At 46.6% G+C, this 109380-nt stretch overlaps 2 protein-coding genes across 2 annotated transcripts; one reads left to right on the top strand and one right to left on the bottom strand.

The window, feature by feature from the left end:
• The first annotated feature begins 14585 nt into the window (after nt 1–14585).
• Nucleotides 14586–97347, top strand: LOC135385823 (aminopeptidase N-like). The gene is made up of 20 exons (XM_064615354.1): nt 14586–15375; nt 64568–64723; nt 65482–65584; nt 65962–66082; nt 72043–72197; nt 73741–73854; nt 75567–75701; nt 75767–75832; nt 75926–75991; nt 78425–78582; nt 78666–78760; nt 80345–80475; nt 80598–80653; nt 84999–85146; nt 85200–85279; nt 89910–90014; nt 90093–90260; nt 91079–91222; nt 93549–93630; nt 94485–97347. The coding sequence occupies exons 1-20, from the start codon at nt 14753–14755 to the stop codon at nt 94632–94634; spliced, it is 2856 nt and encodes a 951-aa protein (XP_064471424.1). The 5' UTR covers nt 14586–14752; the 3' UTR covers nt 94635–97347.
• Nucleotides 97348–107847: 10500 nt separating this feature from the next.
• On the bottom strand, nt 107848–108723 carry LOC135384909 (uncharacterized). The gene has a single exon (XM_064614091.1). The coding sequence runs from the start codon at nt 108721–108723 to the stop codon at nt 107848–107850; it is 876 nt and encodes a 291-aa protein (XP_064470161.1).
• Nucleotides 108724–109380: the final 657 nt, after the last annotated feature.

The following is a 109380-nucleotide window of genomic DNA, read 5'->3' as shown; positions in this document are numbered from 1 at the left end:
TGTGAAGTCGGGCCATGCAGGATGCACGATCACCCACTGTGAAAGTCGTGACGTTGTCCGCCTGAGCGTGGCCGACTACGGCAAGCAGTTCTATCACTACCATCACCACCTGTTTTGAGTGTATCTGTGAGACACTGTCAAAACTGTTTTGCTTATTGATTGCTAGCGGCTCGTTTTTTTCTTCTTCTTGTTCTTCTTCTTTTACAGTTTTGTCCTGTTTTGGTAGTGGTGCAACTGTAGGTACATATTGAACACGTTGAGCTTCAAAATTCCAATAATGTCAGCCAGGAAAGGAAAAGATGGGACGTGTGCGATTTCAAACAACTCAGGAAAAAGAGGTACTGACTCCAGGAATCGAACCTGGGTCGTGTGAGATTAGTGATTCCTATAGAATCGGTGATGAGCAAAGTACGAGTTCCATTGGAGGTTGACTGAGGCTTTTGCTCGAGAAAAGTCAGTGAGCAAATGCAATCAAATTTAAATTTCGGAGGACTAAGTGCAATCCTTCTCTGGGGTCGGATTCACAAAGAGCTCGTGCGACGGAATCTGTCGTAACTCCGTCGTACGGGAAAGTTACGACGAAGTGTAGATTCACGAAGGGCGCGCGTCGCAAAATCTTCGCAGCTTACGGCGGAATCCTGCGAGAGCTCCCGAGCAGTCTTACGAAGAAAGATGGCGGCGTTATTTGGCAGCGGTGGATTTGGTGACGAGAAACAAAGACTCCGTAATACGCACCAACGCATTACACTTTGCCACAGAACCTTCGAGACCATCCCCGAAGTGACATTGAGGCACTTTTTTGCTTGGTAACCTTCAACAAATGCTTCAACTTTGTACTCCGTAAAATCGGGTCGCAGGGATTTTTCAAGCATCCCCTACACCAGCGTTGACCAGTGACCAGTGACGGACCCCCGGAAGCGATAAGAACCAATTCACGGACCCCCCCCCCCCCCCCACACACACACCCACACAAATATACCGGGATACGCGCTGTGTACACTGCATTGCAGACCGCGTTTAATATGCGCGACAGGGTATATTACAGGGTACGCAATTGCATGTGTGTCTGCTCAGTTTCGAGCCAAGATAACACACTGCTACGCCATTCCGTACTTTTTCTTCGATGGTGCACTGCTTGTCAACTCTCAAGATTGATAATACCAAACAGAGGTATCATTTGTAGTGCCACCATCGCTGCAAGAGGTCCGCAGGCTGCCAAATCTAAAATGCGCTAAACACAGGAACACTCTCAGTCAGTTCGAACTCGAAGCAAAACGATATGACGCACTGTATTTCCCATGCTAGCCAGTGCATAACCAGCAACTTCGTCAGCTGCTGCGTGCTTTCGATACAGCTTCAGAAACGATTCCGGACTGGTTTCTTCTTCTTGTTTGTATGTGTATGACGCGGACAAAAGTGCATTGCAGGACTTTTCTATCAGAAATTAGAAGCAAGCCGTTGAAGCATGCTTGTAGCAATTTTGGAAGTTCTGGGTGTTTGGAAATCGGGCAGCATGTACGAGCGCGTGTTTGTGGGGACGAAAATCCTCACTGAAATGTCAGAGAGGGTCGCGGACCCCCACGGACACACTCGCGGACCCCCAGGGGTCCGCGGACCACACTTTGGGAAACACTGCCCTACACCCCGCTAAGACACCCCCAACACCCCTCCAAATTGTCTGCAAGAAAGGCAAAAGAAGCCAGAAAAAGGTGCAAAACTGAGTGCCACACACCGCTTACAAAACATCCTCACCCACCCCCTCGCCGAGACGAACATACTGGGAATATATTTGCTGTGTCATCGAACGCGTTTTGCCTGTGATTGCATGGCATCCATTATGGCTACCGAAAGACCGAGAGCACGTGCAGTAACAAAACATTTGGGACGAACTACTTCGTCTTCTTCTAATGGGACGACTCTTATTGGTGCGATTACAAATTTTCGTCATCGTTACCATAGCGAAAACATCGTCTCGCACACTTCGGCTGTTTCTCTCCGAGGTGCACATGACAGGAAGCGAGCAACTTCCTCTTCCTCGTCAAAGGGGGTACCCTCTCCACTACGATAGCATTATGATTCGCGCTTACGACGCCGTCGTACGCACGTCGCAAGCTACGACGTCTTAGCGCATCTTAGCGTAGCTTACGATCGTGTTTGTGAATCCGACCCCTGGTCAGTGGCACGTGCAGCAGTGCACGTGCAGCAGCGGCAGCTATCGTGGCGGCGAGCATTGTGTCTGTAGCTGTGGAACAGTGATGCATAATCAAGTTCCTTGTGAAAGAGAACGCCAAACCACCTGAGATTTTGCAAAGATATTACAGACACACTATGTGGAACAAACAATGTCAAAGGGGAAGAGTGTACGAATTGTGCGGACAGTTTGACGAAGGACGGGATATGGTGACGAATGAACCATATGGACACCTCCGTCGCACTGCAGTCACGCTAGTGAACATCGCAGGCGTTGAGCAAGCCATTCTCGATGACCGGAGAGTAACGGTTCGGTACATTGCAGCCCAACGTAATATTAATGTCGGCAGTGTGGAGACAGTCATTCACGAGTACTTACTGTTTTGCAAAGTCTCTGCAAGATGGGTTCCCCCACACTCACTGGCTGGGCTCACTCGTGACTAAGGGAGTGCGCATGGCAGTATCTGAGCAGCTGCTGAAACGGTTTCAATCCGAGGGGGACCAATTTTTTCAATCAATCATCACATGTGATGAAACCTGGATGCATCATTTCACCCCAGAGACAAAAAGAAGCAGCACGGAATGGCGGCATATGGCTTCCCCGCCGCCAAAGAAAAGTAAGATGCAGCCTAGTAGTAGTTAAGGCTAGGAAACAAGAAAAGCAAGATGCAGCCGTCTGCTTGGAAGTTCATGGGAACTGTCTTATGGGACATGCGGGGTGTCATCCATGTGGTCTTCTTGGAGCAAGGGGTCATGATTAATTTCCAGTACCAGTCCACGTTGATAAAGGGTGCCGTGCGGAAGGCCCTGGATGTTGTCCGGAAGGGTCATTCTTCATCATGACAATGCCCCGCCTCCCGCGGCGAATTTGACGGTTGCAACGCTGGCCGAAGCACTGGGGAGTTTTGCCCCATGCTCCTTACAGCCCAGATTTAGCTCCAAGCGATTATAATACCATTGGTTTTGGTCCCTTAATTTCGTCAGTGGAGAGTGCTGGGGTCGTGTGCGCGTATTGAATGCACGCGCGCGCATTGATCTTCTTTTCCGGAAATATTTTTATTATATGAAGCGAACCAGATAACATTTCCATCTACATGCCACCAAGGAACCAACTTCCCTAGAGCAAAGTATTATATCCTGGCTGAACCATCTGCCCAGTGCACAGTGTTACAGTGCTAATCTCTGGGTATAATATGCAAGACGGCATTATTTCAGACGGAAAAGACGCAAGCCAACAGAGTTTGCTGAGCACTCACCACTGCGTTCTCGGAATATTACGGGTTGTTTAAAATAAAAATGAAAAGAACATGAAGCGCTATGCAAAAATTCGTTTATTTATGTGGCTTCACTATTTGCAAAAAATAATCCATGTTACTATCTCACAAATGTCCCATATCCCATGTTAGTATCCATGTGTGTCGCCTCGCTCCAACTACTATGTCTTCCTGGCTTCGTTTTTTTAGCACATGATAATTAAAAGTCACACGCTGTGAAAGAGGATGATTATTAACTGCCAAAAGAGTGAACAACATAGAATCAAAAACAATAGAATCACGCCTTCGGAGCACAGAAAGGGCAGACCCAAGTATGGCAGGGCCTGTGTGCTTGTATCTTTGCGTTCCCAACTTTTAACTGTCGAACAACGTAAAAGTAGTACCTAATACCTTTTCAATATTTCAACCATGTGAAGAAATGGATCAACTTCTTAAGATGCTTCGTCAAAAGGGAAAAGTTATTTATTGACATTTTTCGATATTTGTCTGCTGTCCAACTTGGGTGCTTGAGTACTTGGTGGGGAAGTACGCAATTTGAAATGTACTTAAAGCGGTACCTGGTGCTCCAAGTACTTCCCATCACTACCTTAAATACTCTATAGAGTGAATCACGTACACATATTTGAATTAATTGATACAACAACAGCAACAATAGATGCTGACGATGAGATGGGGCGAAATAATTGATAATCCGGCATGGCAGATTACATAAAGTCAATAATTTTGCCGGAATTTAGAGTCCCATTGCAATGAAAAAAGAGAAGGCGACTACAGAAACTGCCTTGAAAATGTCAGGGGGAACTACACGCATGGTTGTGAGATGGCAGAAGCCGCATATAGCCAACCTCGTAGCCCAAGTATAGCCAGAATGTAACCAACAAGGCAAGGCTCCTGTCGAGCCACAGGAAAAGAAAGCCAACAGTTCGTTATAGTTGTCTTCTTTTCTTATCACAAACCTTCCACAGCACCTTAAACGTACCAACATCTCAAAAGTCAGTGCCAAATACTACCCTACGCCAAACGCGGTCAATAGAGTGTATTCACCTACGTCACATTCTGACGTCGCAGTGACGTGGCACGCTCGTAAGCTCCTCTCACTTGTGGTCACTTTTCGTGCGAGCGGCGTTGAAGGATGACAAACTGCGTGATATTTCAATGCTACAACAATAGTTTTTCTAAAAGAAAACGTGAGGACAACAATGACGAAGGCCCGGATTCTCGCTCCGCCCTGAGGGTTAAGTGCACGCGCAGGGACCCTTCCGTCCATTCACGAAGCATGGACAGAAGGGCCCCTTCGCGTGCGCTTAACACTCAGGGCGAATCGAGAATCCGGGCAGAAGTGTCTTCGGGATAAAAGAAGTTAATGGACGCGACCGGATTTCAAAACCTCATTCTAATGCTTCGTTTTCGAGCAAACGCTAGATAATCTCGGCAGCTGCTCCGAAAAAGTGATCACCACCATGGCGGCCAAACGCGTTCGTTTCACGTCATGTGAATACATACACAAAAATACACCCATTAACCACAAGGGTGGTACTGCCCTGCCACATATCACTCCATGGACGATAGAGTACCAGGGAAACGCATGCATTCTGCATGCATCTGCAGGTGCTGGCCTCACCCCCCTTGGTGGTGTTGGTACAGCTACTGCAATGGGTGTCACGGTTACACCCCACAAATGGAGTAGCATGTTACTCCCCTTAGGGGGTGTAACTTTTACTCCAAAAGGGAGTGTTCCATGGGACAAGCTATTTACTTCCTTACGGGAGTTGTGACGCCATCCTTTTTTCCTTTTTCTTTTTTTCACAGTGCAGGTCCCAACAGGTCGTGACGTCATTGCAAACGTCACCATACACGTGACCGCAACAGTGGCGGTGCTCATGACCGGCGGCCGAACCGTTTGGCAACAATGCAGCTGCCGTTTCTGTGCGTCGTTTTGTAACGTCCTTCGTTCTATACGAATACGTTCTATCCAACGTTCTTGCAGCTAAACATAGGTCGGCTTGCGAGTATGACCTCGTCAATGCTCGCCGTTCACGATCATGCGATGCCGATGCCGGCGCAGAGGCTCACTCAGCCGATGCCCTTAGAATTCGCGGATGGAAGTACTACGTCGAAGAAGTCGTAGAAGTACTACGTCGAATAAGAAGCACCATGTAACCTACACCAGCAAAATACGTTCATCTAATGATTTTATGCTGACAAGGAAAAGACGGCCGGCCAGCGCTAAAACTGAGCATAAACAAGGTCACATGACCTCAAGATGACGTTTTCGGTTACGTGGGGCCAGGACACGATGGCGACTTTGCCACAAGCCAGTAGAGTAGCCAGAAACATATTTTGGGAGGGGTTCTACGAGAACTTTACATGGGGGAGAGAATATCACACTCGATTTCCCTCTCCTAAATGGTTGAACCCCCGAACTCCCCTCCTCATTCTTCCAGGATACGTCACTGCCACAAGCGAACACTTGGGATGGTTGCAAGATCTGGACTTCGTTGTGTCTCAACTACGTTATTACCATGACTTCGCTGTCTGTTCCGCCACAAGCGCGTCACGCCTGGCGGGGATCACTTGCAGGCGGCATCGGCTCGTTTTGGCAGCGAAGGCATATAGACTAAACTTTCGGACATAAGTTGAAGGCAGGCTTGAAGAATCGTGCAGTTTTCGTTTCCCCCCTCGTGTTTCGCGGGGTTCCACACTAGTTCCTCAGAAGGGTTGCCAAAAGTAGCCCAGTTATCGAACCCCAACAGAAAGACGCCAACCGAAACCACGAGAATACCCAAGCCTGGTAACCTTGACTACATGAGAAACTCTTCAAACGTAATAGCTTCTTACGAAGTGTACAAGTGCGAAAACACATACGATAGTCTGCTCGTGATCATGACGTTCTCAGCGTGTCGTTGCTACACGATAATACGACGAAAATTCTAGGGGAAACCATTCGGTTTCAGAAGTGTCGACAGAACAGTACGGCAACGTCCGGGAAAACTTGAGCGCATAATGTGAGCAATGTTACAATCCCACCAAGCAAGGGCACATCGGATGTCGACAGGTTTACTCAGTTTGCGGCGCCAAGTTGCACGGCAAGCTGAAAGCTCCGGCAGTGCCAAGTTGATTACGTCGCAGACAGGACATGAAAAACGCTGGGTTTTTTTCGGGCAGCAATGCAAGAAGATTTCCGTGATCCAGTAGATAATTATTGTACAGGTCAAACGGTACATTGATTCTGGAATACGCGCGCACGGCTTGGGACCCACCGGCTATGCGGGACAGGAAAAAGCTGGGGTAGTGCACGGTTTAGGGGACTCGCTCTGGGAAAGGGACTACGGATTGAATGTAGGCCGACGAACATGAAAGATCAGTTGCATTTAAAGTGTTTCCATATTGACTCGCACACTGGTGTGGAATGGGGGAAGCACTTGTCCGCGCGGGCGCTGGCTGTGTGTATTTTCACTGGATTTTCCTCGGACGCTAAAAGACAAATATCTGCACAGGTCCCTGTGAAGTCGGCCCAGGAGGCCCCATCTCCCCCCTGCGATAGTCATGATGTTGCCCGCCAGAGCGTAGCCGACTACGGTGAACAGATTTACCACCGCCACCACCACTTATTGACACATCATTACATATCGAATCCTGCTGACCATGCAGGTGCGTGAGTATCAACAGAGATCCATTTAGAACGTTCTTTTTTAAATTTTTTTTCTTTCAAAAATGGTTAGACGGTGGAACAGATTGTTTGTCCGCCGCATGCATATTGGCAGAGGATACAGTCTTTTCTATGCTGACTAGACTAACGCTATATTATGCATCATATTAGGTATGTCGATTTTCGGATACATGTGTCTACAGGTTGCCCCACCGGAGGGTGTCACTACTAAAAATAGGTTTTAGTTCTAAAATCATAAAACTACTTGGAATAACTCATACAGACGTTTGCCACAGATTGAGGCCGTTTAAATTCGCGTCACGCATTAATTAGGATAATTTTCATAACTAAACTCTAAAAACTGCAAAGAAAGGGCAGCATTATTCATCCTCAATTCGGAAGCCTATGACCGTGACACACTATTCCAATCAAAATCACGTGTTTTCTCACAAGATTTCTTGGAAAATTTGACAGCCGAAAATCAGTCCCTGGGCGAAGCACGCCCGGTGAAATTTGCGTTTGCGGTACTCTTGACTGACTTGCGGAAAGGAGTGAAACAGTTTTATTTCGATCGAGGTCCTTGGTCGCGCATTCCGTCATTATCAGTTGCTGGCGGCTGATGACCAGGGTGTCGGAGCGAACCGGAACCGAAAACCGAATAAAACCGCTGTTTTAGTGCCAACCGGAACGGAATCGAAACCGTATAAGTTTTTTTCGCTCAGGAGGGAAACCGAAAAATATATTGGACGGTTTTCGGTCCAAGAAAAAACTTCGCCGGTTTGGACTACGGATAGGCGAATGAAACAGACGTCGTGTGCTCTGAAGTCATGTCATGGATGCTATACGAGGGTTACGGATGTCGGTATACTATGACCCTTAGGATCTCATTGTAATGGTTTATCGTTCGCGCACGCACATGTGACTCTCTAGCAATGTGCCGTAGTGTTCGTTTTAATTTGAAATTTGACCCCTCAAGCTCGCCCCAACTAAACAGTGACCCAACGGGGGCTGCATAACGGCTTCTCTATCGGTAATGTCGCGCAACGCGTCCCTTCTTTGAGGGCAGCTAAGTTGAATACATTTACGTATACGCGAGGGCAAGCCCGTGCGAAGTGGCAACTCTTTTGTGGACAGGACACGAAGAAAATAAAACGGAGCCGTCGAGCGCGTCTGTGAGTGAAGGTGTACCTCAATTTGCGTCGTACTCGTACTTGCTCGCTAGACAGTAGCAACAGACATTCGGATGGGACGCCGTCGCTCCAACCCTGCAAGAAAGTACTTTACGTATGACATCACGACAAACAAGTCCGTTTGTAGCATGTGATTCAAGAAAGTAAAAAGCCTATTTGAACAGACAGTAACCTACAGGAACCAGGAGCTATCAATTTCACAGCTGCTTATTAATGTTATATAATATGGGTGCGGAATAAACGGGTTTACATTTGGTAACATTGATTTTTTTGGGGGGGGATGAATATTCCCAGCAGAAGCGGAACCGGTTAAAACCGGTATGAACCGTTATTTTTTTGCTCCGGAGCAGAACCGGTACCGGATCGTTTATGATGTAACCGGAACGAAAACCGGAACGAAAAACGTTTCGGTTCGACACCCTGCTGATGACAGACACGTTGATAAGGGCAAAGGGTGTGATTGCGGCGTGGTTTCATTTCTTCGTGCACACTAGGGATGGTATCTGGACGGAGCCAACAGTTCCGTAGACGTAAAAATCAGCGAGCAAGCTTCGCCCAGCGACTGATTTTCGGCTGTCATTTTTGTCGAAGTCTTGCAAGAAATTCCACGTGATTTTGATTGGGATTGTGTGTTATGGCCATAGGCTCCCGAATTCAGGAAGAAAAATGCTGCCTTTGCTTGGCAATTTTTCGAGTTAAATTATGCAAATTAGCTAAATTAATTTGTGACACGAATTGAAACGGCCTGAATCTGTGGCAAAAGTCTGTATGAGTGTATTCCAAGTAGGTTTATGGTTTTTTGAAGTAAAACCCATTTTTAGGAATTGAGCGACATCCTCTTGTGGGACACCATTATGTATATGTATTGCATTGTGAAAAAAATGTATACACGGTGTTCATTTTTTATCAGTTGCAGATTTTTAATAAAAAAAAGCTATGAAAGCTACCCAGATGCCGTTTTTGCAGGCGGGTCACATGCGGCCAGGCTGACACCTAGTGGGAAAGCGCATGTAACTACTGGACGACTAATTACTTACAATACATACTTTTTAATTAGCGGTGTCCGGGAAAATGCGAGACACCAGAATTGGAGGCAATCATTAATTGAATCCACCCTCTGTTTTAAAAATCCTAAAACGAGCACATACCTTATAAATCGCCAAATTTTGATACGCAAACGAGCCGAAACCAGCACTACGCACTTCACGAGCTTACCTGGGCCGGAAAACGATGGTGGTGGTAGTGCTGAAAGAGCTCACCGTCCTAGGCCAACTACTAAGGGAACTGTGCCGGCATATGTATGACAGCGTCTGAGGAAAACCTAGAAAAAAACCCAGACGGCACAGCCGGCACCGGGATTTGAACCCAGGTACCTCCCAGTCTCGACGCGATATGGTCATGGTAGTGGCGCTAACCAATGAGCCACGCGAGCTGGTCTGGAAAACTGTCCGGCTGGCCATCCTACCAGCGCCTACTCCACTCAGCTTCATCACGTGGCTCTCCGACGCGAGCGCCCGTCGCTCCTTTTGCGCCCGAGAAGAGCGTGGTTTCGGCTCATCTGCATAGCAAAACTTGGCGATTTATATCTCAAGGTACGTGCTCGTTTCAGGATATTTAAAAAAGCGTGTCGATTTAAATAACGACCGGCTCCAATTCTGCTATCTTGCATTTCCCCGAAGACATCTAAATAAAAATTTAATGTTAATTCAGTTAATTAGTCATCCAGTAGTTACATACGCTTTCCGACAGGGTGTCCGCCTGGCCGTAGAACCCACCTTCAAAAATGGCATGTGTGTATCTTTCAGAAATGTTTTAAATAAAAAATTTTAACGCGCAAAAATGGACACCCTGTATGCACATTCCGCATGCAGTTCCTGTACATGTATTGCGTATGCTTGTTATTTGGTATCGAGCGGAGGTGTGGCTGGTTACTGCTGAAAAAAAACTATGATTACTTCATATTAAAAACAGCGCTTTAAAGACAGGGATTAAGAGTTACACAAACGTCGCCGTTCCAGCACTGGACAGCTGTTTCAGCCTTATTCGGCCACCGTCAACAGTGCGCAGGCACTGCACCTGCCTGGCGTACTGCTGACGATGGCACAATAAGGCAGAAACAGCTGTCCAGTGGTGGTGCAGCTATTTAGTGGCTCTAGGTGCCGCCAAAGAGATTCGGCTATTTTTTCTGTCGACAGGGATTAAGAGATAGGTCGGGGAGGGGGATCTTCATAAAAAGACAAAGAAAGGAAAGAAGGTAGGTCAGTCAAACGGAGTGTCGGCTTGCTATTCCACAAATAAGTGATAAACAAAATTCCACAAATAAGTGATAAACAAAATAAGTGACAAAAAAGTGAGATGCGAGAGAAGAATGAGAGAGACGAAAAAAAGAACATATGAGAGTAAGGCGCATGCGGGTGAGAGGCGAGGGTGGAACTGACAGATGAGATGACACAGTGTTGCCAACTCTAGGGGAATTTCCCTAGATCGAGGGGACTTGAAATCTGCCCGGGGAAAAAAGAATTCCTTCGAAATCTAGGGAATCTAGGGAAGACTTGGGCTGATCGCTGATATCACTTCGTACCAGTGATTTATCCAGAACCCCCCCATCCCCACCCCCGCCTAACACCCCCCCTAAGATTTGATGAGATTATGTAATATTTTGCCAAAGCGCATAAAAACACATGGGAGTAGCTTGCATGTTGCGACGTCACCCCGCCAGATAGATACAGAAGGCCTGCGTATTTGCCTCCTCGCCCTCCTCCGCTACGTGGACATATAAAGTCAGAATTCGTCTGCAACTGCGATTCGCCGTTCTGCAAATTCAAGAACACGCAAATGATTGCACCTAACTTAGAACCTGTAGACTTGAATCTGTAGACAAATGTGAACACGCTTTCCAGAAAATCAGTCTTGAGCAAGATATGGGACCGTTTTGCGCATTATTTTAATTTTTCCCAGTATGCGGGGGCTACTACTTCTTTGAATAATTGGGGTTTCTGGAGCTATATGTAGTCTCCCTGGTGGGCACTTGCAGCTCCATTTCTTCAATCACTACTCGCAGACGACGGTGGTTCGTCTCAATGGCTACGACCGCTGAAAGCACGTTCGTGATTGGCTACGACCGTTGAAAACACAATCCCGATTGGCTGACTCTTAGTTGTTACGTCACGTCGACGAGCAAGCGGGCGTTCTGTATCTAGGCGGTGTTCACACACCCCCATGGACGAAATTCTGGGTAAACCAATGCTTCGTACCGTAATTTTTCCAAGCACCGATGGCAGGTATACTTCAAGATCGGCGCGCCCATGTGCTCCACGGTTTTGTTTTACTTTCCGCTTGCCGCCTCCGACCAAGTCTGTCTTGGTATCTCATGTTTGTTTGTTATCGGAGAGAAACCATGTGTACCATGAAATCACGACACAAATACAGTTTCCTCACACGTTTACTCGTAATTTCCGACCGGCTTGTCACCACAGGACAAGGTTGCGCTTAGGTGACATCGTTTACTCGTACTTGTTCTCGACACCATCACCGGTAGCTGAATGAGTATATGCCCCCGTCGGACACACTCGCAGTCTAGGGAAGTCTGGGAAAATTTTTCGTACAATCCGGGGAAAAAATGCGAACGTAGGTTGGCAACACTGGATGACAACAAGGACTTCAAGTCACAGGAGAGATCAGCTGTGAAGAATTCCTTTGCTGCACTGCAGTTTTTGTTAGGCGTGGGACAATGACGCACTGCGACCCGTTTTTAAGTGTTTAAGCCTTTAAGCTACCTCGCGCAAACATATTTTGATCGTCGAGAGCTTAGCGCCGTCCTGTCTCTAATCTCCCTCTTAGCCCGCTTATTAAAAGCGTTGTTGGAATAAACCTATAAATATGTTATGATACACGCTAACACCAAGTGCTAGTGACATCCATGGCTGCTTCTGAGCATTGTCCATTGTTGGCACCGTTCTCTCCCACAACTGATCAAGCGGACAGGGTATAAAGAGGACATACAGCACTGATTGTCTATGAAAATATCAAGTTTAATGGCGTGTCATGTATACCTGGTACTTTGACATAGGATGTCGTTGCCTCATTCACCACAAGCTGTAATTACATGGAGACACATTTTCCGTGCAGAGAAAGTTGCCGAACGGGAAAGTCGTTGCCCGTTTTTGCATAACTGACGTTATCTTCAAGCTCATAACGAGCGTTTCTGCTGGTGCACACGGCACGACAGCACCAGGGTACGGCACTTTGAGTCTGAATGTTACCAAAAAAAGAAAAAAAGGAGGGGAGAGAGAAAAACATTAACGCTGCTCTTGCACGGCGAAGCACCTTACGCAATAGACCTCTCCCTGTTTGTAAACGAATGACGTCTTAGTGTTCGACAGCGCCCCCAATTTGGAACAGTTGAACTACCCTCGAGGCTAGGAGCGAACAAGGACGCGCCCGAAAGCCACGGTCTTGAGGGGATTACGATGGTCCCTGAAAGGGACACGACCTTCCGTCCTACTTTTCTTTCGATAGGAGCCTGCGAATAAAGTGCCCATTCGTGGAACCCAGCCCTCCCCCTTCCGATTTGTTTCGGTTTCGGTCTGTCTACCAACGTCATGATGACGTTTCTCGGGTAGAGGTTTATTCCATTAGCACATAAATACACATTTCCTTCCTGAACTCCTTCATTCGTCTTTGTACCTTTGCTTCGTTGGTTTTATTCGGATTGTTTGTGTTATTGTTTAATTTTAGTGTCGTATAGCACATTTACCGCACCACTGACCGTCCCTGTCCAAATTGCGTAACGTTGTCAGAAGCTCCGTAGCAACTATAGCAACCCGCTCTGGTGATCCGTTCGGACTTGCCATCGTTGGCTCAACAAAGACACAGAACAATTTCTACAGGATGATTTACATATCTTTCTTGTAGCAGTATCCCCTCATTAAGCACCCATTCAGACGATATGGTGGATTCAGGCTTCCCTACGCGTTCCCCCAGGACGCGGACTGTTGAGATGGGAGTGTGTTCCCGTTACCGGGCGTTGTATGTGCAGAGCGGAGATGCGATACGCTGCTCAATGCGATGTTACGATCACCCGGCCTTTGGGTTACATAGACGCATTTTTTGGAAGATCCACTCTCCCTAAAAAAACAAGATAAATGTTCATTATAATAAAATCAAATCATATTGACTTACGACTTATTTATTAAAATTCAAACATATTTTGGTATGTAAAATGTTCTTTAAGAAGAAAGAACATGTAATTGAGCACGAGCAAATATCAGATGTCGAAATAAACTTGGACACTGTTGTTTATAAATCCCGGTTATCCTGTGTGGCAATCATTCCATGATTTAAACAGACTGCGATCTTGCCGATAACCTACTACAAGATGTCATTCTATGTAAATGGTGGGTTCGGCCGAATCCTACTACAGAGTTCTTTTTTTTTCTTTTTTATTGTGCACAAACGTAACAGCGGCCCTTAATACAGAGTCTATTGCATGCGTGCACAATAGGGGTGTCCACATAAACATAATTTCGTTGATGAAAATCAAGCGCATCATTTTCTTTCTTGTTCGTCACGAGATGTCCTACCAACACTGGTAATGGCTTATCTGTCTATGTGGCGGCATGATACGGATGCTAATGTTGACATCTGTTTTTCGTGCACTAATCAAAAGCGTAATTAAGAAATTATGTTAAAACGTCCTACATAGCAACAGTCACCTTCCACTTATGAAATCCCAAGCATTTTTGCGTGGGTCAGACTCGGCGAATGCATTCGTCCACTTCATGATTTATCTGTTCAAAATTGTTTCAAAAATTATTCCTGAAAAAACATCATTTTAGCTTTTAGAAAGTAGCATGTTCTGCTGAGAGGTTGGGACATAGAAATACCAAAGTGAAAGCCCCTGATACGATAGTCTCATAACTCAACCGCGTATTAGGAACAATAAACCACTATTCTCGTTATCGGTGCGCACATCAATTGTAAACACTCCTTGATTTTTCTCTCATATTTCTGAAATGTGGACCCTCACACCGAACACACCCTTCCCGACACAGGAGTACCTCAGCACAACCAAGGACAATTTTACAACGCCGTTGGTAGATAATGATATGCACGAGAAAAGGGGGAGATCATTATACCTTCGCACTCAAGCCCGACCAGAGCAACAACTTTCCTTTCAGGAGACCACCCGCAACCCTGCAGCGGCAAGTCGTGCTTAGCTCAGTCGTGCGTCGTCGTCGTTCACGTCGGACACAAGGAAGCATCAGCGCAGTCGGCGTGCTGTCGGCCGCGTGTTCCCGATCCCACGTGATTTCATTTCCCCGCCGATTGGGCGCGCGCTTCGAGCACGTGCGTTCAGAGCGGCTGTACGACGGATAGGACGCGCTAGGCTTCCAGTTCCATCGATCGGCGCTTGCGGGACCGGACCTGCTTTATAAGGAGCCGCCGCGATGAGCGTTTGCGTGTCCAGCACAGAGCGCCTCGACATGGACCATGGGGGCAGCAAAGATGCCAAGAAGCCGCGCGGCCTCTTCGTCAGTTACACATGCGTTGGCGTCGCTGTCGTCTTCGTCCTGTCAGCCCTGCTGGCCGTTGGTCTGCTGTCGGGCTACCTCGGAGAAAAGCTGCCAGGTCAGGCAAGGAATGAGAGTTCATCGGTCAGTGACAATATCAAGCACCATGCGACGAAGCCCGAAAGAAACGTGCGCTTACCGCGTAGCATCAAACCTTCCCGCTATGATCTGGAACTGAAGCCTGACCTCAAGGATAACTTCGGTTTTACGGGTTCTGTGACAGTGACCATTGATTGCCTCCTGGAGACGGATAACGTTACGCTGCACGCGAATAAGCTCGATGTTTATGATGTGTCTGTGACGACGGCTGGTTCCAACGACGTGGTACCTCACGGTGATGTCTACAAGGTAGATGACTTGCAATTTCTCGTGGTGCCGCTCAAGAACAAACTGAAGAAGGGAGGTGTTTACAGTTTGCGTATGCGCTTCAATGGGACATTGGCTGATGATCTGGCAGGATTTTATCGTAGTTCGTACAAGACACGCGAAGATCAAACCAGGTAAGTGCAGTTTTTGTCTCAGGATATATAGGATCAGTAGCAAAGCTAGGCAATCCCCAGAATGTTTTCTCTGTTTTCGCTTTTTATTTTTTCGTAGTCTGCTACACCGAACATGTCTGCTTCTTGTTTTACGTGATTTAATTTGTGCTTAAGTTTAATTCTGCTAGTATTGCGCAAAATCTGTTCGATTCGAGTTCATTCGGACAGCTTTGCCGTTCAATCCCTGAACGTGGAAAGCGTGCACGATTACGCGCGACATATTTTACGAAGAAGAATGCACTGATCTACATTAAATTTTCTATATTAGATTAAGATGTACTTCAATTTTTTCTTCATAACAGCCCCTGTTAGTCTCAAACTTTGAAGACTGTACCCTTTACTGTCACAACTACTACTACCATAGTTGTGGCAATCGAAGTAGGTTTCACAAGTGTTGTTTTGAGAACGTGCTGCGAGCAGCGAGTAGTGCTTTGTTGTTTGCCATATTTCCGCAAAGAGAGGCTCGCTGCAATTTTTAAGCACCTCGTATAATTTGTTGCATACCTGCAAAATTTATGAGCTTCCGCTGCCTCGTGTGGACTGCGAGCCAACACGCATCGAAGCAAACATCGTGCGCTGTGCTTGATCGTTAGGCACGCTCTTGGAGGATAGCGGAGGAAACGTTTTGAAACTCCCCGTTGCGGAACGGTACTGGCTGTATGGATAAACAGTCACCAAATTTGGGTCCATTTGTATTGAGCACGTATATTCCATGCGTGCGATACGGAACCGATTTAGTTGCAAGAACGCAGTCGCTGCGTGCGACCATCATTAGTCATGCAAACGCGCACCATGTAAGAATTGCCAACAGTTTACAGTAAACACACCATCGAAATAATTTCTTGGAATTTCTTTTTCTTGGAATTCTGGAATTTCTTGCGGGTGACCTGAGTATTGCAATCCGTCTCTGTAGGGCGAGCGCACCTTATGATTGTGCGATGCCTTATGATAGCAGAATATGCTTCATCGTACTAGTTGAAAGATCGGTGCCATGCTGTGAGACAAAAACTTAAAATGAGGATGGCGAGTGCTAGGCCAGAGGCGAACTTTTGCGACATGACGGGGTGGCACTAATGTGACGTCTAGCCGAACTTTGATAGAGTATAGCAGATCGCATACTTGCGCAACAAATTTGCGGGACCACAGTGACCTGGCAGGAATTGGCAAAAATTCGTAAAGTGGCACGAGAGGCCACGAAAGAATTATGTTGGATTGTAGGAAAGTCGGTGAAATATTAATCATTTTTATAAGAACCTGAGAATGCTCTGACATTGAGAAGTCCATAACTTATTTTGCAAGCCGCACGTTTATTTGGAAAGCAGTTCACAGCTGTTTCCATTAACACAATTCTCATCTTGCCCCCAAGCACGTTTTCCACTTTCCTCCCGTCCGGTTCAGTTTAGTACGTGGACGTTTCGTTTTAGTTTCATACCTCTATTCGGTATTAAGGTATTATGCATACCTTTGCAGTGTATCCTAGCTGGAAACTTGATCCTTCTATCGGAAGACCACAGTTCTTGAGGAACTTACCTATTGCTCGTAACTTTTGTATTCGCATAACGACAATACATCTGCTCAGACTGAATTCATTTGGCTACGTGCACGGTGCCAAGTTTCGGTTTGAAAGAATTTCTGGAAGCAGGAGCGGATCTAGGATTTTCCCGAGGGGGAAGGGGGTCCTCTGTGGACAAGTGCCACGTGCATGCTGGGATTGGTCCACTGAACCCTATGTTCAAGTCTGGAATTGAGGGGGGGTCCGGACCCTGGACCCCCCCCCCCCCCTAGATCCGCGCCTGACTGGAAGTTACATCACACTCCAGGGACGGGGATTTTGGCAGGTACTATCGAATTCCAAATGGTTTCTATAGTTCTCACGTGTGGCCAATATTTTTACAATGTTTCCACAGCAAAACGAGTAGATGAATCTTTTTCTTTGTTTATAGCAGCTTGTATTTCTTTCTCTATGGTGGAGGGGTTTGTCCTCTGAACAGGACCTAGAGGTAACAGCTTCTGGCAATGGCGTGCAGACATGAATGTGACATGTTCGTGCGTGTGTATAGTAAACACGTGATGCAGCGCTTCAGTAATTTCGTAGATTTCAGCACATGGTCGATTTCTGTTCTGGTTCTGTCACTTTCGAGAATAATTCCTTGCTACGGCACATGATTCGTTTATATTCCGTACTCAGAAGATCCTGAGCGTGGTTGGCTGCTAGAAAGAACGACACGGAGAGAGCTCTATCATCAGGTGAAAAATGTTTGCAGTCCCAAATGGTTCCACATTAAACCACTTACATGCAAGGTGATTTAAAGTGAGTTCAGTAGAAATTGTTTTATAAATCACTTGAAACTGCAAAAAAATTTCACCTGGACATAAAAGCCGGAGTATTGCAATTACGTAAGGCAACTCAGTACGAGAAATGGGATCATGGCACGTCTAACATCACTCGAAGGATTTTGTAATTTATTGGCAACAATGTTGTCCCGCATTTTCCGTATCACCAGCGGCATGGCCGAGCGGGTTAGGGCGTCTCGCTCGTTGGTGGTAGCCAAGGTCGTGCTGTAGACTGAGAAGCGGTGGGTTCGAACCCTACCGCCGGCTGTGCAGTCTGAGGTTTTCCCTGGGTTTTCCGAAGACTTTCCAGACGAATGTCGGTACAGTTCCCCTCGAAGTCTGCCCAGGACGCACCACCCCCTGTCCCCCACTCCTTCCTGCTATCCACATCTGTACTCCACTCATAGCTACAGTTGCTTCGCGGCGTTAACACGGAATAAAAACATCACCACCAAAATGACACCACGTCCTACAGATAATTTGGGCCTAGTAAGAAATTGGCACTGGTGCTTTCTGGGAGACTTCCAGCTCGTGTTCCACACTACAGACCGGTGCTTCCTGAGCATTTCTATTGGCTGTGCGTGCATGAACCCGAGAGCGTTGTGTTCTGGCGCGGATGAGAAAGTGACCTGCAGAGCAACCTTCAAACCAAAGCTCTTGTGGAAAAAAGAAAAAAAGAAAAACTGATATCGTGCGAAGTCCCACCACCGAGAAGAGATGCGACATTTTTCGGCGAATCGCAATCCACGCGAACTCGGAGAGTAAACGGAAAACCGAAGAAAGCGTGAAGGAACGGAGAAATAGAGCGATTGTTGATCCTTCTGCATCTTTATATCCTTGTTCCGTCGTTTATGTTACCACTTGAACTTATCTTAAAACCGAAACCTTAGTGAGTCTTGTCTGCTAACCATCGCAGAGAGAGAGAGAGAGAGAAAATGTGTAGGAGGTAGATGGCTCAACGTACACGAAATTTGTTTTTATGTACTGATTTTGGGTGTATTTTTCTACTGCATAATGGGATTAGAATTCTCGTTTGAGGTGTCTTTATTTTGTGAGTGATTAAAAAAGCGAACGGAGCAGAAATTGAGATTTGTCGTCATCTGGGCGCTGTAACAAAGTTTCTAACGCCCAAATCGAGAATCTATAGCCTCACTAAGAACTAGAGATCACTTAAATCTTCCAGTCGAGACATATTTCGCGGAAACTGAAGAATTCCTCGCGTCATTGCACGAGTTTCTCTCTCTTTTTTTTTAAGTGTCTTTGAAAACGTCGCGCCCAGGCACCGTTCTCTTGATTTCTGAAAGAAAGGATGGTTCGAGTGCTGTCCGCACTGTAGTGTGCTCCTTTTTCAGCACACTACGAGTTTATCAAAAAGTTCAAATTTTCGTTCTAGTAGCCCAGCATACTGATGCGACAGAAACCACGATGCGAGAAAGAGATAATGTGAAAGGTAAAAAATAAGTAAGACTGATACGAATTGCACAGAATAAAATGGGAAGTCAAAAAAGGAAGTATAAATGTGAAATAAAAAAGTTAACACGTAGTTTATACACTCGTATGCCTGGTGAGGGTCAAGTAACGCGACGAATGACGAAGCAGGAAACTGTGGAGAACATTACAGGGTTCGCCACAAGTTTAATTCATATTTTATTTTTCGCATCCATCCATCCATCCATCCATCCATCTGTCAGCGTTAGTTAAGCGTGTCAACAAATCTGCGGTCTCGCCTGCACCAAAGAACTGAGCATGACAATCTGCCTTTGATGTGGGCGGCGATGCGTCAAATTCCAGTACCCTCTTCTTGGGGCATTCCTGACGGGAAAGATGATCCGATGGTACTACGGGGAAGCCTTTCTCGGAACGAAACGTGGAGAGCTCTTTAAGAGCAACGTAAGCGACGACGTCTCGTGACGGTACAAAGTAAATGAGATTCGTTGCGGAATGTCGACGGAACAAGTTTGCGAAAAATGAAAGCGCTGCTGGGTTGGGTATCGCCCTTCTCTGCATTGCAATCTCTGAATGCAAGGTCACGATTGGCCTGCTCGCGCGATTTTCCTTTCCGCAATATTTCTCATCAGTAATGTAACGAAATTATGCGTGCCTCGCAATTTCGTCCTCCTCTGGTTAGGGCAGTGAACGCAATGCTGTATTGTTATGGGCCGCCATTTGGTTGTAGTTACTAATTGACACGCTTTTATTAGTAAGGAATCGTGCAATGAATGACTCAGGACCACGTGTCGCCCGTACTGTTGTTATACTAGGTGACGTGGGAATATCCGGAGGACAGAGCAGGGAGAACGGGGGTTCAACGCTATTGAAGGAGGGCGTTGGGCGTCTGGGGCACACTCCCCCGTATATGTATACTACTTTCTTTCCCTCCCTTTGGAGTTGTGGGGTCCTTATATTTTCGTCGAAAAATTATTATTATTACTATTGTTATTATTGTTATTATTATTATTCGACTTGGCTTCGTCCTTTCAGAATCACGTCCCTTTTTACGTCTTATCCTTATATTAATGCATTGCACTTCTATTATTTGTGGTTATTTTGCCTATCAATAGAGTTTTAGTGTATCGTATGCTATCACCTTTGCGTACTAGGGACATAGCGTACGACGCACTAAAACTCATTAATAAGTGAACCACTTATTCATTTCGTTGTCTGTCGGGCCTAGCTCTCAAACATTTTCTTCTTAGTATAATGACCTCGAAAACATATCCTCATGTCCGTTTCGGTGAATCGGCGTTCTATGAAATCGCGTTCGAAGAGACGACTTTCGATGAAATGTCATTCGATGGAACGGTGTTCGTTGAATTGGGCGGACACCGTTATATATTTACGAGCGGCGAGGAAAATATTGTGTGTCTGGGAACATATATCTCGGCTAAGAAGTGAATGATCGAAGCGGCACGAGGCACTCGTAAAAAATAATAATATTAATAGATTGGAGGAGAACAGAATAGAGAAAGTACGAAATAAACGAAGAAGTAAGCATAATCAAGTAACTACTTCTACGGGGTGTTAACTTTAATCCGTTACAGATTTTCTCGCTAGAAAGCTATGGGAGCAGCGTAGATGTCGTCCTTGCAGGTAGGTTCAACGGTCAGGCGGACATTCTTAATTCTTCAAACCCTGTACTATCTCACTGTTACTTTCAAGACATCGGCAACAACAACAACTTTACTTCGAGATGATATGAGCGGGGAGTTTCATCGCCAGGGGCGATGCGAAAAAGGCATTGCTTCGTTGTGTCTGAGGCGGCACACGAAGACATTACGAAGGACAGTCAGCTTAATTCGTAGAGCCGCCTCAGACTCGAGTCACGTGTACACCAGCTTGCTTGCCTCATCGTACTTTCTTTGCATGCACTGTAACTTTAAAGAAACCAAAAGGTGCAACGGGAACTACTGCTAATTATATTTTAAGTTTATTAAGTTTTCAGGAACCTCTTGTTACTTGCGCTGTCGACTAAACAGAGTTCACCTGAAAGACGGTAGGTGACGAAAAGTTAGCGAGTGCCGGCGACGCCAATAGAACCCATAACTCTCTTATTGCCGAGCTTTCCTCTTAGTGTCAACTACTGTCTTTGAGATAATTGCTTGGGCGTTGGTGAGGCTTAATTGTAGCGCTTGACTCTGCAATTTGCGTCAGTGTCCATCACACACACTCGTGAGCAACAGCTGTCTTTGAAACGACTAACCAAACCTAGGAACGGCATCACAGGTGCTGAAGGAGAATGTTATGATGTATTCTCATTACACTGAACTATGAAACTGTGCAAAAATGCAAGTGTGGCCCGTATAATAAATAACAAATACAAACACTACGTTGTCTTATGGGAGAGGAAAAGATGCACTCGCAATGCCGTCGTTAGGTTGAGCACGACTATAATAGTGCCTTTCTTCACCTTCTCCCTTCGAGTAATTCGAATAATCGAATGCAGAGAGTAAGGCCGAATCCGTGCCTCCGCCATCGTACGTTATGGTGCGATGCTTGTCCGCGTGAAGCAGATATTCGTATAGAGTTGTCACCTTGGTAACAAAGTACGAGAGATTCTCTGAAAGGCTGGCTTTGCATGTCACGTATCACGTGTCCGACATTTTGTCGTTCCATGTTGTCCCTTCATGAACTTGCGTACGCCTTCTCCGAATGCACACTTGGTATTTGTGTCAAGTGAAATGTAACACTCGTGGGGCGTTCCATTCATTCATCGTACCCGAGCAAGTGCGAAGCGCAAGAGTTGCGCTTGTTGCATCACTCGCGGCAGCGTTGTCACGTGAGGTGATCACGTAATAGAACTTGTTGTTTGATCTGATTTGTGGACAATAGTAAGAGACACCTGGTGTGACATGTGGGACGAACTATACAAAACGAAGAAAGAAAATTAGGAGAGCGATACCGGCTGTTGTGCCAGTATAGGACACAACATCGCTAAACGTCACGTTTTATTGTCCTTGCTCCCAGAAGTTCCGTTTGCCGTTTTTACTTTCCGAAGTAGAAGGCTTACACGATGCAAACGTCGCTACGTTAAATGAATAAACAGAATGATTTGCCACTGATACAAAACAAGGCAAACGTAGCTCACACACGCAACATGCATGCAAGACACGACTCTGATTGAATTGGGTACTAGGAATGACAAATGTCGCTGTCATCATATGATCATACCAAACTCCGTCAGACTGAGTGGCACAGACCCAGCATCGCATCAGTTGTTCTCGTATCAGCCGTAACTTTCCCTGGTTTTCTCGCTTAAAACGATACAGGCGCAGGCTTGTACGAGATACTCAAAGAAAGTATTTACTGAGATAAGACACACTCAAAGATCCGGGCAAAAAAGTCGAACGGCTTGACTGGGCACAGACTCCACTACATTTCAGCGGTGACAGTTTCACAATATACACTCACTGCATAGCCAACGACTATAGAGGCATGCGCACCGCAATGGATAGCAGTTTTAAAGTACAGAGGGGTCTACACAATAAAAAAAAAGTTACTACTTGATAGGCAAAAAATATCAATGTTGTTGGAATACAACTTATTTAGTAAACTGGGAAGTTGGTAGGTAATGGACTATACACTGTTCGACAAGAGGGTAGTCGTAACTGAAGTACATTCCTTATGGGATATGCGCATGCATACTGGTCTGTGGAGAAGAGACTGACGTGATGGCTTTTAATCAACCTTTTATAAAAAAAAAGTACTAAGCTGTGCCTATCTAAAGAATTTATCCCTAAGTCACGGAGAACCAGGCAAAAAATAAATGAGTAGAGTACTACATACTCAACCATACTCAAGCGATGTTACGATGTTAAATACTGACTTTTAAAATATTTGTACGATACGAAGTTACTCCCAAAAGTATTCAAGATTGGGTAACTTGAGTAGAGTATGATGGGAATTGATGTTCTGAGGCTGGAACACACGGAAAGGACAAATGCATATAAAGTCTCAAGCGCCTAAGAAATTAAGGATGAAAGAAGGAAGTCACTGAAAAGGTTGGCCAGCTGCAGGACTCTAACCCACATCTCCTGAATTACCGGTAATCCAGAAGATGTGGGTTAGAGTCCTGCAGCGGGCTAACCTTTTCAGTGAGTTCCTTCTTTCATCATTCATTTGAGTATTTAAGCTACGTTCGCCTCTGTATAAGTGTATCTATCACGTCTATGCGTCTTTCGTATCGTACATCACCTTACCAGTAAAAATGTTACTTCGCATTCAGTAACGCTACGGGCTCAGAGATTCATGTCCCTATAGCATGGAAGCGTCTGTCCCTTGTACGCCATCTTCGCGGTTGTTTATCTGTCAAGAACTCGGCCACATTTCCATTGTTGCATGACACTCTCATCCCTATAACTGCGGATGTATTTGCTTCCGTGACAATCCCTGGTATTTCTAGCAAAGAGCTTCTGCGTTACGCAACGGTACGAGGAGCGCTTCCACCTTTTCATCGACATGATTGATATGATGTGCGTGGACCTGCTCGGTGAACGTAGACTGAGAAATTGTGCTTGTTCTGTGCGAGTAAATATAATTACAGTTGTCCGCGTTGTTCTTGGGTTGGTGTGGGCTTGATCTTGTTTCAGAACCAGTTCTAATGTGGTTATTCCAAAGTAGCTAGTAGAAGAATGTACAACAGGGCGTTCTTTCATCAGAAGAGCGAGAAGATGTGGAGGGTGTTGGTTAAGTAACATGGTAACAAACGCGAAGAAACACGGGCGCGTTTACTAGCAACTAAAACACAAATGACTCTGGCGTCCAAGCTAGACTGCAAAATCCTTCGCCACGAAGGCCACTTCCGATGGAAATAGGTTGACGTATTTTACGCTCACATTATTAAGTGCGTTTACATGGACCGATATATCAACTGAACGCCTCAGGTCGACTAATCCTCGAGGTCGCATGGCACTCAACTGAAGCTTAGTGGAAGATGCTGGATAAGTTGCATGATTGGTTCCAGTCGACAGCTGTCGTCTATAAGCTACCTCATCCTAGTAACTTGTTTTCGCTGTGTCGGCTTCTCTTTTAAGTCCATATGCGGCGGTTTACATGCGGAGGAGCAATCGGCTTCTCTCGTCCAGTCGACTTTTATCGCCTTCATGCAAACGCACCTATTGTTGTTCGCGCGCTCAATGAAGGTCGCCTCGATAATATCCCTTCCGCGGCGGGTCGGGTGACATCACTTGAAGAAGCAGTGTTCAAGTGGAGCCACCCCACCCGCCGCGGAAGGGGATTCTCGAGGCGACCTTCATTGAGCGCGGGGACAACAATGGGAGCATCTATCAGAAGTGGCCTTTGGGGCGAAGGAGTTGGCAGTCTGGGCTGGACGTCAGGGCTGTAGGAAAAAATGGTCGCGGAAGTATTGTACCGGAAAAAAATGGTCCGTGGTCGTGTGGGCAAAAACAGAAAAAGGTCCTGCAAGCGCGTGCGCGGCCAAAAATACAGGGGCGTAGTTGCTGATAGCTGATGAAACACATCACAGCCGACCGAGTGCTGTCATTCATTCTCCCGATTTGTCGAAATCTGGAGACATACAAAGTTGTTGTCTTTTTTTTTTTGATGTGGTAATGGCGAACAAAATGTACACGTCATTCAATGAATAACATAAAAGCGATGTCCTTTGCTGGACGCTGGTATTTTTGTACTGTGTTTGTCAGACACGGGTTTTGCAGTTGTTTCCTGCATCTTCTCTGTGTCGACTTTTATATAAACAATAAAAGCTGTAGACCCACTCATTTATTGTTTCATTGCCCTTACAACTGCGCTTCTGCTTAAGATACGGCTCGTCGGCATAGAAAGTATGAGAGAAAAACATCAAAATCTTTGTCTGACCAACAATAGGAAACTAAGCCATCCGGGTTGAGTTGGGAACTACACCCGAATACCTACATCGGACGACACCCACGTATAGCGAGCGTGAATGCAACCACTCAGACAAACCACACACGAACGCTATTCGCGAGGAGAGCCTATCATACCACCACCGCGCGGTGCTTAGCAGAAACCGTCAACAGTGTGGATCGGTGCGGAAAATTCGCATAACAGGCATTACGTCCGGTGCGTTGTCTCTGCTTTGCGGTCTTTGGTCCCGACATGGTAACAGAAAATGAACACTCTTGGACAGGTAAGACTCTATATCAGTGGATATAAAGGTTGAGTTCGAGTCTCAGACTCAATCTCCACAGCTTCGGGAGAGTTTCCTGCACGAGTACCGAGCGCGTGCCCAATTGCCCAATGCACTACCAAAGCTATTGAGATTGTGTCTGAGTCTCGTACTCGACTTTCATGCAAACGGGCCTAGTGATCAGCCCTAGTCCTTCTGTGGTTGCATTTTTCTGTTGCTTGAGCTAGGGAAAATTGTATTTCATGAAATTTCAGATCCAAGTGTCACGACAGTAAAATTCTCTAGATTTCGAAGGGATTCTTTTTTCCCCCAGGCAGGCTTCAAATCCCAGGGAAATTTCCCTAGAGTTGGCTCTCCTCGCTAATATGCGTTAGCAAACAACGAAGAAGAGCACGTTGAGACGTGCCAATTTATTGGCTCCGATCGGATCGCGAACTGCCTAAAATAGGCAGAGACGCAGCGCTGTGAACACCACAACGAACAACGCGGTGTGCCGGCTGTCGAGCAGCGAGCTATCACAGTAAATCATTTTACACCTTTATTCGCTCACAACAGGTGTATTGTTATAAAAACACCATTTTCTATCCCGCTGATTGAAGCGAAAGGTGTTAAAAAGGGCATCATTAAAGGTGTAACATCGACATACACCACATTTTATCTCACGTCGACCATTAAGAGTGTGAAAAGAGGTGTCGAAAAAGGTGTTTACGTTCTATACACCTTTTTTACACCCCATTTGATCGTGTTGAAAATGGTGATCGTGTGAAAGAAAAATTATACGGATTTGACAGCTCCTATCATTAGGTAATCACATTATAGATGGCAACATGAGCTAAAAAGACAATATTTGGCAGGGAGGGATGTCAGGAAGTTAGCTGATATCTTTGACTCGTTGCAGGCGTACGTGTTAATTGCAAAGACACATTCCCATCACCGTTAGAGACGAGTTCTGCCACACTACGGTTAACGAACGTACCACAACAAATTGTATTTCAGTATATGATCGATCTGGTACGCCAAAATACTCGGCGTGCCCGGACTCGTTGCTGGCATCGTCTGAAGATCGCAGCATTGTAACGCCGCTCATTTCACGAGCACGGGCAGCGTTACGATGCTGCGATCTTCACCTCTTGGACCCTTGCCACCCCGACCACCCCTGACTGATTCCTTCTTTTCTCTCTCTTTCCCTTCCTCCTCTCCCACCCCTTTCCAAGCGGGTGAAACTTGCCGTCGATGAAAGATGAAAGTCACTGAAAAGGTTAGCCAGCTGTAGGACTCGAACCCACATCTTCTGGATTGCCGATCCAGGGCTCTACCAATTGAGCTAAGCTAACACGCCTTCTCAGCGACTTCCAGGGTGCGTCATCTGAAGGGACAAACCAGCCACTCTCTCTCACTCACTCACTTCCTTTCACTCTTACATTTTTGCTCACTCATACACACATTCATACGACGGGATCGACGCAGGCGGCAACTGTTGAACATGAAAGAACTGATGTTCTGAGGCTGTTCTGTTCCAGCCTCAGAACATCAGTTCTTTCATGCCGTCGGTGTTGACAGGCAGACCTCCCCGTTTTCCCTCTACGCCACTCCACTCGCGTACGCTTGTCTCGCAGCGTTGCTTCCCTTATTTTTTATTTTTTATGCTCGCTCGCTTGGTCACTCACTCACTCACTCACAGTGTTGCTAGGACCATAATGGTTGCCTGTGGCTGGAATTGTGCCGCGTCCAGGGTGGTTGTTGCCGTACAAGCAAAAACGTCGGACTGCATGGCTTGGCATGCTGCCACGGGAGCTTCATCCTAAGGGGTGTTTTCAATAGAATACTCCCCTTTTAAGGGTGTTCTTGTTTTTAAACACCAACTTTAAGAGTGTTTTATGAGGAGTACACCTAATTAAAGGGTGTTTCAGAAAACACCCACATTTCATGGGAGAAAAAAAGGAGTGCGCCATGGGACAAACATGTACTTCAAAAAGGTGTAAAACAATTTACTGTGTAGCAAGGTCACAGAGGGTTACTCCAAGTACTTCAACGGAAAGTACAGCAAAACTTATTTCAAGTAAAGTGGAAAGCATTATTCAGCAAAATTACTTGAAGTAAAGTAGAAGTACCCCAAAAAGTACTTTAAGTACTATACTTCAAGTGCTGCACATCACCGCTTGTAGCGACGGTGCTGGTTGGGGTAAGCACTGATCTAATTCTAATGGCCAGATAGGACATTTTTCGACCCAGCTAAGTCGGAGGTAATGTCGTTTCTGCGCTCGAGACGCGCGTAGTTCTGGTTTCAGATCATTTGCATATCAAACTTTGCCGATTAAAATCTCAAAGTACGCGCTCGTTTCAGTATTTTTTTTTTGTAAAGTTTGATTGCCTCCAGTTCTGCTGTCTCATATTTTCCCGAAAACATATAAATAACAAATTAACTGATGCACTTTAGGCAACTAGTCGTGCAGTAGTATGCCCTTTCCCGCGGGATGTCCGCCTGGCCGTATAACCCGCCGCCTGTAAAAACGGCGTCAGTGCTGTTCTCACAGCGCAAATAAATAAATAATCTGTAAAGGAGAAAAAAGCACCCTGTACGAACAATACCTTCAAGCACAAGGCACTACTTTGCAGGTAATCACAGGCTGTAGACTGTAGACAGCAAAATACTGGCACGACTTGGAGCGTGACGCAGATTGTGGGAAACGAGTGGTTTCGCATGTATGCACAGGTTGACTATACGGAATATCCAAGTGGGTTGTGAGCCCTGTTTTACCGCTGTAGAGGTAGAGGTAGGGACAACGTTGACGTGTTGCCTATACCACCACGATTCGTTCTGGAAGCGTATACTATATGCGGCGTGCGAGTACGGTTGCATAACGTCGCCGGAATGCGGAGAGGCTCTTTTTGTAATAGTTTGCGCATGCTCAGAGTGAACCACAACATTGTTGGTGCTCGAAACTCCAGCGGAAGAATGACCTTACAGGTAGGCAAAATGGCAAAAGATGTTGTACGGGGCAAGCAACGCGTAGCTAGTGGTATTCGCACTGTTTCATCATGTAGCAAGACCGGCATTTCAGGCAAGCACACTGGGGAAGTTTCAGTATCAGCGGAATTTGAATGATGAAGCGTGCAAGCACTCGCGTGATGGCTTCGTCGGGACTATTAACAAGCTTGAGTATCGCGTGTTTGCCTATACAGTGACCACTATAATTTTATATCTCTTAACTCTATTGTTGACTGTAGCGTCTGCCTAGTCGAAGGACAGAAGATGCGCCACGGTCACTGCCGTTCTGGGTAGCACTCACACTATCAAACCCAATTAAGAGGATCCACTGACTTCGGGGAGTCTATGCATTTCATTCGACGTATGATTCGCCTATAACGCTGGAACGCCTGGTGTACTGATGGCCAAGTACGATTGAATCGAAAAAGAATGTCAGGACCTGGTGAATGACACATTGTTAGATTTCTGAAAGCCTGCAAATGTAAATTTTTACAAGTCCTGCAAAAACCATATGCGATAAAATTGGGGAGCTTAAACATTCTCCTTTTTCTTTTTGTGCAAGTTGAGACGTCTGGGAGTTTCTCGTACAGGCGAGTGTTTTAAATGTCCCAAATTCAGTCAAGTTTCGCCGATGTCCGTTTCACATAATGTCTTACGGATGGCACTTGCGTTCATTGTAACTCGCGGTAACACATGTTCCACCACTCGAGGGTCAGGAGGAGCTCTACATTTTTCTGTCTCTCTCGCGCGCTGGAGGTTATCACTACCCTGCGGTAATGCCGTACAAGCCAAATGATATAAGCAGCAGTTGGGAGAGTTGGAATTTCGAAAAAGAAAGTTTTAAATCATGAAAAGTTGAATGACAGTAGTCTATGTATATGTTTAGATGCCAGAATCTTCGTTTCAATATCCGCGGAGCGAGAGTTATTTTTTAATGTTTTTGAGCGTGTAAAGACAGAGTTATGGGCAATTGCAATCGTGATGTAATTTCGGATATTGGACGGCGGCTTCAAGAGGGTCAACAAAGAAATCCGTTTTGCAGAGGCATAACAGGCGGGCAGATGGAGGAGCTCCGTACTGAAAAAGCTTAGCTCAGTCTAGGCACAGGGGAAAATGACGGCAAGACACAGACGACCCGCGTATTTTGTGTCTTCTCGTTGTTTGTTCCGTGCCCAGTCTGTCTTTTTCAGTACAGGGGATTATAGCAGATTTACCACGGAACATTATGTCGCTAGTGTTCTCCTGCAAAATGCCGTGCTATTTTAAACTCTACAATATTGAAAATGCAATCGTTATCAGGCACTAGAGCAACAACAACAACAAAAAGAAAATAGTCGAAATTTTCAGGTTCCTGCGAAGGGAAGAACAACTAATTTGAAAAAGAGTTATGGCATTTTATGATAAAAACAAGGTCATCAAAACTTGTTTAACTGATTACTCCATTGACTTTGAGGTGCATACAGCCCGAACAGCACAATGCGTTGATTGTGCGAGCGAATAGAAGCGAGCATATAGTAGCGTTTTTCTCCTGTGTGTGCTGTCTCATCCCGCTTGTCCACTGATCTCACCTGTCTGTTTTTCAAGCAGACAACACACAGGGATCCATTCGCCGTGTCGGCTGTCTCGAGAACCTCACTGCATTGCTCGTTTTTGAAGAACACGCGCATAAGTACATAAGTCTTCAGAAGTACGTACAATGTATGCAAGAAGTCACGGGACAATACGTACCGTCATATGGGATGGACATCGACAGCCCCATTAGTCGCTGGTACAAATTTTCGGCACAAACCGTTTGCTGTGGTCGTTTGCTGTCACAGCGTACGTGCTTCGAGGAAAGTGTCATTTCCTGATTCCGTAAATGCATGCGATGCATTGTTCCAATTGCAAGACCCTTGAAATTCTTTAGGTGGCTTCTCCGCGCGACGGAGGTACATAGCTTGGGAACGCCTTGCAAGACACATGGCTTCTCAGATGAATCCGGGGCTGAACGTGAATCTCAACGTCTTCACTGCAGTGTATACTAGACGTCTCGTGTGCGGTTTTAATGCATTCGAGGTAGACTTTAACTTTGTTAACGGGGGAAAACCACACTGGCAGCATTGCTGTTGCATGCCTACGTCCTATTTCGGGATGTTGTATAACATCGGCTAAGACCCTTTGACCCTTTACTTTGACAATGCAGAAATGGTTGAGTAAATGCTATCCACTTGCTACTTCTGTACACGTTGAAGCAACGCTTACAGCTACACAGGATCATCCCATTGTTATGCGAGAAACCTAAATGAACCCACTTCAAATAAGTCCGGCCTTCCGAATTCTCCGGTGTCTCTTCTAGCATTGCATTGCATCACTTGAGTGTGTATTTAGAGCATTTAAACGTTTTTAGCAAATCCTGTTGTAAATTCACGCGATAGGAAAAATCTAATAAGTTTCAAGTCAAAGGAACCTATGAGCTATGACGTATCGCTTTCAAGTGCGCTGAGCGTTCTGAACTGCGCGGATGCATGCACGGCGATCAATTTTGAGTTCGATCCGAAAATATTTTAAGCTTACGCAAGATTCCCATGTAAGCCATTGTTTATTCTATTCGAAGATCATACTGTGTGCCTATGCATAATTTCCATACATAATAATAAAAAGTATTGTAAAAGCATTGTGTTTTTAATAGACTGGTGGTAAGGCAGTAGCGCAGGGAATAACGTCACCCACATGTCGGTGTTCGTGTCGGATATGGAGCAACGAACTTTTCCTACAGGGATCAAACCCACGAGAGATGCAGTATTAGTGACGTTACCGCCGCATACCTGCACCAGCTGGATAAACTGGATCACGAGAAAAGAGGCCACCTAAACATCTGCGCAAACGTTGCTGTATGTCAACACAACACGTAGGAATGCATCGTGCCGGTGGAACCTTAGTTTGGGATATGTTCTCCGCATGTCCGGAACGTACAGTGCTGGACAAAAGTTTACGGAACACGCTCTGGCGCATTTCTTCCTCTGAGTGACACGTTAGCAGCGGATGGCACCGTACGGACTTGCAAACAGGTGGCTGGGTTACCTAGGTCCATGTCTGTAATTCCCTACAGTCACATTCACTGCTAGCGTTTCACCCTGAGGAAGGAATATGGGGAAGCATGGTTCCGTAAGCGTTTGTCCAGCATTGTACAAACCTTGCGAAGACCATGTGGAAACTGCATCGTGGCGCACGGTGAAGTCTGAGAACTGGTAGTGGTACCAACAAATTCAGTTGCTCATGCTATCCAATTTCTGTTATGCAGCGACGGAGATCACATTTTTTTATGTCCAGCAGCCGTATGACACCGTTTTGCTGTTCACTGGAACGCTAGTCCCTCTATAGTTCTTGCAAGTGCAAGTTCTTGATACAGTGCTCTTTGAATTTAATAATTTCCTAGTGACAACACTGACACTACAGTACAACTCGGCTATGATAGCACTTGACGTCGTGGGACGCGTAGTTCCTGTCGTTTCTGTCACCAACGAAAGCGTGCGTTTTCCTTGCGGCGCAGTTGCTGCCGGGGTGTTTCCTATGGCTCAGGCAGTGTAAGGCAAATATCTAGGCATGTGCGAATATTAACATTTTTGGAATATCGAAGCAGGTAGCCATGTATTCGAATGGATTTTCGAACCGAATACGGAATTCAATGTATCAATTTCGAATCAATCATTGTTTCTATCAAGCGGAGTATATTGGAATGCTTACGAGGCACAGGAGAGGGCATGAAACATAGTGAGCATTACACTTCGTAATCTGACCCTTATCAATATACAGGGTGTCCACCGTAACTATGGGAGTAATTTTAAAAAATAGAAAAACCACTTTTTCCCAGTTTTAAGCAATGGCGGTGTACTCTACACCTAAATGACCACCTTAAGAGGGCATAGGCAAGCTTCTGGTCGATGCATTAATTAGTGCTTTAATGCTTTTAAGCTTTCGTTAATTAACTTTTTAATTGTCAACGATAGAAGATTGGCCCAATCAGAACATCGAATCCCTTGGAGTCACTGGTAACATTGCCGTTTTAGAACAAAAATCGAGACAGTTATAGCGCGAGGAAAGGGCCTGGAAATAAGGCGATCTAGTGGCCGGTTTTCGACGGTCAAGTAGAAGCGCTCCCGTTTTCCTTTCCTCGGTATGCGTAACTATTTTCCACCCCCGCATACGCGGGAAATAAAAACGGGAGCGCTTCTACTTGAGCGTCGAAAAATGGCCACCAGAGCACCTTATATCCAGGCCCTTTCGTCGCGCTATAACTGCCTCAATTTTTGTTCTGAAAACGGTGCCGTTACCAGTGACCCCAAGGGATCCGATGTTCTCATTGGGTCAGTCTTTTATCGTTGATAGTTAAAAAGTTAATAAACGAAAGTTAATTAATGCATCGTAACACAGAAGTTTGCCTTAGCCATCTTAAGGTAGGCCTTTAGGCGTAGAGTACATCGCCATTAGTTAAAACTGGGAAAAAGTGATTTTTCTATTTTTAAAAAATTACTTCTATAGTTACGGTGGACACCCTGTATATTGTTTAAATGGTCCTGTAATAGGTCCTGTATACACGTCTAGGTCCGTGTATATACATGTGCTGCGTGCGCATCCGGCCCGGTTACACAACTATTCTCTTCGTATTCGATTCTGTTTCATGAGAGTCAGCTTCGTATTGTTGTTTAAGGGCATTTCTTGAACTACTTACACTATCAACTAAATACTAACACTGTTCATCGCGAAGGCAAAATGAGATACTATAGACGCATCATCAAGCCTCAGATTCGCTTCGTATTCGCTCGGTTTTAAAATTATTATTCGCACGTGCCACAAATGTTCGCAGAGTATCCTTGTGAAGTCGGTTCACAACGCATAATCCCCCCCCCCCCCCCAAGCAGCCTACAGCCAGACCTGCAGCTCTGTGATATCACACCAGCTAACATGTGTTTGTGGGTGGCGCACACGAGCAAACCAAAGCAGTTTTTCTAGAGTGAAGTTTGCCTCAGAGTTGGATTAGTAAAGATGAGATGGTTCGCATTTTAGCGTTACCGAAAAGCCGATAAGCAATTAACTTGTGCACGTGGTTCATTTTCGTGGTGCGCTGTTTTACCTGCATGCGAAGAAACATTGGGCCGTTCTCGAAGTGCACATGGTGAAATGCACAATATTTTATCGTTTACATAACATGACTCGTTCTGGTCGAGCATATGCGCATATATTTTGTCGGAATGAAGGATTGTCTCGAAAGGCAATTTGGAATTGATAAAGCGCCTCATACTTCCTTGCGTATCGTATGGAGTATGTAGAACTAAACTTGCGATGTGGGGTGGTTGGTATCGATACAACATAGCTAAAGCAGCACACTAGACGGAGACGAAAACGACAGGGCAACGCAGAAGCAGTTGTGCTGATAGTCCTTTTCGACTCCGTCTAAGTGTGATGCTTTAGCTACGTTGTATATAGAACTGTTCGCGCTCTCTACAGACATCGTTGTCTGGAACTATTGTGGAATCCATTGAAATATTCTATTTTCGACTTGGACTTGCGTGCCTCTGCTGCTTCTGCGTGTTTCCGTACAGTCTATAATTGCAGCGAGGAAACGCAAAAGCGCCAGCTGGGTGCACGCGGCAAGCTCCAGGTATTCACGTTAGGGATGGGGGCTCACGTACGACGAAAGTGATGGTGTTCTTTGACGATTTTAACAGTTGCATCCTGCCACTTCTGCCCTGTCCTTTGTAATGGAGCGCGATACGCACGAAGGCCATTTTCTTGTATCCTTCTTGTATGCAAGGTTTCTCAACATTCATAAATGCCATACGTGACCAATCCGTTATTTGCGAAGGCGTCGAAGTCACAATTATAGTTCTTGTGGCACCTCACGCAGAAATTATTTCCGCATTAACCCGCTGCCTTAATATCGGTCGCATTAAATATTACTTCCGAGGGAGCTGATGAAGCAGATTATTCCGTCAAACAAGTTCATTCGTCCCCGTCGACAATCGCTGTCGACTGTGTCTCATTAGCGTTGGACCTGCTTTGCCTAGAATTCCAACTAAGTGTGCTTCAGGGAGAAGGCGCACGGACGCTGATCGGTTCTGAACGAGATTTCGTCGCAAATGACTTGGAAGCCATTGGCTACCATTTCCAGTCACTCGTAATTGCTTTTCGTCCCAACACATTTTTTTTTGTTTTATTCAGTGCGTGCTGACAACATCACCGTGCTCGTTCACGCACATGAAACTATACGTTAGACTCTCCGGAATTAGAATACGTAACTTGCATTAGTCTATCCCTATCCTGCCTTTGTTGTGAATGACAGAGGAAAGTTATGCACAGACACATGGTTGTGCTGCATACCACCAAAAATTAGTTGTAATAACGTCGTTACGGAATCCTTACGCTTTCGGCAGTGCGAAACATCTGGCCGTGATCTCAAGCAGAGTGTTACTAAATATCCTAGCAGCGTGTTACTAAATATTTATCTTCGCTTTCGCTTCCTCTACCAGTCTGTGTGTCGTGAACGCTCTCCATCCCTCTTCCCTATCTTCTCGTGTCTCTCTCCCCTCCCACTTACTAATGTCGTTATCTACTTTTCTAATTTCTCCATTGTTTTAATTTCTTCCCCTCTCTCTTTCCTTTCTCTTTTACTCTCCATTCTCCCCTTCCCCCTTTCACAAAGGAATGAAAATTGCCGCCTAGTCTGAGCAGGTAGACCTCACTCCTCTTCCTCTTTGCACATCGTACCACCACCTCCACAAAATATCAATGCCTGGCGTTGGATTCATGGATACTCGCGAGCTCAGTCTGCGGTTCGATCACGACCGAGGACGGTAGCAATATGGGGGAGGGAAAACATTAATTGCTTTTCCGGCACCGTGTGTGGGAGATTTTCGGCGTGGTGCAAATTATGCGCAATAGTACACTGCGACACATGCAGCATGTGACCACACATGTGTTGGCGGACTGGGATGACGCCGAAATAAATCACGTAAAAATAAAACGTTCAAAAATAAATCTCTTAAAGGTAAAACTTTTAAAATAAACTCTTCAATATAAATCATGAGAAAATCCACGCTGTCGAAATAAACTCCGAAAAATAAACTTTGAAGAATAAACGCTTCGAAATAAATATTTTAAAATCCACCGTCCCTGATTGGTGGACAGCCGACGGCTCTACGTCCGCCGCGGAAAATAGTGCGCTCATCGCGCTTGGGGCTAGCCAGGGCTAGAACTGTGAACGAGGATTTCGCTACATCGGAAGTAGGTTGTCTGTCTGTATGTGACCCGTGGCCAGTGTTGCCAACGGGGATGTTTTCCGATTTGGCGGCTGGCGAATTTTTTTGTTCGTGTATCCTGGCCGGCTTTATATATCTCTCTCTCTATCTCTGTCTCTCTGGTATAGGGACCGTGCAACACCTAAAGGGGGCGCGCTGCTCCGTCGCGACAGCGCCGCTAGTGGCGGTCTTGGAAGCATCCGACGTGATACCGCGCCGCCCGTTCTATGCATTCTCAAGTGGAACCGTAGCTTGCGTGGCGACCGCCGTAATTAGAAGGGCTAATTTTCGAAGTGCAAATAATGTGGAACCTTTCTGGGGAGCGAACGAAGAAAATGGAGACAAACTACACAGAAGCAACCACCATATTTATAATGTATCTAACAGTGCGGAAGGAGAACAGCCACTCGCGTCTGTCTGGTCAAAACACCTGTAAGTGATACGTCGAGAGGATGGTTATTTGACGCCTCACAAAATCCTGGCTTGCTAGCGAAGGCTATATACGTGTATTTCTCTGATTCCAGCCACTTGTAATATGTTTTTGACTGAGTCTTGTATTCATTTCGTCCTCTTTGCACACACATAGCTTCGTCACTGAAATCTACATTGTGCGTCCGTTTTATCCATACAAATAAACACGTGAGGTCACAACTTATTGTCTAAACTTGTAATGTAGTTTTTCCAGTATCATCAGATACAACAACGCTAAAGAGATCGTCAAAGAATAACTTATATGAGTCTTTACCTCATCTACCGCCGTAGGCTTGGGGTACGACAGCTGTGAAATGGTTGGTGCGTAAATACTAAAACTAAACCTTTTGGACAACGTAGAACTTCCGTTCTCACTATGAGATTCGTCAACCAGATTACCGGGAGCAATATCGGCTCTGGGCACTGGCGATGAAACACCTCAATCTGTATCACGATCCAGCGGAGTTTCACCGTCACGAAAGTGGCAACTGTAAATCATTGATCATTTTGCAGGTCCTCATTCAGTTTCATTGAAACTAGAACAAAAAAAAAAGAAAATGTTGTGCACGCCTCATCAATGGCCGAACTCGTGTCACAAACGCTATTCGCTGTCTGTCTAGTGCCCTCGGTGGTATTGGAAGCATAGAAACCACGAGAAATGAAACATCAGATCCCTAATGAAGAGTTCTTTTAGGTGCTGGCACAGTTAGCGATGCAACAGTTCCAGTGTTGCAAAAAAAGACACCCGCACTTCACATATAAACAAAGCTGGCTACCCGGCGGCTATCACGCAAGGTACTTTCTCCGGAGGCCGCATCGCGGCGCCACCAGTTTGTCGCACACTCCCTATAATAACATCCAGTGCGAATGACCGTCACCGCGTAATCCGTCCATCTTCCACCCCCCCACCCGCCCCCGGTAGCCTGTTAGCCTCGTTCACAGCTCAGCGCTCGGCTGGTTCAAGGGCCAAGAGTGCATGTCCTGTATTCACACGCGCATCGTCCTCATCCCTTTTAAACCGGGTATTTGAAATCCAAAGTTGTGATTTGAAGAAACGTACTTGATAAGAGTACAAACATGAGTAAGAAACATCATAATAGCATGTTCCAACGAAAAAAACATCGTGTAGCCCATAAACGATCATACGGAACATTACCTTCCTAAGCCTAACTATGATTTATTTTGACAGCGTTTATTTTGAGGGCGTGTATTTTTAAGCGATTTATTTCAGAAAATTGATCTTGAAGGGTAGAATTTTAAGCGTGGATTTTTTATGTTTTACTTTAAAAGATTTATTTCGGCGTACAGCCGGCGGACTCACCTTATGTGTAAATCCGCTCCCAATTGTTGTATTGCGAGCAGGAGTTGAAACGTCAGTCAAGTGAAGCGAATCGTGTGTGAAGAGACCGCCTTCAATAGAACGTAAGGAATATGTGTAAAGGGGCCAAACTCCCTAGTTTGAAGACAAAGAATTTTTCAGCATGCCCCGTCTCCCCGTACCGAAACCCAGAAACTTCTTACCAGCACATCAGTAGATTTCAGGACAGCCAATATGGCACGTTATCAGGAACTTGTTCTATAACCTGGGCGCAGTAATTTCGGTTGATGGTGTGCGCGTATACTGTAATTTAAATAGGCCACGGTGACCAGGCCTGTATCTTCTATGGGAGAGGGAAAGGATGACAGGACCCACCTCTAAATTTCTGTGGTCATATAGTACATCACTGGACCTTAGGTAGCGTATGTAGCAGGCCGTATACCGAGGAACCCCGTAGGAAACAGATAGGCAATCGAGCCGAGGCGAGCTCCATGTGACAAACACAGCACACATGTAAGAGCCCCGGAACATCCTGGATCCGCCCTCTGACGGTAACATCACGTACATTAGCAGAAATTATAGTTCGTTTTTTCCCTCTGTCTGCGGAGACCGGAATGTAGGGCAATCCAATCACACGAGCTCTGCGGTGCCACTCGTTAGCAGCTAGTCCCCGCTCGATCAATTTGTGTCAGGCAGCCAGCAGCGGAAATCGCATGACTGCGAGCTATTTTCGGTATGCAGTCTTTCTGGATGTATATGTTTGTAACTCCTTAGATTCACTGCAGGCAGTGTTCCTTTAAGTCATCTTGCAGAAATAGACAGGTTTAATGCGCGTGGCTTGGGTCAACTTCACGGGGTTCTGCGGCGGTACCCGTACGGGAAGTGCATCGGAAAACTTAGGAGTAACATTCTTCTGGCACTATGTAAACGATTGGGAGTGATCATTGACCATATAAACACTGTTTTCATTAAATATTTTGTCAGTGTGCGTTCGTGTGTTGGATAGCGTGTGTACCAGCTTCAAGTTTTCACCGAACGCAGTTTTCTTTCCTCTCACATGACGTATTCGAATGCGAAAATATGTCAGTTGGGCGGCTGTACGCCGAAATAAATCTTTTAAAATAAAACATTTAAAAATCCACGCTTAAACTTCCACCCTTCGAAATCCATTTTCTAAAATAAACCATTTAAAAATACACGTCCTCAAAATAAACGCTGTTAAAATAAATCATGGTTAGGCTTAGGAAGGTAATGCTCCGTATCATAGTAGTGATAGCCGTATGGGCGACACGATGTTCTTTTCGGCGAAACATGCTATTATGATGTTTCTTACTCATGTTTGTATTGCTATCAATTACATAACAAGTTAGGATTTCGAAGTATCCAGCTTAAAAGTGATGACGACGATGCGCGTATATGAATACAGGACACGCACACTTGATGATACCTGGGTAGTAATAGCATTACTGTATTGAAATATACTTTACTATATATTTACTAAATATTACTTTTTCTGGTAATTTGTAATGTAACGCATTAGGTAATTTGTAATGTAATTTAATTGCATTTGGGCTGTAATTTTAATGACATTACGCATTACGTTTTACAAAAGAATCGGGTGTGTGTTCTGTGTTGGCACTTGGCAGAAAGAGAGTTGGGGAACTGGCAAGTGAAAAGAATTCCAACGGGACTATGAACGGTGGCGCACTCAATCGGCACGTGGAACGTCAATTCCCTTCTACGAGCCAGTTGCCTTAGGCAGGGCACTCACAAACAAACGTTGTTAGGTCAACGGTTTGTAGCCCTCGAGAATCATTGTTTGCGGGCCCCATCCTCCTGACAATCTTCCTGTTGTCGTGATACATTGTGTTTCCTTCGTCTCTACATTGTGGAACGATACGTCATACGTGGCACACTAGCATGACATGTAGAAGAGACAAATAGAAGAGTACAAGCTATTAACTGTTGATACATTGTAAGCATACATTTTTTTCCTCGAATTTCGGGGAAGGCAAGTTTCGTCAACTTGTGTGTCCCTTGTGCCTTCCACAAACTCGGGAACATGTATGCCAATAATGGTAAAGTAATGACTTTGTAATGTCATTACTTTTTCGTAGTAATTGTAATGTAATTTTATTACGTTTCAATTGCAGTAAGGGGTAATGTAATTTAATTAAATTCTAGCTGGAATAATGTAATTTAATTACATTTCAGAAGTAATTTACCCAGGTATGCTCTTGATCCTTGAGCCAGCTGAGATGTGTGGACGGATTGCGCGGCGACGGTCATTCGCACTGGTAAAAGAAATGCCAAGAAAGCGCGCACGCACACGAAAAAGAGAAACGCAAAATCAGAAAACATACCAAAGAATGGCCAAACTCTCCTGATAGTCGGCTCTATATTAGACTATATTACACCGATGTCGCGCGTTACTTGCACAGCTAAAACAGAACTTCACCGAATAATACGCTCCCGGGCATCCGTCATTCCGAATGATATCAGCCCCCTGCCCCCCTACTAAGTTGGCAAAACTTGTCACGGACCACATACAGACAGACAACCTACTTCCGGTGTACCGAAATCCTCGTTCACAGTTATAGCCCTGGCTAGCCCCAAGCGCGAGGAGGGTACTATTTTCCGCGGCGGACGTAGAGACGTCGGCTGTCCATCAATCAGGGACGATGAATGTTAAAAGATTTATTTCGAAGCGTTTATTCTTCAAAGTTTATTTTTCGGAATTTATTTCGACAGCGTGGATTTTCTCATGATTTATATTGAAGAGTTTATTTTGCAAATTTGATATTTAAGAGATTTATTTTTGAACGTTTTATTTTTACATGATTTATTTCGGCGTCATTCCAGTTGGGCGATTTCATCTCAATTCAGGCAGGGCTGTACCCTTTGCACCCTCGATTTTCTTTGCTCTTTTATATGTGGTAGCTCTGCCTTCATTATGAACAGGAGCGTTGTTTACAACTTCCTGAGCGAAATAGTTCGGCAGAAAAAAAATCGAGAACATAAACGGGTAGAAAGCGCTTTTTTTGCGATTTGCGTTTTTTCGCAACTTTGACGTCGCGTATCCCCGCCCAGGTATGAGCAATCGTCCAAATATTTTTACTACTTATTGACTATACCACATGCTTTCAATCCAGAGGACAGTTCCATCTACTGACGTCTAGAAAATTTCATACAGAGGTCGCAAAAGTGCTCCGTCGTCTGTTTAGCGCGATGTTTGGCAGGTTATTTCTCCACCTTGATTTTAAAGCACGGCACAGCGAGTTATACCATCGGAAAGCTTAAACTCTCCTTTTTCTAACAGTGCCTAGAACACATCTCTAGAGCCTTTTGTTAAAGTACCGCGTACATTTCAATCATGGTACGTACGAGAAAATTGGCAAATTCTGCGTAGCTCTCGTGCAAAAAGGCCATCTTCGATTTTTAAAATAAAATGTGTGCTTGAAGAACAATGCGTGTGCTTCCCAATGATATAAAATTTAGGCTGCGTAAACGTTCCGTACATAGGTTAGGACGCCCGCAAACTGACGCAACTTCGTAGTGGGTGTGTATGGTGCTCCGGGTGACAAATATCCGTGCATGACAGACTCAGAGCTAACATTTACAAATGAATCGCCGTGAAGCCGTGAACGCCACCACACTTTTCAGTCGCTCTTAATACCTTTCTCAATCTGCTTTAGCGCGATGGTACGTAAAGTGTAAAGAATTCGGCCATACACTCTCTGATTATGCGACGCCATTGCGTGTCCGTGCCGCTTTACGCTTTATGTTCTTTGCGTTTCTTTCTGTCTCTCTTTTCACTTTGGAGATTTCGGCCCTTGTGCGTGGCCACGTAAGGTCATTTTCATTAGTGAGGACCTCGGCGTCACAACAAGATAAGGTCATCCGTCGCCGCCTCGCGAAACCACCTAGATGCGCTAACAAATGTGACCTTCTGGAAGGATTTTAGGTTACTTTGAAGAAACGCGCCGTGGGAACCGCAGTTCGTCGCCGTTTCTTTCCGAGGGGAAACAAACTCAGACGAAGGAACACACACATACACAAGCTTTGACTGACTTTGACGCGCCTTCTTCATACCCTTACTTCTGTTTGTTTCGCGCGCTGACGTCTCGGCAGATTTTCCAAGTCTACTAATGTCAGGTGCGGCTACCTCTCTTTATAGCACAAAACGTAAGTTTTGTGCTAACTATGGCGGTCGACACAGGAAGCCAATAGCAAAACGACATGACTTTGTGCCTGTCTCACGGTTGGATATCCCAGCGTTGAGACAAGTACTGGGAACAGAGAAGGCCAGTGCAATCTCGGAAGACGACGAGCTGTGCACGAATTGCTACAGGAGCTATCGTAGCGCTATAGACCTGCTCCATGCTGGCCGGTCGACGTCGACGTCTGCGCCTGATCGTGACTACGTGGAACCAGAAGAAATCGTCGAGGAGATAAACCAACAGATTACTTCTGCGGACATCGACGTAACACCTCTAAGGCCCCCAGCAGAGATAAAGACGGGACGCGCTGAAGCTTATGTGCATAGAAAGCAAGATGAAGTCACTGACGCGCTGGGTAAATCCGTCCGTCGGAAGATCAGTGATGCATACGGTACGTCTGAACCGAGAACGTCCGCAGTCGCTGTGAAACCTGTGCTTCTCTTCTAAGTAGCATCGCAAAGGCCTATGAAAAGTGCACATCGCAACAGGAAAGATGTCAGCTTTTGACCTTGCTTCCTGACAACCTCAGCAAGAACGAAGTGATGAAACTCGTGCCGGGAGTGACGAAATACCTCATCGATAAAGCAAGAAAGCTAAAGGCATCGCATGGAGTTTGGTCACTACCTGATGCGTACACTGGTCACCCACTCAGCGAAAATGACGTGTCCATCGCACTCAGTTACTACCTCGATGATGAAATGGACTGCTCCATTCAGAGTCCGAACAAGAAGGATGTCATTAATATCCTGAAGGATGGCAAAAGGAAAGCAGTCGTGAAGCGGTTCATGACCCGTACAGTTAGGGAGACGTACAGTATCCTGAAGAGCCGCCACCCGGAAGTGAGGATTGGGATAACCAAGTTCTACACCCTACGACCTAAGTGGGTGCGAATAACACCGCATCAGCTCCAGTACGTTTGCACGTACTGTGCAAACTTCGAGCTGATTGTAATCGCAGCAAATAGCACCTGCCTACAAGAGGTCTCGAAGGACATCCTGAAGAGTTGGTCACTTTGTGACGAGCCGACGGAGCCGTGTCAGCTCCAGGAGTGCCAAGAATGCTGCGGGGGGGAAAGGCTCACGCTTCAAACCCTGGGACTTAATGCGGAAGACGAGATCGTCGTCGCACTGTGGGAGTCCGGAGACCTTATCAAGAAGACACTGAGCGGTCGCGCCTTCATGAAAGATGCTCGCAAGTGGACTGCATTCTACTCCAAGCACGAATACGTGCACAACATTCAACGAAATTTTATCTGGAGAGAAAAAAATTTTCCAGAACGCAAACACGTTGTACTGCACTTCGACTTTGCAGAAAATTGGACCATCAGTTTACCAAACGAAGTCCAGGGTCACTACTGGCAGCGAAGTCAAGTGTCCCTTTTCACGTGCGTCGCAAAAACTCCGTCGACGACGCTCAGCCTTGTTACCGTCAGTGACGACATGCGTCACGATAGTGCACATGCCCTTTTTGCGTTAAAGGAAATTGTTAACGCTCTTGAGGGTACTTTGCCAATATTCACGCATGCGGTGTATATATCAGACGGGGCAGCGGCACACTTTAAGAACCGTTATCAGCTGTATGAAATGCGTCAAAACGGACTGCTGCTGCGTTGGGCATTCTTTGCGAGCGGGCATGGCAAAAATGCCTGCGATGGCATTGGAGGCTCCATCAAGCATGCCGCAAGTATGTACAACCTACGGTCGCCACTGCAGAACGCCATTCAATCTGCAAAAGACTTTGTGTCTACACTAACAGAACGAGGGCACGCAACGCGACTTTTGTACCTTCCCGCCGACGAGGTGTCATCGTTCCGTGCAGTGAAGCAAACGGAATGGTCCTCAGTGCGCCCGGTACCTCGCCTGCGTTCGTCCCACGTCTGGTACAAGGATGAGAGAGCACAGTCGCAAGTACTCCTTGCGAGAACTGCCGAAGAAATGAGCACGGCGCGCTAGAAGATTACAATGCAATTATGCTATCAAACTACATGGACAATTAGCCGTTACGGCTGCTGGAATTATGTTAGCGGCTTTGTTGTAACCTTTGTTTTCAAATAATATACAAATTACAAACTTTCGTTTCGGTTGTCAGCGTGCATTGACTGGTACGTAAGTGGGCGCGTGCCTAAGGAGGCTATGGGATATGACACGATCGGTCAGAAGTAGGGTAGACTACGTGCGCGGTAACCTGCGTACGGAGCGTTTACGCAGCCTGAATTTTATATAATTAGAAAGTCTATGCATTGTTCTTCAAGCACATATTTTATTTTAAAAATCGAAGATGGCCTTTTTGCACGAGAGCTACGCAAAATTTGCCAATTTTCTCGTACGTACCATGATTGAAATGTACGCGGTACATTAACAAAAGGCTCTAGAGATGTGTTCTAGGCACTGTTAGAAAAAGGAGAGTTTAAGCTTTCCGATGGTATAACTCGCTGTGCCGTGCTTTAAAATCAAGGTGGAGAAATAACCTGCCAAACATCGCGCTAAACAGACGACGGAGCACTTTTGCGACCTCTGTATGAAATTTTCTAGACGTCAGTAGATGGAACTGTCCTCTGGATTGAAAGCCTGTGGTATAGTCAATAAGTAGTAAAAATATTTGGACGATTGCTCATACCTGGGCGGGGATACGCGACGTCAAAGTTGCGAAAGAACGCAAATCGCAAAAAAAAGCGCTTTCTACCCGTTTATGTTCTCGATTTTTTTTCTGCCGAACTATTTTGCTCAGGAAGTTGTAAACAACGCTCCTGTTCATAATAAAGGCAGAGCTAACACATATAAAAGAGTAAAGAAAATCGAGGATGCAAAGGGTACAGCCCTGCCTGAATTGAGATGAAATCGCCCAGTTGCTTTCGATTCCACTGCAGCTGCTCGTAAAATCTTGCTTCTTGTAATCCTTTCAGTGAAAAATAGAAAAAAAAGAATGAAAGTAATACAGGGAACTATAAAACCAAACGAGGAAACATTACGCACCAGAAATCAAGGCCGTAGTAAATCACTTGTTGTCCTTCGCCTCAATAATGCAAACATTTTATAGCAGTATTGATGCCGATTTTGTCTATGTCATACAGTACAGGAATAGTCGTCCATGAAAAGATGTTGTCCATATCCTAGAGTTAGACCTCTCCAAGGCACCAGCGAGATGAGAATGTTTCCATGGAATGGAATGTTTTTGCAGGATGATTTTTGTACAAACGAACTAACAGGAAGCTGGGCGCTGGACGAATGGAGCAGGGATATGCGTCTCGGTGCACGCACTCAAATCGCAATACCGAAATACTGGAAAATGGCAGAAGAATGGGAGAGCCTGCCAGCTCGAAGCTCTGTATAGTTAAATCCTCTCAGTATACCCAAAACAAGAACAAGAGAAAAAGAAAAAAGAAAAGCGGTTAATGTAATTAACGCGACGACAATGGCTTTACATTACATTTACATTACAGTCCTCTTGCTTCTAGTTGCTTGTCCTATCTACCTATCTTCTCTATCTAGTATCGATATCTACTATATAAAAATTACATACCCTCTTGCACCGCTGTACACGCGGACACCATCACTCACCCTGCTACGACGCCGGCTTTTCTTCAGAATGGGGCTTCTAATGCTAAGCATTAATGTAGCTCCGTAGAGCTCTAAAGCACGCATTGACGGTATTATTGTGAAGTCACATTACATTAACCAGAAACAATATAAATGAAATCTCTATACTCACGCGTGTGTGGCAACGTGCATTTACTAATGAAGTACGCTATTTCCTTATTGATTAGTCCTCTCTGCGGTTTTCGTAAAAATCACGAAAGGATATCACCTTTTCTGAAATCTATCAGATCTTCATATAGAGAATGAAAGAAGTGCTGTTGTGAGCAGGATCAGTTTATCGACGGGGTAGCAGAATCGGATGCCTTGTTTCGGAGCCGCACACAGTTCAAAAGAGGGGACCGGAGAAACATGCAGCCAAGTCTGGTCAGTGGGTCCCGTTTAGGCTGTATGACGTACAACAATTTTATCAATGGCGGTCGTTGTGCATTTGGAGCCGTTGAGTCTTCTTGTACTGGCAGCAAATTGAAACGTACCATTGCATAGATGAAGCGAGAGCGAGACCAATAGCACAGCGAATATTTACTTTTTGAATAACACAGTCTGATGTAACAGCAGAAGTTACATAGTCAAATAATGTGTGAAATATTGAGAGCGGAAAGTGAATCAAAGGATCGGCGTGCAAAAATGTATATCATAAGCATAACAACGGCAACGTATTAAAAAGCATAACAAATGCAACGTATTATACAAGTGCCATTACCACAGATCACTTAACAGAACCATCAATATCTGCCAGACAGGAAGAATACAAGCGGGGACAGTATACGCAGTTCTTTCACGTCGATAGTATTCTGATGTGCCTTCAGTGCAAACGAATATAGGGAATCGTACCACCGTGATCACTCTACGAAAACGATGCAATAAAGGAATCTTGAAATGTGATGGCAGCCACCTCAAAGGCATAGGTCGATTGGTCAGTCATTTTTTCGGAAAGATTGTCGTAAGTACCTTCCGATCTACTGAAGCTGCGGGCTCATGAGTATACTGACGGGCTACGAAACCTGGATCACATTCCTCGTCTTTGTCTCGCCTAGACTGCATATGGAGCGCTCTCCTCAGAGGAGAAGAACGAAGCCGCTTTCTGTAGTTACGGAAATTTCTTCCGTATCCTTTTCCGGTAGAAACGGAGCGGCAAGGCCCATTTTGCATAAAGGCTGAGTACGAATCTTAGACTCAATCTCAATAGCCTTGGCAGCGATTTGAGCACACGTCGCTGCTCGTGCGGGAAGCGCTACCAAAGCTATTGAGATAGAGTCTGAGACTCGAGCTCAACTGTTATGCAAACGGGCCGTCTGCTCTGTTTTCGCGGCGGCAGGGCCCTATACCCATAGGATGAGGCGTCAATTGATGTTGCCGTTTTCGGCAGCAACGCTTTCGATTATGAATCGTGTCGCATATCTCAATCTGGTGTTCTCTTCTACTTTTCTGTTATAAAGAGCATCCCTTCTCGCTCCACCGGTTCTCCGCCACTGAAGTGTCCCATATCGGGCACTGTCTCCGCACGCATTCGTCGTACTGGGGGTGCACACGATAAGTACTTCCAAGGAAGCCCACGCACTTGTAATTCTCCGAAAGGGTTGACGGTGCGTAAAACAAGCAAGTCTCGCCTGGACAGGCAGGCACACCACGACGGTAGTGAAATAGCGTGACATTGACATGCTAATTCCGTTTTCTCTTGACTTGCCGTGCGCTTCTCCTGGTTTCCGGAATATAAACCTACAAGGTTGAAGAGGACGATTTGCATCCCTGCTACGTGGAAACGAGAGGTGTTCGGAGTTATTTATCTGGGAGAAATAAACATGGTTGCACAGCTGAAGAAGACAGCCTAAATTATTTGTCTCCTTCACACACGGCTATACTTATACGTACGCCACTCGTATGACACGCATTACGCATCGTCGTACGAGGTTATCTGCCATGAATGAGATAAACATATAAGGCATAGTTAATGATTTCGATGTGCGTTTCATTGTGCTATACAAACAATTTTCCGATGTGATGGACTGCACGTTCTTTTGCATGTGGTTCTGAAGAGCATACAAAACAGCAGATGATGCAGAAAAAGAAGTAGTAAGAGAAGTATTAGTAATAGTAGAAGTGAGACGAAAGTAAAAGGAAGAGTAAGAAAACAGTTAAAAGGAACCTGTATTTATCTTCATTGGCTGAGTTAATAAAACGCATTATGTCCTACTGGTTATCAAGGAAACGTATTTGTTTCTTCCTCACGAAGCTGTTCACTTTGACCCACACGTAATGATAGTAGCTCGCACTGTCAAATCTGTAACTCAATATACCTGAATGAGCATCATCAGCTCTAGGGCTTTCGTTTATCGCATTGCAGCACTGTGCACACTAACGAACAGACCTGTCATATTTCTTGCCTGTGAGCATCACGACGCACAAGAGAATAGAAGACAAGCCATGAAGCTACCTGGGCACTATAATATCTCCCCGAGGGCCGGTGCCTGTTGCATCTTTGATGCACTTCTCTCGTGGAGGTGTGTTCATCCGAGAAACGACGCGCTTCCATACTCTCATACACGAGGATAGGAACCTTCGGCACGCAGAGAGTTCCGGCAGCTGCTTCTCTCATCATTCGGGAAATATGGCTCGCGTTCCGCACAATCCGTTGCACGATACATTGGCTTGGTGTTGTGTGCGCGGTTCGTTTCCGATGTTGAGGTTGTTCACTGTCGCCACGCGACGGTCGGAACATCAAATTAGGTTAATTGCGGGGATGTCTGTGTAATGTCACACTTTGGCAGTGTGAAGAATTTGTGCCCCAAGAACAGCGGGTCCTGCTTACGCGGGGCTATGTATTTGGTTTATGAATCGTAGTAGGTTATCCGCGGCTTCTCCGTATCTGAACGTCGGAATATGTTGTATATTCGAACGTAGCGCTAAAAATGTCGGAGGGATGAACGAGTTACTGAGTCGCCTGTCTTTATCGGCCTGCATATTGTGGTTAAGTAGAGCAAAAAGGAAACAGAAAAGCCGAAACGTTGTTGAAGTTTTTTCACAGTGTGCTTCATTTCATTGTTGGTGAAAGCCCAAAGAACCTACTACATCTCGTGTATTCAAAATCTTACTGAATTTCATGTCGTTGCAAGCCATGTGTCTTTACACTGTGTTCTTCCAAAATATTGTTTCTCTGTGTGAAGCGTAAGCATAATAAAATTTATATATTGTCTTAAGATGTACGACGTCATAGGGTGCCCAATTTACGAACGCGTCTGGCAACATTGTTTTCCGAAGATCGTTTTCCGTTTCCTCACCACAGCTGTTGCCAGTCAGGGGGTCGGACTGTGTCGAGGAAACGTACCACAAGGGAGCTGCCATCGGTTGGTCATGGAAGGCGTTGCCTTCCCTTGGCTGCTTCATGCCGCTAAACTTGACTCGCTTTTTATCTAAATTCGGCATACTATGTGCGTATCTCATATATATTTGTTAAACAAACAAGCAGTGAATACTTCCTGCTATACATTACATGCGTGTGTGCTGTCGTTCGCACGTCACTCTATCATTATAAAGACTCGACAGACCAGATGCAAGGAATGGCGGGTGGTTTAAGTTTTGCATACTTCCGGTATCACTCGGTTCGCAGAGCAGCATGAAAATGACGGTTAACTGTGTGTATTCATCTTTGGATTGCTGTTGTCTTCGGAAATACTACATGACTACATTCCGAACGATTTATTTATTTCGCTCGCAAGGCATATACAAACGCTGCTTGAACACCTGATAGGCGGTAAACATGTTCATGCGGAGCGCTGGAAAGCAAAGGGGTCGCAAAGGGTATAGACGATCTCACGGGTAAGATATGATTAACAACGTTTACGCTGTGATACTGATAGCGCTACTCAATTCTACACGCACCCAGAAGGGCCGTACGTACGCAACACAATGTACAGGCACGGTACAGGACTTGCGCCTGATCGACTTCCTTCGCTGGACGTCGTTCCTTCCATCGACCCGTTTCGCCGTTCTGTTATTCAGGAATCTGAACCGAACCTGAACCCGAACCGAAAACCACTAAAAACCTGTATTTTTTGCTGAGCCGGAACTGAACAAAAAAAAAAAAAAACAAAAAACAATGCGGTTACCTGCTCGCCAAACGGTTCAGACGTAATGTGCGTTGTGAAGGATTGGTTCTAGAATTTACACAGCGGTCTGAGCCGCGTTGCCAAACAAGTTCGGAACCGAAACTGAACAGAACAAAACTGCAACCCACGTGCGCCAGCTACTTCGTATTTCCTCTTCGCAACTATTGCGTTCATTCAGTGGTGTTAGTTTTGAGGTCGGGCGGTGCTTTATTTCACCTACTAAGGTAACACCTATCATTCATCGGGTAGTTCGAACACCAAATGTAAATAAATGTATATAACAATTGTGTTGGAAATCGTGCTGTGGCTAGTCAAATTTCTTGCTCCCAAAGGAGAAAAATAGAGTCTGATTGAATATAGGAATATATATCGTCAGAAAGGAGAAGCGCCCTTTGTCGTGTTTTCTTTTGGTAGTTGTATTCTTCCTTGTACGCGATTTTGTCGTCCAGCAACCCCAAGTTTTTATTTTAGGATGTGAAAACGATGGCCAGTCCTTGGGGAGCATGTAACAGGGTCTATACGATGAGTAAACATCGAGAGTACAGTACAGTACAGCTACCGTAACGTTACACCTGAAATGCAGATATGTAACACGCAGTATTGCTGTGAACCACTACTGTGTCGACAACAACAACAAAAGTACATTTGGGTTATTTGAGAATCGTACGGATGTGCTTGCTTTTGACCTATGGCAATCTGCTCAAAATTCACTTTCGTGAACCGGTTCGAACCGATATTTTGCGCTGCTGCGGAGCTGAACCTGAACTGAACCAATATGCCTGAACCTGAACCCGAACCGAACCGAACAAATTAACGTTTCCGTTCCCTGCTGTTATCCCACGTGGCTGCACAGGGTTGGTAACAAACGGAGCTCTGCTCTAGTTAGGGGCCAGAAATTCGTCTGCTAACATTGTCCATGAACACCGGATGGCTGCGCCCGGGCTGTCACACTCGGGGATAGACGTATCTCATTGCCGGCGCACCAAGTCCGTTCTCTAGAGTCCTCTTCTGTTAACCCTATGCTGTCAACAATCGGTGAAGAGCGGAGACACTCGCGCTGCCGCTATAGGACAGAGACGCCAACTCTGGATGAGTCACCGAATCTTGGAGAATCCGAAAGTGTGGAGTTTTGCGTCTTCTTTCAAAAATTTGAGGAAGAAAGTAATGTTCACTGAGACATACCTTTACAGTTTGCGTACTGGGACTTTGAGCGACGTTGATTTACAAGGGTCCTTAAAAGTTGACCGAGACTTTTGCTCGAGGAAAATCAGTGACTAAATGAAACTGAACAAAAATTGAAAAAAAATTGAACAAAAAATTTACCAAATTGAAAAATGGAACAAAACTTGGAGCAGCCGCAGCTATCATGGCGACGAGCAATGTGTGTGTAGCTGTGGAACGGCGATGCATAATCAAGTTCCTTGTGAAGGAGAAGGTCAAACCTGCAGCAGAGATTTTGCATTGCAAAGATTACAGGCACAGTATGGGGAACAAACGATGCCAAGGGGAAGAGTGCACGAATCGTGCAGACAATTTGGCGAAGGACGAGATATGATGATGCGAATGAACCACCTGGACACGTTCGTCCAACTGCAGTCATGCGCGCCAGTGAGCATCGCGCGGGCGTTCAGCAAGCCATCCTTGAGAACCCAGCCATTGCGGCCCAGCGTAATATTAGTGTGGGTAATGTGGAGACAATCATTCACGAGGACTTACTGTTCCGCAAAGTCTGTGCAAGATGGGTTCCCCAGCACTTCACTTGTGACCAGAAGGCATGCATCATTTCACCACAGAGCAACAAAAAAGCAGCGTGGATTGGCGATATGAGGCTTCCCTGCCGCCCAAAGAAAAGCAAAGGGGAGCCGTGTGCTGGGAAGTTCGTGACTGTCCTGTGTCCTCTGGAACATGCGGGCGTCATCCATGTGGACTTCTTGGAGCTAGGGGTCACGAATAATGCCCTGTACTACTCCACGTTGATAAAGGGTGCCGTGCGAAACGCAAGTTGCGAGAAAAGGACTGGGATGTTGTCCGGAAGGGTCATTCTTCTTCGTACAGTGGCTGGCCTCACACTGCGAGTCTGATGGTAGCAAACCTTGCCGAAATGCGCTGGGAGGTTTTCACCATTGGTGTGCTCGGAAGAAAGACGTTCCACACGTATGAAGCCCTCCAGAGAGATGTCGTGCAGTGGCTACGACAGCAGCCCATTTCTATCTACGCCGAAGGCGTCAACGAGTTGCCACAGCGATGGCAGCGGTGTCTTGGATGCGCGCAATAAATACTTTACATTGTATATTTAAAGAAACAAAACGGTCAACCTTGAACGACCCTTGAAAAAACGAAAAATACGTTTTTCTTTGGTGGCAATTTAACAGATTTTTGTCTGAAATCCGAACTGGTCTTCATTCTCATGCACAATGCGAGCTTCTGTTACGAAATGCACCCGGGAGAGTCTCCACCTTTGAAAAAGTATCCGGTTTCAAGGGCGTTGCCCTTTCGTCATGATGCTCGTAACGGCTTCCTTGTTTACCCTTCGCGTACCCGTACGTACGCAAAGGGGACATCAGACAACGGTAGTAAGTCGGTGTGCAACTTGCCCTCAATTTTGGGCTGCGGAGCTTTTGCTTCCTGTTCACTGTAATTAGCGGTTCTGCGCGCACTTCGCAACGCCCCCGTCGCAAAAAAACGTCAGCAGATTTAAATGCCTCACAGCATATTTACCTACCAACCATTCCCGACTACAATGCAAGACTTTCTTTCACTATTGGTAAGGGAAAAGTGTCGACGAATGATAACTGCTTCACGTGCACGTCATGTAGCATTTCGCAAGTGAATGTTTGGCACGTTAGGAAGTTGTTGCTTTATCTCCACAGCAGTTAAATATCACTGTGATAGAAAATACGGAAGTACAGAAGGCGAATGCTGGTAAAATTGTTTCCGCTCTACTAAAGTCAGGTCGGTGTACATGGCAAACTGTGCTACTCACGCAGCACCTGATTGAACAGGACCGTACCATAAGGGACCAAAATAAAAACTATATATTAAAAGGTGTCGAGATAACAACCTGTTAGTGTTACCTGTCAATTACCTGTTTAAAGCTTGTGCTCGCGTTTAACGTTGTCGTGCACAGGTACTGTAAGGCGAGATCGCGTACTGTATAGTCGCGCTTCCCGTGTATAGCTAACCCGCAGCAGTGCCGCTCTGCTGTATCCGGTCCTTTGAGTCAATTTCTCTTTGGTGTTCAAGCTTTAGTGTTGCGAACGAGCCCTGAATGAAGAATGCATTGTATCACTTAATGGAGAATGAACTCTTGGGGCTCTCGTCCCGTCAATGGGCCCCTCTCGCGTGACAGCGCTATTGATATGATGTCCGTGGAGGCGCCACTGATGCTGTGCACGGGACAAGCGTGCTCAATTTTTCTTTGTGTGGGTGTGGGGTGGGGGGTGATGTGGGGGGAGGGTGCGGTCAGCCTGCTCTGAAGTGGCGGCTAAACGCACCCAGACGAGGGAGAAGAGGGGAGGGTGAAAGAGAGAGGGGGAGAGATGTTGGTGACACAGGAGAGGGAGGAGTGTGCTAACCCTATTGGTCTGGGATTTTGATAGTCCAAGAGGACTACCCACCGGCAGAAAACATGCGAAGTCCTCAGAAGTCTTCATTGGGATGCTCCCTGTGCCACGGTAACTGCCAGAATTATTGCGTGAGGGGATGAGGTGTCTAGACGACAGCTAGAATCAACTGGTGACGTTATTCCCTTCTTCACTCATCGCAAGAATTTCAAGAGTGTGCGCTTTTCTGTGCGTGGACACGATGCTGTATTGCGCTTTGCAGTATTATCTTGTACATAATGGCGTGAGAATATCGACCGTAGGGATATATTACAAGGCGAATTTTCTAAGGATGTTGCGCGTTCAGGGCCAGCCCAAGTTGAAGGGGCGAGCAAAGCGACTGCCGTGGGCCACGCAACTGTCAAGGTCTAGCGTTGGGGACCCAGGCTTGCGCGGGACGTGCTCCATGACAGACAGTAGCCATACGGCCAGAGGGTGACCAATACGAGCAAACTGAGCCGCTCATTTGGTTGCAGTATGCTGCCATTCTTGGCCTTACTGCAGCACGGAAAGCCCACCAATTTTTAAAGAAAATGTGACACGTGAGACGCCTTGAATGCTGTGCTGAAAAATGTGCGGCACGGCGTTACATGCGGCGTACTTTAGACTACATGTCACAGGGTGGCGTCTACCTAACTCATTCTCTCTGTGGCTTTCTAAAAGAGCTAAGGGGTTTCTAGAAGTGATGAGCAGTAGTTTAACTACATGTAGTAACTACTAATTAAACTACTTTCTATGTACTAGTTACAAAGTCATTGGAACTACTCAACGGAGAGTAATTAGAAGCCAGTAATTAAACTACATTTTTCGTAGTTAACTACTGTAGTTTAACTACGAAATTGCCGTCGGCAAGTTGGACATGGCTGAGACCGAAGACAAGCGCCAAGCCACGACGATCCAAGCTAAACTAGGCAAAAAACATGTTGTGTGTTGCACGCTCATTGCTGTGTCTCCTCGCGTCCTGTTTGATTGTTAATGTTGTCGAGATGAACTATTTCGTTATTGAACTCTGCGATAAGGATGTCAACGTGAGAGCAGGAAGCAAAAACTTCACTGCAGCCTGCAGGTTCTGCCCTCATCGCATCCTATCTGGGACCGTCAAAAGCTAAAGGGTCCTAGTAAAATAACTTGATGTTTGTGCCAAGAAGGCATCAGTTTCTAGTCTACAGTAACCCATACATCTACCCAGCATAGGTTTCTAGTCACAATACACTAATGCCACAATGAACCGATGCCGATGGCACATAAATTTTACGGAAAAGTGTGAATGTAAAGTAGTGCTTCCGTTACAATAGCAGCGCCAGACACCCGATAAACCAGCACCATTTCACATGGTATTGTTTCGTTTAAATTTTGTTACCTTTTGTAGCCCCTTTGTCTGTCCGCGAAATCTGGTGTGGGGTCTTCAGTGAAAATGTACCTGAGAGTAAGTGTACAAAAAATCGTTTAACATTGAAGCCAGATGTAAGTAAATTAAATATACAAGGTGCTCGGTATTCCATGGTGTTCAGCACAACGTATCAGTGTCACAGGTTTTAATACACCTGCACACATGAGGTCCGGTGATAAAGTTTGTGGTCCTTTTCTGGTCTCGCTGTCTCTGTATACTGGCTTGCGCCATAATCTAGTGCACGTTCATCTCCGCATTGGTGTTCTTAGTTGAAGAGTTATGACCAGTGAGACATTTTACCTACCTCCCACCAACATTTATGCCTTGTACCGAAAATGTAGTGGCAAAAGTAATTGAAACTACTTCGTAGTAGTTGGAGCTGTAGTTTAATTACTGTTTTAAAAACTAGATAGTTTGTAGTTACAACTACTATTCATACAAGTAGTTAGTAGTTGTAAACTACTTTCAAAGTAGTTACCGCCCATCACTGGTTTCTAGAGGGCGCGCATATCAAAGCCATTTCGTGCGCGCTACAAGGCAGTTATGATCATCGTTCTTCTGCAATACTAATAATAATGAGAGCGAGTAGGGAACCGCAGGAGGCGACTTGACGAGGCTCCTTGTCTCACAATCCACCATAGTCATAGCCAAAACAGGAAAAAAATGTGGAACGAGCTTTCACTGCTTCTTTAAACCAGTACAGAGGGCCATAAAAAAAAAAAAAAATCTGATTAAGACCTGTGATGAAAGTGTGTGTGTCAATTTACCGGGTAGCGCGAAGGTTTTGATGAGTGCAATTTGTTCTCCAGAAAAAAAAAAAAAAAAAACTCCCATAAACGTACCTCCGCGCGTATACCCTCCGCCGGGTATAACGAGGAGGAGAAGTATGATGCCACATCACCGATGACGTAACAGGGTTCACGCGTTCTGGTTCGCTTGTCAGTGGGGGTCAAAGCCCTGTCCCTTTGCCGCTGTAAACCCGTTTTGCCAGTTCCCCAGGAGAATTGGGGATAGAAGGAGCGGCCGAATCATGACCGAGCCAGGAGCAATGCTTTTTCAGAGCCCCGAACAGCCGTGTAGCAGACGACCGCTAAGTAGCAGACATCTCTCTGAACCAAGCAGCGAGCACGGAACCTGTAGCGTCAGCTCGAGGTCGCAGGCAGATCACAGGGTGGTACTGCTCTCCACCGTTGCGCACGGTCGCTTTTTGCGGCGTACTTTAAATCCAATTTCTGCAATAATTATGACTCTGTGGTGCGAATTACTTCTCATGGTGCATCGTATTGGCCTAATTCACAGTTGTATACGAAGAAAGCAGGGCGTTAAAAATCACTTCTGTGCTACTTTAAAGGGACGGTCTCGTACCCCCTGCCCCTTTCATAAAGCGTACCATTCGATTGCCCTTTGTTGAAAATGAAATACTGCTAATTTACCCGACAAAACACGCCACAGTTATTAAATAACCGAATTAAATTGATAAAAATTGCAGAGCATGCCGCGATCTGTGTTGGCAACAATAAGAACGGCCACGTCGCTCTGCGGGTAAGTCCGTGATAGGATACAGACATCGTCTGCTTTTGCGCGCGCTAGTGCATCGGCGTGAGCAGGCGACTTTCAGAAGTTACTGGGCACCGCGGCAACTCTCGTACATTTTCTTTCAGTTCTCAGGTGAAAAACGCGCATTCTAAGTAGTGGCAAGCATGGTGGTCAGAACAACTATGTTAATCCTCAGAGACAAGTTAAAAGTCGCAGAACAACCCCATCCACAATCACAAATCTGAAGTCGCTGGCCATCGCCGCGCGCGGTCGCATTACAGCTCCGACCAAAAATATATTACGCGCGCTTCCATTACACTCCCCGTTGTAGACTGATCATGCTTCGAAATGAAGTGTCGCTGACGACGTACATGGAGAAGGAGTACGTGTTTATTTAAAAACCCCATTAAATACTCGCGGAAAGAAAACACATGACTTAGCTTCCACGTATCCGATTGTGCGCGGTATCATGGGATACCCCACAGTCAATCCTCGGACTACATTTTCCGCTCGCGGAGGTATATGCCTGAGTGTCCCCATTTCGAAAGCAGAGGGGATTACTCAACCCAAGGTGCTTCTGCAAGTTACAATTACCATGACAACGACGACGCACCCGCAGGCCGACGTCATACATACGTGACGTATGCATTGAGAGAAGCGTAGCTTTCGTCGTCTGCTCTTACGGCACGTTTCGACAAAACCCTCGAAAACGACTTGGTTATTCCGAATGAAACTTTGACGGTTGTATGTGTACAGTACTCGTGAAACTAGTATTGGCTAAGTTTCGGAATCGCCCCGCCTGTACGAGACCGTCCCTTTAAGCGGCTAAATCCTCTCTAATGTGTGTCCTCTGCCAGAGTTGCACGATGAACGGTGTTCTGGGAATGACATCCACTGTTGACATGTCACAATGTGTTGGGTCCTGTAACACAGGCGTAACTTACCACAGTCGCTGTGCGTTACAGTACAAGTGGGAAATAGTGCAGTGCATTGCCCGCGAAGCGCCTTGCAGGTAGAAAATGGGTTTCGGCGTTTGGCAAGCCGTCCCACGGTTTTCCAAAAGTGGATTTTGCGCGTTTTGGTTCATGAGAAGCTACAACACTTGTATGATGTGTGCTCATGGTGAGGTGGTCTTCGTTACCTATTGCAGGGTACTACATTCATAATGGTCCACACATTTTAATTCTGCTTCTGTGAACATGAGACTCGCTTGTGAACCGAAGCCCGCTGTACCGGTTGCATAAATTATAAACAAAATGTCACTTGAGATGAGAAAATGATATATCATTTACCTGTCACTCCTGTGCCATAAAAGAAGAAATCGATTAACCAATGAATCAAGTGGTTTTACGTATGTTATTGCAGCTTATATTCCCAAATTTATGTGATTCCTGTAGTTCCGCAAATACAACACCGAAGGTGCGAGCATCTCCCATCACAGCACGTGAGTGTTTCCTTTGCTCCAGCGAAACCCAGAGCGGTGTTTCTCAGGAGTTGAATGTTCCATGTAAAACGCAACAAGAAAGTGGGGGGAGAGAGAAACGTCCTACAAGAAACGTGATGCGTGCAGGAAGTCTCTACACTAATTAGGGTCGGCACAACGTACTCCGCGCTGCACAGTGACAGCACGATTCGACCTCTGTTCTGTTCATCGACAGAGGTGTGACCTGTATGCCCCACATGAGTTGCAACTAACTTGCTGTTCGTCTTCCCATGTATGGAGTAAAAGTAACCACTGGGCTGTGTTCGGTATAAGACATGATCCGTAAAAGCAGAAACATGATACCGGCATCAACTACCGACATCTCTGTGAAAAATGTAGGGTGGGGGGCTCTCCGTTGGTGATATCCGCTAGATTTTTGGCGTAGAAAGATATTTTGGTGACCTTTAATGTAAGAATAAAATATACACGATTACGTTAATTTAGCCCTACACCAAACCGTAATTTCTTAAGTATCAGCCCTATCTAGACGATCGGAAAGGCAAAAATTCTACGTCAAAAGTTATATAGATGAGCTAGCAAAATCGCATAAGCCTTGAAGGTAAGTGAAAGAATGATGGGGAAATTCTGAGCAATGATATAGGGCCGAAAGAGAGAAGGCTCCGTGCATTTCACCTGGAGGAAGGGCAATGGAGTGCAGCGCATTTGCGGCAAACAGGGAGGGAAGGACGCTCGAAAATATAAAGAGCTCTTGACAAACTGATTTTGTGGACATTCACGTGCCAGGAACGAACCCCAAGGCAAAGCCCTCTGCTACCAAGTACAGGCCTTGAGTTGGCGAGTTTTCGCGACCTGCACTGACCCGATCGCGTAACGGTCGTCGGAGACGCGGGCTAGAGCCCTGCACGGACCGACTTTTTCGGGCCCGACCCGGCCCCGGCGCATCAAAAAATGGCCCGGTCCGGGTCCGGACCTTCATGTTTTTATGCGGCCCGGCCCGGCCTGATGGCCCAGTGCATAGAGCCTGGTCCGGCCCGGTGACTCAGCGCGTAGACCAGGGCCTAGTATTTCCAGCCGTGACGTACGCGTTTCAAGCGCTTATCACACATATTTATAAGAAGAGAAGACACGGCCACAAACATACAAGAACTGTCGGTTTAACAACACAACAGCACGAGACCAAATTAAATCCAGGACGAACGCTGGCAAGCGAAGTGTTTCGTTATCCTTATACTGTAACGACGATAAGCACGGTGGGCGCATGTAACGCGACCCATGCGCATTCTGTATCATTCAGCCATTAAACGCATAACATCGTCATGACGCTATGCTGTCTAACATTTGGTGGAGGTGCGGGCCGTCCACTTTCCTCGAGCTGCTGCCGCAGCCACCGAAGCCCCAGACCTGAAGACATGACGCAGATGTGGAGCCGTGACCCGAAGATTCTGAACTAAACGACGATGTGATGTTGTGTGACCCGAAGTTAACGTGACCCCCAGCCCAGGCAAGTCCCATCGGAATGGCGGCAGCACAGCGTGGACGTCCGTCAACGGATCCAACCGTCTACAGACAGCGTAGCGTCACTTCACATTTGTCACCACTGTTGTTATCACAACCACGTCCTGGTCTGTCATCCATCCATCGTCAATTCAGGCCATCATCAACCACCGTCCACATCGTCATTGCAGCAACTGACTTGTCCCACAACTGCCTCCTTCGCCGCGTACCGCGCCCCAGAGGGCCACGTCTCCGGAAGGGGGTATTCTAACGACGATAAGGACGGTGGGCGCATGCAACGCGACCCATGCGCATTCTGTATCATTCAGCCACTAAACGCGTAACATCGTCACGACGCTATGCTGCCTAACAATACTACCAAGTTGCTGCCGACAGACTAATTCCAATCCTTACCCCTCTCACCAAGCTTTGCGAACGTGCTTGTGAAATACGTGAGGAGTCAGGAGCAATGTAAAGTGGCTTTGAGAATGTTATAGAGGGTCGAATCATACGCATATGCAGTGTCCCTTGTTTGTTTTTGCAAATACTATGCACAGGAATGACGCAAGCACGTGATGATATGAACTAATAGTCCTCCATTGCGTGGAATTATCTGCGTGGAAACATGTTTGTCGGCCGGGGTCCGGCCCGGCCCGCCGTGCTGGCGTCTTCTGTCGGCCCGGCCCGCAGCACATAGCCAATAACAAGCCCGGCCCGGCCTTGCCCGCAGGTCGGGTCGGGGGCCCCGGACGGTGCAGGGCTCTAAGGAGGACAACTACATTTCCTTCAGTCACAAGATCTGCTAACAATAACTACAACTTTATTTTGGCTTTGGAGAGTGGGGAGGTTCATCGCCACAGGCGACAATCTTCCCCATTGCTGGTGGGAATGTGGAGAATAAAATAACGAGCCCCTTCACAATAACGATCTGCTATGGCTATATGGAAGTGCTTGATGAATGGCGAGAGGACAACGAACGATGGAGAAGATGGAGGTAGTGGGGGTAGAAGGCACCGTGTAGCGGATGGCAGACAGAGCAACTGTGGGATATCGATGTGTGCGGGATAGCGATGAGTGAAACGGTCTGGTCCGGGTCATGGATGTCAAACAGGATGAGGTACTGGTGGTACTAATCCCGTAGGAGGTAGATATCTTAACCCTCGAGGGGCTCGACATGCAGAAGCAGAAAGAGAAAGAAGGCCCGAATTGAAACGAGAAGGAAGAAAGTGCAAGTATCAGCAATTTGAAGACGAATCTGTGGAGCGTGTTTGTGTTCAGCGTTGGCAGAGTGTGGATTTCCACTCTTCTTCCCAACCATTCTTTCCTGAACAACAAGTTTGGAGCCGTTTGCAATGTGTGCGACAGGCTTTGGTTTGAGAACGGTGTGCGACCAATGAACAGGTTTCGAGTTGCAATGTATTTGTAAGAGATCATTTCGAACTATTAACATATTATATGTTAAGAACTCTCAAACACAGAGAAAGATACGTGTTAAAGTCTACCCACAATGCGTAGCGAGACAGACTTCGCGGTATTTCAGCTGCGAGTATCAAAGGCTACACAGCTAGGTTGCTTTTACAGCGCAGTGCTAAAATTCGAATCACACTTCTTCTTGTTCTTTTGCCGTACAGATATATCGCCGTACAGATATATCACCGCCCGGCGCGAAGCGTGTGCCATGAAAAAATGCATGTGCTGAGCGTTCTGCGTTCTGGTAGATGGCACCATATCCTTTAATCGGAGAAAATGGAAAGATTAACGGGTAGGACGAGAGGTGGCAGAAGCGGACGAGACGAGCTGAAAACTAGCAACAACACTTTTCATGCCAACAGACACGCTGGACGAAACGAAGAGAACAGGCTGTCGGAGATTGCTCTGGCTTACGTAGGTTAAATACGGCGATATGCACCTCGGAGAGAACTCCATAACGTAAAAGCCTGAGTGTGGGAACACAGAGGGACGACACACAACACACGACTCAAACCAGCAAAGTGTTTGACTTTGCTGGTTTCAGTCGTGTGTTGTGTGTCGTCCCTCTCTGGGCCCAGACTCAGGCTTTTACATTACATTGATGGTATATCGTGATGATATATTCCTTCTCCCGTCTAACACAGCTGTCTCGAATTGCCAGCCTGCATCCACCATCTAGCCTGCATCTACGCCATTTTGTCACCTCGGAGAGAACACTGTTTGGTTGACTATCCCATGTGTGGTAGCAGTCAAGGACGATTAAAGCGCGGACCCCATACCAAGCGACATGCTACAGATTTTGTCGCTGTCGCGGGTGCTGCATGGTGCTGCTGTTTCCCGACCCATTTGAGCGGCGACAAAAGCGAGCTGCGAAACAACGTTTCAGGAAAAAGATCTGCATTCCCCAACGTAACACCTCACGACGTGAAGTCATTTTAGTTTATATACACCACATAACCAAGTGGAGTCATCAATTAATAGCGCCAAATTATGTGTACATAGTATACGTTACGGGGCCGCCCCTTGGTGGCGCTGCGGTTCCCGCGCTTTCGTCGTCTTGTTTGTTTTTTTCCTCGTTCCGCTACGTTTACTTACGAAAGTTCGCTTGCTTTCCACTTACAAGCTCGAAATTTCGTTTTAATAAAGTTGACTTGCCACCCACGCCACGCCGTTACCCCCACATCTGTATACTATACCATTCACTTCAGTTACATTCCGCCAAATCTAGCGGATTTGGGCACGCGCCGGTTAACGGTCTCAGGCGACAAGCGACAAATCTCTACGGGGAGTAGATGCAAGATTTTGTAGCCACGAAAGAGCTTTTTTTGTCGCTCGCGTGGCGGCGCCGCCATCGATTTTGTCGCTTGTAGTGTGTCGCTGTCGGTTGTCGCTCGTTATGGGGTCGGCGCTTAAGAAGCGTTGCTTGCTTTTACGGCGAATTGCGGGTTTAGACTAGCTGAAATTGGGGTGACAATCAGTACAAAGGCTGTTCAGATGCCTATGTATGGTTTCCTGTTGAGAACCAGCTTTGTTGGGGAAGACGGAGTTGGCGATGCCATGTTTGGTAACAGCTCTATGTTGACAGGGGCAGTTTGAGGTCAGAGCGGCCATATTCCCAATAGAAAGTATAGGGTTGGTGATAGATGTTACATCCAGAAACCGAAGGATAACAGTTGGAAAAGATACCTCAGACGTGAATAGCAATTCGAGACAGCTGTGTTGGACTTGCGACAGAACTTTAGTAAGGAATCGGGTTCTGAAGGGAGAAGGAATATATGATCTACGTAGCGATGATGGCACCATGAAGACAAACAATTGTTTAATACAGAAAGGAAGTTTTGAGGCCGTGAGAAAGCCGATGCATATGGTGAAAATTTGGCCGTTACAACTGGCCACTGTCGAGGTTATGCGAAGCTTGATTTAATTCAAGAATAGAAGGCAGGGGGCGTCCCTGCGTTTGTGTGAAAAACAATGGTATCCTTCTCGATGGCTTGTCCAAGTCCAGATAGAAAAATTTTGGTATCAAAGGGAAAATAAAGGATCTTGATGTCAAGTAACACACAGCACATATTCCGTGAGTGATATGGCGCAACATCGGCTAGAACCTAGAAGTTCCTCAGATTTGCAGGCTGAGGGAATGCAGGACAAATACATAAAGTAAGAAAAAAGTTGTTTTGATTAAAATAATAATTATGATAATAATTCAATTCGAATTTATTTTCGTCTATACATATGAATGAAGTGTGCCGAAAACAAAAAGCTGTCTCGCAGCAAGAATAGTTATTAATTATTTAAACATTTTCATTTTTGAAATAATTTTCTGCCAGCTATTATTTTCCTTTACAATTATACGGAAAGAATGGGAAGGGTATCGCTCAGACTGAAGGACATGTTGCTCTTTTCTAATTCGCACCAGCTCTCGTGTCTCCATCTGTACTATGTTCCCTGCTTACTGTTAGCTCGCGACATGCTGTTCTCGTGGGAGTTGTCGCTGGGCTGACCACATTGTGTTTTTGTCGGAGAGCACCTGCGAAGAACAGAGGAAGAACCATGGATAGCATCCTGTATTGAGGATTCGAACCCAGTTCTGCTGCAAGTCTCTGTGCTGGAGGCGGTCAATTACGCGCTCACGGAAGCTGCTATAGAACTCACTTCTCCTATATAGAAGTAAGAGATCATGTCGAGAGACACAATATATTTTGAACAGTCTCTGTTCGAAATATCGGTGGCCCAAGACCTGAGGCTCCTGCTTCGATCTACATTCACCGGATCACTGAATTTTCCACTTTTAACAGCTAAGTATGAGTTTATGGGTTACAGCTTCCGCACTTGGGTTCTATCCATGAGTATCAAAATATGACCCGTCTCAGTGTTCTACATATATTTCTAGTTTTGTTGCATTATTACGCAGTTACTTTCTCCCAACTGTCTTCAGCAGTTTCCGTTACCTCTTGCATCAGAGCCGGCAAACGAAACGCGGAAGGAGAAACAGGCGGGGCTTACATCTAGAGAAGGAATTTAATGCGCATACTTCCAGGCGGAGCTATCGCTTCATCAGTCTTTTCCTTACCCCTATAGACGTCAGTTGTAGAATGGAAGTTAACGAGAGATTTTAAACCGATTTAGAATCAGTCGGGAACCTCACCACTGGGGGCAGTTCAGGGTAGTTCAGAATGCTTTCGTACTTTTTTTTTTGTGGGTCCGTACCAAGTGACTTATGGCGAATTGAACTGGTCGATCTGGAACTAGCTACCCGAATCTGCTAGAGACCAACGTAATCCGGCACGGATGCAGCGAATCCAAATCCACCAGCGAAAAACGATCAGGTTGCGGCCGAAAGCCCTGCGACAGTCGTCGCCGACATCCGGCAAACATAGCGAGTCGGCTCAATGCTCGCTATTGCTCGGTTTCGCAAGATCCGGAAGTGACGACAATGATTCGTTGCAGCTCCGAGTGAATCCGAGCTTTCTCCACAGGGCAGAAAAGAGCGCTCAGTCGCGGGGCGAGTTAATGTCGGTGTAATATACGAATCAAATCCGGATCGGCCACCAGTGAGACACGCCTTCTCCACCGCGGGAAACAAGAACAACTTTATTTAAAGATGATGAATGGGGAGTTTCATCGCCAGGGGCGATACTCTGCCCCATTCCTGGTGATGATGTGGGGAATGAAATAGTGAGCCCCTTCACAATAAGGATCGAAGTCCTATTGTGTCCAAAAAGGTCAAAAGAGTTTTGAGCGCAGAGCGTTGGTGGTCTGGATTCGGCCAGGGGCCAAGCGATTTTGATAGAGAGAAGGGGCGAGAGTCCAGTTGACTAAGAGACCCGGAGAGTGCGGTTCGGGAAATGTATTTCTGATATTCCATATGCCAAATGCTTCTATTCGAAAATTCCATGCACGTACCATTACGAGTCCCGTACCCGTACGAGTCCCATTCCTGTACCTCCATTTCTGTGTAGGGGAGTCAAGCGGGTTTAGCAGGGGATCAGAGGACGAAGCAACCGCTCAGCCGTTGAACCCGTCTTGATGCACTTCGTCTTACTTGTCCAGTGCTACGTCTGGGCAGGAAGCTGTTATTGAATATAATGTCACTGTATTAGATTCGTTGGTACATCAGTGACCAAGATTCACACCGCAATACGTAGTGTAGCAGCATAACACATTTTTCTTCATTTTACGTTCAAACTCAAACTTTTCACGGAACTCATTGTGTTGTCGTGTTTTCCGTAGACCTTCATAAAACGTTGCCTTTATAATGCCTGTAACTATGATGTAAAACTTGTAACAGGTGGCTGGCGACGACCCAGTTCCAACCGACGGATGCACGACGAGCATTTCCCTGCTTCGATGAACCGGACATGAAGGCCACCTTCGCCGTTACAATCGTTAGGCCACAAGGCTATAGCTCGCTGTCCAACATGCAGCTCGAGAGGACGGAGCACAGGTAGGAAACTTCCGAAGGCGCTGGCCACGGTAACGTTTTTCCTTTCCAGGAAACCTATTTATAGCGTATGCATAACCTGGTGATCAAGAAAACGTTTTGTTTGATATTTGCAAATGAGTAGAGAAATCCCACTCGTAACGAAGGAGTTTGATGACATACAACTACATGAATAGTATGTGAGAATGGACATAGAAAAGCATGCTGATATCGACTAACTTCACGCGATGATCTGTGGTTCTACGCATTTTTTCGAGAAACATTCTGCATATACAGGGTGTTTCACCTACATGATAAAAAATCGTATTAAAAAATCTACTTGTCTGAACATTACGGGGTCAACACTATTTATCTCGCTGGAGATTTTGCCATGACTCATGAGCACTTTTATGAAATTTAATTCGCGAGAAATTGAACTTCGAAATTTGCCAAATCAACCTCACGTTTTTCTTAGTTTTTTTTTTTTACAGAAACAGAAAGCGCATGCCGGATTTACCCCATTGCATTGCAGAATGAATTTCCTACTACTTACAGAAAACAACACTCTAGTGTATTCGAACCTGAAGCTACTGAACGGCACTTGAGGTGTTTTCCACTTTGACTGATTTCTGTTACTGTTGCCTACTAGCTACAAAACGTCAGTTAATGTTCATGTGTTGTGTTCTTTGAAGGATCCGCGTCAGAGGCAAGCCTAGCGGTCCAATCGCGAAGCATAGAAAAATAATGTAACAAACGAACGTAAAATATGAACTTTATTACAGGCCAGATGGACTGTATGCGGATGTCTACTATCCCAGCTTGAAGATGTCCACATATTTGTTGGCTTTCGTCGTTTCTGATTTTGTTAGCCAAGGCACCCCAAGAGTAAGTCATTTTTTTTTCAATGCTTCAGTAGCACACACCGGGGCGAATCCAGGATTTTTCTGAGAGGGGGGGTCCAGCCTTGGCCAGCATGGTAGATACACGATCTAGGTCAATTAAAGACTATGTGAAGACAGAAACTGAGGAGGGGGTCAGGACATTCTGACCCCCCCCCCTCTAGATCCGCCCCTGAGCACACAGTACATAATCCTTGTTCAACAGATGGCGTCCTGTACTTGGTACGCTTGGGCCTTTGTGTTTACTTGCAGTCGGGACAATCGCAAACCTCGCAAGCAGGTGCATGGTGCCCTATATGCCTGAGCAAAGTTCAACGAACGCGCAGTTTCTCCTTTAAATGTTTTGTTTTCTTATCTTTACAGTTCAGCATCTGGGCACGTCCTGATGCGATCAATCAGACAGAGTATGCCCTGAGCATTGGGCCGAGGGTATTAGAATGTTACGAACAGTACTTCCACACAGAATATCCCCTGAATAAAACAGGTAAGCTACTCCTGCTTGTTATGTATAGTGAAACCCGAAATTTGGAAAAACTTTGGCTCCCACGCCGGGTTGTTCAAAGGAGAACGGCAGGTAATGCAGTCTATGAGACACAAAGAAATTGCGCCGCTCGAGAAATTCTACTACAGCTCTCGCAGCACCAGGTGTCGCCTATGGGGCTGCTAATTGTTTCGGCGTCGGCGCACTGCTTGTCGCGTGACGTGGAGTGACGCGGTTATCTTGCAGCCAGTAGGGACAGGCGTAGGGCGCGGCATAGGGTCATAGACGCGGCATTTTTAAGTTGAATACCGGCTGAATAGTATTCGTACTGCATACTGTCGACTGATGCGGACGCAAGGAAGTAGCCTGCGGTAGAGATAGGTTAGGGTTAGATTAGTACTGCATACGGCTGACGGATGCAGGCGCGAGAAAGTAGTGGCGTTAGGGATAAGTTAACGCTTACTCAGCGTTCAGGGTGTTCTTCACGTGCAGCTTTTCTTTCTTTTCCTTTATAAACGCCGTGTCCATTTGTTGCGTTTCTATTCCACTCTCCCAATCATTTTAGAAAAGAACGACAAGTTACCTCTTGCCTTACCCCGTGGATCACGGGAAGTACCACGGGGAAGTCGCCGCGGGAGAATCGGCGCACGGGGATTTGGCACACGGGAGAAAAGGAGCGGGGAAAATGAGACGGGTGACATGAGAGGTGGGGTAGTACACCTGGGTGGGGTACAACCGAAAAATGCTGGCAAACTGAACATTGCATGAAGTAAACCAAAAAAGTAATTAGACAATGAAGTGGAAAATACCACGAAGTGTATTTTAGATTGAGTACAAATACTTACGGGGAAATTATGGAGCAACATTCAAACTATCAATAAACGTGTTCAAAATACAGAATTTTAAGAACTATGCTCAAGATATGTACAAGTCTGCTGTGCATGCAGCATGTGAATCCACTTTTGAGAAACCTGCAACGTATCACCACACACTTTCATATTTTAACGTGTTGCGCCAGAAGGGGTACACGCGAGAGCTGGATACACAGGATCCTCGTAATAGAATGTTTAGTATATATATATATAACTGGTGTTTCAGTTAAATCCCCGGACTAAATAATTCGTGAACGGGTGCACCAATCGACGAACTTTCTTGTTTACAAGTATCTCTCCGATACCAGCTACAAGCTGAGCACCGTGTGAATGAGTGGGAGGCGCTCATTATTTAAATAAAAATTCAAATGAGTTTCGTAACAAAACATAACTTCTAAAGCAGGGGGCTGTCGTCATTAAAATGGGTACTACCCATTTTGGGACCTTCGGTGGACACCTTTTAGAGAAAAATCTGCCACCGAAGCGAGTCATTTGTTGCTGTAATTAATTGGTTTCGGTTTACATATTTTGTCGCGGCTGGTTGCGGTGAAGCGCAAAAGGACGCTCTTCCACTCCCTTATCCACGAATGAATTATGTCCTTACACCAATTAATTACACCAATGAGTTACGTCCTTTTGCGTTTCACCGCAACCAGCCGCGACAGAATATGTAAACCGAAACCGATTAATTACCGCAACAAATAACCCGCTTCGGTGGCAGATTTTTCCCTAAAAGGTGGGAAGGTCCCACAAGGGGTAGTACCCATTTTAATGCCGACAGCACCGTGCTCTAGAAGTTGTTTTTTTACGAAACTCATTTGAATTTTTATTTAAATAATGAGCGCCTTCCACTCATTCACACGGTGCGCAGCTTGTACGTGGTATCGGAGAGATACTTGTAAAAAGGAAAGTTCGTCAATTGGTGCACCCATTCGCGAATTATTTAGCCCGGGGATTTAACTGAAACACCCTGTATACATATATGTTTGTAAGTCAAACGTCGCCATGCCAGTACTGGACAGCTGTTTCGGCCTTCTTGGGCCTAATCAGCAGTACGCAGGCTAATATAGTATACTAGCATGCGTTCCCTAGTGTATACTTCACTGGCTTTGCACTGGGCTTTCAGTGGTGAACTAGCTCACCCTGACGGGAGGAATCACGTGTTACGTGACTTTCTGACGCCATCCAGTCAAACGTTACCTGCCTGCGTGCTGCCGATGAGGCCCAAGAAGTCCGAAACAGCTGTCCAGTACTGGCATGGCGATGTTTGACTTACAAACATATGCTATACGTGCAGCCAAAGAGCTCCGGCTATTTTTCCCCTAGTATACTTCACTGGCTTTGCACTGGGCTTACAGTGATGAGCTGGCTCACCTTGACGGGAGGAATCACCTGTTACGTGACCTTCTGACGCCATCCAGTCAAACGTTGCCTGCCTGCGTACTGCTGATGAGGCCCAAGAAGGCCGAAACAGCTGTCCACTACTGGCATGGCGACGTTTGACTTACAAACATATGCTATACGTGCAGCCAAAGAGCTCTGGCTATTTTTCCCCTAGTATATATATATATATATATATATATATATATATATAGCATTATCTAGAAGAATTCGCCTGCGTCTTTTAGTGCGGCGGTGGTGTGCACCGCGATTTGGGTATCAGTTTGATGTCAATTTCTTATACTTTCGTGACTCCCTTACAAACATGAATTTAAAAAATAGTGCTACTGCTGCGTTCATTAAGTATGCATTTCGAAAAGCTACCGAGTAAGGATAGTATTGTGAAAACCGATCCACTTATTTACGGAAACGCAACGCAAAGTTTGTGCCAAAGAATATACGTGGGGTCGCGCAGGTGGTATTAATTTCCTCCCAACCTATTCACAGTGCGTGCGTGCACTTACACGAATTCGATCAGCGAAAGCATTTTGGAAAACAGTTCTCGCATTTCGAGTGTAACGGATCCTCTAGAAAAGCACCAGAACCTAACTAGAGCGCGAGAGAGGAGGGCTATGCAGGGCGTTTATTTAGCCTTTACTATATAATTTTTTATACATTTTTATAAAAGCTCTTTCAGCAGCATAGATGGCGTTTTTTTTTTTTTTTTTCAGCTGAGTTAAGCGGCGAGGCGGACATCCTCTCGAAGAGAGAGAGTATATTTACAAAATGACCAATTACCTAAAAATTCATGAATTAGTTCGTTAGGGAATTTGGGGCGAAAGCGAGATAGAAGAATGGATGACAATCATCGTGGAAAGCCATTCTATCTCTTAAAAATCTTGAAACTATCGCGTGCCGTGAAATACCAGTCGCTCAGTTTCGTTATGCAAATGAGCCGAAACCAAAACAGCGCGCCTCTGGAGCGCATCACCTTTGCCGACGGACGCTTATCTGGGAAGCGGGAAGCGGTTGATCTCGCCAATAGATGGGAATATACTCCAATCATCTCCATCGCTCCAAGGCACGTGGTCCTCTGACATGGAATCTGCGCTGTGCTCCCAGCTCTCCCGGTCGCCGCGGTTTCGGTTTCAGCTCATTTGCATACGAAAATTGGATGGATATTTGAATGTACGTGCGCGTTTCAGGGTTTTTAAAAAATGAAATGGCTTTCAACGAGGATTATCTCCTGTTGTGCTTACTCACTTTTGCCTGAAATGCATTTTTGGTAATTCTTCTTCTTGTAGTTACTACTTTCTTCGGGAGGAGGTTCGCCTGGCTGTATAATTCAATTGCAAAAACGACATCTATGCTGCTCTTAGACATTTTTATTTAAAAAATCTGTAACGCCCTGCAGAATGTCCCCACACGCGGAAGGCGTCTCGGTCAGATTGTAGCAGACGTATTGTAATAAGGGAATGGTAACGGACATATTTTCGTTTTTCTTTTCTGATACCAGCCTTAGTATTGTTTTCGCTACTGTTTCCTGTAATGAAACTCTCCTATTGAGTTGCCTGTGGTGGACACCCCTTTCAGGCCTCTAGTTGTTGCTTAAGCGTTGCTTCAGAGTACACGTAATGCGCACGCGGAACACAAGTAATTTTCCTGAAGTGAAAATTCGGAAAAAAATATATAGGATCGCGTCTGCATCTTGTATTGTGTTCTGCTAAAAACTAGGGTCCAGCAAGTTCGCATGGGCGCAACCAGATCTTCATCTATAAGGGGTATTGGCGAAGGGGCGACGTGGGAAAATGAAATTTTTGCTTAATAGTGTCGTCGTACACTGCTTGCCAATGGTGATCCGATCTTTTGAGAGCGTCAGTGGATCCTCATCAACCAACCACGGGGAAATTGTGCCATTTACGCGAATTGTGCGAAATCTACTCGTAGAAACGAAGCATCCTGGTGGAGATCGCTGAACTGAAGGACCCTCTGACACACGCATCCTGAAGAGCCCACGTTGTGCTTGTACTTGCGTCTGTCGGAGAAATTGTTCCATTTACACGAAGTTGATTACATTTCAAGGGACGGGGGTCTGTAGCCCCATAAACACATATCCTCGCTACGCCCCCCTGTATCAGTAGAATTAAGTCCCGCCTACGTTACAGTATGTGCTCGAATCATCATTCAAATGAAGAACAGTGCATGTGCAAAGCGTATTAGAAGTCGAGAGCTCAGAAAAATAATGTTCGCATAACAAAATAGTTGCATCCGCGACTGTTTATGTTGAATCGCGTGCATCTTCACCGACGGAAGCAACCGAAACAAGCAAACCCATCGTGAGACCAGAATATCTAGTTCGCTAATAACGTCATTCTCTAAAACGGCTCCCGCTAAAATGTAACACGTCACCATCTTCCCTAAAACGTCATTTTCTAAAAAGAGACTTGTGGAAACGAAGCATCTAGATGGAGCTCGCTAAACTCAAAGACCGCCTGACACACGCATCCTGAAGATCCCACGTTGTGCTTGTATTTGTGTCTGTCGCGTAATTCAGGTGATGTATTGCAGATAATAAAGTGAAAAAGTTCTAAAGTGAAATATTCGAAAAAACGCGCAAGGGAAATGGGGGAGCGTTAAATCTAAACTGATATTAGAACGGCTACCGATTAGAACCGATTAGAACGGCTACGTACCTAACGGCGTGGTATAGGTATGAAGGCGCCAGGAGGTGCATTGTGCCTCTTCAGTGGAATGGCAACTGCACGCTGTGAAAAATATACAAAGTTACGAAACATTCAATCGACTTCTCCTACCATCACTGTTGTAGATGCATATTGTCAATATTGCGACCCGATCAAGCATCGAAATCAAGACATACTACGTGTCATGAAGATCTCGAATAATGGTGATGGCAGCTCACTCACAATAATGTAAATTCAAGGACACGAAAATCAGGTCTAGCATTATTGAATGATGCTGTGGAACTACAGGCAAGTTATGTAGAAAGTTGGTAGCAGCTATGCCCGGTTTGCGAGGCGGCGTTTTCAAAGCCTATATGACTTGCATAGCTGTCAGTTTAAGGTGCCCATTGTGAATGACAAAATAAAACAGAACAGCAGTAACTTCAAGGGAGAGTTCGCTTTCCAAGCAACAATTCGTAGATATCTGTTTCCATGGGTAGTTTATTAGGGTACCAGTGTACCGTATCACACGGGTAATAAGCGCGTGTAGTGTACGAGTAGTGTAATTTATCGGCATCGGAGTCCACACGGTTTGAAATTCGCGCGATACGAAGTAAGTGCGACGTCAGTGTGGGAAAACGTGGGCGTGGCCTTCGCGCGTGATTTCCTTCTCTCCTGCTGCAGCATTCTTTGGGTCCTGCTGCAGACTGCAGAGGAGAGTGAGGAAGAAGTGTGAGAGAGGATGCCGACACGTCATGAAAAGTTTGCGCGAGCCGATAAGCAGACTCTATGATACGCTGTCGACTGTCACGGCGAAATACGGATACCGGAAATATGTCGATTTCGCACAAAAGGGCTAGCGGGAGAGCTGTTTGTAGCCAAGTGCTCCTGCCAAACATATTTATTTCAGCGACGTCAGTGAGCGATCTTTCCCTTCAGATATTTATTGAAGCTCACAAGCTCCCCGTGTTTCCGAACAGCGTATGTTTTGTGCTGTGATTCAATGTGTCGGTGTCCGATTATATTGCAGATATGATAGCGCTACCTGACTTCGAAGCCGGTGCGATGGAAAATTGGGGACTCATCACTTACAGAGAAACAGCCTTGCTTTTAGACAGGGTCGAGTCATCTGCAGCGAACAAACTGAGAGTCGCCATAGTTGTGGCACACGAACTTGCGCATCAGGTAAGCACGGATAGCTGCACTCAAACTAATTTTCACAAGGTAACATATCAATTCTCTTTTGAGATGCGACCTTTTAGAACTTACCTATCACGGTTGCTCCCAATAAATGGAACCTTCTTCATGAGGACGTCCTAACATAAGCTTCTGATTGTGGGATCTTCCCTCTAGATCAGTGTTTCTCAAACTGCGGGTCATGACCCCCAAATGGGTGATGAGCCTTTTTCTGGGGGTCATGGCGGGTCCAAGCAGACATGCGATATGCCTTGAGCCACACAGACAAACGAATTGATTTGATTGTATCAAGAAAGCAAATACATCCGTCTCATACATTATTAAATCAATCCTTCTTAAAAAACATTAATAAGCATTTTTGGTAGCTCTCTCTGTGGTTAATGTCTGTTAAATAAATTACAATGTAAATGTATCTGCGTCATTGAAAACGTAAATTTTCGGAAGGCTTATAGAGGTGGGGAAGGGTGTGGTAGGTTTGGTACTACTCGAAGGGGTCACGTACTGGAAAAGTTTGAGAAACACAGCTCTAGATGCTTCGCTTCTGTTCGTTGTGGTAAAGACATCATTTGCGTCTAGCGAAAGCTTTTCTAGAAGTGTCTACTATAGCTTGTGCAAAACCTGCTTTTATGTCGAAAACTTAACAGGAAGTGCCGTGCAAAGAGAGAGAGAGACATTCTACGACTTGAATGCTGAACACCAGGATCATCTGCGACAGCTTTCAAAGAAATAGGATTTGCCGCCTAATCGCAAAACGTGGACGTATATGGACCTGATGTCTATTATGTAAGAGAGACATAGGGATATCAAACGATGTTTGAGAACATCCTGCCCTGGTCCTAGTGGGACGTCGTATCACGCGATGGGTCCTTCTGCGCTGGTTGCACTCTGACCTGCTGAAAAACATTTTTGAGTGCCACCCGTGTCTTAAACGGGTCTACAGGTTACGAGTTGTTCCAGCTTGTACCAGCGACCGTAGGCCCTTACCCATTCTTCCTGTACCTATTATGTTAATTATTATTCCCATATGTCACTTAGGGGGAAGGTATTCGTTCCCAGTGATCTCTGTAATGTGAGAGTATAGCTTGCGCCCGTGCGATGAGTGTAAAAAGCGTAGAAAAACTGCAGTCCTATCAAGCACGTCGTCGTCAACTGGTTCACCTTCTTTTGCGGTCTGAATGTTCCTCCCGGCAGCTTTTCCGGGAGCTTCCTCTCGTGTGACGCGTAGAAATTCGGAAGTTGACCTCCTCGAAGAACGGATTTCGGCAATACAACCATTCATGACGACCACATACTCGGCGTAGTCCGTACTCGCTTCGCTCACCACTTACCTACAGTTTGCCTGTTGTGTATTTCGCCGCATTGGATAGGGCCGTGGTGCGGAAATTGACACAGTGCACAAATTTTTATTCTAATAACATAGTTCTTCCTTTCTGCATTCAGTGAGCTCCATACTTGTACGTCAGTCCTATATTATATTCAGTCTTCGCAGACACTGTGACGATTGACATCTATCTGGTTTCGTATTCTATAGTGGTTCGGGAATCTTGTCACCATGGAATGGTGGGATGACCTTTGGCTCAACGAAGGGTTTGCAACTTACGTGGAGTACTTGGGAGTTCGTCATGTCGAGCCAACATGGGGAACGGTAAGTGAGAGTTTGTCATCGTTACAAGAACAAGAGTAACATGAGTTGAGTGGCTGAATCCATGGTGAACGTGGTGGACGTTCTGACACAGGAGTACTGACTACGCTTCCCATACAGGGGAAAGCCGTGAACGAGTCGCATCACATAAAGCCAGCGAGGAAGAGAATGCATGCACATACCGATACCAATATCCGCGTACCGATGTTACCTAGGAATGCTATCGGATTCTTACATAACAATGCAATATACAAGGAGTAAAAAGCGATGCCGAAGTCATATGAGCTGTGAGGGAAGGTAAAACGGTTGGAACACTTTATTAGAGTTAAAATGAACAAGTCTTTCGTGCAGAGCCTGCACTTCCTCTGGTTAATAGTGCAAGAGAGTGCAACAGTCTGGCGGATGCAGATACAGCTATCTGCTGTCCGTATGTTATCAACTTTCATGATTTCTCCAGATAACCTGCAACATTGATGGACACCATTGTAGAACCAACTACCCTCAAATTTCGCAGGATAACCCCAATCCTTGTAGAGAACCGAAAGGTGTCTGGAAGGAATATCTTGGGATGCATCATGCTCCCTCATTACTCATTCGGACATCCCGCAGTTTGTAGAGTAGCCTATACTGAGCATAACTGGAGGCATGTTTCGACAATAAACTGCCAATCTGTCATTTATTTCCGTTTCGATTTTCTAACATCAATAGTTGTCGACTTTCTGACGATGAGCTGAACACGTGTACAAGTTGTCCGTCGCATTAGTGAGAAAGTGGCCCTGAAATTGCGTCCAAAAATACATTTCCAGTAGAGTGATGATAGAGAGCATCAGCAAATCTCTTAAGCATGTGACAAGTATAACTTGTGTAAATTTGAGGACTCGTTACCGACACCTCGGATCGACATACATGATGTCGATCTTTACATGCGATGTATAATGGCGGGTGCTTCTAGGAAACCGTCTACGGTTCTGTGAAACCGCTCTTTCGCTTCTCGCACAACTCTCCGTTGGTGAGAAAGGGAGCAAGCAAAACATACTAAGGCAATTCTTTTATTTCTGCGAGCATTCCACTGTCTCCGGTTGCTCTTGACGGCAGAGGAATTCGGATTAAAACGGGTTGGACAATCCGACTACAAAAAATTCGACAATCGAACAGTCTCTCATCGTCGTGTATCGAAGTTGTATACCAAGTAACAAGGCTTCGTGAACAGCTGTGCAAGTGAACTAAGTCGGAAGCTCAGCACAGTACATCCGGCGTGTAACGAACACCGAGTGAAATTAAAGCAATTATGTATTGCTTTCAGTTCACCCCCCTCTCTCTCTCTGTCTCTCTCTCAAAATTGCTTGGTCCCTGGCCAAAGCTAGTCCACCAACGCTCTGCCCTCAAAGCTCTTTTGACCTTTTTGGACACCATAGGACTTCGATCCTTATCGTGGAAAGGGCTCATTATTTCACCCCCACATCACCGCCAACAATGGGGCATGAGCATCCGTCCCTGGCGATACTCTACGCACTTAACCTGGTTGGTAGTATTGGTTATTCGACCTCAATAAGGTTACTCGAGTTCAGTAAAAGTATGTGTGCTGTGAAATGTGACTACGTACTAAGTCATATAATCCATGACAAACTATTTTGGACCAGGGAGGAAACCTGACTGTACTGTTCCGTTCTGTCCTGTTCCGTTGACTGTAACTATTCCGTTCATCTGTGTCTCAGGAGGAGTTATTTGTTACCAATGAACTGCAAGACGTAATGAATTTGGACTGCTTGAGGTCTTCGCATCCAGTATCGGTGCCTGTAAGCGACCCTGCAGAAATCAGTGAAAATTTCGACAGGATATCTTACGGAAAGGTAACGAATTAGAGATGCATGAGTTCCCTAATGTCACCTACATTTAAACTTGTGCTTGTTTCCAGGGCGCAGCCATAATCCGCATGATGAACTTTTTTCTTACGGAGACTGTTTTTCAGAAGGGATTGCAGGTAAAGCTTTTATGATGCGTGATAAGAAAGTTATTTCAATTCCCGACCTCGTGGAAAGTGTTGATTGAATCAAGGATTGATCTTTCCCGTCAGAACTACCTTTATGAAATGAGGTTCCATAACTCCAAACAAGACGACTTGTGGCGCTACCTTACGGAAGTAAGTAAATAATTGTATTCACGTTTCGAAAGCTTCAATACACTCACCACAAGTACCGTATCCGTGACCAAGTAATTGGAAGCGCATTTGAAAGGCACGCTGATCAGTTGCTGTCCCTCAACATGAGTCTTGATCGCAGATGATGGAATCATCCGAAGGGCCAAATGTGTTGAGAAGTTTGTCAACTGTGGCCTCAATCCAGGGCTCGATGCTCAACTTTCCGTTATTCTGCAACGCGCGATGAATGCATCACTGCTCCGTCTTTCGTCAGGAGCTCCCTCGCGAAGTCCAATCGAAACGATCATCTACAATCTCGGTCTACCAAAACGGTTTTCACGACAAAAACGAAAAGAAAAAGAAAACGTATAACCAACGTTCCGTTCAGTTGAGCATCGGGCCCCAGGGGCTTGACGATAGAATTGAATATATAGTGCGCACAGTTCGCGGCGGCGGTGGTGGTGGTGCGCGGTAGTGGGCAGCTTAGTCGTGCGTCGTAGTCCGCGGGCCGATACGCCACTCTCCCTAGCTTCCCACGGAGCAACCAGTTCGTTCGGTCTGGGCACACGGCTTGTAGCGGGGGCAGTGACCATGATGGCGTGGGCAGGGGTGAAGTGAGCCGGGCGAAGGCGTCAGTACCGCGACCGGTGGGAAAGTGGTGAGGTCGTTGTTGTCAGGGAAGTGAACAGCAGGAGGCCTATATGGGGTCACTAGTGGAGCAACGGGTCCTGTGCCCCCCTTTTTTTATGTGGGTTGAGAGAGGTCAGCCTAGCAAAAGGTGGCTTGCTACTCTGGCCCCTTACGCCAAAGGGAGGTTGGCTGCTGTCTTGTATGAGGTGAAAGACCAGGATCGAACAGTGGTTATGGCAAGAAGTAATGTGATCAATATTTATGGACAGCTTGTAGGTGAGATGCGGGTGGTGCTAATGCGGTAAATAGCTTAAAGCGGTAAACAGGTTAGCTCTACTGGAGCGTGTTGCGCCGGGAGCTGATGCTTGTGGATGTTCCAAGAGGATAATCGACTTAGATTGCTTCTTAATCCGTGCTTCACTGATCGAGTTGAACAGCCAGTGTGCCTAGCTTGGGGTAGTGTCATGCCGTTATCGTTGTCCGCAGTGTCCACTACGGCCGCTACGGACTGTTCTGTACGCTACTATACTGTGAACAGGTCAAGACGCGATAGCAAGCTTTGTTCCACTGCTTACAAGATTATCTGCGTGCAAACGCTCTGAACACTGACGTAAAGACAATATAGCTCTTGCGACCTAAACATATTACTACTCTCAAAATGTATTAGCAAAGGCATGCAAAGCGGCATTTAAGTGCAAAAATTTGTACTCGCATAATAGAAGATGCTGTTACCTTGAGACCAACACAAAATGAACGGGATTCATCCGTCGCGTCATTCGTGATTAATGATCGTAAGAAACCACAATTTACGTTTTCCCTCTCCTTCTCTACAAGGCCGACAATGCGGAGCGGGCTCTGATTGGTCTCCTCAGACGATTTGCCCAATCATCGTGGGATATCGTTTGAAGAGACCAATCGGAGACCTCTCCGCAGAGTCGTGCTTCTTGAGAGGGAGAGGATGTCGTCAGTGAGTATTGCGCGTTTCGACGCATTCTCGAAAGAACACGCAAACCGTTAAGCATGGTTCACACTAGTGCGTTCTGCTGCGTGCGGGCGCCTGCGTGCGTATGCGTGCGTTGCAAGCAATTCGTTCTGCTGTTCATATACCTGCGTCCGAATGCGTGCGTCACCAAACCGTAAGCCAATGAGCGCCGAACGGGATTTCCACTCCGGTGGACGCCATGTTGGAAACAGTCTCGCAGAGAGAAACCTACTGCGCACGCTCGGACGGCGGCTTCGCGATTCGTTCTCCGCTTGCGGGCTGCTGCGTGCGTCGGAAAAAGTTGAGCTCGGGCGAACGCCTTGCGTTCTGCTGCGGGAGGTCGCGCACGTATCTGTTGCCACGGTAACCAGCGCATGCACGCATCTGCACGCAGCAGAACGCACTAGTGTGAACCATGCTTTATAGTTTCGTATTCTAGAAGCTCTGACGACGTCACCGGGAGTTCTGACGTACGTCTCCTTACAACAGCGTGCGTCTCTGCTCTCCGCCCCACATTGGAAGAGTGCCAATTCCATCCCGGAAGCTGCGGTGAGGAGACAGAGATCGACCTCTGGGGAGTGACGTTGCCGATGCGTAGATGACTGCGCACCTTATGAGATCGTACTTCTCAAAATGGAAATTAATTAAATTAGAGAAACAATATTTTGGGAGAACACAGCGTGAGACACGCGGATTGCAGTGGCGTAAATTCGGTAGGATACTTAAGACAACGAGATTCATTCCGTGGTGGCAGTTTTTGTTCGTGAATGCTGTTCATGCATAATGTGCGACGAGCATTTTACCTTGAAACTACTTCGCTCCAGGCACAAGAAGGCACAAACACGATCAACGTGAAAGACGTCATGGACTCCTGGACGCTACAGATCGGCTTTCCGGTTGTTACAGTTTTTAGGTCTTACGACGATAGGTCCGCCTTGCTCTCACAGAAGCGCTTTGTCATCGATGGAGATAACAGCACCAGGTGGGCAGTGGTCGCCTCTTGCCATGGGTCTGAGCTCCTGCCGCGTACGTTTCGATAGTAACGAGCGTTTATTTATTTTCCAGTACTTCACTCTGGAAAATTCCGATCACTTACACTGGGTGCAATGCTCCAAGATGGGATGACACAGAAACCAAGTTCTGGCTAAATAGCTCTACAGGTAAGGCTTGAAGCACTTATCGTAACGGAAATGCGATGTCGACACGAGACCCAGTTGGGTTAGCTCGTGGTTAGCTTACTCGCCTGCTCCCTCCTTTCGCGGCGCAGTTCGTTTCGGTTTGACGTGTCGGTGGTAATGGTTTCTGCATAATGTAAAACCCCGACGCTAGGGAACACGAAGGGACAGACACAACACGAAGTCTTGAGACTTCGTGTTGTGTCTGTCCCTTCGTGTTCCCTAGTCTCGGGTTTTACATTATGCATCATCTTCACTAGCTCGCTTGCTTCCTACCCATTTTTTCAATGATTTCTCGGTTGCCTGTAGGAAGGTCCTCACCCATGTGGGTTGCCCAACAAGGTGTTCCAAGTTTCTTCCTGAATTCTTGAGTGCGGAAACTGAATCTTTCGCGTTCCTTGTGAAAATACGCATTGGGAAACATACGTCCACAGTTGCCGTAAGAAATCACTGTCCGTGACGAAATTGATATTTGTGGAAATATCACGGCACTCGTTGTCGCTGTTATCAGTGCCGTTGTTGTCCAACTTTGTATGAGTGTTCTAGCCGACTCGATATATCGCACGATAACGTTACGATAAACGGAGTTGTTAAATCATGGGGCAACATCACAATGCCAGTGACTTAACATGAACAAACGTGATTTGGGTTATATTTATATAGTGACTGTAGTATAAACCTTTCTAGCCTACCCTCGAACCGTGTTTCCGTACCCTCGGCAACAGGTGGGTTTTGTTCTGTTCTGTGGTGCTACGGACCGTGGTTGCTGCCGTGTTTGGCAAGGGTCGTGGGTTTAATCTCTGTAGTTTTCGACTACGTGGAGTGCGGAGTGTAGTACTGTAAAACTGTCAACAACGCATAATGTTCCCCGTGAAAAGCAGCGGGTGCCAGCTCAGCGAGGGCAAGATGGCGGATACCATGGTTTTAGGAAAAGTTCCGTCTTACAGACGCTGCAGCGTAGTTCAGCGTAGCGTGCAGCGGCGTACAAATGGTGACAATAAACCCCTGTTGTACGTAACGCCGTTACAGTAATCGATACTTTTTTCGGTATCTGAGTGCGGATCGCGAAACCTTTTTGATCGGAAAAGTATTTCTGTTACAAATTTACGGTAACGCGATCTCCGTATTGTTACCGATACCGATTCTTTTTAGTGCTCCACCCTTTCGTCACTGACCATATTTCTTACTCTTATTCATTGTCACTGGTCACTGTCTTCTCCCAATTTGCTATTATACAAATGAGGTGTTCACGAAAGCGAGATTTCTATATTGCATCAACTTCATATTTTCAACAAAAGTATCGGGCAAAGTATCGCGTTACTATTTCTTTGTAAGGGTAGCGGTACTCCGTTACTTTAAAAAAAGTATCGATATCGGAATTTCGATACTTTTTACTCAAGTAACGAGTATCGGTATCGCGATCCGTATTTCGGTAACGGGTACAACACTGCAATAAACTACAGAGGTATTGCTTTTATCCCACAAAACGCCATCCATCCATATTTCTAGCGGTGTGGATTCGTGGGTTACATTAGTATTTTTTTTAAGTTTGTTTACCGGGCATTCCAGGTTTCATTGCGCAACTACCAGAATCCACGAAGTGGTTCATTGTGAACATCAGACAAGTGGGTTACTACAAGGTCAATTACGACCAAAGGAATTGGCAACTCATTATTGACCAGCTACAGAAAGATCACACAGTAAGCACATGTCGACTTTCATGACGCTATGGTTATCAAGCAAATAAACTCTACATATAAGGACCCAGCGCACAAACATAAAAGCTTCACATGGTAATGCGGAAAATTGTGTGATTTTTTAGGGCATTCACGTGATAAACAGGGCACAGATAATGGACGATATCTTCGACCTTGCGAGGTATGTGCTTATTCTTCCTTTCCTTCCAGTGTCTACACTATATTATACAAAAAACTGGTCCTCATCTGGTCCTACTCATATAAGAAACCGTTAGGGGTAACCTTTACACGTTATTTTCTTAACTTACCGGGTGTCCCACCGAAATCCCCCGGCTGGATAATTCGTGAACAGGTGGCGCCATCGAAGAAATTTCTTTTTGGTAAAGATCCTTGGGACATCGGCTATGAACTGAGTAGTGAGCGGCTCATTTGCATACGCTCACTAATTAAATAAACATCCTAACTTTTACTTCGCACGCTTACGGAATCTCTGTTTTACGCATCGGGACCTTCAGCGAAAAATATTGCAAGAAACAAAAAACGCGTCGACACTTGATGATTTTTCCGAGTAATTAATTGGTTTCGGTTTACATATCTCTTGCGCGGAGCAGTGCACTAATGCGCTCTTTGGATCAGCTATCCGGCTGTCAATTTCATGTTCATCCGCCTGGTTGACACACGGGGGCGACGGAAGATAAGGAACAGCCGCAAGGCCGCAGGAGACGCTTTTGTGTTCCTCCTTCTCTACAGGCTCCGCCTCCCGTTTTCAACAAATTGGGCGAGAACGTTTGTCATTCGGAATGATGGTTGGCTAGGAGCGTGCTATGTGATGTAGTTAATTTTTAAGAGTGTACCCAACTAGTTCACAGCGCTCGCGGCGCATTCGGCATCATCCATGATAAGAGCACGCTACAAGGTATATCTAAACTGGTAGCGAAAACAAGCGAAAATATCAAATCAGACCCATCGGCAAAGCTACCAGCATGAGGCGCGAGTGATCCTGGGTGTTGGTAGTAGAGGTACGATCGTAAACAGAAAAACTTTACAACATGGGCATGGCTTGTGTGTGTACTAATAGGCTATTCATAATTTCAATGCGGAAAAAATTTCTGTTACCCAACTCGTGCACATATACGAAATCATCTACCACCCGAGTACATTTCCGTGTCCTGCTCCCTTTGCGCATGTGTCACAGTGGGCGTGTTTATCCGTGCATCTCTGTATTCGTGCATTGTAATACGGAAGCGGCGTTCACATCTCGGAGCTGTAGACCAACAGCTGTGAACAGATGAATACAATGCATCCGCTGTTGCTGGCACCGCGAAAAAAAAATTCGTCATGGGACGAGCGGCAATGATAGCGTGAGTGTTAGCAGGAATCAGCTTTGCACCAACGATGCCATGTTTTGTTGCAATGTACCTATAATGGCCACTCGTTGAATAAATGCAAACGTCTAATCACTACGTGTACGTATAGCTCTAGGTGAGAAATGGACCTTAAGTGAACCTTCCTAATTTCTGTGCAGTCATCACGATGCCCTTCAGTTTGGAGTTGTCAGAATCTGTGATAACTATGTATTTCGAATTGATATGTTTAATTAAGCCTGATACGATTTATTTTTCTGTGTTCTCGTCTGGTGTTGCCAGGGTGAGGAAAAGGGAATACAACGCAAACAAAGTCCGCGAACGTAAACGTGCCATGGCTAATTATGCACTACTTATTATTCATACTGCTGACGTCATCTCTGACGTCATTTATTTACAATCGTAGTAGTCCGCGCAACGGATGGATGGCGCTGACCGTCTCTATCATGGCGTCATTCTCAAGACAGAGGGGCCTATGGGAGTTGCGCAACCTGGTTAGATATACCTTGCGCGCTATCTCACCTACGGAACGACAAAACCGCCAGCGCTGTTTACCAGTCGCTTTGATAAGAAATATTAAAGCATCTCTTGCGGCTCTTCCTAATCTTCCGTCGCCCCCGTGCGTGAACCAGGCGGATGAACACGAAATTGACAGCCGGTTAGCTGATCCACAGAGTGCATTGGTGCACTGCTCCGCGCAAGAAATATTTAAACCGAAACCGATTAATTACTCGGAAAAATCAGTAAGTGGCGATGCGTATTTTTTCTTGGAATATTTTTCGCTGAAGGTCCCGATGCGTAAAACAGAGGTTCTGTACGCGTGCGAAGTAAAATTTAAAAGTTAGGATGTTTATTTAATTAGTGAGCGTATGCAAATGAGCCGCTCATTACTCAGTTCATAGCCGATGTCCCAAGGATCTTTACCAAAAAGAAATTTCTTCGATGGCGGCACCTGTTCACGAATTATCCAGCCGGGGGATCCAGCGGTGGGACACCCGGTATGTCCACTTTTCATTGACGTCATGCAACTCACCAGTGTCGAGCGATCCGATGAATGTAAGTGCATGTAGGTACCTCAGATTTGATCGCAAAATTTCGAATGCGAGACTATTCTTCTCCTGGGCAAGCTAGTTCCAGACCTGAGGTTACTGCATCCACCTTGACTCATGGAGTGTCTCACATTCAAGTGGCTTGTTCACCATACTCTCTTTACGAACAGTTGCATGCATGTATCGTAGTGGGACAATAGTGTACAGGGTGACACGAATTTTGTGCAAGTATATTCCAGTGACAAACGTGATGATGTAGACTTGTTGATACGAACTCAAGTAGTAATATATAGTGGGGAAGGAAATGCAATGAGATATTATCGCAAAACTTTTACGTTTACATCGTACATCTGTCTATTTTTCGCTTGGGGGAAAATGCGCGGGGTGATCGAATGCGTTGGCTCACACCAGCTCCGGTGGCGCAGCGGTAACGCGTGTGCTTGGAGACTGGGAGGTCCGCGGTTCGAATCCGTGGGCCGGCTGTGCCGTCTGGGGTTTTTCCTGGGTTTCCCTCAGATGTGTAATAGGCGTATGCCGGCACAGTTCCCCTGAAGTCGGCCCATGGACGCAGCTATCCTCCCCCCGAGCGGCTTCCGTTCGGTCTTCCACTTCACCCTTTCCTCTCATCCTCTCAACCACCTTTCCCTTCCCGAGAAACATGCCGCCTAATCAGGCAGGCAGACCTCTCGGGTTCCTCCCAACGACACTCCTCCTCCCTCCTCCTCCTCCGTTGGCTCACAGGGTCAGGTGGCAGCGCTGGGGTCGTCGCGGGGTGATTGTCGGTGCCCGCTGGGGATAATCTAAATTGGACCAAGATCGCAGATTTCCTTGCATAAAAGTTTCGCTGGTTACTCTCACCGCATTCCCTTCTCAGCTATACAGGTACAGGGTGACCCAGAAAACGTGTCATTCAATTATAAAAAGAAAACTACGCCACTTAGAATCATGCGGTCAAAGGCAATTGTTTTTACTAGTTTTTTGCCGCCTCCTGATGTGAATGTCATTTTGTTACGTCAATTTTTACGAACTGAACTAAGAAAATTGCCAAGTAAAGGTCGCTTTTTTACCCCACCAATGTGAAGCGCGTGCCGAATTTACTCAAGTTCATGATACTTGGCACTGATAATGATGAGCTATCCCGTCAGAAAAAATAGCCGAACATCATGCTTTTCGGAGCGCCCAGAGCATAGCACTGAAAGAGTTTTTGCACGCCTTCGTTGTCAGCCCGACGAGAGGAGGTTGCTAAACTCAGCCCACACAGGGATATTAGAAAGGGATAAGACAGTGATAGCTTATCGCATCCGGCTTCCGCTCGAATTATGCTTTCCCTCTCCCAATGTCACGAACTGTCACTTTTTCTACTGTCCCTGTGTGGGCTGGGTTTAGCAACCTCCATTCGTCGGACTGCACGAAGGCTCCAAAAAAGTCGTTGAGCGCTATGCTTTGCGGGCTCCGAAAAGCACGATGTTCGGCTATTTTTTCCGATGGGATAGATCCTCAATGTCCCTGTCATTTATCATGAACTTGAGTAAATTCGGCACGCTCTTCACATTGGTGGGGTAAAAAAATCGACCTTTACTTGGCAGATTTTCGAGTTCAGTTCGTAATAATTAGCACAAGAAAACTTAAGTTAGATCACATTCACATCAGGAGATGGCAAAAACCTAGTAAGAACAAATCCTGTTGACCGCGTGATTCTAGGTGGCGTAGTTTTTTTTAATTATTATTATTATAATTCAATGACACGTTTTCTGGGACACCCTGTATATTACTACTAACTTAGAATTAGAAGCGGTAAAAGCCTTCATTGAAGCTTTGCGTTTAAGTCACTATGAGAGGTAAGGACACACTGCACGCTGACTTTATTACAACGTTTGTGTCTCATTGTAGCTGCTTATCTTCATCCGTGGAAATACTACGAGGCGAAAGACCGTGTAGCCCTTGCCTCTCGGATTTAGAAATTGCGCTGAGTGTTTTTACCGCTTTTAATTATGAATTGTCCAGGTATGCACAGTATACTCCTAGAGCAACCTAACGCTGCGAGTGCACTATGCTGTGTACGACAAGGTGTTTTGTGAATTAATCAATACATTTGCCGTTTCATATTCTGCAGGGCTGACATGGTAAATTACACCTTGGCACTCGGCTCGACGCAATACCTAGTCAGAGAAAGAGATTTTACTCCTTGGGCGGCAGCGCTTAGTAGTTTTGGACACATCGACAATATGTTGCGTATGACTGAAGCTTATGGTGAATGGATGGTGAGCGTTGACTTGAAAGTGTACGGCACAACTTGACCACTATCATTTTTTAGAAATATGTTGTCTCGTTGCTGAAAGACAACTACGATACTCTGACGTGGACTGAAGATGGTGGTGAACCTATTCTCAAAACGTACGTGTTCCACACAGTGTATTCACGCAGATATTTTGCTTTCTCCCTGAACATGTATTATCGTCATGCTTATATAGTGTCGGTCGGTGTCAGTGTGAGACAGTAGGGGAGTTTATGGAGTCGTTTCCGCACGAACCAAACGGTTGGTTTTGCCGACTGCAAAAGATTAAGGCAAGTGGACTAAAGCGGCTGTTAGAAAATCGTATGAATCGTTCCTCCCGAAGTAAATCGCAGATAGATTTGAGCAGCAACTACTTGATCGTGGTGGATCATTGTTTTTCTCGGTACTAAACATTTCACAGTCTGCTTTTCGACTTTCGCTTTGCGGAAAGCTAGAGCTGAAACGAACCTCTCCATAGCTATAGCCTACAAGGGCTACGGAGAAAACGGCAGGAGTCGTACGAGGTATTTTGCGTAGCTCTAGTGCGCTTTGCGTACCCCAACAGACTTTCCCACCTGGAGCTGTATGTGGTCAGGCGCCACAACGTAGATACACAAGATAGGTAACGGTCTGCAGGACAAGCACGCGGGACTAGAAACATCATTCGTGGCAGCGACGTTTGTGTGACGACGTGGCCACGTTTTGTGTTTGTTGCTGAAGTGGTAAAGCATGCCAGTAATCAAACTTGTACAACAATGAAGGAAATCAGATGAATTTGCAGCTGTAGCACAGCGCAGCTTGCAAACGAATGATTCAAGATGACTCTCTCACAGACAGGGATACGAAACAACCGATCAAGTACGTACTTACGAATGAAACGTTATTCCTGTAACAGAGCTGCTTTCTGTTGAACGACGGCCGCAACCGCTGTAAGAACACGTTAACAAAATGTTTCCGCAATGGTGCTCACATTTTAATAGTAAACGACTTTTGTTTCGAGCATTGTCTCACTAGAAACCGTATTTTAATTTATTTTCGTCTGGAATAGCATTGTCTAACGTACAATACAAGAGATGGACTTCATAATCCCATAACGGCGCTATTATGACAGTCCCAGCACTGCTCTAGCTTCTGTTGCGCACGCATCTGCAATCTGATCCACACTGCTCCGCTCACAGTTGGTATGGCTTCTCACGGTGACTGTGTAGCCTCCGTTTCGTAAAGTTTCAACAACAACAACTTTATTGCGAGATGATGAATGGGGAGTTTCATCGCCAGGGGCGATACTCTACCCCATTGCTGGGGGTGGTGCGGGGAATGAAACAATGAGCCCCTTCACAATAAGGATCGAAGTCCTATGGTATGCAAAAAGGTGAAGAGAGCTTTGAGGGCAGAGCGTTGGTGGGCTGCATGTGGCCAGGGACCAAGCAATTTTGTGAGACGGGGGCGAGAGTCTAGATCGTTAAGGGATCTGGAGAGTACGGTTCGGGAAGGTTGGTAGTGTGGGCAATGGAGAAGAATGTGCTCTAGATCTTCTACAGCACCACAGTGACTGCATTGGGGAGAGTCAGCTTATCTCAAGCGGTAACGCCACTGCGCTGTAAAAGTCGTAAAGTTTCGTTTTTCGAGCGTTGGCTATAATTTGTGTGTTTGATCCAGAGAGTCGAACCGAAGCCAAACCTGAACCGAGAACCGTTAATAACCGTTACTTTTGGTCGAACCGGAACTGAACCGAACCGAAACAGTCGACGCCATCTTGGAGCTGAACCGGAACTGAACCGTTAAAAAATACCGGCAACCGGTTCAAATAACGGTTCATACGGAAGTAAGGGCGGAACTTTACATGAGCATGAACATAAAAAGTAAATTTTTCGTCGTTTTTTTTTTCGTTTATTAGCTTAGCAGCCTTCCGCTTGCTTACCGAAAAAGTCGTACCCTGCAGGAATGCTCTGGATTTTCTGGAGTCGCGAAATAACAACAACAAAGATAGTACCTTAAAACTTTTATGATTACTAACGTCTAAGACATACACATGAATATATATATATAAGAATTAGGGATGAGCGACAGTGTTGGGTAGCATTCATGAAGTGACATATATTATAATATTATACTCGTACTAATCAGCCTCAGCTATACAGGGTGCCCACCCTAATTGCAGAACTGATCGCACATGGAAACGCCAATGGGTCGAACTCTCTGTTTGCACTTGCTCTTTCCCGTGCTCTTTGTTCCACATACACTTCACTCTAATGGCGACGTGGTAGTACGGCGGCGGTCAGTGATAACACGATAACGCGCCTTTTACATATACAGACCCCGGGCTCAGAATCGTACCGTTCCAATCCAACTTATTAAACACGCTAAAACACCCAGTGCCGGGGAGCTAAAATGAGCCAACCCAACTACCATGAAGCGTCGTTTGCTGCTTAACTTGACGTCTACTGACTGGTAACCAATAATTTCAATGACTTAAATTAGTAAAGGCAGCAGGCTAAAGTAGCAGGCTTGGTTGACTGTTATATTCCTGCCGTACGTGATCATGCGAACGACCCGTTGGGTTAATTAACCACCGCGACATGAGCTACGTGCTGGGGAAGGCAACTCAAACCGGTAATTCATGGTTATGCTCCTGTAGTAACCACTACTAATGTTGTCTTTCATATCGCCCAAATCTTTCACAATCTTGAACGACCGTTGACACCTTCCTGTCCACTTCAAGCACAGTACCACACAAACGGAAGTGCGCTTTAACCTGCCTGTTGTGCTTCATTCCCACGCGTGGCCCCTGAACCGGTTCGTGAACAGAACCGTTCGAAAAAAAAACCGGTTCGAACCATTATATTTGCCTTCCGGAGTTGAACCGTAACTGGACCCTTATCGTCGAACCTAAACACGAACCGAACCGAACCGATAAACGTTTCGGTTCGACTCTCTGGTTTGATCACGTTGATGATTCTGTTCCTGTTACCTTGTATGGCGGTATTAGCGAAAGCTTCCGCTACTACAGAATATGCGTATGGTATGCGTCCCGGCAAGGTGTGTATCCCTACGCGTCACAGCCAAGTCGGAGCTCCACTCGTACCGCGTTGATTGGACAAAGAAATGAGGGAAGGGGGAGTTCCCGCAATATATTTCCTTTGATAATTGGATGCGCTGGGCGTGACCCACCCTTGACGTTTTGCGCCGATTCGGAGGAATGAAAGAGGAACCTCCAAATTGGCACCTTGATTTACGTTTTAATTACAAACGGCGCAACGGGTGAATCTCGTTCCTTCTGCGTTATTGTCATGATGCCAATCTTTCATATCGCGAAGAGAATTTTTTGCACTTTAGTGTCCCTTTAATGCACTTTTGGGATCTCTGTGTCCGCGTCGCGTCACACTGCGCCCCTTCGTTTGTTTCTTTATCGTGGCGCTAGTTCAGTAGGGAGATAAAGAACGATTGGAAGGATTAGAAGAGATTTAGCAGACGGGAAGGTCTCTACGATAACTGTTACGGTCCTCTGAAGACAGCGTCCCCTCTGCTTTACGTTGCTCTTAGGTATAACACTGGCGTGTACTTTATTTTGATCACGATGATCACGCTCGCATCGCCACGGCCAATACTGTACTCCTTTCCTGCGGTAATTTGGTGAAAATATCAGGTATCGTCCGTCAATGATGCAACTCTACCATTGCTGATCCTGAATATGACTGTTTAGAACATGATCTAGTATATAGTACATTGTTACTGTTGTGCGACGAAATGGTGAAGAGACCTAGTTTTTACTGCTTTAAAACCTGTATTAAAAGCAGGGATCGGAACCGTTATTTTTTTTTGGTTCGGTTCATGATCAGGTTCAGACATGTTGGTTCGGTTCGGGTTCGGCTCCGCAGCACCGTAAAATATCGGTTCGAACCGGTTCAGGAAAGTGAATTTTGAGCGATTGCCATGGGTTAAAAGCAACCATATCCCTACGATTCTCAAACAACACAAATGTACTTTTGTTGCTGTTGTTGCCGACACAACAGGTTTCACAGCAACACTGTGTGTTACAGATCTGCGTTTCAGGTGCAACGTTACGGTAGCATACTGTACTCTCTATGTTACATCCTGCTCAGGGACTGGCCGTTATTTTCACAGCCCATAATGAAAACTTGGGGTCGCTGGATGACAAAAATCGCGTACAAGGAAGCTTACAATTGCCAAAAGGACGACCTCAAAACTACAACTGAATGAACGTAATAGCTGCGAGGAGGAAATACCTCGTGCACTTTGGTAGCAGATTTGTTTTGTTTTGTTCAGTTTCAGTTTCGGTTTCGAATTTGTTTGGCAACGCGGCTCAATCCGCTGTGTAAATCGTAGTTCCGATCTCTCTCAACGCACATTACGTCTGAACCGTTTCGCGAACCGGTAGCCGCCTAAATTTATATCTGTCCAGATCCGGTTCGGTTCACCGCGAGAAAAAATATTTTGCTTCGGTTCAGTTCCGGTTCAGCGAAAAATACGGGTTTTTAGCGGTTTTCAGTTCGGGTTCAGTTTCGGTTCCGATCCCTGATGGAAAGTAGGAAACGTGGACTCGACAATATACGTTCCAATCACGAAAGTGTAAACGCCTTTGCTTGTTTACGTACTCATGCTTTCACCGCAAGTACACTTCCACTAATATTCTCTCTGCACGATTCACTTATCAGCTATTACAATGACCATCGACCATGCAGATATGCATTTCCCTTCTTACTGTACTCATTGTTTATATTCTCGCAGGTTCCTTCGATCGCGTACTCATAGCTGGGCGTGCAGTTACGGTCACAAGCATTGTGTCACCACGGCACAGGGGCTCTTTAGCTCCTGGAAAAATGATGACAGCTTGTAAGTGTTTTAAGCAGGTCGTCTGCACTGCCTCTTGGTCCATCGAAAAGACATAGGGTGCATGCCTCTTCTTTTCAGCATCCCGCCAAATTTCCGCTCGTTTGTATACTGCACTGCAATCAAGCATGGAGATTTCCTTGACTGGGAGTTCGTTTGGCAGAGGTATTTAAATTCGACGATTGCATCCCAAAAGATCATGTTGCTCAGTGCGCTCGGCTGCAGCAGAGAACCATGGATCATGAACAGGTAAGATTCATCTCTGAGGATGCAGAGTGTCTTGGCTTGGCTTAGCTGACGGGTTATGTGTGTCAGTGGGACCAATAGAAGGGAAGGGATACGAAACGCTAGGCACCCTCGTTCTTCGTGACATTGTGTCACAACCATGCGTCTATTGGATTATCCTTACCGAACTGTATCTATCGGAGAGACATGTGAAGCTGGAGCTGCAGTAAGGTTCCCCTCGTGCATTCCTTGCCAGTGACAGCAAACCACACGAGCTTCTCTGACCATTCTGTTTGCAAACGTGTTCTTTGTCTGCGTAAGTATATTATTTAGGGTTGAAGTCGAGTCATAATATATCTAACTCTCTTCGTGTGATTTTATAGCTTATTTCTGCAACCATGGTGTACCAACTAGCTCAACTACTTGTACTTGCACGATTCCTTTTGGTTCTCCGAAGCGTTTGTGGTGAACATGACAATACCCTGACCTCTCATAACACTCTGCGGAACCACGTTGCAAAATATTTCAAAATTCATCCTCAGTTGCTTGTCAATGGCACACAACGGGTGTGTCTTCGCTATAAAATTGTAACACGGGGATGCCAGCGACATTCCCCAACGGCAAAAAACAAACAAACTGTCAATGGAAAGTCGAAGCCAGAAATGCTTCATGGAATCAAGGGTTCATGAGAGATCATCTATACTTACCAGAGTAGCGGAAAGAAATGAAATATCTAGTCATAAACGGGTGCCACCAGATTATCGTCAGTGCTGCAAGGATAATGACGAACTAAGCCCTGCTCTTGCGTATGGCGCAGCAATCCCATGCTATTTGTCTTCCAGTTACCTGAAAAAGGTCATCACACCAAACTCCGGTGTGCGGCGTCAGGATGCCATAACTGTATTCCGCTCTGTCGCCGGATCCGCCACAGGGTGGAATATCGCCTTCCAGTTCTTGATGGAACACTGGGATAAGATCCACGAAATGTAAGTTTTGAACACCTTGCTCAACACCATGTGACGTTACCTGGGGATACGGCAGCCATTGGTACTTTTGTTTTCTTCACCTGGTATTACGTGTCCTGCCTAATGGCGGATTCGGGTGGTCATTTCGTGGCAACTTTTTTGCCACATCCCGCCCGTTCGCACCAGATTTGGCAGATCTCGCACGTTCACGTGGCGCCTTCTGAGCGCCAGGAATTTGCCATCACTTTTGCCGCCCGGCCTCGAAGCGAGCGAGCAGCGGAGTGCCCAACTATATCCGGTGTCGTCACATCCGGATCGTGAGTGTGGCTAGGGCCCCCATTGGCCCGCACGTCAAAGTTCACGTGGGTTAGCAGACGACAGAACCCGAAGACGAGCGACCGCGACGCCCCTAGCGTAATCCAAGCGTCTAAAGCCCCTAGATTCCTGGCACTCATGTCCTGGTGGCACCGGTCACGTGATCCAGCTCGGGCGCCGACCTAGCAACTTCCGAGCGCTAGGCCGTGTTAAATTCGCCGTAAGAGAGCGTTGCCGTGCACAACGTCCTGTACGTGTAAGCGTCCTTCGGTTTTGCCACGCCAACGTATACTAACATCCTGCTTGACAGGTTTCTGTTTTGTACACACATAGAGATATGACTTATCCTCGTGCTCCACGAAAGTAATGCAGGTATCAAAAATTTCGCATAACTGCTTAGTGAAACGATCTCTGGACAATCGCCAACAGTAGAATCCGGGACACTGGCACGACAGACAGCATTGCGTATAAGAAAATTTAAGAGTCCCAATTTCTGCGGGTCCTAGAACTCTAGCCTGTCCCCTACGTTGAGCTATGACGGTCACCAATGCACGTTATTGCGAAGTCTTTCTTAGCACGTCACTTGACTTTGTATACACTTTCGAAATTGATCACTACAAGTGTCTCGACTGTCGCGTATTGCTGGAGTTACTATATCAACGATTATCATTCACCAGTGAAACTGACTGTGTGAAATGTGTGAAGTTTCGAGGAAATTAACTACATGCGTGATAACTTCGTGCGATGTGGCAGCGGCTGTTCCGTGTAAAGAACATCGCGTTTCAAAATTCGGAGTTGTAGCCCTATTTCGCCTTCCCGAATCGGATTCGTAATGTGGGTTACGTTAAGAACTCAGGAGAGACATCGAAGGTGTCGTTTATTTAAAACACGCGAGTGTTACATAAACTGTTCTGCAACGCACGGCGTAACCCCTATGCTTGTCACGCTGCCCCAGGCAAGAGATGTTTCAAAAGAATAGACGTTTTATATAATTGTGTTGACAGAGTTGGTATTGTGTAACCCCAAGACGAGCACGACACGCATAGGGCGTGCTTGTATCCTGCTTATTGCGACGAGACGTTGGCTTCTACGCCTCGTCAGCTTGGAGCATTCTTGGCCGTTTAACGAAATTTATTACGAAGAAGCACCATTAGCCGCTCCCGCCACGGATTTTCCCTGGATCGTCATATCGGAGGGTGGGGGTTGACACCCATATGAGCTGGCGTTTCGGGCTCTTTTTGGCACTTCTGACAGGTATTCCTGCATTTTTTTTCCTTCGGGGGAGTGGTGTTGCAAGATCTATGGGGAGTATTAGGGAGGGGGCGGGATGCGGGGAAAATCACTGGCCGCTAGTTCACGTGGGGTTATAGTAGAGGTTTCGACAAAAAAGGGAACGCACGTGTACGGTGTGCAGATTCTTCTGCGCGACACCCTGGCGAAGTGCGGAACCGGGCTCTCCACTCGTTCAGAGGGTGGGCAAGTGCGGCGCTTGTAGCTCGAGTCACTATACTCATTGACAACTTAGGTCCTACAATTGGGACCGCCCACTCATCCGTGGAAGGCTCCTGAGATTGGCTACCAGCCTTTGCACGACACCCTCGCTTCGCGATGTAGTGCCGGCTCTCTTTCTCTCCCCCAGTCCTCACTTTGCCGCGCCGCACTACATTCGCGTGCGCGGAGCGATCCTTGTGTGGGGTCGGGGTAAAGTGGATGACTTATGTTGTCACTAACTATAAATAGGGGTACTCCCTATTTAGTGACTCTAGCGACACAGCACGGTAGTTTTCACTCAACATGCAACAGCGCGCTGTGTCGCAACCAGCGTGTCTACTTTGTCCATCCGTATACCTTCAGCACAGATATTTTTAGACCCGCCAAGCACTCGGGTATTTCGTCGGGGTTTGTGGATTAGCCTACCCGAAACTTTTGACAACTATCGCTGTACCTTTCCCGACATTTGTCTCCTTTCAAGCGTGGATTCTATATTTTCATATTATGGATTTTTCATATTATATGGATATATATTTTCCAGATTCGAGACGTCGACATTTAGCCTGGCGGGTATGGTGCGAGCCATAACATCTCCCATCAACTCGGAATATCAGCTAAATCAGGTATTGACTGAATACAAAAAAGAAAAAACAAGCTCTGTATGTAAATATTTACATAACGTGAAAGTGAAGCCGAAGCTTTGTGGTTGCACGATAACACATGAGTTTATAGCTCAAGCGTCGCCATGCCAGAATCTGGCAGCTGCTCCAGCCCTATTTGAGCCTCGTCAGCAGTGCGCAGGCTGGCAACGGTTGAGGCGTAGTATTAAGTGAATGGGATAAGCGAATAAAACTATTTAAAGAAAATATACAAGTATAAAGTAAATGACTTGCGAGTAACAGTATTAGCGAAAGCCACAGCAAGAAAAAGAGTATGGGCCCACCGAGGTTGTCAGCACACTCTGCTCAGAATAAGTTCTCCGATGCACTGGCTTACTCACTAATTCGCGTGTCCCCATTGAGTAGCAGGTGTCACATGCGACAAAATAGAGTTGAAGGTAGGCCCTGTACTAATCTCACTGCGATGACTGACATTATGTGCTCAGCATAAGGTTCCTGAGCACAGTTACTGGCACGCCGTTATCGTTACTAGCACAGTTAGAGTACGCCGTGCGTCTCCTATGCTCGAGCTCTGTAGCCCTCAGACCCCTCCAGGCTCGCAGACTGCCTGTCAAATCAGAAAAAGCACAGTCAGTAATTGTGAACTTCAGCTTTATGGGTCGTGGTAAATGTCACCGAACGCGACTACCGGGTACCTGCAAGAGATGTATCGGGCTCCATGAAGGACCGTCCAATGTACTTTCTCCGAGGGTGGCATTGCGTGGGGGTAAAAGATATACAGCACACGCTTGCAGCCGAACACTGTGCTTTCAATGCCAACTGCGAATCTATGGTTTCTTTCTTCTTACTTGTTACAGTTTAGATCCTTCACCGAGCTGAAGAAGGACAGCCTCAAGGCGATCGACCGAACCGTTCAACAAGCGCTCGAACGGGCTGACAACAATCTGCTATGGATGCAGCGGAACTTTGACAAGATACACAACTGGCTCTTGACGAGAGCGCCATAAGAACAATGCGGGTTTCTGTATGTGGCCATCCAAGCATATAGTGGGCGAATCGCATTCGTGCGACAAAAATTCGGAGGATCATGCAGCTTGTGTTGGATCGAGTAAAGCACAGTGTCCGGTAGAATGATGGATTACTTAACCTAGTGCCGATAAATTTAAGATTAGTGACAACTCTCGAAGAGTGTACAGACACTTGCTTGTGGTGTAGTACGGCGGCGGACATAATTTGTCAGTGAAAATCTGTACAGCCGTGTGCGTCGTGTAATTACAGCACCGTGTGAAGCATCAGTTTCAAAAAAGCAGTCAATTTCATAGAAGACAACGATATGAGACAAATATTTCTGTATATTATGTACATAGTAGAGAGTTGAAGTGTAACCCTCACAGAATCATAGGATGTAATCACCCCTCACTCGCATTTAATCGATTTTAATCAGGGATCATAACCGCGTTACGGTTCGCTCCGGGTTCAGTTCCCAAGCTGCAAGCGAAGAGGTTCGAACTGGTTCTACGGAACCGGATTTTCACATCATTGAAATTGGTGGGAAGCAACTATGTCGGTACTGCCTTCAGGGAGCAACTTGGCAATGATTTACATATAAAAAAAAATGGATTACGAGATTCGAAAATCTGGCCCAGCAGCAAGACAAACTTGTGTGCGGATTCCGAGACCCACGCAGAGTTTTACAATTATGTGGGAAGACTTCCGTCAGTCTTACAGCACTGCTGGCGTGATCGCTGCCGGAGGGTGAACCGGACTTTCTCTCGAAAGTGAACTCTTACAACATTTCTTTCTTTTTCATTTTTCAACAAAGTACATTGATGGTTATATGAGTTCTAATGTCGAGCTTTGCGCTATTTTTCTTTTAAGGTTAAAAAAATAAACCACCTGTTGAAGGGAAAAATCTATGCGAAAAATCTCACGAAGATCACGAAGCAGTTCGGAGGGACACTCCTCCTGTGTTTCATTTTACTTAGTTACTGGGTGACTGTTCCTAGTTTAGTCATCTCGCTGTCTGAGTATTCTCAAACATATACACACACGCAAGGAAAATGAGACACGTTGAGCGTTCCTCAGTGGCGGTGTGGCAGCGGACGTCCATGCTCGCTCTCCAACAGAAAGCGGGCGAGTGAGTACAACGTCACCCTGTGCAACCATAATTGATTTATTTTATTTTCCGTGTGATTTCTGCAGATCAAGGTCCGCGTGGGCGAAATTGGAGAGCCTAAATTTCGCGTTGCTATCTTTTAAATATTTCCCTTCCTCCCTCTTTTGATACGAAAAAATTATGCAAACGTAGCACAACTATCCGTGGTGTAACCAGAGTAACCGCGCATTGAAATTGTTCCTGTGTTGAAAACGGGAATACCACTTACGGAAATGTCCAGAAGCCAGTGTTTTACAGGTGGTTCGCGGGGCGATCTAGCCATGGTACACAAATTGGGGTATGGGCGGCGAGAAAGAAAACTTTTGTGCGTGCGAGTTTTGAGATACTCGACTCGAAGTAAGATTTTGAGTGTAGAAGAATGATGGTCTTGCACTGTGCCGCGATATTGAATCTGTACTACATTGACTTTCTACAGCAAGCATTCCATCGGAACCGCTTCGCGAATCAGTGTTGGGTTGGCTCCAGAAGCAAGGAATGCAATATCTGCTCAGGTTCTGTACCGGACGCGATCCCTAATTTTAATGCGTGTGTTTGCGATATGTTGTCATCGTCAACAGTGACTTTGCGGTGGTGCTCGGTGCCGATGGGCGCTACGGCAAACTACAATCAACGTTCGAAAGGCTAGAGCAATTTCGGCAGAATTCTCGGTAACTGTATCAGTACTGGCGATGCCCGCGGTTATTCGGCATACAGTTGAAATTCACTGGAAGCGTACATTGGTCTAAGCGAATGTAGGACACTAGTTTTTTAACAATCGCCGTCGCATCGATGCATGGTTTCGGTTGTGACTAAACAGCGAACTTTGGCGAGTACTCTCGCAAGGAATACATGTGCTGAACCGGGATAATCCTAACATTGCCTTAATTATTGCCTAATTTCTTAGCCTAATTATATTGCCTAATCTCTTAGCAGACAGTTCAATTGTTAGGCGTTGTTACTAGCTTAAAAATGTGAAAATCTGGGATAGTACATCGTACATAGGATTCATGCAAGCACGTCATATACAATGGTCATCTTGAACAGCAGCATCAACATGTCTTCAGTGCTCAATACTTCCTTCCAGAAGCTCGTTTTTATTGTCCTTTATCTGCATAAAAACACGAAGTAAGATAGAACAAAGACTGAGCACACCTTAATCGCTTAAAGGCTACAGTCAGCTACCACCCACTGAAGACATGTCATGCCATTGAACATATGTCAATGTAGCTTACATATATGTAAGCTATGTCCTTGTCGAAGTTGCACAAGATTGATCTTGTTACAGTGCTATCTTTCATTTCATAACGCTTGGCTTTGTTCGAGAAAATCATAAAAGATGTACGTGCGACCATGACTTCGTGTTTTCAATCGATCATCATTGCATCCTTTGAAGAGGTGACGTCGCGTTATCTGCGTGTGAAAGCGCAACGCGCAGCACAGTGGGATATGCAAAAAAAAAAAAAAAAAAAGAAATCTGTTTATTTTCCTTGTGTTTCGCACATCTGTTTGCACATCCCATGTTTTACCAGGAGAAGAATGTCAATAAATGAGAATGTGAAACTCTTTGACAACAAAACGAAGTCATTTTTTTTCTGCCTGGTCCGGAGGTAAAACCTATGGAACGCCTTGTTCATCTACACGAACCTCCGTTCCACAGTTCTTTAGTGGAGTTTACTGTGGGATTCTATTGGCGCATTAAAATACGTCGCTCAACCCATGTGGCTGTTGCACGGTCAAGCCTCAGCTAGGTAAGATTGTTTTTGATAAAAATTCCAGCGGTACTCTATTGCTAAGGGTATCCCTTTGCCAGTGAGTACAGTATGCTAACGCACCATTGGAGCCAGGGGCATAAGAGATCGAGAGTCACGAACACAAGGAAGGACACCTAGTCAATCCCCTAACACAGCAATCTTTATTTGGACATGGCCCAGCTTTTCAAACTAAATACTATTGCAGTACTGGTTTGCTGTGTCGATCTTTCCTTGTTTATCAGTACCAACTGCATAGTCTTCTCCTTCGCAGCCAGCGTTCGACGCCCACCATTTCTAATATAAAGTACATGGTGTGGCATTTGGGGTGTGGGTGTCCGTGGCATTTGCACATGAAACTCGTTGTCTACTTACCTGACGAACTTCTAGTGGCGCACTATGGCGCATTTAGGAGTGCGAAAGCTACAGAAAAATCGTGGAAACCATACTCGGCGTATAAAATAAACGGAGCGACGAAAACGTCGGCTTTCGTGTACCGGCTGGGGTTCTCCTGTTTGTGCTTTGTAGCTTTGTACTGCAAGGTACCTTGGAGCTGCAATGCCTATCAAGGTGCACTTTCACTCTTCACGCTATTTACGAGGGGTGTTCAGGTCAAACCGGGACTTTTCATTTTTCGCAAAAGTAAACCGGCGAGAAATTAGTTTTACTTTTCAACGTAATCTCCAGCTGCACTAATGCACTGGTCCCAGCGTTTCACGAGGGCTTGGATGCCAGCAGCGTAGAAATCCTTACCGGCGCGTAGCAGCCATGATCGGACAACATTCTTGACCTCGTCGTCGCAGCTGAAGTGGCGGCCCCCAAGGAACGCCTTCAGTGGCCCGAAGAGATGGAAATCGCTGGGGGCGAGGTCTGGACTGTAGGGAGATGTGCCTGCAACACACAGCCAAGTTCCTATAAGGTGCGTGTCGTGAGATGTGCGGTATGCGGGCGTGCATTGTCCCGAGGAGGACATTGTCGAGGAGGACTCCTTTGGTGATGAGGCCCGGCCGCTTTTGCTTCAGCGCCTTATGCACATCCCTGAGAACCTGGCAGTAATATGCACTATTGATGGTGGTACCACTGGGCAGAAAATCAACATGAACAACGCCAGCCTTGTCCCAGAAAACCGTGGCCATGACCTTACCCGCAGACGGGGTGCTTCGGAACTTCTTGGGAGCTGGCGATCCCGGATGCTTCGACTGTTTTGATGCGCGTTTAGACTCAGGAGTGAAATGGTGCACCCACGTTTCATCGCACGTGATGATCCGATCAAGGAACGGCAGTCTTTCCGTGTCGAAACGGTAAGTTAGCTCTTGGGAGATTTCCAGTCTTCTCTGCCGGTCAAACACGGAGAGCTGCCTCTGGACCCAACGGGCACTTTCCGAAACTGGAGGTGTTCATGAATGATAGTGTTCAACGTTCCCACAGAAGGGTCCTTCTTTCGAGCTAGTTCGAGACATGTTATCCGTCGGTCCTTGGGGATCAGGCGCTCCACAAGTTCGATGTTCTCAGGAACTCTGACACTGGGCTCTGAGCCGCCCCGGCCTTGATCGTCCTGCACTGATGTACGGCTGTTTCGGAACCGTTTGCACCACTCAAACGCATTGCTGCGGCTAAGTGTATCGTGGCCATACTGAGCCTGAAGTCTTCTGTGAATTTCAGATGACTTTACGCCTTCACTCACGAGAAACTTCATGACAATTCGCTGTTCGATGTGCGCGCTCACCTCGTTGTCGGCCATCTTGTCCAGCACGTGTCTTCTGTTTTGCACAAACTTTGGACCATTACGTGGTGAACGCGGAGGCCTGTCGCGTGTGAAAATGACGAAAAAGAAGTAGCGCGAGCCATTTGTACACTCAAGTCCCGGTTTGACTTGAACACTCCTCGTATTAATAATAATTCGGGGCTTTACGTCGAGAGAGAACTGCGATCATGAGCGATGCCACAGTGATCGGGTCTGTGGATTAACTTTGCCCATGGTTCAGGCCCAGGGTTCATTAACGTGCGCCGAAGGCTCAGCACACGGCACACCACAATTAACGTCCTCCGCGGAAGACTGCGTGTCAAGGCAACTTGTCACCTTCCACGAAGTTACCACCGCCCTCGGCCGGGTTTGAACCCGCGACCTTGGGATCAGCTGGCGAACACGCTACCGACTGAGCCACCGAAGGCGGCCGCTATTTGTTTACCGGCGTATGGAGGTGTGATTACCTATCGTGGTCCACGCTCGACCTTAGACGCTGCTTTAACATCATGTTGTATCGCTGCCAACTACCCCACATTGCAACCTAGCCAGGGTGGGATTAGAGAGTTCAAATCCCCCGGTAATCGTGTCTTTGGTAGTGCATTTGGGAGAGGGAAACACCTCCTGCCCCATGTAAAGCCCCTATAGAACCTCCCTCGAAGTATTTTTCAAGCTACCATACGCTGCACTCTTGCGTTTCGTTGGCCCGGTCTACTAATGCGCGCGATATAGTGGACACTTGCGACTTTACACCCTGAGAAATTGCGCTTGCATTCAGTGAGTTTCAGTCCTGTGAAACAAATTGCATCAGTTTGACTTTTAACTCCACTCGCATTTGCGATCCACCAGAAGGCCGAATTGCTAAGGGAAGAGCTGTCTCTAACGAGAGCTTCCACTACGTCCTGGGTTCGTTACAGGCCTTGAGCAGGTTTATCCAATATCATTTCTGGCTTTAGAATACGAGACAATACAAACAATTATCTATATGCAAGCATTACCTGCATGATCCCATTGCTTCTCTATACTATAGCCTCTACATAGCTAGCTTTACTGTGGCAAAGGCTCATGAAGTCCCTCATGAAAGGATAACGCCGCCAGGGTGCTCACTCAGATGATTCTACACGAGGTCCTCTTTGGTTTTGAAGCGCTGAGTATTCATCCATATCCGTCTTGGTGACCAGAATGGCAGTCAGTATGGACTGTTGAGTTATCGCGAAAATGGCTATGCCGAAATTGGGGTAATGGATGGGGGATGGAGTAGAATCTGTGCTCACGATATATCGATATATATATTACCACAAACGCACGGCATGTAGGGCCGTGCGTTTGTGGTAATGCACACCTGTACGAACAGTACTGAATTTATTGTATACCAATTCCTCAGAGTGCTCTCACTCATAACGTTATCCCCTACATTGAAAATTCCTGTGGTCTGCGCCGAAAACTCGGCACGAACGACAGACGGCGCCAGAGGAATCGCGGGCGCAGCAGCGTTCGACGTCTCGCGTTGTCGTCGCGTGGGCGCGTGCGCCTGCCGACATGAACAAACTGTCGTTCTCTGACTTCCCATGTTGGTGCATTGGCGCCGACTGCCTGGGGGCCTGATCCCCCGAACTGTCCCAGAAGTCGTCTACCCAGCTGACACTCAAGATGACCGTTTCGAGGGATATCCCAAGAATAGCGTGTTTTATGCGAGTGAACATGAAAATCCTCTAAAAGCTTGCTTCACAACGTCACAACACAGGGTCCCCGACACCTTGCACGACCTCGGTGTATGAAAGGCGTTGTGTCCCGGCCCCCTCCGTCAGATTGAAAACTCTCCGCCTATGTGGTGGTGGCGGTTCTTTACGCGTTGCAGTAAATCCAGTTAGGCCTATACTCATCCTCCTATATGTTTTGTGTAAATGCTTCAGATCTTTAAAATCAATGGCGTTAGAAATACCTGGCGACAAGCAAACAAAGAAATAATGTGCATCATATACGCGAGGTGCCTGCCACTGGCAACGGCACGACAATCGACTTTGTATTTAACTGTCAACTTGACACGCTGAAACGTACCACGTTGCCACACCAGCACCAGACAGTGACAGACTAGTGCTGGCGTGGCAACGTTTGGGACTTGTAAACACATGTTCTATGTATGCGTGGCCGTGGCCAGGTCGAGGCTCTGGAAAAAGTAATCTTGATAATGGACGGGGAGGGCTCGGCCCGAGATCGGCGAAGGTGGAACGGAAACGAGACAGGTAGGACAGCGAGCCAGGGGTGTTGAACGGATGCGAACCAAGCGCCGGATATGCGTAAGGTCGGGCCGTAGGCGAGAACGGCTGGAGAACAGCCGAGGCCCTGGTTCAAGGCTGCCTCTAAAAGCACGAGGGGCAAACGGTCGACTCAAGGGACAGAGTTCATAGTGGCACACAAGGCAGTCTTGAGGTAACGGTGGAGGCGCTCGACTGTACCGTTGACTACGTGTGAACGTGGTGCGAATGTGCGTGGTTCCAAGGAGGCGGCAGAACTCGAAGAGGTGTTATTCAAACTGGCCCTCGCCTCATGTCATAGGTGGAGGGAACGGAGCGGTCCAACAAGCAAGAAGTGCGGAGCCAAATGCCTCAGCAGGGGCCCGGCAAGGGTGTAACCTCTGGCCAGCGAGTGAACCGGTCAATGTAGGACAGTAGATACCGTCTTTTGCTTTGGGCTGGGGGAAGGAACGAATCAGGTCAACGTGGATGCGATCGGGTCGTGCATCTGGCGCCAGGAACCGAGCAAGTAGTGAGACGGTGTGGCGATGGAACGTGGACACGCCAGGCAGGACCGAAGTTCCGATGTCACTATTCATAGTAGGGCAGGGTGCCTGAATGTAATGCCGCGATGCGCGAACTACTGGGTGGGCAAGACCATACATGGCGTCTAAGATAGTGCGGCGGAATAGTGGGAGAACGTATGGGCGTGGGCGGGGTGCCGGTGGAAATATCGCACCGCTGAGCCGTGGGAGCCTAGGCAGAGGAAGCTTTGTACTAAGCTCTGCCTTGGTTGCTGTGGCTACAGGACTTCGACATGACAGCTAGATACCAGTCTGAACGTCCGTGAACGTCAGTCACGATGTCCGCTCCTCGAATGCCCTAGCCAATCTCTCCCTATCCGATACCCGACACAGATATCGACGTTTCAACGCCCATTGATCCCTCCTGAGTACGGGAAGAACAATCACTCGACCAGTTGTTTGATCCCTTAATCCGACACTTGGAGGCGGACCTGTAAAAATCTCTTGGGAACACTAATCGCTACGTCGCATGACAACTAAAGGTAATTGAATTACGATTACAACTACGCGCTCAGAAAAGTAATTAAATTAGTGTTCGTCAGAGAATAACAATTGTACCTCAATTACAACAACAGTTACTCTGGAATATAACTGAGTGACACAACAACAACCGTGACGTAACCACCGAGTGACGTAACCGAGTACGAGTAACGTAACGTAACGAGTGAAGTAACCGAGTGACGTAACAACCTTCCAGTGAATAACACGAAGGCAATTGAGTTGAAAAGACCAACGACTAGTGGACTAGAGAACTACAAGGCACAATGTTGCTAGAATTGCTGGGAAAAGCTGATTATTACTTAGCAGAAATATTAGAACGTTAGACAATGACAGTCGGCCCAACTTATGCCGAATACAGAGGGAATGCTCCTCGTGCTTGCGGGATTTTAAGACATTGGCCTTCAGAAGCAGGTATCCCACAGTTTTTGTCTGTCTGACAGTCACTCCTGGTCATGATTATACCACCAAGAGGAAGCAGACCGCACACTGGGCCATTACTGGGTAGTCCAACATTGCACTTCATGAAGACCTCAAGCCCACAAGGAAGATAGATAATCTTTGGAATCTGGAAGTACGGGTTGACAGGTGCCTTTCAGGTACGGATGCTTTTCAAGCGTAAAGAAACTTTCATTTCATATCAAATCACTGTCTTGACCTTCACTAGGTGCAGCCCCCACTGTATTTTTCAATATGTAATTGCAGATTATTTTAAGTTGTCATCTTGGGTCCTGTCTGTATTGAACCTGGGAAGCGCAATAGAAGCCTACAATCGGATCCGTGTCTAACACATACCTTCGTGGTTGGTAACCATGATAGCCAACCATACGCTGGTGACAGACGTGAACAGACATGGCCAGGGTCGGATTGTTTTGGCTTTGACTGTTGCACACCATACACCGAATCGCACAAATGTTGCGGACAGGCGTTGTGGCCATGATAGTCTTGTTTTTCCGGTCTTTGGTGAAGGAGCAAAAATCGCGGACAAAGTATCCCAAAAGTAATTCAAAATGCATTCCCAATTACTTCCAAAGCAATTCAAATGCCGCCACAATTCACGAAATATCAAATTTAATTCTGGAGGTAGTTAATTACAGTAATTGAATTACTTGTAGTTAATTACTTTACAGGTCTGCTTGGAGGTCATGATGCCCTCATCCAGCAAGAAACTCATTCGGCATGCAACGAACTTTACTCTTGAAGATGGTACCTTTGCGAGCGAAATTATATGACCCGCCCCACAGGTAAGACTGTGCTACTGGTGGGCCCCAGGAAACTCCGACCGAGTATCATGCGATCCTTGCACGATGACGTGACGGCTGGCCAACTGCGATTCTACATGACTTACGGCCGCGTTCGTCAATGCTATATTGGCCCAGATACGCTACCGTTCACATAGTACGTGACGCCTCCTTGCTCTGCCAAGCCCGAAAATCGGACTGAAACCGAAACAAATATCAGTTCGGTTACGGTTCAGTCTCATAACATAAGGGGTTTCGATTACGGTTACCGGATTCGCCGTTTTAATATTTGCGGTTCCTGTAACCAAACAGTTCAACCGGTATTTTTTTTCCGGTCTTCTCTAGGATGCATTTGCAGGTGTCGCAAAGTGAGTTACAAAGTGCAAACTGGTAAAATTTTACATATTTCTCTGTTGCGCTCCGAAAGGGTGGTGCAGTGCCGTCTGCCATGTCGAGGAACTCTTGAGGGTGAACTCTTTCTTCAACGCACTTTGGCCGTTTGCGACAATCCCGGTAAAATAATTTGTTGCGGTCTCTATTATCTCGTGCACATTCATTTCGCTTGTGCTGTAACAAGCTACAAGGCAAGAAAAACTGCGTGCGTTCGGTGGTTAAGCAAACAGATGTGGAAACAACGTGCAACGCTTACTCAAAGGGTACGTACCCAATACATGTCATACGATGCGTATGTCATCCGAGTATGGGTCCAAGCGCATAAGATGATATTGTAGCGACACAAGTAAGAGACAACCTTCCTGGTAGCTCGCAAGGGAGCAAGTGTACGAACGTTTATTTTGCTCGCGCCTCAATAACAGCGGCGCCGCGATGCCGATGGCAAAGACGCCACAAATCCCCCCCCCCCCCCCCTCCTAGCGCGTCGCTGGAAGGCGACGGGTGCGGACCAGGTTTTTGGACCAGCTCACGGAACGGCGCATGGTCGATGGAGGGGATAAGCCTGGGCCGGGCGAGGAAGTTGAGAGGGCGGGTTCGGGAGGTCGATGGAGGTCGAGGTTGATAGAGGTCGAGGGAGGTGGATGGGTGTCGAGAAAAGCAGGCTTTAGGCGCTCGATGCTGACATTTTCCTCTTTCCCGTTGACGAGAACGGTGTAATAGCTGGCCGCTCGGCTCAAAACACGATGCGGGCCGGTGTAGGGGGGCTGCAGAGGTTTTCGCACTCTATCACAGCGAAGGAAAACGTGTGTAGAGCTGCACAGGTCAGGATGTTGGTAGGGACGCCCAGAGTAGGAACGGGAAGGTGCAGGGCGTAAGGCAGCCATGGCGCTGCGTAGGCGGGTGACGAAATCGGATGGTGGAAGTACGGCGGGAGTAGATGGGGGTGACACGAGGTCACCGGGCAACCGTAGCGCCATGCCATACACGAGCTCTGCCGAGGAACACTCGAGATCTGGCTTGAACGCAGAGCGGATTCCCAGCAGGACAATGGGGAGGGCTTCAGGCCAAGGAGTTTCGGGGGATGACCGTAATGCGGTCTTGAGCTGCCGATGAAGTCTTTCCACAAGGCCGTTGGATGCGGGATGGTAAGCGGTTGTTCGAATGCGGCGAGTCCCAAGAGCGTTGGTAAGGCTGTAGAAAAGCGCCGACTCGAACTGCGGGCCCCGGTCAGTGGTGATAATCGACGGGACTCCGAATCTGGAGACCCACTCACGGAGAAGAGCCGCTGCGACAGTTGGGGCCGTGGAATCTGAGAGAGGAACTGCTTCCGGCCAGCGGGTATATCTGTCGATGATAGTGAGGATATATCTGAAACCCTGAGCTGGTGAAAGCGGGCCCACGAGGTCCACATGTATATGGTCGAAACGTTGATCGGGCGGGGGAAAAGGAGAAGGCGTCAGGCGAGTGTGGCGGTGAACTTTGTTTCGTTGGCAGGGCAGACAGGCCTTCACCCAACGGCTGATGTCGCTGTTCATACGCGGCCAGACGTAACGCTCGCAAATGGCCGCTCGCGTCGCGCGGACGCCGGTATGGCACAAAGCATGGAATGTGTCGAACACAGCGCGACGGAAGGCCCGAGGAAGGAAAGGGCGGGGACGTCCTTGGGAAGTGTCGCAGGCCACAAGCTTGGACGCGCCTGGCAACGCAATGTCTTGGATGACCAGGCCAGACGACGAGTTGGCGCGGGACGTGGCGAGTTCAGAATCCATGGATTGGGCTTCGGACAAGGCGTCCAAGGACAGCGTCGACAGAGATTTGGCAGAGTCAACGGTTGAGACAGATCTGCTGAGGGCGTCAGCGACTGGGTTGTTGGTGCCAGTGACGTGACGGATGTCTGATGTGAATTCAGCAATGTAGGCCAGATGTCGGGTTTCTCGTGGCGTATAACTGGTGCTGGCGGATGACAGGGCGTTACGTAAGGGGCTTGTGATCGGTGAATATCATGAAAGAGCGTCCTTCCAGAAAGTGTCGAAAGTGCTTTACCGAGAGGTAAGCGGCCAGCAGCTCGCGGCCGAAGGTGCTATATTGCGTCTCAGGTGGTTTCAGCTTCTTCGAGAAAAAAGCGAGAGGTTGCCACCCGGATGAGACCTGTTGTTGCAACACTGCGCCAACCGCGGCACCCGAGGCGTCCACCATTAAGCTTGTGGGGGCGTCATGCCGAGGGTGGACAAGAAGTGTAGCTGCGGCGATATCTTCTCGGATCTTGTCAAAAGCCTTGGTAGCCTCTGCTGTCCATTGTAGGGTTGGTGGCGGAGGTTTGCGTGAACAGAGAAGCGCCTCCAGAGGCTGGAGGGCAGAGGCGCAGGCGGGCACAAAACGGCGATAGAAATTAGCCATTCCGAGAAACTGCCAGAGCTTGGTGGCTGAAGTTGGGCGGGGAAAATCGCGGATGGCAGCTATCTTGGATGGTAGTGGTAAGATTCCCGCGCTGTTTATGCGATGGCCAAGAAAATCGAGCTCTGCTACACCGAACTCGCTTTTTGCAGCGTTGATGACGATGCCATGATGTTCCAGGCGTGCAAAGAGGGCGCGGAGGTGTTGGGCGTGGTCTTCTGCAGAGCGACTGGCCACCAGCAGGTCGTCTAGATAGGCGTACACGAAAGGGAGCCCGCGGGTGACAGAATCTATAAACCTTTGAAAGGTTTGGGCCGCGTTTCGCAACCCGAAGGGCATCCGTAAGAATTCAAAGAGGCCAAATGGGGTGGTGAGGGCTGTTTTAGGGATGTCCTCCGGCGCCATAGGAATATGGTGGTACGCGCGAACCAAGTCAATTTTCGAAAACGTTGTGGCCCCTTCCAAGCTGGCTGCAAAATCGAGGATGTGCGGAATTGGGTAGCGGTCAGGGACGGTGATGCGGTTTAAAGCGCGGTAATCACCGCAAGGTCGCCAGTCGCCCGTTTTCTTAGGCACCATATGGAGGGGTGATGCCCAGGTGCTGGATGATGAGCGAATGATGCCGAGCTCCAACATGTGATCGAATTCGGCCTTGGCAATCCTGTACTTCTCGGGAGCGAGACGACGTGGTCGAAAGTGAACAGGAGGGCCAGTAGTGAGCACATGATGTAAAACGTCGTGTTGGACGGGCTGGTTCCAGTCAGGTGGTTTGGTGAGTGCGGGAAACTCCTTTAGTATGAGAGCATAAGGAGGAGATGGCTCAGCAAGCGAAAGAACTCGTTGGGGACTTGCCGGGGCGCGAATTCCGTGCACAGACAGGTGTGTCAAAGAGTCGACGAGGCGCTTCCCAGAAACGTCCACGAGCAGGTTAAAGTGGTGTAAGAAATCTGCTCCTAAGATCGCCTGGTGAACATCGGCGATCAGGAACAGCCAGCGGAAGGTTCGTCGCAATCCAAGGTTTAGGGTTAAGGACTTTTGGCCATATACAGGGATGGTGGTTGAATTGGCCGCCTTGAGGGATAAGCAAGGTTCTCGGGAGCGGCGGCTGAGTTTCGAGGCAGGGATTACGCTAACTTCAGCGCCAGTATCCACGAGAAGACGCATGCCGGAGGTACGGTCCACGATATGAAAAAGGCGGGAATCATTAGGGCCACGTCCACTCGCCGCCACTAGTGGTTGGCCGGCGGGTTTCCCGACCACGCGCAAGGTTGGAAGCAGTGTCGGGCTTCCTGGCCGAAGCGGTGATGGTACCAGCAAAGCCCGTTCCTGTCGCGTGAACCTAGGCTGCGATGGCGAGGAGACCGGTTGCGGGAGCGGAAACGCTGGCAACGTGGCGACGGAGAGCGGGATCGAGTGGACAAAGCCGCAACTAATTGAGTGAGGTGAGCGACTTGTTGGGAAAGAGTGGCGAAATTCGAGTTGGGGTCAGGGAAGGGAGGTACACTTGGGGGAGCATCGACTTGAGGCGCTTGGACGGAATCCAAGGTCATAGTAGCAGGTGATGCGACTTCCATGACTGCGTCAGCCAAACTCGCTAGCTCTTCAATGCCGAGGTTGTGAGTGCTGGCAAGAACCATTTGGACATTTTTAGGGAGCCGTTGGAGGAATAGCTCGCGGAGGAAACTGTCGGTACTGGCATTGCTTCCTTCGCCGAGTAACTGTTTCATTCGGCGCAGCAGTTGGGTTGGGCGCCGGTCGCCTAGTTCTTCAGCTGACAACAGCTGTTGCAGACGGGCGCGGTCGGACGGCGATGTACGCTTCAAGAGTGCCGCTTTCAGGGCTTGGTACGGGGTATCGGCGGGAGGGTTGGCAATGATATCAAACACTTCTTCTGCCGCTGATGGTGAAAGGGCCGCGATGACGTGGTAATACTTGGTACGTTCGGCCGAGATGCCGGAGAGGTGAAACTGTGCTTCCGCTTGAATAAACCACGTCGCGGGGTTGCGATCCCAATACGGAGGAAGTTTGACGGCGATGGAGGATACCGGTGTAACTGAGGTTGTCGCTAAGGCTTGTCCAGTTGGGGGAGCATCGCCAGTAGACATAATGGCGGATGGAACGTTAGGGTTCCACGTTCGGGTCACCAGTTGTAGCGACACAAGTAAGAGACAACCTTCCTGGTAGCTCGCAAGGGAGCAAGTGTACGAACGTTTATTTTGCTCGCGCCTCAACAACAGCGGCGCCGCGATGCCGATGGCAAAGCCGCCACAGTATGCTCGACACAACTGCTGAATGAAAAACACATCACGAAGAGATCTACTTTAACAGAAGCACGTACTACATGGTGCATGCACTAATCAGAGTTGTACAAATATCGCATCCAATGTCGTTCGCGTTCACGCTTGAGCTAATTCATATGAACCTGCAACCCAAGTCACATTTTTCGGTTCAGGTTACGGTTTCGGTTAACTGCCGATGGTGAATCGCGGTTACGTTCCGGCTCCGGTTCTTGAAAAAATGTGGGTTCCCATGCGGTTTTCGGTTCCGTTCCGGTTTCAGTCCCTGCCGAAAACCATCCCTTGAGCCTAAGAAGTAGACTCAGCAGGCGTGGAAGTGACGTCGCGAGGTTTATCCTCAAGCAAATCTTCAAGGCGGTGCGTCAGAGGTCCCAAACGTGAGACGACACGGTGCCCCATGGCGTACGCGTCAAGACAAGGTCGCCTACTGAGGGTATGCGTTTCCGTGAGCGGCTTGAGCGCGTG

This window comes from Ornithodoros turicata, chromosome 2, assembly GCF_037126465.1.
Source record: "Ornithodoros turicata isolate Travis chromosome 2, ASM3712646v1, whole genome shotgun sequence".
Classification (NCBI taxonomy): Eukaryota; Metazoa; Arthropoda; class Arachnida; order Ixodida; family Argasidae; genus Ornithodoros; species Ornithodoros turicata.
This window is presented reverse-complemented; position numbering and strand designations above follow the sequence as displayed.

What these genes read in the sequence shown, in the direction of transcription:
- LOC135385823 (XM_064615354.1), top strand. Translation starts at nt 14,753, where the DNA reads ATGAGCGTTTGCGTGTCCAGCACAGAGCGCCTCGACATGGACCATGGG. An exon ending in AAGCTTATGGTGAATGGATG is followed by an intron (nt 85,147 to 85,199) that starts GTGAGCGTTGAC and finishes ATCATTTTTTAG; the next exon opens with AAATATGTTGTCTCGTTGCT. An exon ending in TGGAAAAATGATGACAGCTT is followed by an intron (nt 90,015 to 90,092) that starts GTAAGTGTTTTA and finishes TCTTCTTTTCAG; the next exon opens with CATCCCGCCAAATTTCCGCT.
- LOC135384909 (XM_064614091.1), bottom strand. Translation starts at nt 108,723, where the DNA reads ATGTCTACTGGCGATGCTCCCCCAACTGGACAAGCCTTAGCGACAACC.